The 144,179-nt window shown below is 32.3% G+C and overlaps 5 protein-coding genes across 7 annotated transcripts in view; 1 reads left to right on the forward strand and 4 right to left on the reverse strand.

Moving 5' to 3' along the window:
- Positions 1-4,292: 4,292 nt before the first annotated feature.
- LOC127729941 (aspartate--tRNA ligase, cytoplasmic-like) lies at positions 4,293-49,833 on the reverse strand. The gene is made up of 15 exons (XM_052237915.1): positions 49,705-49,833; positions 31,931-32,033; positions 30,290-30,455; positions 28,028-28,130; positions 27,317-27,419; positions 24,864-24,938; positions 23,941-24,109; positions 23,265-23,399; positions 20,440-20,587; positions 19,090-19,158; positions 18,005-18,125; positions 14,886-14,966; positions 10,366-10,477; positions 5,569-5,640; positions 4,293-4,511 (listed from the first exon to the last, which is right to left on the reverse strand). Exons 1-15 carry the CDS (start codon positions 49,728-49,730, stop codon positions 4,420-4,422), a joined length of 1,575 nt encoding a protein of 524 aa, XP_052093875.1. The 5' UTR covers positions 49,731-49,833; the 3' UTR covers positions 4,293-4,419.
- Positions 49,834-53,207: 3,374 nt separating this feature from the next.
- Positions 53,208-67,456, forward strand: LOC127728980 (uncharacterized). Its single transcript, XM_052236558.1, has 5 exons — positions 53,208-53,212; positions 64,807-64,894; positions 65,774-65,914; positions 66,667-66,777; positions 67,238-67,456. The coding sequence occupies exons 2-5, from the start codon at positions 64,829-64,831 to the stop codon at positions 67,454-67,456; spliced, it is 537 nt and encodes a 178-aa protein (XP_052092518.1). The 5' UTR covers positions 53,208-53,212; positions 64,807-64,828.
- A 34,241-nt stretch (positions 67,457-101,697) lies between these two features.
- On the reverse strand, positions 101,698-109,285 carry LOC127729942 (uncharacterized). Of its 2 annotated transcripts, none has more exons than XM_052237916.1 (6): positions 109,157-109,285; positions 106,334-106,474; positions 105,859-105,969; positions 104,607-104,802; positions 104,073-104,196; positions 101,698-101,966 (listed from the first exon to the last, which is right to left on the reverse strand). In XM_052237916.1, exons 1-6 carry the CDS (start codon positions 109,241-109,243, stop codon positions 101,813-101,815), a joined length of 813 nt encoding a protein of 270 aa, XP_052093876.1. In that variant the 5' UTR covers positions 109,244-109,285; the 3' UTR covers positions 101,698-101,812. The 2 variants fall into 2 exon arrangements, with proteins under 2 accessions (XP_052093876.1, XP_052093877.1); XM_052237917.1 differs by lacking the exon at positions 109,157-109,285 and adding an exon at positions 107,223-107,376.
- A 4,233-nt stretch (positions 109,286-113,518) lies between these two features.
- Positions 113,519-129,106, reverse strand: LOC127729943 (uncharacterized). Of its 2 annotated transcripts, none has more exons than XM_052237920.1 (5): positions 128,964-129,106; positions 126,803-126,949; positions 125,659-125,753; positions 118,244-118,356; positions 113,519-116,322 (listed from the first exon to the last, which is right to left on the reverse strand). In XM_052237920.1, exons 2-5 carry the CDS (start codon positions 126,941-126,943, stop codon positions 114,872-114,874), a joined length of 1,800 nt encoding a protein of 599 aa, XP_052093880.1. In that variant the 5' UTR covers positions 126,944-126,949; positions 128,964-129,106; the 3' UTR covers positions 113,519-114,871. The 2 variants fall into 2 exon arrangements, with proteins under 2 accessions (XP_052093880.1, XP_052093879.1); XM_052237919.1 differs by having other exon boundaries at positions 126,803-126,952; positions 128,964-129,091.
- A 7,231-nt stretch (positions 129,107-136,337) lies between these two features.
- LOC127728788 (uncharacterized) overlaps positions 136,338-144,179 on the reverse strand; it is an 8,278-nt gene continuing 436 nt past the window's right edge. The window contains exons 2-3 of the mRNA XM_052236402.1: positions 138,906-139,083; positions 136,338-137,198 (exon numbers count right to left, since the gene is read on the reverse strand). Coding sequence (XP_052092362.1) covers positions 137,135-137,198; positions 138,906-139,083 — 242 coding nt within the window. The 3' untranslated portion in view covers positions 136,338-137,134. The remainder of the gene's footprint in view (positions 137,199-138,905; positions 139,084-144,179) is intronic.

Below are 144,179 nucleotides of genomic sequence, written 5' to 3' on the forward strand. Positions count from 1 at the left end.
AATGGTAAACTGTATGTTGTAGTTACTGTGAGCACCTTTGATGAAATAACACCTCATCAATTTCTTTATATAATATAACGGAACCCCACCCTTTAAACCGCAAAAGGATTTCACGTGCATATATAACCAATATATCTAAATCCAAAATAACAATAACCTGTTTTACAACTTCTCTTACCAGTTTGAATATATATAATTATATATAACACAGGGAAATCCCTATAGTCAAACGAAAAGAAATATATTTAAATTCTCCCTCGCCTGCTCGTTTGAATTTAAAGCTTTTCTTTACTAATTCCTTCGTATAAATAAGACAAAACAAAACTCTAATATAGGTTTGGTTGCTCGCAGTAACTTATCAAATTGATAAATTTGATTGTTAACTTTATCAATGTTTATTTTACCCCACGCAACAAATTGAATAGAGTATAAGGTTTTGGACCCGTCCGTCCGTCCTGTTATTGTCATCACAACTCCTCTGAAACTGCACAACAGAATTTCATGAAACTGTGTAGATGTGCATATCAACAGAATTATGATTCAATTTTTTTTTTAGGAGTTGTACCTTTTTGAACTTAAAATTTTGACCTAAACATACTGCTGCAAGTTTGTCACATGCAGGGTTTCATCTCACAACCTCAGTGTTGACAGACTATTGATACAGTAGTTGAACTCCTTAAACCACTAGGCCACCGAGTACCTTAAAAGGAACACTGACGAAGTCTCTTGACTTTTGACAGGCACATTAACATGTAGAATGGTAAAATTAGTTTGTTGGGTACACAATCCTCCTGAGGTCAACCTTGAGAGCTGAATTTACACATAAATTCATACCGTTCGCTTTGTTCGCGGCAGCTAAAGAAACACAAAAATTTGACCCCGCGTAAATTTCCTTGCATATTCCAAGATTTCTCTCTGTTTAAATGTTGCACACATTATACTGTAAATTATCAAGTTTACACGAAATTGATATGTAACCTGTTTTCACATTATTAAAAGATGAAATAACTTTATACATAAAATCAGTCTTTTGTGTTAACCGACAGATCACAAGAATGTGCATATTTAATTAAAAAGTCTGTTTTCATAATGATTAAATTGGCTTATCATACATGTCATACATTTTGACCTCACAGCAATCCGTGACATATTCAAAAATATTAATTAGCGACAATCTGTTTATTGTTGTGATTACCAATGCAGGTAGTCTTGAATGCTTCAAGACTTACCTGCATGAGATGAACTAGATCAACGCCAAGATGTTTAAAATTCACTGTATATATGATGTATAGCACAATTCAAATCAATTCAATATTTATTTTTTTTTTTTCTAAATTTTAAATGCGCATCCAAAAAGTGGCAAAATAATCAACTTATTGATGGTGGCCGCGTATTGGTAGAAGTACCCAAACATTTTGCATATAATGTAAAAATCAAATTAAAATAAATTACATTTACACGGATATTTGCACAAATATGCTTTAAAAATGTTCTAATATACAATCAATTATAGCATGCCGCAATGTAATAATTTACTTTCCTTGAAAGTTCTCTGAATTATGTGTATTTTAGATTGCAGTATTGGTATTTATTTGCAATCGATTAATTGTCAATTAATAAAGTTTATGTTGTTTACATCTCTAATAATAACTATATATAGTGATTTTTTTGCGTGTATTTTTCCATTCAGCGAAAATTATACACAGTGAAAATATAACCTGCCCATTTTATCATCAAATCGTGAAAAAAACCAATATACAGTACGATTCGTTATGAAAAAGCTCTTTACTCTTATATTTGTATTATAAACAACAAAAACACAGAAGAATGATCTGCAGTCACTGAAAGTCAGATCAATGTACTTAATGTGCTACTATAGAAATCATGTCATTCTATATTCTAAAATCAGTTGATGTCCTTCAGAATAGATTTCATAAAGCAACATCATAAGTCTAAAAATACATGTGAAATGCCAAAAGTAGATTAGCACACTTTCAATACAGAAAACATAAAACATTAGTTTCACACGTCAAACTGAAAATATATATATGAATTGATATTAAATCCGTAAAGTACAAGACACAATTCTTTTACACAGGCATGGTTATAATCTTTATCAATAAGTGTATATATAGCCAAAAGATGATTAGAGGTTTTTTGCTGAACAATATTTATTTAAAGTGAGTGAGATCACTGTTGGCAAGAAAGGATGATTTGTGTGCATAATTTCAAACTGTATTGTAGTCTTCCATTGAGGTAGGTAGAGAAAAAAATATGCATTTATTTTCATTACTTCTATTCTATAAAAAAATAAGCAATTTTTCAGTAGACGATATTTTTTCTTGTTTAATACTGTCTATTGATGCAACCAAACAACAAGGCCATCATAGCTAAAACAGGGTAATATGCAAATAACCATAGAGTATCTTGAAAACCATCATAGAGAAAGATCTATCTACTTCCCATTTAAACAAAAACTCGGGTTCCTTAGAGTTACAGCCCTTAAATTAATTTTTTTTTAATTGAAGTTTTACGTTTTCAACTATTATTCCAAACTATATAAATGAAACTTGGCTTGCAAAAATAATCTGCACAAAAACATCTAAAATTGATTATTGATGGAAATAAAGCTTTCCTTTGTGCTACAAGGGGGTAGTATGAGAATAAAAGGTACATTATCCTGAAGAAGAGTAGATGAGGAATCCAACGACACATCATTTATCTACTGTGACAGTATTTTTATTCATGGGTATCAATTTTTGTGGTTTGAGCAAAAGTTACATGTTCTTGGGTTCTTAAGTACGTGGATTTTAGTTTTCTGAAGAAAAATAATCGAGTGAAAAATTTGAAGCAATCACAAACGAAGTTTTTTGAAAAAAATCATATCTGGTTATATGATGATTTGTGGAAGATTGCAAAATAAGGTGTTCATTTTGACTTGCTTGTTCATCTTTCATTACTGACAACATTCATCTAATTTTTAATAAAATAATTGCTTTCGGAAATAAGCTGATTCATCTATGCTTACAAATTGTCTCGATTGAAGGAAATTGCAAAGTAAACATTTTAATTGTTGCACACATGTAATCAGAAGTGATGACACTAATTAAACCGAGATCGAATGATCAACAGATTAACAATCAAAGGTGTTAATTGGGCCATAAACATGTCGATTAAAGAAATCGGTTACATAAAAAAATGCTACAAATGTACTTTGAAATGTACAATTAATTCTTGTGAAATAAAAAAGCAAACTCAATATGAATTTTTTTTTTCGTGCGAAAATTATGAGGCAATAAAATGAACACTTCATCATCACACATCACCGGAAATCTGACTTTCGTAATTTTATATGAGAATTAAAAGGTTAAAAGTTGTACAGTTTAAAGATTAAATTGGTAAAATCTGTCTGGAGTTGTACATGTATATAGTGCATTTCCTGATATTCAATATATTCTCTAGATTATATGCCTGTATCCATGTAGTCAAACCAACATGGGGATCTTTGCATGTCTTGATTTGGACAACAGTTGTTATATTTCTTTGGACACTTAAATTCGTGGATAAAGCCATCCACGAAAACTACGAAATTTAGTACCCCACGAATAAAAGTACTTTCACAGTACTTGAAAACATATATATATTATGATTTTGAGACAGAAACTTGCCACCCCAAGCTAAGTCTAGGTTGACAATTTCCACGTTTTCTATATGGACTGTGCTCAAGACATCCGACAGCCAAAACAAGTCCTTACAAAGACTGTCAGTCATGAAAGCAATCTTGGACCAATAAAATATGGGCTGTCTATCTCTTCCATCTTATAAAGTATAAAGCCTTAAGCAAAAAGTTAAGGCAGTCTTCACTGCCACTACAGCATACCTATGCCTTGACTTCTGTGACATATGTCATAGTGAAGAAAATTAGCAACAGATGATAATTGCAAAGTGATAATATCTCATATGAATATCCACTAAAGGTTAAAATAAAAGAAAAATGTGACAGAGGACACGAATGCCCCAGCTCAAGCTTTGCAATTTTCTTCCAAATCTAAAAGGGCATAACTCTAGAATGGCAAGAGACTCACTGCCCAAATTCGAGCTCTGTCTGCAAGTTTTGGTTCTTAGCATTGTGTAACAGTTTCATAAAATTTGCATAAAGCAAATTTAAGTTACAGTGTGTAAAAGAAAATGGGACGGACTATAAACAGAAAGACGGACGGAAGGACTGTCAAGGGTAACACTTAATGCGCCCCTTGCCTACAATGGGAGCATAAAAAACAACCACTATTGAATTAGCACTTTAAAATATATTATAAATAAAGGTGATTTATTGCAGCATTTTGACGAGTACATAGTACTTTTTCCAAATCTATATTTATTCAAATAGATAAAATGTCTGTTTATTTGCTAGTCATTGATTTATGGTGTTAGGCGTTTAGGATCACGTGGGAACATTGATGTTTTCCTAATGTTGTCAAGTCCTAGAAACAACATGGTTACTCTCTCCATACCTGAAATGCATAGAAATATAAATAATAATAAATTTTAACAAAAGTAATCAAGTAAGAAATATCTGGATGATTTTGGTCATGGAAATAAAAAGTGAAAAATGGCTGTACAAGAAGAAAATCACTGACTATAATAAAGAAATATTGACATTAGCAAAACCTGCTAAAAAGGCAATTAATATCCTTATAGATAATTGATATAAAAAAGAAGATGTGGTATGATTGCCAATGAGACAAATCTCCACAAGACAGAAAATGACACAGAAATTATCAACTATAGGTCACTGTGCGGCCTTCAACAATGAGCAAAGCCCATACTGCATAGTCAGCTATAAAAGGCCCTTTAAGTCTGCATTATCTTACAGTATATTTTATCTTTTTATTTTTATGTCCATGCTTTTCAAACTACTCTATTCTTAAATGTGTTAGTAATTCAAGATTATGTATGACACACGTGGATGATACACACTTGATGAAAACGTCTAATTTGAAATGTATATTTTTGGTGAATATGTGCTGTCTCAATGAGATGTAATCCACACACTTTATTTACTTGTAAAAGTTTTAGATATGCCAGGGGTGTGTTTAAAATTCATAATGGCATTGGTTAATATTTACTTTCCAAGCCGTTTTGATAGGCAAGCAATGTACAGCATATTGTTCAAAATAGATAGATATCTAGGGCATAGTGGCTATACTAGCTGCTAAGATATTGGACGCAATTCAGTACTGAATACTTCCAACATACACTAAGTACTATCAATAGGTACATATACTGAGACAATTTTGGTGGATTGAGGTAAACTTGTTCTTTGGAGGATATTTGAATTCTTGGTTTTGCCAAAGTCTTAATACAAGACGATTGAAGATTTGTAATTTCGTTGAACATTTGAATTCAAGGTTTACCAATACCCACTAATTCCAAGTAAATCGGTATCCCACGAATAATAATGAATCCGCAGTGCATGATAAAAAAATATGGATATTTTTACTACAAGTTTAATTTTTTGATGTTCAATGTAAAATTCATAAGAAAATATGTTAATATGGTCTTGCTTACCGATTCCTCCGCCAGCATGTGGTGGTGCTCCATATCTAAAGGAGTCTATGTAGGACTTGATATGTTGTATATCTAAAAAAATTAAATTACAAAATAAGAAATTAAACTGAAACAGGAAAAGCAAGAGAAATAAACTGCTTCGCCGTGCGCAGCTGGATACGACCGCAGAGGTCCAACCCTGAACAGTTGGGGCAAAAATGGACACAATATTCAAGCTTGATACAGGTCTGAATTTGGATTGTAATTAAATATTTGACACATTAGAGGTTTCTGACACAGAATAAATGTAGTCAAAGAACTTGAAATTGGTTATATGATTTGAATTTATATTCAATTGAAGATTTCTAAAATTCTTGCTGTTGTGCAATACACAGTGCTGTTGCGCAATACTTAGTTAATCTGTTTTCAGACTATATACAAAGAATTACCAAAATAAATTGTGACCCCCAATTTTTTTTTGGAAAATTGATAATTTCTTAAATCTTGAGGGAAAAAAATTGACCCCCCTCCCCATTTGTCCCCACCCCCAAAAAAATAACATTTGAAGAAATTTTCTTTTTGTAAAATGCAGTGTTCTCCCCAGGCCCTTAAAGGACCGCGGACCCGGGATGTATAATTTTTTACCGCGGTGGTATCGTTCTTACCGCGATGTATAATTTTTCTCCGTGGTGCTAAAATTTTCAGTTAAAAAATCGTAAATCGGTAAAGTTTTAAAAGACTTGTTAAATCTTTTCCGTGCGGTATAAAATTCCAGGTGAAATTTGACCAGTTCAAACCAGTTCAACACAGATTGTTTACACCACGTGATCGATTTACCATATGAGATTAACCTTGTTGATTGGATTTAATCGATGTAATTAACACTTGTAACATGATTCTTTTGTGTTTTAATTAAGAGTTCATAACTTTATGATCACAGATAACTATTTTATGGCTTCACTCTCCACCCAAGCACTGATCTGTGACAAGTCGGCAAATACTTTGTACACAAACAGTGTCTTGACCCGATAGGTACATTTTTTGTACACCGTAATGGTGGCTCATTACGTGTAATGGACAACTATACATTTCCCAATTCTTATTATATGTCTCTGATTAAACCATGGCCAATATTATCTTTAATTATGACATAGTTATTGCATGATAGTCGGGTTTCAAACTGTAGTATCTGTCTGTACATATTACATGACCCAGTTAGTTCACGTAGAATATTCAAGTTTATTTACAATTAATTGCAATCTATTATAATAAAATAAAATGCATGACTGTACCTTCAAACTGGATATCTATATCCATAATTAATGAATAACAGAAGTAATCTTGCAAATTTTATCCATAAGCACATGTTAAATCTATTTATATCTACTTCCTGTCATTTAGGCGGGAAAATAGGGAGACTTAGTTGTTGACATTGAATATGGTTACTTTAATATAGATTTATAGACCAAAGATAAATTTATAGATTTAGGAATTCTTTTTAAATGGTTCATGACAAATAAAGATTTAGATTTTAGGGCAGTATTAAGTCTGTATCTATGTTTGATTATCACCAAAGACAAGAAAGGTTAATATTTACATGAAATCTATGGCAAAATGTTCTGAAATTTATGAAAAATTTCTTTTTATTAAAATCTAAGATAGAAACTGGTTCAAATAATAAAACAATATTTGCAATTGTTGTTAATTTTATATCTTCTTATGACAGGAATCCTTTCACATACAACAACTTTTTTTTCTAGAAACTAGAAAATTTTTTAATTGAACATTTTTGTTCTCTTTTGAATGATATTTTATTTTTATTGATTTTGGATTTTATAAAAGATTTAATTACCATGATTACTTTAAATTCAGATGAATACTTTATTATGAATCATAATTTATTTATTTTAAAAATATATTAAAGTATACAAACTGTTTTTTTATTTACTTCTTTTTTTACCAATAATTTTCTGAATCAATGTCTACATAACACAGTACCACAGTGTTAAAACAAAACATGAGACATAAAAACAACAGTAACTAGAGCTAAGCGATGCGACACAACTGATTGCATGAAATATTTCACCAAGAAGTCCACACGCGTTACCCTGGTGCTATCCAAAAATCCTGGGGAGAACACTGAAATGTGGTAAATTTAAGAGACATCCATACACTTAAACACAAGTTATTGTCTGAAAACTAGAAAATTGCTTGTTTTGGCCCCTTTTGGCCCCTAATTCCTTAACAGATTGGCCAATTACTTCCAACCTTCTACTTGTGGTATTGAACCTTGTGGTACAATTTCAGAGCAATCAAAATACTTATACAGAAGTTATAGTCCTGAAACTAGAAAAATGCTTGTTTTGGGCCCCTAATTCCTATACGGTTGGGACCATCACCCCCAAAAACAATCCCAACCTTTTTTTGTGGTAATGAACCTTTTGCTTAAATTTCATAGAGATCCATACACTTAAACTAAAGTTATTGTCCGGAAACCAAATGTCCTCGGACAACTACGACGACGATGACGACGTGAAAGCATTATTCGAACGCAAATTTTTAGCGGTCTTATAATAAACTGCTTCGCTGAGCGCAGCTGGATACGCCCGCAGAGGTCTAACCCTGAACAGTTGGGGTAAAAATGGACACAATATTCAAGCTTGATACAGGTCTGAATTTGGATTGTAATTAAATATTTGACATACATCTATTATAGGTTTCTGAATATATGTAGTCAAAGAACTTGAAGTTGGTTATATGAATTGAATTTATATTCAATTAAAGATTTCTTGCTGTTATGCAATACACTGTGCTGTTGCGCAATACTTAGTAAATCTGTTGTCAGACTATAAACAAATAAAATTTATAAAATTCTAAAGGGAGCTTACATCAATAGATATAAACAGTTCACCAAAGTTTCATACGAATTGCTGAAAGCATTTTTGAGTTTTTGTCTGAAAACTGGAAAATCCCCCCTTTTTTAATGAATAAACCCCATAATTCGGAAATGTAAAATCTAAAATTTATAAAATTCTAAAGGGAGCTTACATCAATAGATATCAACAATTCATCAAAGTTTCATGAGAACTGCTGAAAGCATTTTTGAGTTATGGTCCAAAAACTGGAAAATCCCCCTTTTTTTATGAATAAAACCCCATAACTCGGAAACGTAAAATCTAAAATTTATAAAAATCCAAAGGGAGCTCATGTCAATAGATATAAACAATTAACCAAAATTTCTTGCAAGTTGGTGAAAGCATTCTTGAGTTATTGTCCGAAAACTGGAAAATACCCCTTTTTTTAATGAATAAAACCCCATAACTCGGAAACGAAAAATCTAAAATTTATAAAAAACGAAAGGGAGCTCACGTCAATAGATATAAACAATTCACTAAAGTTTTAAGCAAATTGGTTAAAGCGTTTTTGAGTTAATGTCCGACATGTTGACGACGGACGGACGGACAGACGGACAGACGGACGTACAACGGTATACCATAATACGTCCCGTAAACGGGCGTATAAAAATGACAGAAAACTGGTATTTAATTATGTGTCGTTGTTAACTGAATGAAGGGTTAAAACTCCTGAACAGCAAAAGTGAAAATTGTCAATTGTCAATTGTGACCTCAATTTTGTCATCAGTAACAACATATCAAAGTTTGAAAAGCATTGATAGAACAGTTCTAATATCATTTTCCAATCAATCAAGGACCATAACTCTTGAATAGGAAAAGTGAAAACCATCAATATCCAACTATTAAAAAAGTATTGGAAGTTATTGCACAGAAACAACTTGAGCCATCCATCAGCCCACTGTAACTGGATTTCTATAAGAAAACCCAGTATTGTCAATTAATGTTGATATAAATAAGTGTTGATAAGAAATAACTAATTATAAAAAAGAAGATGTGGTATGATTGCCAATGAGACAACTCTCCACAAGAGACCAAATGACACAGAAATTAACAACTATAGGTCACTGTACGGCCTTCAACAATGAGCAAAGCCAATACCGCATAGTCAGCTATAAAAGGCCCCGAACAATTCAAACGAGAAAACTAACAGCATAATTTATGTACAAAGTAATGAACGAAAAACAAATATGCAACACAGCAACAAATGACAACCACTGAATTACAGGCTCCTGACTTGGGACAGGCACATACAGAATGTGGCAGGGTTAAATATGTTAAACATTGTTTATTGCAATATCTAGTTAACTGCCATATATACTGTGGATTTATTTATTTTCGTGGGTACCAATTTTCGTGGACTGAGAAAAACCTGCATTTTCGTGGATATTTGATTTCGTAGTTTTGCCAAAATCTGCAGACAACCCTATAGAAAATTTGCAATTAGTTGAACATTTAAATTCATGGTTCACCTGTACCCACAAAATCCACGAAAAATGGTATCCAACGGATAAAAATGAATCCACAGTAGAACAACCATTCTATATAGGTTTATCCCTATCAATAAGTGAATTCTGCAGAAAAACTTAATATACATAAAACAATATATAATATAAGACATGAACCATTTGAACATAGCATACTAATATGTTATGATCAAATAGAACTTTATTTGCTTTCTGAAAATATTGAAAAATCAACGACGATCACAGAACAAGGTAATTTACAGTACAACACTATTCTAGCATTTATACCGGTCATAAAAATTTCATGTACAATTATTGTACTCAGACTCAGAATTCAACCAATCAAAACACTGGATTTCGTATTTCACAAATTTTGTACTCCCAGTACTGAGTTAAGTTTTATTGCCGAAAGACATGTTCTCTAAACGCTTCATACATACCAATTCCTTTCTCTTTAGCCCTTTCTGTAAGAAGATCTGGACAATGGACTCTCTGTGCCCCAGACAAAATTTCCTCTCCTCTCATAAACATATCATAGGAATTGCTCCATTTCTATAACAAAATATATATATTTGAAATTGTTTCATAAATTATTATATTTATGTGATAATGTATTTGCTGCTGCTAAATTTTATGAAGATTCTTTATAATATTAAGTACAACAGTAATTTTAATAGATTGTTTAAAGTTCTTAAACTGGACTTACAATTTTGTTTAAGATAAATAAAATTCAATAATTAACATATTTAAAATGAAATTAAGAATTTTTTAAAGCACAGTCGTTAACCATGCATTAATAAATAGATGCATCATGGTATGATTTCCCCTGTCTCCTCCCCCTCCCAACCAAACAAAATAAAATGCTTCGCTGGGCGCAGCTTGATACGACCGCAGAGGTCGAACCCTGAACAGTTGGGGCAAGTATGGACACAACATTCAAGCTTGATACAGCTCTGAATTTGGATTGTGATTAAATATTTGACACAGCATAGGTTTCTGACACAGAAAGAATGTGGTCTAAGAACTTCAATTTTTTTAATTTACCTATTATGGTCCAATGTCCAAAATCAAAATACATGGTTAGATTCAGCATATCAAAGAACCCCATATATTCAATTTTTGTTGAAATCAAACAAAGTTTAATTTTGGACCCCAACTTGGACAAACTTGAAAACTGGTCCCATAATCAAAAATCTAAACACATGTTTAGATTCAGCATATCAAAGTACCCCAAGAATTCAATTTTTGTTAAAATCAAACTAAGTTTAATTTTGGACCCTTTGGACCTCAATGAAGACCAATTTAAAAAACGGGACCCAAATTAAAAATCTAAAAAAACGGTTAGATTTGGCATATCAAAGAACCCCAATAATTCAATTTTTGATGAAATCAAACAAAGTTTAATTTTGGACCCTTTTGACCTCAATATGAACCAATTTGATAGCAGGCCCACAAAATAAAAAATCTAAATACATGGTAAGATTCAGCATATCAAAGAACCCCATATATTCAATTTTTGTTGAAATCAAACAAAGTTTAATTTTGGACCCCAATTTGGACCAACTTGAAAACTGGGCCAAAAATCTAAAATCTAAATACATGTTTAGATTCAGCATATCAAAGAACCCCATATATTCAATTTTTGTTGAAATCAAACAAAGTTTAATTTTGGACCCCAACTTGGACCAACTTGAAAACTGGTCCCATAATCAAAAATCTAAACACATGTTTAGATTCAGCATATCAAAGAACCCCAAAAATTCAATTTTTGTTAAAATCAAACTAAGTTTAATTTTGGACCCTTTGGACCTTAATGTAGACCAATTTAAAAAACGGGACCCAAAATTAAAAATCTAAATACACGGTTAGATTTGGCATATCAAAGAACCCCAATAATTCAATTTTTGATGAAATCAAACAAAGTTTAATTTTGGACCCTTTTGACCTCAATATGAACCAATTTGATAGCGGGCCCACAAATAAAAAATCTAAATACATGGTAAGATTCAGCATATCAAAGAACCCCATATATTCAATTTTTGTTGAAATCAAACAAAGTTTAATTTTGGACCCCAATTTGGACCAACTTGAAAACTGGGCCAAAAATCTAAAATCTAAATACATGTTTAGATTCAGCATATCAAAGAACCCCATATATTCAATTTTTGTTGAAATCAAACAAAGTTTAATTTTGGACCCCAACTTGGACCAACTTGAAAACTGGGCCCATGATCAAAAATCTAAACACATGTTTAGATTCAGCATATCAAAGAACCCCAAGAATTCAATTTTTGTTAAAATCAAACTAAGTTTAATTTTGGACCCTTTGGACCTTAATGTAGACCAATTTAAAAACGGGACCCAAAATTAAAAATCTAAATACACGGTTAGATTTGGCATATCAAAGAACCCCAATAATTCAATTTTTGATGAAATCAAACAAAGTTTAATGTTGGACCCTTTTGACCTCAATATGAACCAATTTGATAGCGGGTCCACAAATAAAAAATCTAAATACATGGTTAGATTCAGCATATCAAAGAACCCCAAGAATTCAATTTTTGATGAAATCAAACAAAGTTTAATTTTGGACCCTTTTGACCTCAATGTGGACAAAGTTGATAACGGGACCCAAAAATCAAAAATCTAAATACATGGTTAGATTCAGCATATCAAAGAACCCCATATATTCAATTTTTGTTGATATCAAACAAAGTTTAATTTTGGACCCCGATTTGGACCAACTTGAAAACTGGGCCCATAATCAAAAATCTAAATACATGTTTAGATTCAGCATATTAAAGTACCCTAAAAATTCAATTTTTGTTAAAATCAAACTAAGTTTAATTATGGACCCTTTTGACCTTAATGTAGACCAATTTGAAAACGGAACCAAAAATTAAGAATCTAAATACACGGTTAGATTCGGCATATCAAAGAACCCCAATAATTCAATTTTTGATGAAATCAAACAAAGTTAAATTTTGGACCCTTTGGACCTCAATGTGGACCAATTTAAAAACGGGGCCCAAAATCCAAAAACTTAATACACGGTTAGATTCAGCATATTAAAGAACCCCAAGAATTCAAGAATAAAACCCCATTGAAATTGATCAAGAAATAAGCAATTTATACAAAGTATCTTCTTTTGCACAATACTGTGCAATTGAATATTTCTTGCTATTGTGCAATACTGTACAATTGACAATTTCTTGCTATTGCGCAATATTGTGCTATTGGATATTTCTTGCTATTGCGCAATACTGTGCAATTGAAGATTTCTTGCTATTGCGCAATACTGTGCAATTGAAGATTTCTTGCAATTGTGCAATACTGTGCAATTGAAAATTTCTTGCTATTGCACAATACTTATTATATAATAATTTACACATCCTGTTTGGTGTGTATCTCCTACCATATCATTATTATTTGCTTTTAAATATTAATCAGAAATAACCAACTTAAAATGGAAAATTTTAAAAGAAAAAAAAAAGGAAAAAAAGAAAAAAAAAGAAAAAAAAAATCCCCCCCACAAATTTTTTGAACCCCCTTATGATTCATCACCCCCAAACTCAATCCCAGCCTTCCCTTTGTGGTATGGTACCTTGCAGTACAATTTCAGAGAGATCCATACACTTGAACACAAGTTATTGTCTGGAAACTAGAAAAATGCTTATTTTTGGCCCCTTTTTGGCCCCCAATTCCTAAACGTTTCGGGCAATTACCCCCAAACTCAATTCCAGCTTTCCCTTTGTGATATGGAACCTTGTAGTACAATTTCAGAAATATCCAAACACTTACACACAAGTAATGGTCATGAAACTAGAAAAATGCTTGTTTTTTGCCCCTTTTTTGGCCCCTAATTCCTAAAATTTTGAGGCTAATACCCCCAAAATCAATTACAGCCTTCCCTTTGTGATATGGAACCTTGTGGTACAATGTCAGAGAGATCCATACACTTACACACAAGTTATTGTCTGGAAGTTACAAAAATGCTTATTTTTGGCCCCTTTTTGGCCCCTAATTCCTTAACTGTTGGTACCATAACCCCCAAAATCAATCCCCACCTTCCTTTCGTGGTATTGAACCTTATGGTAAAATTTCATGGAGATCCATTCACTTAAACTAAAGTAAGAGTGCGAAAACCAATGTGTCTTCGGACGACGCCGGACGACGCCAGACGACGACGACGACGACGACGACGACGACGCCAACGTCATACCAATATACGACCAAAAAATTTTCAATTTTTGCGGTCGTATAAAAACTCCACAAAACCAACAACCTTTAATTCTTTATTGGAACCATTGAAGTCAAATAACTCCAGAGAGACAAATCTGATATAGTTGAAAATATTAAAATTAAAAACAAATAGAGCTTAACACGTTGTTAGATTGTTACATGTATATAATTGAATGGTATAACTATTTTGTGGAAACAATACTTCAATAGCTAGCCTAAGCATTTGGTCTGGTATTATGTCAGAGAATAGTCTTACCGTCAAGTGAAACCTAGATAACCTTTATTTTGTTTATGCTATGTATTATGTAGAATGACATTCCTTGTTTAGGATAAAAAAATTCTTATTAAGGTTAAGCATTGTACAGATCACTACAGTCTTACAGATAAGATAAACCATGTTCATGATAACAAACATTGTTATCTGTGTCAGGCATTTTGTACAATTGTCTTAATGCCTATGGAAACTTGTCTATGATAACTGTCTTGTTATTTAGGTCCTGATAACTAACGTTGTCAGTTGGGTCAGGCATTGTGTAGAATGGTCTTACAGCCAAGGGAAACTTGTCAATGATAACTAACCTTGTCAGTTGGGTCAGGCATTGTGTAGAATGGTCTTACGGCCAAGGGAAACTTGTCAATGATAACTAACCTTGTCAGCTTGGTCAGGCATTGTGTAGAATGATGATACTGACAAATGAATCTTCTTCTGATAACTTACCTTGTCAGTTGGGTCAGGCATTGTGTAGAATGGTCTTACGGCCAAGGGAAACTTGTCCAGGATGAAGAAGTCTGTATCATACTGAAAAGAAAAGAAATATTCACCATAAAATATCCAGATAGCTCATTCTGTAGAAATTATGCTATTCAGTTTCAACTAAAGGCTTTCAAGAGAATAGTATACTTAACTGGTTATTGGGGGATGGATAGATGTTTATTGTTCCTTTGGAATTCTGTAAACTTATTTCCAGTTTGGTGGTAGTAACTACATAACAATTATTTATACCATACAAAAATAAAATCAGCCACTATGGATACATTGGGATACCAATTTTTTTGGATTTCCTGGGTTTAGATAAACCAGAAATTTAAATGTACAACAAAGTACACATTTTCTAAAGGCATGTATACAGACATTGGCAAATCCTGAAATCAAACATCCACAAAAATACAAGTTACCCCAATCCAACAAAATTTGTATCCACCAAAATAAATGAATCCATAGTAAGCGGTTTCAAACACAGGATGTGTACAATGCAGTCTGGTAAATCTGCCCTCATAAGGCTTTGACCGTATGTATTTCTGCTTAATTATATACATATTGTATCAAATTTAACATAAATCGATTCACTGAAAAATCAATTTTGAGTAGTTTATCTCATTTCCCAAAAAATATTTGAAATAAATTTTAAAATCAACAAAACAAGTGGGTCATCTGTGTTTTTATCGGAAATGTGTTTTTCCGGTAAAGCAGCCCATGGGCAGTAAATATGTATGGAGGGCCAGTTGATCATATATTTATGAAAGGAAAAGGTGGTCTATTAATAGACCACTTATAAAGGGATTCCAAACAATCGAAAAAAAAAATTCAAGGCAGAAACGAGTGTTGTAAGCAATAATAGATTATCGTTAGCTTTAGGAACTGTATTATATATATCATTAGATATTTTCGTAATAAAGGATTTTTCTGTAACATCTGACATGTCTGACATGCAGTAATGATAAGTACAGTTCCTATGAATAAAATAGCAGATGAAATATTCATGGAAGTGACAATTACGGAAGTGAATGGGAGTGGTCGGGTTTACCGGACGGACGGAATTACGGGACACTACTGTAAGGTTTCAGCTAATCAGAATACTATATTATTGACCCTGATGTGAGCCATCAGGGTCAATTATATAGTATCAGAAAAAAATTAAGAGAAAGAAAAAATTCTGATGGTGATGACTCAATAAGCAATCTTGCAAAATCTGGTTTCATTTCACTGAAAATTTTTCTCAAAAGAAGCTGTTAACATCAACATTTTCATGAAAAGCAGATTCAGTGGGATATCCAGTAAACGAAAACAAAAGAAAATTCACTCTTCTTATGATAGAGTCAATAAAGTCAATAATAAAACAATGCCTGTGACGATACTGATCAGATATTATTTCCAAATAATAATTGTTCATTTTAAATAAATTAATTGTTCAACTGTGTTATTAGAAATATACATGCAAATACACAATGTTTTATGTTCAGTATTTATCGAGATAACTGTATTAGAAGCTTGTGAAAATGAGATTTAAAAACTGCCAATCTTTGCTGCATATTGATAAAAAAAATTCGAAAAAATCATAAGCATACAAAATCTAAAGATCTTTCGGGTCACCAATTTTCAGAGTGTTCCAAGAAGTCCTTAGCATGTTACAAGTTTCCAAAGTATACTTATCTTTTCACACCCAAGTTATCGAGCACTCTGGTCTGCTCTTGTCACATGTATATTCAGTAGAAAAATGTTGTCTTTTGGTGAATATAAAAATTTAAAAGTCTGTGTGTGCAGGTTAAGAAATTAAAGATAACTATTTTTATAAAGTAGGTATCTTTATACTATTTTTTATACAATTTTAAGAAAAGGTCGTCTTGATTTTTGTACATGTATTTGCGGTCTTCTAGATCTATTCACATTCAATGTTTACATCAAGATAAGGTCTGTTTCAAATTGCTTAGTAACTTAATTTCAAAAGTGCCAATCTTTGCTGCATATCATTCGATTCCATTGGAATTTTTTCCCCGACTTTCTCTGATCTAGCTGTATATATATTCGGATAATAAGCATGTTCCAGAAAGGTATACAGCCAGTAGAAAAATAAATTGAAGTTGGAATTGTCCAGGAATTTATTCGCATAGCAACATTTTAAACGAATTCTACATCAAGCTTCTATAGCCTGCTGTACTCGTCGTTTGCTACTTAAGGAGGGAAATGATAACATTGAATGGAAGTTTTGTTTTTATTTCAATTTATTTCTATTTTAACTATTTACCAGAACGTTTTCCCGTGAATCCATAATTGATAGCGTCCTTCCTAAAATAGGACAAACATTGAGAAGATCTAGTTTTCAATATTTACAGGGAAGATAATATTTTTTCACTAGATTTCCCACTGGATTAAGGTGAAGAAGAGCTCAAATTGTTCTTCTTGACAATGGAGACAGCAATAAATAAATAAATAAGATATCTACACATACTTTTTTGCTTGATAAGCACTTAAATTTCAGAAGGTTTTTGGAATTATTAAGCAAATTTTATTTTAGTATTGAATGTTATAAAGATAAATATTAACCCATATAATGCAGAATATTATTCCTTATTTAAATCTAAAATCAAGTTCACACATTCATTGTCACATTAACCTATTATGTCTGTTTGGGTTGCTGACCAAATTTTGTCAATACATGTATAACGGAACTATAAACAACTGTCATACAAGTGGGAGGTTAAGCTAGCTATATAACCAGGTTTAATCCACCATTTTCTTTTCAGAAAATGCCTGTACCAAGTCAGGAATATGACAGTTGTTTTTCACTTGTTCTTTTGGTTGATAACATTTGATTTTGTCAATTTTTATAGACTCCTCCTTTTTTGTATTTACCTTTGAGTTTTATATTTTTCTTACACTTTTTTATTCCAATATTGTCATCTTAAAACTAAATAACTCTGACTTGCATATAAGACAATAATTTAGCAGATATACATTTATTTGTCCTCATACATGTATTATATAAATATATATTTACTTTAAAACAAATGCGACCACAAAAGATGTCAAATGCAAGGTTAAATATACATTGAACCTACTTTTTGCTTTATCAATCTACCCAATAATTTCTCTGCTGGAGTACTCAGATCATCTTCATCACCCATGTCTACACCATTGTCTCGTAACATCCTTACTCCTTCCTTGTATGTTAGTACTAAACTGTAAAATAACAAAATATTAAAGGGGCGTAAGCCACAAAATAGACAAAAAATTAAAATATGATTTTTTTTTGGTTTCAAACATTTAAATAAGCAGAATATTGAAATAACGATTTGCTGTCAGCAGTCAGTTTGGTTCAATCTGGTCAAATTAAGCTAAAAAACATCACTAATGTATTATTTGCTTGCAAGTCAATAATTCAAACGCATTTGAAATCATATTCATGCGACCTTTAATTTAACCCTAAGCTAGACTGAGTTAAACATGGGCTTAACATGGTCATTTATCAAAAAGAAAAGAATGTCACATTGAAAAGAGACACAAGAGAGCCAACGGGAAAAATTATTTCTTTGACTGATTTGGCCAACAAAAGGTAAAATGATGATTTACATAATTTTTGACATGACATCAAACAGACCTAAACAAATGGTCATTATAAGATTGCACATGTTTGTCTGTCTATTTATATCTATGTTTATATCAGGTGATATGAATATCGGCAGTCTTCAGGGGACATCTCAAGGTATAATTAGATGGCATCTAGTCTACAATACCAACGAAACGCTGATACATTATGATGAGTCCAGGCATCGGTTGATGTTTCTTTTTGACTTTTTTTCTAAATATGTTTCAGTTTTGTAGAAATAAAATATGAAAATTTGAGTCAAATCAGTGTACATGAATTTGACAGCTAATGCCCCTTTAACATACATTTCATCAATACATACCACAAGGGAGTATTGTAATTTACATTTGCTTACACCAAAATGATGAAAACATCTCATAATTTGCATTTATATCAAAGCTTTACAAGTTCATTAACCAATCAAGTTTTAACAAGCTTCATACATCCACAGATTCTATAAATATGTTCTATGTTGATGTTCCTTTCAACAGCAAAGAGGTGAAGATTTCAAAAATTCTTTAGGATAGAAACTATATCAAATTAGTAAGTAAATTATACCTTGGTTCTAAAAATTTAAACGGTTCTGATTTGTACTGCCTGCCAACAGTTTCTATTTCTTCTTGTAAACTGTAAAGGGAAAAAATCAATTATAAAACAACAAGGCTGAAAAAGAAATTATGTCATTGGGATCATTTCTTTGAAATTACAAATTTCCACTACTCTAAGTTAATACTGATATTTTTCACATTTTTTCTTTATAATTCGATAATTTCTTTATTTTACAGAAAGTTTATCATTGAGGTAAAATAAGCATTTAAATAATTAAGGTAATTCTATTCAATCATGACAAACTGGTGATTACATAACTAATCTTTGTAATTCTGGATGCCTGAATATTTTTGTCATTATATATACATGGTTTATATGACTGTTTTCAGGCCCTTGAATTTAGAACCATAGTTGATACATTAAGTAGTATATACCAACTATTGTTCCAAAACCAAGGGCCTGAATTCTTAATTTTAAATCTTCATGGTAAATAATTAATAAATAGGGAATGTGTCCTTGGGACACAGATGATGCCCACGCTTTCATAAAACGTTAAAAAGGGACATAACTCAAGAAAGGTAAAAGTGACACTACCAAAATTTGAACTTGATCTGAGTTTTGTGATAATAAGCATTGTGTATACGTTTCATAACATTTAGTTGAGGCAAACTTAAGTTAGAGAACAGAAATGAAAAATTCAGCAATTTTTCTATTTGTAAAGGGGCATAACTCTAGAACGGTAAAAGTGACGCCACCAAAATCAAACTTGATCTGTGTTTTGTGGTAATAAGCATTGTGAATAAGTTCCATAACATTTGGTTAAGGCAAACTAAAGTTAGAGAACAGAAACTAATTTTGGGACGTACGGGAAGTACGTACAGATGTACAGACAGACAAGGGTAAAGCTTAATGCCCCCTCCGCTATGGCGGGGGCATAAAAAAGTACAAAATCTACTGAGAGCTGTGTCACTATTTTTTTTTTTAAATTGTTCAAAATGTTGATTTGATTCCAGTTATAACTGATGTTATATAAGTAGATATTGATCAACCACTAGATCATCTGCAATCTGATCTAAAAGCTTTACAGAGGTCAATGATAAAACATAACAGGTATTGTAAATTCAGAAATTATTGCAAGCATTTGTTATTGCGATTTTGAGAAGACTATCAAAATTTGAGATTAGTTATTGCGATTTCAGGAAAAGTTTAATAAAATTATATGTATTTTACATTAGACTGCGAGTTCTTATTGCAATATAAACCAAGTCCCTTTATTTGCATTCATATTAACATTGCAATAAATTCTAAAATTTACAGTAACTAAATATGATGTTGATTATACACTATATGATAACTTACTTGTCTCTAAGATTTTTAAATATATGAACAAACATGTCTCCAATGACTTCTATAACTTCATGGTAATGGAATTTGAATGCCATCTCTAAATCAAGTCCTACAAATTCTGTTAAATGGCGATGTGTGTTTGAATCCTCTGCTCGAAATACTACAATCAGAAATCAATTTTTTATTAACATGATTTAGGTAGATAGATACCGTAAACATAAATATGGAATATAGTTTAATAGATGGTTGTGCCATCAAAATTTGATTTGGAAAATGAGGAATCCCTTACTTATTTTCAAGAATATTTGACACAAGGAAGGTTTACACCATGTAGTGCAAAGTCTACCCATACTATTCATTAGAAATTTCAAAATTTACCGTCAAACATGTCAAACAGGAAGTGGTTACCTGGCAGATTTGAAAATAACTTACATGGTGCAACTCAACATTATAAAAGTTCCAGACCAAATATCAAATCCATACCTGCCAACTGTCACTATTTGCGGGGGACTTCCCCCATGAAGGCTCCCAAATTGAAATTTTGAAAGAGCAATTTTGTCAACAATTTAATACAAAACAATCAATTTTACCATGGGTATAGGATTGTAAAAGTATGAAGAAGCAAATAAACAACATTAAAATAAAATTGAAGGCCCCTTTAAAGGTTTTATAGGACTATGAGAGCCATCTTGCACATAAAACCCCCATGGCCATTTTGACAGGTTGGCAGGTATGCAAATCATTCCTGAATACAGATGCTGAGTAATATGTTTAAATAATTCCATGCTTAGTGGGTTTATAAAAAAATTCAAATGGTTGTCAAACAGGAAGTGACTGGATGTCAGATCTGAAAATCACTAATACAGAACAACTCACCACTTTACAATCCTAGACCAAATACCAAATCATTCAAAAATACAGCAGTTGAGTAATATGCAATAAAAAATTGCAAACTCAGTGGGCATAATAAATTGTAACAAGAGTGCACACGCTGAAATGTCTCGCCTTCTTTACTAATCATTGATATTATGTTGATAGTCCTAAATATAAAGCTTTATTACAACTGTCACATAAACTTAACATTAACCAAGTAAACTAAACATTGACGAACCATGAAAATGAGGTCAAGGTCAGATGAACCATGCTAGGCAGGCATGTACAGCTAACAATTCTTCCATACAACAAATATAGTTGACCTATTGCTTATAGTTTAAGAAAAACAGACGAAAACACAAAAACTTAACACTGAGCAATGAACCTTGAAAATGAGGTCAAGGTCAAATAAAACCTGCGTGACTGACATATAGATCATAAAATATTTCCATACACCAAATATAGTTGACCTATTGCATATAGTATTTGAAAAAAAGACCAAAACTCAAAAACTTAATTTTGACCACTGAACCATGAAAATGAGGTCAAGGTCAGATGACACCTGCCAGCTAGACATGTACACCTTACAATCATTCCATACACCAAATATAGCTGACCTATTGCATGCAGTATTAGAAAAAAAGACCAAAACTCAAAAACTTAACTTTGACCACTGAACCATGAAAATGAGGTCAAGGTCAGATGACACCTGCCAGCTAGACATGTACACCTTACAATCATTCCATACACCAAATATAGTAGACCTATTGCATACAGTATAAGAAAAACAGACCAAAACACAAAAACTTAACTATAACCACTGAACCATGAAAATGAGGTCAAGGTCAGATGACACCTGCCAGTTGGACATGTACACCTTACAGTCCTTCCATACACCGAATATACTAGACCTATTGCTTATAGTATCTGAGATATGGACTTGACCACGAAAACTTAACCTTGTTCACTGATCCATGAAATGAGGTCGAGGTCAAGTGAAAACTGTCTGACGGGCATGAGGACCTTGCAAGGTATGCACATACCAAATATAGTTATCCTATTACTTATAATAAGAGAGAATTTAACATTACAAAAAATCTGAACTTTTTTTTCAAGTAGTCACTGAACCATGAAAATGAGGTCAAGGACATTGGACATGTGACTGACGGAAACTTCGTAACATGAGGCATCCATATACAAAGTATGAAACATCTAGGTCTTCCATTTTCTAAAATATAAAGCTTTTAAGAAGTTAGCTAACGCCGCCGCCGCCGCCGCCGCCGCCGCCGCCGGATCGCTGTCCCTATGTCGAGCTTTCTGCGACAAAAGTCGCAAGCTCGACAAAAATTCAAAATATAGTCAAGAAGGAATTCACTGCCCTGCTGATGTAAAAATAGCTTAGTTTATTATAAAGTTCCACACCAAATATCTCTTTAAAAAACTGTTATTTCAAAGAAATAATAACAAATTAATGCATAAAGCTTAGCACTTGAAAAAAGTCAAGGCCTTGGAAACATTTTTTTTTAAGGATTATACACCTGTTAACTCCAGTTCTGTGCCACAATATAATGTATATCTAAGAAATATACTTATAACCACAAGACTAAAGGTAGATGAAGATAAATCCAGGTAACTGTGTTAAAAAAATCGAGTGTTTTTTTCATTTAACAGATGTCTCTTTAACTCATCTGAATGTAGGGTTACATAAAGGAAGAAAGTTTGAGTATTTATGCTGTGTTAAATTTTTTTTAATACAATGAAAAGCTTCTTTTATGATACATAAACAGAGTATTTAAAAACTGTGAAATACAATTAAAATTTAATATCAGCTCTACTTTACAGGTTTGCAGTAATGCAGGTTTCAAAGTATTTCATTACACTGGTTATATAATATCCAGGTTTACTTCCCTTTACTTGCAAATACCCCCAAATTTCTACAAACAGAAATACCACTTTCCCATTACCTTGTCCTATGGTAAATACTCTGTCGAAGTCAGCTGTCATGGCCATCTGTTTATACAGCTGTGGAGATTGGGCTAAGTAGGCTTTATCTTTAAAGTAAGATACCGTAAATACATTGGCTCCTCCCTCTGACGCAGCTATAAAAGAAAAAAAACTAATCAATGTACACAAATTTACTAATAGGGCACATGATGCCACCAAACACATACAGTTAAGACTTACAAATAGTGCTTTTTCCAAACAGACAATTTTGGGACATGCTAAAGGAAGTTTTTTTTTCCAATCACAGCTATTTTTCTTTTTATAACCTTAAAGCATATTTTAAAATTTATCTTCTCATATTTTATTTCAAAATTCTATCTCATAGATTTCTTTTTATTCACCAAAAAAGTGTTTTTTCATGAACAATCTATGCAAATTTAGGCAATTTTGCATGAATGACTTGTAGCTTGAAAAATAGCACGGTGACCCATACTTTTTATTATTTTTTTTGAAAAAAGCATGGAAAAATTATAAGAAAATTCTATCTGAGGAAATATATATCAATAAACCACCTTAATTCTCTGTAAGAGGTCATTATTAAAATAAAACCCATCATAAATGAAAGATTGGCAATATACCTTCCTGCCAACTTGAGATGGCATCTTAAACATCCCTTTTTCTTTATAAATTACAAACCTGATATAATTTTAGGAACATGTACTTCAATAAAATCCTTTTCCATTAAATAGTCCCTGAAGTATTTACAAACTCCTGCTTCTATTCTAAATATAGCTTGATTTGTTGTTGTACGTAGATCTAATATTCTGTTGTCAAGGCGGGTGTCTTGATTAACTGTTGCTAAGGCCTAAAAAATTTCAATGATTCATAAGATGAATGTCATTTTTTTTTCATTTAAACATATTTTAATTGTTATTACATACAACAAAAAGGATCAGACACAAGTTAGCACAACTTAGATAGTTCTCTCCTAAATATAATAAGTTATAATATATAAAATATAAAGACATGCAACAACATTAGATAATTATAAATTTGTACAATGGTTATAGAAAAAAGAAAGTTCACAATTTCCCAAATAAATAAACAACAGTCCTACATCAAAAAACTTGTTCATCAACATACTTAAACTATATCAGTTCAAAAAAGAAAGAAAAATATCTTTCTAAAGGTCAAAATGTTCACTTTTCATAACATAAAGCTTATGGTAAAAAAACAATATATTCATAGTATTTTGTTTTACTATTCTCTAGATTTTACTGAGTTGAATGTAGGCCGAAGACATCAATTAATGACCTTTATTTTCCACGTAGTTATCTATGAATATAGTTCCATTTAATTATAGTGTATTTTTAATTATTTTTTTCCCTTCCCTTTCTCTTTCTCATTCAGTTCTATTTTTTTATGGGGTGGAAATGAAAGAAGAGAGTTGAAATTCTCTACCAGAGACAAAATGACATAGAAGTTAACAAGTTTAGGTCACTGTATGGCTTTACACACACAAATGATAGGGCCAAATAACATGGTGCGATTTGCTAATAGGGAAAATTAATTGTGGTCTATGGCCTGAAAAGTGTTATGGTATGTTACAATATGCTTACATCATCTGTGTCTGGTCTGACAGCATCTTCTATTAATAACGGAAGTCGTGGAGCTGCTGAACTGACCACCCAAACCTGTAACAATAATAAGTATATTGAAATAATCCTCTTGTTGCTAAATAATGTCAGACTTATTTCGAACAAATGCCACAAAATATGTAAGTAATGTGGATTCATTATTTGGGGGATATCAATTTTTGTGGATTTCGTGGGTATAGGTTAACCATAAATTTAATGTCCAATGAAGGATAAATTTCCTATAGGTTGCACTTTGTAAATACAGCTGTTTCTCAAACCATGCCTCTTTTGGGGAGATATAGAATATTCATAGATAATTAATTTTGTTTACATAATGGTTCTCAGTTATGATCTCTAGGTTTCATCTCATAGAGACATAACTTGGAAATGTTACCAGTTAATATACATATGCATATTGTTTATATTGAAATCTGTGGTAATCCTACAGTCAAGGTAGGGATAGTTAAGAAATTTGGTGCTAGTTTAAACTCTTAGAAGTTAGGGGCATATAAACGTTGAAAATATGCCGCACAGCCCTATATTTTGACCTTTGAAAAAAATTGTAGTGCATATGAACTTTCCATTCTAGGATATGATTTTTTTCAAAACTTCATAGTTAAAGTGGTACAGTTTTAGCCGTAAAAGGAGTTCCTATGGGAAATTGCATTGTCAATATTTACAGAAATGCAACCTAAAGGCATGTATGGGGACTTTATCCAAACCACAAAATCAATTATCCATGAGAATGCATTTTTTCTCAATGCACAAAAATTGGAATCCACGGAAATAATTGAATCAACAGTACTCCTAAGTGATTTTGAATGTTAAGCTGAAGGTATCACATAAATCTCTACTATATTGTATTAATTGCTGTCTCATTGAGATATACTCAACATTTCTATTTAGTCATATAGCAGTTAATTTATGCAAGTGTAAAAATTCACAGTATATCAGTTCATTTCTTGCAAGTGTAAACATTCACAGTTTAGTATGTAAAAAGCATTAAAAAAATATTTTAGTTTTTAATTTGGAAAACAGTGGAAATGAAACTTAGTTTTATCATTTATATTTGTACAAAGTTTTGTTCCATCTTTTTTTAAATGTACATGACTATGGTAATATTTTACAAACCAAGAAAGTTACTCAGCAAATTACCCCAAGTTTTGGTGATACTGTTAACATTTGTGTTAAGTTTTATGACATACAGTCTAGATAGGCAATAGGGTGGTTTGTGCATACATAATCTGGTTTAATCCTACTGCCATATTTTCTACCTGTACCAAGTCCGGCAATCTGGATTCATGTGTTCGTTGTTGTTTGTCTTTGTTTGTATCTGGGGTTTTTAGGAGTAGGTTATTGGTGATTGATGTAGTTTACTACACTATGCAGTATTTTGAACAGTTCCTATAATCCCCTTTTATGTATAATTTGTTTGCTTTTTTATAATGATACCATAATGAAGATGGCATCTGGGATAATCAAACCATTAATGTCAACAGACACGTTTATAGTCAATGACTTCAGAGTTGTTTTCAGTAAAATCTAAAATTAAACCTTTTCAGTGAGTTTGTGTGTATCATGTCGAAACTATGACTACTGGTACTAAATAGGGTTTTGCTTAGCATATTGGTTTTTGTTTATATTTTAGACAACTTCGATGAGCATTTAAATAAGCCAAAATTGACATCTCATAAGGATAACCTGCTTTATAGTATTAGTGAAGATTTATTTTCCTTTATAGGTAGCTCAGTTTCCTGCAATGATTGAAAACAACCTATCAGTAGTTGATCTCTCATCAATTATACCCCTTATTTTTGTAACCCTTATAATGAATTAGCAATCTTAATTAAGAACATTTACTCAATGACAGTACATATTTCTATTTTGTCTGTCCCAAAAATACTTTTACAGTCTTTTTATTTTTATTCTTTCTGTTATTCTTTGCAGATATTAACTTAATTGTTTGTCCTATTTGGTTTAAAACATCATTCAGCATTTCTATTTGGTCTACTGTGGATTCATTATTATTCGTGGAATACCAATTTCCGTGGATTTCTAGGGTATAGGTGAACCAAAAATTTCAATGTTCGCCAAAGTATACATTTTCTAAGGGTTTGTATGGAGACTTTGGCAAAACCACGAAATTAATGTCCATGAAAATACAATTTATCCTCAATCCACCAAAATTAGTATCCACGAAAATAAATGAATCCACAATACCAAAACATTGAAACTAACAATTTTTGGAAAATCAAGGACCCTTTTTACAATATCCTTTATTACAATGATTCTCTGGAATGGTGATTGGTGAAAGTAAACACTGGACTGGCATACACATGGACATCTGCAAACTTTATGATAAGACTTTATTTGTAGACAATTTGAAACAGATTGAAAATTAAGAGCAAGAGTGAAACTTGTATTTTTACAGTTACCTGTTCACAATGAAGTTCAACATCGTGCTGAGAGCATGCTTCTATTTTCTGATCAACGGTACGGACAAAACCTTCCACATCAATTATTGATTCTTTGTTTATGCTATAAATTAAAAAAATGCTATAAAGCATACAAGCGAAACATGTCAAACATTCATAGAAAATATCATGACAATATATTTTATAAGAAATGCATAATGCTTCACCTAGAACTGAATGTGTGAATATCTTTTATATAACTGAAATATGAGGCTTGAATTTTCTATCTTTCCTGCATTGTGGAAAATCATACTAAAGGGTCAAAATTAATAAACTACTGTTATTGTAATATTGTATGGAAAAGTGCGGACAAGAACACATTAAATAAGTGAAAATAAACTAAAATACTACAGAATATTTACTGAAAAAAATTAAAACACAAAATTTTTTTTTAGAAAAAAAGGGGGTATATTCCCCAAGCACCTGTGATCATTGGTGTTTTATTTGACCATTTACATGTACATGTAAATGTCTTCCTGCCAAATTTACATGGTCTATATAAAGTCATCATTTTAATGGTTTAATAATACAGCCTTGGTACATGTAATGAATTTTAAATACCCTGTAAAAATCTATCCAAATTTCAACTACTATAGCATATACATTTGTAATTTATCACTTGGTCCTTTCTGTCTGAATCAACACAAAGAGCAATTTTAGTGCCATACTAACCCAGCAGAAAACTTCACCATCTGTTTACTGACATTAGGTCCAACACACACTAGGGCCTGTATAGTCCATTTCTGTTGTCTTAGAACAAAGAAACATTGCTTCCCTAAAAATCAATTACCAAAGTTACAATAAACAAAAATAAAATTGCATGTTTTGCATAACAAATTCAAACAAGTATCATTAGGCAAAAACAAATCAAAAACTGGTAAAAAATCTGTTATTGTTTTCAAAATAATAGGCAAAAAAAAAAACCTAATAAATTTATCATTTAAGGGCAATAACTCCTGTAAGGAGTCATCTGACACTTTGGTAGAAATGGACAATATGTAGATTTTGATATTCAGAAATGTTTTGCCATTGTTAGATTTTCTCTTCCTACATTATATTTCAAAATAAGACATGTACCGGTACTTGAATTTTAATCCTATGTTCTATTCTTAGCCTTGGAGGCCATGTTGGTTAGAGGGCTAGATCATCAAACATATTTTTTAACAAGATGCCCAAAGTATGATTGTGGTAAAGTTTGGTTCAATTTGGCCCAGTAGTTTCAGAGGAGAACTTTTTTTTATAAAAAGTTAACAGACGAGGATGGATGGCTGACAACAGCCAAGGGACACTGAGTGATGGCAACAGCTGCCGCTGACCCTTTAGTCCTGGTGAGCCCAAAAATTAGCTGATGCCTACGATTTCTTTATAGTTAAGTGATGTGATCTTATAGGGAATGTTATAACCAGGAGACAATTGGAATGCCTTAACGATGGATAATAGTTTCTGAGGACTAGCCATTTTTTAAACATTGTTAAAAGACAGTTCAAATCAACACCAGCCTGAATTAGAAGATATTTTTTCAGTTAATTGCAATGAACAGTGGAAAGAGAAGGCTAACAATATCTTTAATATCCAGATTTTTTTCTAATATTTTTGTCAAATAAATTAGCCGTACAATACAACATAATTGAAATACATATCTCATGTACATGTATATACAGCCTTAACAGGATTTTTTTTATGTCAGATTATTATTTACTATAAAAATAAGAGGATGTGGTATGATTGCCAATGAGACAACTATCCACCAAAGAACTACTGATGTAGAGATTAACAACTATAGGTCACCTGTATGTTTTAAAAAAAATACTTACTTTTCTTTCAACAAGAGAAACTAGAGGCTCTCAAGAGCCTGTGTCGCTCACCTGTATTTACTGATGCTTTGGAAATCATGTAAATTAAGGTTAAAACCATAATTAATAGTATTAGATATTAGATATTATAATGATATCTAAGATAATAACAAAAAAACTGCAAAATTTCTGTAAAATTACTAACTCAGGGGCAGCAACCCAACAAAGGGTTGTCGGATTCGTCTGAAAATTTCAGGGTAGATAAATCTAAATCTGATGAACATTTTTGACACCTGTCAGATTTGCTCTAAATGCTTTAGTTTCAGAGATATAAACCAAAAACTGCATTTTACCCCTATGTTCTATTTTTAACAAAGTCGGCCATGATGGTTGGAAGGCAGGGTCATCGGACAAATTTTTCAACCTAGATACCCTAATAATGATTATGGCCAAGTATGGTTAAATTTGTCTCAGTAGTTTCAGAGAAGAAGATTTTTGTAAAAGATTACAAAAATTTATGAAAAATTGTTAAAAATTGACTATAAAGGGCAATAACTCTTTAAGGGGTCGACTGACAATTTTGGTCATGCGACTTATTTGTAGATCTTACTTTGCTGAACATTATTGCTGTTTTCAGTTTATCTCTATCTATAATTATATTCAAGATAATAACCAAAAACTGCAAAATTTCCTTAAAATTACCAATTCAGGGGCAGCAACCCAACAACAGGTTGTCAGATTTGTCTGAAAATTACAGGGCAGATAGATCTTGACCTGATAATCAGTTTTACCCTATGTCAGATTTACTCTAAATGCTTTGGTTTCGGAGATATAAGCCAAAATCTACATTTTACCCCTATGTTCTATTTTTAGCCATGGGGGCCATCTTGGTTGGTTGGCAGAGTCATCGGACACATTTTTTAAACTACATACCCTAATGATGACTGTGGCCAAGTTTGGCTAAATTTGGCCTTGTGGTTTCAGAGAAGATTTTTGTAAAAAGCTAACGACAACGGACGACGGACGCCAAGTGATGAGAAAAGCTCACTTGAGGTGAGTTAAAAAAAGTCTATATTTAACCTTGTTCCTATGTCCTTTGTATCCATAATTTTTTATCACAGAAATGATCTTTGGATTTTACCTTTTGCTCTACTTGTCTGCAACCTAGCCCTAACCCACACTTTCTTATCTTTCAAGCTTGGTGTTAAATCTTTCAGATCTAATATGGTTCGGTCAGGTCTTTCTGTTGATTGGATCATAGGCATGTTGCCATAGAAACCTTTTGATACATCTTCTTCTTGTGAAGCCTGTAAAGAAATACATTAAAAAATTTCTTATTTGCAAGAAATACCATGCCATTTCTTGAATTTACTAATTTAAAAATCTTATGGACATGAAATAGCCATTACTTTAACATGAAATGACATAATTTTAACATGAAATGACATTACTTTAACATGAAATGACATTACTTTAACATGAAATGACATTACTTTAACATGAAATGATATTACTTTAACATGAAATGACATTACTTTAACATGAAATAGCATTACTTTAACATGAAATAACATTACTTTAACATGAAATGACATTATTATACATTAAATAACATTACTTTAACATGAAATATCATTAGTTTAACATGAAATGACATTACCGGTACTTTAACAAGAAACTTTAACATGAAATGATATTACGTTAACATGAAATAACATTACTTTAACATGAAATGACATTATTTTAACATGAAATAACATTACTTTAACATGAAATGACATTATTTTAACATGAAATAACATTACTTTAACATGAAATGACATTACTTTAACATGAAATGACATTACTTTAACATGAAATGACATTACTTTAACATGAAATGACATTATTTTAACATGAAATGACATTATTATACATTAAATAACATTACTTTAACATGAAATGACATTATTATACATTAAATAACATTACTTTAACATGAAATATCATTAGTTTAACATGAAATGACATTACCGGTACTTTAACAAGAAACTTTAACATGAAATGATATTACGTTAACATGAAATAACATTACTTTAACATGAAATGACATTATTTTAACATGAAATAACATTACTTTAACATGAAATGACATTATTTTAACATGAAATAACATTACTTTAACATGAAATGACATTACTTTAACATGAAATGACATTACTTTAACATGAAATGACATTACTTTAACATGAAATGACATTATTTTAACATGAAATGACATTACTTTAACAAAGAATATTACAACTGCTTAGTTATATTGACTTAAACTGGTTTATCCTCTCACACATTCACCTGCTTGTACCAAGTCAGTTAACTCATCAGCGGTCGTTTTTTACAATATCTTTAAATGTTTTTTGTTACAAATGTATTGGAATTTTGTGTGGAAGTACATTTTTATTCAAAGTCTCTGTTTCATTTATTTACAGGGTTTAGACTTAGTGCAAATTTACAGGTGATATTACATGTATTATATTTATTGACAACAGTCTATTGTTAAAGACTGTATGTTGACATCAAATTGTCATATAACTATTTGTGTTTATAGGTTACTGTCTCTTTGATGTTCACCCAACATTTCCTTTTATTCATATTTCTGATTGCTACTTTAGTTTGAATGGTAAAATGAATGGTAAATAATTAGCAGAAGAAATATATAGCTTTGTTATACTTTTGCTGGACAAATGATAAATTCTGATATTTTTATTGATTCCTGTGACAAAAGTTTTAATTATCCAATAATTACATGTTGTTCACCCTGAGCCTGCTTCCTTGCTTCCTTCTTCGCTTCTTTTTCTGCTGCTTTCTGCTGTTTCTTCAGTCCTTTCTTAGAAGGTTGGTTTTCACCACTACAAACATGACAAAGTCATTGAAAGTAAATAATGGGAAAACAATTAAAACTGTGAGCTACTGCTCACTAATGATACCACTGCTTTAAGAATTCTGTCAAGAGGAAGTTGAAAAGCAATGAATCTGAAAACACTTCAAATGGTAACTCATGTTTAAATGAAGACTATCATCCGGGTGTGGGATTTTTCGCTGTGTTGAAGACCCATTGGTGGCCTTCGACTGTTTTTACTCTTTGGTCAGGTTGTTGTCTCTTTGACACATTCCCCATTTCCATTCTCTATTTTATCAAAATATTTAAGGACGCTCTCATATGCAGTTTCCTAATTTGCGATTAAAATTTCAATTTCATACTCTGCCATTAAGTGTTAGAATATAAGTAATCGGTTAACAGAAATTTGATGAGTAATGGATCAGAAAACACATAACATGTGAAAGCATGCTGATTTTAATTCTTATAACTAATTTCAGGAATCTGTTATTTGTATTTCCGTAGAAAAATGTGACAAAATTTTATCCATGGCAGTTATGTGTAAGAATATATAAGTATTTGGTAAACAGATAGTTGAGATAGACATGATAGATGAATCTAAAACTGCATAACATGGCATAACATGTTTACATGAAGACTGTTAACAAATTTCAGGAACAGATGGGGAAGTTCTTTTTTTTTAGTTACTGTGTAAAATGGGAAGGAATTTAATTGGACAGAAGGACATAGGGACTGGGGTTTAATAACAATGTGAGATTGTCTCTATCATGTCTATCTTACTTCAAAATTAAACCATAAAACCATATTGTCATGTCTGGCTTTTTAGAATTGCTATGCAGTATGGGTTTTACTCAATGTCATAGGCCGTACAGTGACCTATAGTTGCTAACATCTACTTCATTTGGTCTCTAGTTGTCTTATTGGCAATTTAATACAGTAAGGGCATGCAAAAATGATTGTTAGTTTTTCTCCTAACTCTGCCAGGTCTGTTTTTACCGTCCTGGTCATGCAATTCCTTTTTTCTAATATTTTTGAAGATGAAAAAAATATTTGCTCTGGTTTCATTTGACAATTTTCAATGATTCTTTTTTAAAATAGTCTGATAACCTCTTAAAAATGTGTCAGCATTGCTCAGGTAACATTCTTTTAGTTTCACATTGCTTATTACACAATATACCGGTAGAATGTAAAACAAGAATTTAGTATTTACTGTCAGGTTAACAGCAATATTCTCTGTAGAGCTAAGCTGATTTTTCACCCAAAAAAAATAAAATAAAATAAAAACATTTTCCTGCCTGCTTTTAATAATTTTCACATTTTAGGGGAAACCATCATACATTGAGTGCTTACAAACATGTTTAACCTCACAACTTTCTTTAAGTGTCTGGCCCAAGTCAAGGTAAGTTCTTTTTCTTGCAGAAGAAAAGTCAGAAACAGTTCTGTAAACAATGGTCGAAAATTATGTTCAAAGCCCACCAAATAAATATAGAATATCGTATCAAAATAGAAACCTTTAAAATGATACAAACTATGTGATTTTAAGGATACAGATTGAAAATACACTGTAGAAGGATATAATAAATGAATAAAGCAGTAGTCAGCTATGGGTTCAGATTAAACTTGATTCCTTTAGATGACCTTAAATTTTTGTCATCTACATAACGGAAATGTATTTGGTTGCTAATTTACAACTTCTGACATCGCTTGTTGCAAAGTAATTGCCCAAACACTATTAAAAGAAAGAACCTTAGTGAGCGCGCTCACATACCCCACGTCCACACATTGTCATTGGAGAAATAAAATAAGTGTAAGAAAAAAAAATTGTATCAGAAAAAAAAATTGAATCATAATTTCCTGTCAATATGCACATCTACATAGTATGTCCTTATTATATACACAGTTTCATGAAATTCTGTTGTGTGGTTTGAGAGGAGTTGCGATGACAAAAGGATGCAGTAGTATATTGGGCAAATAAGTTCAAAGGGGAGTAACTCCTGGAAAAAAAATTGAATCGTAATTTCCTGTCGATATGCACATCTACGTAGTATGTCCTTATTATCTGAAAAGGTTTCATGAAATTCTGTTGTGTGGTTTGAGAGGACTTGCGATGATTAAAGGTTGCAGTAGTATATTGGGCAAATAAGTTCAAAGGGGCGTAACTCCTGGAAAAAAAATTGAATCGTAATTTCCTGTCGATATGCACATCTACGTAGTATGTCCTTATTATCTGAAAAGGTTTCATGAAATTCTGTTGTGTGGTTTGAGAGGAGTTGCGATGACAAACTGTTGCAGTAGTACATTAAAGTAAATAAGTTCAAAGGGGCATAACTCCTAGAAAAAGAATTGAATCGTAATTTCCTGTCGATATGCACAACTACATAGTATGTCCTTATTATCTAAAAAGGTTTCGTGAAATTCTGTTGTGTGGTTTGAGAGGAGTTGCGATGACAAGAAACAGGACTGACGGACAGACGGACAGACAGACAGACGGATGGATGGACGGGTAAAAAACATTATACCCTCCGCAACTCGTTGCATGGGTCAAAAACATTATACCCTCCGCAACTTGTTGCGTGGGGTATAATTAATTGAGGCATAAACCCAAAATTCTCCAAATAGCTAGCACCTAAGTATTTTAAGTAAAAAGAGGTGGCCCAATATTTTTTAACTTGTCCATTTGGTAACCGGAATATTTATTATGAAGACTAAAGAAGAGTACGTCCATACTTGATTTATAATATTCGATTTTGAGTTATCTATAGAAAAATGTGTTTGACTTTGATGAAATACTTGTCCACTTGGTAACCGGAATATTTATTATGAAGACTATAGAGGAGGATGTCCATACTTGATTTATAATATTTGATTTTGAGTTATCTATAGAAAAATGTGTTTGACTTTGATGAAATACTGGTCATGCTGGTAAGACAAAACACATCAATATGTGAATGCGTCCTCTACATAACAGTCAACTTCTAAACAATTGCTATAGTTATGTAGTTGACAATTCATGTAATGTAGATGACTAAAATCTTGTTTAATACCTGGATTTCTCACTTAAATTGTGTGTCACTTATAAAAGCATTGCACATATTTCAGAGTTTAGCAGTCTGTTAGGGGCTTCTTTGGCATTATAGAAAAATAGGAGATGTGGCATGATTGCCAATGGGAAACGTATCCAGCAGAGTCCAAATGACATGGATGCAAGCATTGAATCTAAAACTATAGGTCACTGTACAGCCATCAGCATGATCAAACCCATACAGTATAGTCAACTATATAAAACCCAAACATGACAATATGTGAAATAATTTAAACGAAAAATCAGAGGCCTGATTTATGACAAAACAATTAATGAAAAACAAATATGACAGACAGCAACTAAAGACATCTACTGAATTAAAGGTTCCTGATTTTGGTAACTCCCAACAGGCACATAAAGAATGTGGTGGGATTCAACATGTTTCTGAGTGCTCAAATCTCCCCTAACCTTTGACAGTGTCGTAATAGCACAATGTATATGTAGGTACAAACTGAAATAAACTGCAGCTGCACCATGAGCGCATCTTACGCCCACTGCTTTTTCAATAGATATAAACAATTCACCAAGTTTCATGAAAACTGTTCAAAGCATTTCTGAGTTAATGTCCGAAAACTGGAAAATCCCCCTTTTTTAATGAATAAAACCCCATAACTCGGAAACGTAAAATCTAAAATTTATAAAAATCGAAAGGGAGCTCACATCAATAGATATAAACAATTCACTAAAGTTTTATGAAAACTGTTCAAAGCATTTTTCAGTTATTGTCCGAAAACTGGAAAATCCCCCTTTTTTAATGAATAAAACCCTACAACTCAGAAACATAATATCCAAAGTTTATAAAAATCGAAAGGGAGCTTGCGTCAATAGGTATAAACAATTCACCAAAGTTTCATGCAAATTGGTCATTTGAGTTATTGTCCAACATGTTGACGACGGACGGACGGACAGTTGGACGAACAGAGGGACGGACAACGGTATACCATAATCATGATAATACGTCCCGTAAACGGGTGTATAAAAAAATTTTTTCAACACCATGTTAAAAACATGAAAAGTATATATTTTTTTTATCTGGTACTGGTTTGGAATTGGTGTAGATGTACCTAACACTATTGGTAGCAAACAATTTAAATAATTGTGTTGACAGCAGGGAGTTCAATCTTTAGTCTGATCATTTCAATTTTCATTTTTCATTAAGGCACATTTTATACTGACTTCATACATTTGTGTAATTACAAGTTTAAAATACATTTTCAGTTACAGGGGAGGTAAAGACGTTGCTAACGTAAAATGTTATTTTCGCCACGTCAAACTGTGACATATCGGGAAAAGATGCAATTTACGACTGATTTTTATCATTCAAACTGATTTAACATTTAAACGAGTTCATGGACACCTCTTTTTTAAAATGACATTCGGTTTGATTACGTATGAAGATTATTTGTACCAATTGTCTTGAAAAAGTCAATAATGCAATTTTTTTCTACATTCATGAACATTTAATAAATTTATAAAATACTTAAAAAAAAAAGAGAAATTATTTATAATTTAACAAAAAACAGCATGTGTTTTTATCTTTTAAAACAAAAAAGTTATGCATTTCTGTCGGAAGGAAAAATACGTCCACAAATCCGAATTTTGAGCAAATATCTGAAATTTCTACCTCATTTTACTCAAAAAGTAGCACATGAAGGTACATTTTTTATTACATATTTGATTTAAGCAGGTAAAAAATAGCCTATTTGCAAATTTTCATCAAAATTTCATTATGGGATCAAAACTGTTTCGTATGCCCTTAACATGTTTAATGCATTTAAAATTTGAATTTGTTCACTATAAGCAGCAATAATGCATTAATTTTGTTTATTTTATTAATTAGAGCATTCGTTTATCAAAAATTTTGCATCAAATACAGAATCTCCTTTTGCCAATATTCAAAAGACACTATCATTGTTACTTCAACAAATTCAAAATGTACATGAAATATGTCATTATAACTTGAAAGAGTGTTTTTTTTTCAGTATGTAATGGATGAATATATAATGCAATTAGCCAATTTTAGACTAGATATCCCCATAAGCCTAGAACTATGATATCATGGCTAGTCACATATAGGTGACAATATATCCAAGTAAGGGTGCAATCTGATATTTAGTATTTGAGTCCACTTTTCAAAACCACTTTTTGGGACAAATTCTAGTCTATTTTTAGTAACTATGACCTTGTCCTTAGAAGTGCTGACCTTAAAAATCAATTGAGATTTTCTGTGCATTATATCGATCATGTATAAAGTAATGTTTCAATCTGATATGTAGTATTTGAGTTAGAATACGCAGAAAAAATGGCTGATTTGTCAATGAAAGAAAGGTTTGCTATTTGTCCCCCACATAACGATGTTGTCAACTACTCAACACAAATGTTCACTACAAAACACTACATATATCGTATGTTACTTCATTTTTACACGAGTTTATATATGGGTCATTATCAAAAAACCATGCAAAACTATGTTATTTGGTCTTTTCAAGTCAAAAGACATGAAACTATATCAAAATGTATCAAAATAACTATTGCATATGAAAGATATGAATGTTTTGTGATACACTATACACAGTTTACAGTATGACAGTCAGGGATATAACTCTATAGGGTTATTACAGAAAAATAACATACATTTGTTATTGTGGACTAAAAAATCAAAGAACTGTGATAACTTAATGTATGTTATATGTTTCAAAGGGAAAATATACATCATTAGTTTAGTTAAAATGTTTAAAAGTTCTATTGATATTACTTTTGTCTATATGTATACTTAACTATTGAAAGATATAACAGTTCATAGTTTGCCAATTTTGCATAGTACACCTTTATGTTATTACAGAAAAAATATGCCTGTAATAACTAAAGGGTGTTATCACAGCTTCTCTATATCACTTCAAAGCATTTGCTCAGACATACATCATGCTTAATTACAATGTATTTTAATTTATTGTAAGAAATAATGACCAGAGCATGTAATGAGGTTCTGCACAAGTTTCTCAGTAATTCCCAAGTGTCTTATATAATAAGTTAAATTCCTTTAATAACTGAGCCTTGTTATCATAGCTAAGTTTATCCCTTAATAGCCTTGTCTCATTGATTTACCATGGTTAATCAAAAATGTATTAATTTAATTAAAAAATTAGTTATCAAGGCTATGCATTTAGTTTCTGCGCAAAGTCTCAAGAGATCCCTAGAGGCCACTATAAATGAAATAATTTTACAAATAACAAACATATGTTATTACAGATTTAGAAAATTTAAGGAATAAAGAGTAGGCAACTCATGAAAGTATCTGTAATAACACACGCAAGTTATTTTCTGTAATAACCCTATAGAGTTATATCTCTGACTATGAAATGTTATAAAAACATTCTTAATTTTTTCTCAAACCCTTGGATATAGCCAGAATCAACTGTTATTTTTTACTATAAATCCCTTCAGACCTGAAATAGGGCTATTATTCATATCATTTGTTATTAGAAATTATCACTTTTTATTGCATTTGATACATACAAACATTTTTTTAATGATTTGGAAGGTGTATGTTGGTTTAATAATAAAATAAAATGCTCCGCAGGGCGCAGCTTGATACAACCGCAGAGGTCGAACCCTGAACAGTTGGGGCAAGTATGGACACAACATTCAAGCTTGATACAGCTCTGAATTTGGATTGTGATTAAATATTTGACACAGCATAGGTTTCTGACACAGAATGAATGTGGTCTAAGAACTTAAAAATTTTAAATTGGACATTCACCTATCATGGTCTAATATCCAAAATCTAAATACATGGTTAGATTCAGCATATCAAAGAACCCCAAGAATTCAATTTTTGATGAAATCAAACAAAGTTTAATTTTGGACCCTTTTGACCTCAATGTGGACAAAATTGATAATGGGGCCCAAAAATCAAAAATCTAAATACATGGTTAGATTCAGCATATCAAAGAACCCCAAGAATTCAATTTTTGATGAAATCAAACAAAGTTTAATTTTGGACCCTTTTGACCTCAATGTGGACAAAATTGATAATGGGGCCCAAAAATCAAAAATCTAAATACATGGTTAGATTCAGCATATCAAAGAACCCCATATATTCAATTTTTGTTGAAATCAAACAAAGTGTAATTTTGGACCCCGATTTGGACCAACTTGAAAACTGGGTCCATAATCAAAAATCTAAATACATGTTTAGATTCAGCATATCAAAGAACCCTAAGAATTCAATTTTTGTTAAAATCAAACTTAGTTTAATTTTGGACCCTTTGGACCTTAATGTAGACCAATTTGAAACGGAACCAAAAATTAAGAATCTAAATACACGATTAGATTCAGCATATCAAAGAACACCAATAATTTAATTTTTGATGAAATCAAACAAAGTTTAATTTTGGACCCTTTGGACCTCAATGTGGACCAATTTAAAAACGGGGCCCAAAATCCAAAAACTTAATACAGGGTTAGAATCAGCATATTAAAGAACCCCAAGAATTCAAGAATAAAACCCCATTGAAATTGGTCAAGAAATAAACAATTTATACGAAGTATCTTCTTTTGCACAATACTGTGCAATTGAATATTTCTTGCTATTGCACAATACTGTACAATTGACAATTTCTTGCTATTGCGCAATATTGTGCTATTGAATATTTCTTGCTATTGCACAATACTGTGCAATTGAAGATTTCTTGCTATTGCGCAATACTGTGCAATTGAAGATTTCTTGCTATTGTGCAATACTGTGCAATTGAAAATTTCTTGTTATTGCACAATACTTATTATGTAATAATTTACACATCCTGTTTGGTGTGTATCTCCTACCATATCATTATTATTTGCTTTTAAATATAAAACAGAAATAACCAACTTAAAATGGAAGATTTTAAAAGAAAAAAAAAAGGAAAAGAAAAGAAGAAAAAAAAGGAAAAAAAAAAAATTCCCCCCCCCTATTTTTTGAACCCCCTTATGATTCATCACCCCCAAACTCAATCCCAGCCTTCCCTTTGTGGTATGGTACCTTGCAGTACAATTTCAGAGAGATCCATACACTTGAACACAAGTTATTGTCTGGAAACTAGAAAAATGCTTATTTTTGGCCCCTTTTTGGCCCCTTATTCCTAAACGTTTTGGGCAATTACCCCCAAACTCAATTCCAGCTTTCCCTTTGTGATATGAAAACTTGTAGTACAATTTCAGAAAGATCCATACACTTACACACAATTTATTATCATGAAACTAGAAAAATGCTTGTTTTTTGCCCCTTTTTTGGTCCCTAATTCCTAATATTTTGAGGCAATTACCCCCAAAATCAATCCCAGCATTCCCTGTGTGATATGGAAACTTGTGGTACAATTTCAGAGAGATCCATACACTTGAACACAAGTTATTGTCTGGAAACTAGAAAAATGCTTATTTTTGGCCCCTTTTTGGCCCCTAATTCCTAAAATTTTGAGGCAATTACCCCCAAAATCAATCCCAGCATTCCCTGTGTGATATGGAACCTTTTGGTACAATGTCAGAGAGATCCATATACTAACATACAAGTTATGTCTGGAAGTTACAAAAATGCTTATTTTTGGCCCCTAATTCCTTAACTGTTGGTACCATAACCCCCAAAATCAATCCCAACCTTCCCTTTGTGGTATTGAACCTTATGGTAAAATTTCATAGAGATCCATTCATTAAACTAAAGTTAGAGTGCGAAACCAATGTGTCTTCGGACGACAACGACAACGCCAACGTCATACCAATATACGACCGCAAAATTTTTTTGCGGTCGTATAAAAATTAACCAAAAGGAAAAGTCTCATTTTTTAAGTCAATGGTGTAACCAAAAGACAAATTGGTAGGGTAAGAGTTATCTTTCTCAATATTTCAGCATTTACAATAGTTTCTCCCTTAGCAATGTTACCTGTAAGCATGTTATGCAAAAGAAAACAAACATTTATGTTGAAAATTTAGTGAAAAAATATTAAAAGTAAGTACAAGCTATATCGTAATTGAAAATAGTGTCCATGGTGTACCCTTATAAAAATCATTTTTTTTTTAAATTCCTGAACTTTGAATTATGAAATATATTGATTGTAGAAACATGCACCAGGAACACCATATAAAATAGGGGAATGGAGCCCTTATTTTGTAACTAAACCTTAAAATACACCTGAAAATCAATGGTGTTACTGTCAATGGTGAGACCATTTTAATAAAATAACACCATTGACCAGCTTAGTAACACCACTGAATATATTATGACAATCAGCATTTTTTGGTGTTTCTTTCATGTTTAACAAGCGAAACATCATATTATTTATAACAAACAATACTTATTTAACAATGTTTTAACAATATCATGTATTACATACACAAAGTTTTCAAAAACTGGTGTATGCTGGTAACACCAATGACACTATTTAGTAACACTACTGACATTTTTAGTTATTGATATTATGTTATATAATTTGAGATTTTTAAGCCTAAGAATTATTTTTTCTTCTTTTTCTTTTGCTCAGTGTTCTCTGTTTTGTGTTCAGTACTTAATAAAAGTAAAATTTGAAATGTGTTGTCAATGGTGATACTTTTGTGTCATTGGAGTTACTGAAGAGTCAGTGGTGTTACAATATAAAAATGCGATACTTTTTAATTTTTATTCATAAATGAAAGCGTTTTTAGGTTGTATATGAAGGATTAAGCATATTCTTATCATTTCATCTTATACATTATACATATATTCAATTTAAGTGTATTTTTTAGTATTTACAACAGCCATAATTAGGATAGCCAACTTTTTAACGACAATGTATTCTGAAATTTATGTTTAAAAAGAATGTATAGCTAGAGGAATAATGTTAATAAGTAGTAATTTAAACCTTAACAACAAATTGGAACAGATGTTTGATGTTTAACAATAATATTTAGTACCTAAATGCATGTTTTAAATTGGTAACACCATTGACACGATTCTATCAAAGGATGACCTAAAATTGTTAAAATTGAAGGAACCCTTCATTTTTCCAATTGCATATTTCTGAAAATAGTTGCTACCATACTATAGGATAGAGGGACACATTTAAATGTTTTAAACAATGACATTGTTTTTCCAAATATTACTTCATCGAAATTTGCATGTTTTTTTATAATGACCCCTACATGTATCTTAAAATTTACGTAGGACGTCATTTAAACATTGTTATTAATGTATGGTATGCAATAAAAATCACAAAAGATTTAATAGTTGAAAAAGTAACTCTATTTTCAGTTGGTAAATCTAGAAAATATAAATTAGCAAACAACAAAAGCAACCATGGACAACAAATTTATGCTTGATAACTCTAATAACCATAGTAATTAGAAAAAGAAAAGCTTTCTTATTGTGTTGTATCCAAAAGGTCAAATCTATCAGTAACAAACAAAAACTACAAGTAGAAGTCCTATCGTTACTTAATTGACATAAACATTTCTTTATTACTGATTATCTACATGTAATTTTGCATTATATTAAATTATATTTTTTTACATTATAAGATGTACAATAATTTAACACATATGCTAGTTTTGAAGCTATGTACCAAAAAATACAAATGCTAAAAAACTACAAATTATTAATTCCAGGTTTATTGTGCTTTGTTAAAAGGGGCAATGTGTGCAAAAATGTTTAAATTTTTTGGAGTTATATATTGGCTGTCTCAATAGGGCTACATTTTTGCGACTGTCCCAAGTCAGGAGCCTCTGGCCTTGGTTAGTCTTGTATGTTTTTTAATTTTAGTTCATTTATCATGTTTATATGTTTTGGAGTTTAGTGTGACGTCCATTTTCATTGAACTAGTACACATTTTGTTTAGGGGCCAGCTGAAGCCCGCCTCCGGGTGCAGGATTTTCTCGCTGTGTTGAAGACCCATTGGTGGCCGTCGGCTGATTTCTGTTGTTTGGTCGGGTTGTTGTCTCTTTGACACATTCCCCATTTCCATTCTCAATTTTACATTAACTACCTAAAACATAACATACATAACATGTATGAACTAATAAGCCAACATGGCCAAGGCACCCAAAAATGTCCGGTGTGTGACATTTGAGTTCGAATTGTATATGTATCACTCTATAATTGTCATTAAGGAACATTTCCATGTCTTTTCGATAAGTTCTGATGCCAAAGAGAAGAATACAGACATAAATAAGTGGGATGTGAAATAAATTTTGACAGAAAGTTCAAATTACTAATGTCAGGAGTGTGACATTGTTTTAAAGACACTTTTCAACATTATATAATTTGAAAGTACATGGTTCATTAGTTATCTTATGTATAAAACATTATTGCATATGCATTTTACTTTATTTGCATACAAAATGGTATAACTGCACAGTTAATTGTTTTAATTAGAATTTTGAGGCATTTCACTGATATAAATTTAAATAAAATGCTCCGCAGGGCGCAGCTTGATACGACCGCAGAGGTCGAACCCTGAACAGTTGGGGCAAGTATGGACACAACATTCAAGCTTGATACAGCTTTGCATTTGGATTGTGATTAAATATTTGACACAGCATAGGTTTCTGACACAGAATGAATGTGGTCTAAGAACTTAAAAATTTTAAATTGGACATTCACCTATTATGGTCCAATATCCAAAATCTAAATACATGGTTAGATTCAGCATATCAAAGAACCCCAAGAATTCAATTTTTGATGAAATCAAACAAAGTTTAATTTTGGACCCTTTTGACCTCAATGTGGACAAAGTTGATAACAGGGCCCAAAAATCAAAAATCTAAATACATGGTTAGATTCAGCATATCAAAGAACCCCATATATTCAATTTTTGTTGAAATCAAACATAGTTTAATTTTGGACCCCGATTTGGACCAACTTGAAAACTGGGCCCATAATCAAAAATCTAAATACAAGTTTAGATTCAGCATATCAAAGAACCCTAAGAATTTAATTTTTGTTAAAATCAAACTAAGTTTAATTTTGGACCCTTTGGACCTTAATGTAGACCAATTTGAAAACGGAACCAAAAATTAAGAATCTAAATACACGGTTAGATTCGGCATATCAAAGAACCCCAATAATACAATTTTTGATGAAATCAAACAAAGTTTAATTTTGGACCCTTTGGACCTCAATGTGGACCAATTTAAAAACGGGGCCCAAAATCCAAAAACTAAATACACGGTTAGATTCAGCATATTAAAGAACCCCAAGAATTCAAGAATAAAATCCATTGAAATTGGTCAAGAAATAAGCAATTTATACGAAGTATCTTCTTTTGCACAATACTGTGCAATTAAATATTTCTTGCTATTGCGCAATACTGTACAATTGACAATTTCTTGCTATTGCGCAATATTGTGCTATTGGATATTTCTTGCTATTGCGCAATACTGTGCAATTGAAGATTTCTTGCTATTGCGCAATACTGTGCAATTGAAGATTTCTTGCTATTGTGCAATACTGTGCAATTGAAAATTTCTTGCTATTGCACAATACTTATTATATAATAATTTACACATCCTGTTTGGTGTGTATCTCCTACCATATCATTATTATTTGCTTTTAAATATAAATCAGAAATAACCAACTTAAAATGGAAAATTTTAAAAGAAAAAAAAAAAAGGAAAAAAAAAAAATCCCCCCCCCCCAAATTTTTTGAACCCCCTTATGATTCATCACCCCCAAACTCAATCCCAGCCTTCCCTTTGTGGTATGGTACCTTGCAGTACAATTTCAGAGAGATCCATACACTTGAACACAAGTTATTGTCTGGAAACTAGAAAAATGTGTTTTTTGGCCCCTTTTTGGCCCCAAATTCCTAAACGTTTAAGGCAATTACCCCCACACTCAAACCCAGCTTTCCCTTTGTGATATGGAACCTTGTAGTACAATTTCATAAAGATCCATACACTTACACACAAGTTATTGTCCTGAAACTAGAAAAATGCTTGTTTTTTGCCCCTTTTTGGCCCCTAATTCCTAAAATATTGAGGCAATTACCCCCATCATCAATCCCAGCCTTCCCTTTGTGGTATGGTACCTTGCAGTACAATTTCAGAGAGATCCATACACTTGAACACAAGTAATTGTCTGGAAACTAGAAAAATGCTTATTTTTGGCCCCTTTTTGGCCCCCAATTCCTAAACGTTTCGGCAATTACCCCCAAACTCAATTCCAGCTTTCCCTTTGTGATATGGAACCTTGTAGTACAATATCAGAAAGATCCATACACTTACACACAAGTTATTGTCATGAAACTAGAAAAATGCTTGTTTTTTGCCCCTTTTTTGGCCCCTAATTCCTAAAATTTTGAGGCAATTACCCCCAAAATCAATCCCAGCATTCCTTTTGTGATATGGAACCTTGTGGTACAATGTCAGAGAGATCCATACACTAACACACAAGTTATGTCTGGAAGTTACAAAAATGCTTATTTTTGGCCCCTTTGTGATATGGAACCTTGTAGTACAATATCAGAAAGATCCATACACTTACACACAAGTTATTGTCATGAAACTAGAAAAATGCTTGTTTTTTGCCCCTTTTTTGGCCCCTAATTCCTAAAATTTTGAGGCAATTACCCCCAAAATCAATCCCAGCATTCCTTTTGTGATATGGAACCTTGTGGTACAATGTCAGAGAGATCCATACACTAACACACAAGTTATGTCTGGAAGTTACAAAAATGCTTATTTTTGGCCCCTTTTTGGCCCCTAATTCCTTTACTGTTGGTACCATAACCCCCAAAATCAATCCCAACCTTCCTTTTGTGGTATTGAACCTTGTGGTAAAATTTCATAGACATCCATTCACTTAAACTAAAGTTAGAGTGCGAAAACCAATGTGTCTTCGGACGACGCCGGACGACGACGACGACGACGACGCCAACGTCATACCAATATACGACCACAAAAAATTTTTTGCGGTCGTATAAAAATGCTCTAAAAAGTTGTATGTCTTCATAATCAACATCAGAGTATTTAACAGTAAATTTTTACAGTATGTTAGTAGTGCTCAATTTAACCATGTCTTTATTTTCTTGTTAAATTCTACATATTTAAAGTTTTTCACTAAAATAGCAATGCATGTGCAATTGTCACACGCTTGACATGCATTGGTAAAGATTAAGAATGCATAGGAATGGTGATAAATTGTCTATCTTGTAGGTCAAAATTCATGTTGATGCTAAATAAGCTTTCTGATAATACCAGGCTAAAGAAAACCATCCTGATATGTATTTTCTTATTTCTCTCAAGTGACCTGTACTTATTTTCAATCACATGACTATGTTTTCATTATTGACAATTGCAGGCTATTGTCATATTATATGATAGTTTGTGTGGAAATAATCTTCAAATATGAAGTTTTACTTGTTATTGGTATGATAAACTATGAAGAATAATGGAAATCCAAGTTAAATTTGTTAACAATAGTGAAAAGTTGGATTTTTTTATGTTTCCTTTCACATCAGCGTCAAGAGTGTGACAATCACATTATTTTAATATATCTATCCATACTATGACAAAAGCATGTTTAAGATTCATATAAAAATGCAGTTAGCATTGATAGTTCTGCCTACATTGTAGTTATATATTGTTTTATCATTTTAAGCATAGGCTATGGTTATATGTGTTTTTGTTTTGCTTAACACATACATGACATATATTAAATATTAGTGTACAGTTAGACATATTGATTTTAACAATACAAAAATATCAAATATATAATTTTTCAAAAGCAAATTATATTTTTGATATCTATAATCATCATATTATAATTTTATGATGCAGTTACACATGAATAAGGAATTGTAGCATCTTGATATATACAACAAAGTACTTAAAAAGTATCACACTCCTGACTTGAAAAATTGTTCTGTGTAGCTATTTTGTGTTTAACATTGCAGTCTAAACTATAATATTTTCCTTTTCTTTGATACAGATACTACAAAAATAGATGAAAAAAAACTCGGCATTTAATACATTGTAGCATACTGCTGTCCAGAAGACACTTTCTTAAGTTATTTTAACAGAGAAGTCACACCCCTGACATTTTATGCCACACTCACTTCCGTAATTCTGGTAGACAGAGAAAGGAAACTTATTTTTTTATTAAACTAAAACATACCAGTATTTCATCAGACCAAACATGAAATTTAAGAAAAAGGCCTTTTATTCTTTACTTATTGTAATTAAAAGTATTCATGTCAGGAGTGTGACATTTCACCAAAATTTGGCAGGTTATAATAGCAGGGGGTTTCTACTGTAATTGGCCATCCACTTCTAAAATTCTTTTTGAAAATCATTTTATCATGTTTATATGCATACATTTTTGGGAAAAAATGATAGGGTGAACAAAAACTTGTGTTTGAATATTGTTTTTAACAAAACTTCAAGTACTAGTTGAAGAAAAAAACATTGAAAATAAGCTATAAATTTAATATTTTTCAAATATTTTGACACAAATTAAAGTAAGTTTGGTACCAAAAAGTTCCTCTCTGCCTTCTCGTTCCTTCAGAATTATTGTTTGTATCCAATAAAAGGTTCTCTTTAGCTTACAGGATTTCTACATTTTTACCTAAATTTCTTAATTAGTTTCTTAAATATTTTTCTGATACTGCTGATATTGCTTTCTAGGCTTTTGTTTCATAAACTAATGGGCATCTGTAATTTGGTGGACCATAATTTATTTGAATTAAACCATGTTTTTACCCTCTTTGTCACACTTTTGCTTCATTTTTGTCGAGCCTTCGACTTTTGTCGAAAAAGTGAGACATAGCGATCCTACATTCCGTCGGCGTCGGCGTCGTCGGCGGCGGCGGCCACAAATATTCACTCTGTGGTTAAAGTTTTTGAAATTTTAATAACTTTCTTAAACTATACTGGATTTCTACCAAACTTGGACAGAAGCTTGTTTATGATCATAAGATAGTATCCAGAAGTAAATTTTGTTAAAAAAAAATTCCTGTTTTTCCGTATTTTACTTATAAATGGACTTAGTTTTTCTGCCAGGAAACATTACATTCACTCTGTGGTTAAAGTTTTTAAAATTTTAATAACTTTCTCAAACTATCCTGGATTTCTACCAAACTTGGACAGAAGCTTGTTTATGATCATAAGATAGTATCCAGAAGTAAATTTCGAAAAAAAAAAATCCTGTTTTTCCGTATTTTTCTTATAAATGGACTTAGTTTTTCTGCCAGGAAACATTACATTCACTCTGTGGTTAAAGTTTTAAAAATTTTAATAACTTTCTTAAACAATCCTGGATTTGTACCAAACATGGACAGAAGTTTGTTTATGATCAAAAGCTAGTATCTAGAAGGAATTTTTTATTAAAATTTTGTACTTGTTTATCCATATTTTACTTATAAATGGACTTAGTTTTTCTTCCAGTTAACATTACATACAGTCTGCAGTTAAATTTTTTAAAACTTTTATTAGATTCATAAACTATCCTGGATTTTTTACCAAACTTGGACAGAAGCTTCTTACAATAAAAAAATTGTATCGAGAGGAATATTTTTATTAAATCTTTTCCTCATCTCATTTTTGTTGAGCCTGCGATTAACAGCAAAAGTAGGCGAGACACTGGGTTCCGCGGAACCCTTACGAATTTTTATTGACTCCACCCACATTGTCATATTTTGAAAATGACCCATATATACCATTAATCAGCAGATGTAGATCCAGGATTTTGAAAAAAGGGAGACTGGGGCCTCCATAGAAGGCAATGTTTGGAGTGGAACAGGTGAAAAGTCTGCACCATGATGAAGCTCCTAAAGGGGGGCTGGGCTGATCAGATTGGGGAAGATCCTCATAAATAGGTACAATCCCCAAAATCGAGTATCAATTTACAACTGATAAAAAATCAAATTTTATTTCACGTCATAAATTTTGGCTGTCATCATGGCGCAAACATTCATATAAATGGCAACATTTTTCCCTTCTTTAAATAAAAGACCATAGTTCAAATGAGAACTGAATACCAAGATAATACACCTTATCGCTATTAATGTCCGCCATTACTGGACATCACAAAAGTTCCCGTAAAATTTTGAAGTCATAATAGAAAATATCTGACGCCACAATGGAAAAGTGATTGTTGTATGACGTCAAAAGTTCAAGCGGGACAGATTCTCAGGTCAAGCGGGAATAGCGATAAGATGTATGGCCTCCAAAAGAGGCTTTTGAATTTTTTAAATGTTTTATCTAGTCCAAATAATTATGACGTCTTGAAAGGCTATTTTAATTTTTTTCTGTGACGCCTGTAGGAAGGCGTAACAGAAAAAAAAAATTAAAAAAGCCTTTTAAGACCTCATTATTTGGACCAATGTTTTATCCAGGGCAGATGACATTTCAGTCGTGGTGTCTGGGCAAAATTGTGTCGTTTACCTGACTGTTTGCGCAATGACAGCAAATATCTTGAAATCCAAAATTTGTATTAAAAGCCAGTGTTGGTATCAACAACATATTCACACAGATACAGAGAGGCGAACTGACCTAGGGCGAACAGACCAGATACCATTTGAAATTATGAGTGGGTTGTTATTTTTTTACACCTTGTAAGGTGCTATCTTTTCTCAAAAATACTGATTTGTTTACCTACCCAATCGAGTTTTCTTTGTTTTCCATTTTGTTCCCTAAGTATCGAGTAATATAAGCAAAATTGTTATTGTACGATCAGGATTTACTACACGTGCATTATTTTAGAGAAAAAGACCGAGGTATACAAGGGAAATAATTCGATAATCTATTTGTCGTTCGAGATGCGTTTGAGCTTTACCATTCTCTTAACCTAAGATATGGATTTTTATCTCTCCATCCTTTATAGGAATATTATATTGCATCATGTAATCAAAGAACAAACATATTACCATTGATTTCATCATCAATCAAAAAATATTGAAACTATAGTTTAAAAAAAATATTATCCAAAAAGGGGGGAAGATATAGCAAAAAGAATGAAAATTTACTGACAAAAGGGCCCGCCACGGTGGGGGTTCACTGATAATCCTATACGATTCCCAAAGATTTACAAGTGGCGTATCTTGACCTCTAATATTACAGAGGCCGGGGGTATGGTGGGCATATACCCCAAGAAGCTATCGAGGTTTTGCAATTTCAACAAAATAATCTATTAAAGATAATAGCGCCTGTTTTATTCTATTTCATCATATTTATGTCAATCTCAAAGGCGGATCCGGGGGGGCCAGCCCCCCCTTTTGTGGGAAAAATTTGGTTGATTATGTAGGGAATCACTGAAGCATGACTGGAGCGCCCCCCCCCTTTAGGGTCAGTCAGCGGGCCCCCCTTATGAAAAGTTCTGGATCCGCCACTGAATCTGTAAATCTGTATGATAAATTCTGCCAGTCAAGGCACACCTCCAAGTCTAGCTGGAGTGATATCCACCACCACCACTCCATTAATCAATACGACTGATATATATAAATATCACACAAATAAAAGTTCCATATCCACCAGAGTATTATATACACAAACTGTCAGTTTATAATATACGCAATAGGTTAATTTTAAAAATCTAAAATTATCTAAATAAGAATTGATAATTTGGACTGTCTTATGCTGAGTCACTTACATAACACTTTAATTAACTTATAGTCCCAAACTTTCCTTCTCTTTTTCGGTTGTTTACTGTCCAAACCGAGAAGTCTATATCTTGTTGTATGGAGTAGGTGGATCATTTTCCTGCATTGCGGTTCAAGAATTTTCGATATATTATCCAAAATTTGATCGTTGTTATTATTGCAGTAGTTGTAAGGATCACAAATCAATCTTAATTAGTAGTTCTATGTTATTGACACTATTGCTCTCAGAGAAAATCTACTAGCCGTTATCATTATTCTTTCTAATATGGGGTTTCTTACAGCATCTAAAGTTACACATGTAAGCAGGAATTGAGATAATGTTTCTTCTCCATTTTTGCATAGTTGACATGCTGGGTCCACTACATTAGAATTATATTTGGCTCTTTGGAATTGTAGGAGGTATCCTCCTGTAGCGATTTTCACTCGCGGTGGCAATTTTGTACTAGTTTAGCGTCAGAAGTGGATATACTGACCACTGCCACTTACAGAAAATGTCACAAATTCTGAACAGTTAAACCAGGCATACAATGAATTTGAAGATACATTCACATATATTCTAAACAAACATACACCGATCAAAACAAGACAACCAAGAAAACAACCATTACCGTGCATGAATAGTGAACTTAGAAAAGCTGTATATCGCAAACACATGCTGTACACACAATTTACAAAGCATAAAGATTCAAAAACATGGGGAAAATATAGAAAACAGCGAAACCTTGTTACAAAACTTAAAAAAGTATCCATGAAAAATTATTTTTTAGAACGTTGTTCAGGTGGGACAAAAACAGTAACTTTTGGACAACTATAAACGGCTTTATAGTTGTCCAAAAATTACTGTTTTTTGCCCCACCTGAACAACGTTCTAAAAAATAATTCTCAAAAAAAAAGTCACTCAGGGGAACAAAAAATTGTTTTATGTGAAAACAGCAAAATCATAAACAACACCAAAGTTGTTTCAGAACACTTTAACACATTTTTTCCGACAGTTGCAGACAAGATTGGTAGTGACGTGATATACGACCCACCAACTCATGCCAGTATCTTGCAAATAAAAGATCAAAACTGCACTAACACAAAATTTAATTTTCAGAAAACAACAACAGAAAAAGTAGCAAAAATTATTAACAAAATTAACATTAAAAAAGCTACAGGAGTAAAGATGGCATACCAGCAAAAGTAGTGAAACATTGTAAACCGATAATTGTGCCACAGTTAACAACACTTATAAATCTATCTGTAGAAACTGGAGTATTTCCTGATAGACTCAAGCAGGCTCAAGTAACACCACTGCACAAGAAAAACAACCAGCTTGACAAAGCCAATTATAGGCCTGTCAGCGTTCTACCAATTTTTTCTAAAATTTATGAAAAGGTTTTTGAAATTCAACTTGGTGATTTTTTTGAAATTATTTTTCTTCCCTATCTGTGTGCTTTTAGACGTGGCCATAGGTGTCAGACCACACTGTTACGACTCCGTGCTAGAAGATTGGCGTGCAGCATTAGATAAAAACCAGTATATAGCTGCTGTTTTAATGGACCTTTCAAAGGCTTTTGATTGCCTACCACATGAAATCCTGCTTGATAAATTATCAGCATATGGTGTCTCTGTTCATTCTATTTCACTACTTAAATCTTATCTGACAAACAGGAAACAACAAATTAAAATAAATAGTATTCTTAGCAGTTGGGCTGACATTCATAAGGGGGTTCCCCAGGGTTCTATCCTGGGCCCCCTACTATTCAATGTTTTTATCAATGATATATTCTTATTTATAAAAAATGGAACTCTGTATTATTATGCAGATGACAATACTTTATCATACTGTAGTCCTGATTATGATGTTTTGATTTCTACTTTGGAATCTGAATCACTCAAACTTATTGAGTGGTTCAAAATAAATAAAATGCAGGCAAACTCCGACAAATTTTAGGTCTTAGCAGTTGGGAAAAAGACATATAACAAAAATCCATCTATACGTATCCAAAGTGCTGATCTTTCGTGTGAGTCAACTGTCAAATTACTTGGCATTGACATAGATTATCAGCTAAATTTTGATATTCATATTGGTAAAATATGCAGGAAGGCATCTCAGCAACTAAATACTTTGAAACGTTTGGGAGCTTATCTGAACAAGCTAAGTAAGCTTACTATTTTCTATACATTTATTTTGTCAAACTTCAATTTCTGCCCTTTGGCATGGCATTTTTGTACCGAGAAAAATTCAAAAAAATTAGAAAAAGTGCAAGAAAGAGCACTAAGGTTTGTGTACGAAGACCATTCAAGCTCATATCAACAGTTGCTTGAAAAGGCTAAGATGCCTTCACTGCATATTAAAAGACAAAGTTCAATGGCAATTGGAACTTTTAATATAGTCAATAAATTAGCACCTGTCTGTTTGCATGATTTATTAAATGTAAAAGATTGTAAATATTCTTTCCGATATAGAAATATACTGGATATACCACATGTAAAAACTACACAGTTTGGTAAGAACAGTTTTAAATTTGCAGCTGCTGCTCTGTGGAACAGCCTACCTGACCATTTCAGGAATGAAAACAGTTTTTCTCAATTTAAGAGCCTTATACAGTCTTGGAATGGTTCAAAATGTTGTTGTTCTGCTTGTAGATAAGCTTTTGTCATATTTTAGAAGTTGCTCTAACATGTTATTATGCCTTAAATTTCTGCATGTGTGCTATAATATTTTATTTGTGCTTAATTTTAGTTGTGCTTAAATTTTAGTTGTGCTTCAGCTTTGGCTTTAGATATGTATTTAATAGTGCTTTGCATGTATTTCAATATGACTGTGCTGTTATATACCCTGTCTGCATGTTGTGTGTTTTAATGTTGTGTTTGTGTTACCTTATATTCGGTAAAAAGCTCTTAAGAGCTTATGTTTGTATTGTTATATGTGAACCGAATCAAAATAAAACTTTCGTATTCGTATTCGGATGACAATGACCAAGTCTGAATATTGGAGATAAGTATTGTAAGCTATTTAAATGTTCTTTCTCATCCAAGATCGTTCTATGCCAGTATGTTTTAATTTTGTTGACCATGCTTTTTTCCATGTTTCTTTAGTTGTTACAGTATCCAAAAATTCTACAGGATCTGTGAGTTGATATTTAAAACAAATTTTCTTTGCATCTATAAACCAGCTGTTGCTTTTGCACGATTTAATTTTTAATTGATGATTGGCGATTTTCCATTCAACGGTTGATTTGTCAGAACATAGAATATTTCCAAGTAATGTTATAATTTTTATATCAATTTCAGCATTTATGGGTAGTAATCCAGATAATAAATATATAGCTGGGTCTGCAGTTGATATTGGTAAAGATAAGATTTGTATAATCATTTTCTTGTAGAAAGATTGTAATATTTTAAAAGATTTGCTGTTGGTCATTATAACATTCAGTCCATATAGTAGGATGGGCATAACATAGGTTCTGAAAGTGGATATAGATGTAGATGGGTCTATTCCATTTTCTCCATGCAAACCACTTGCCTTTAAACTGTATAAAAAGTAAAATCACAAAAATACTGAACTCCGAGGAAAATTCAAAAAGGAAATCCCCATTCAAATGGCAAAATAAAAAAAACAAACACATCAAACGAATGGATAACAACTGTCATATTCCTGACTTGGTACAGGCATTTTCTTGTGTAGAAAATGGTGGATTGAACCTGGTTTTTTAGCTAGCTAAACCTCTCACTTGTATGACAGTCGCATCAAATTCCATTATATTGACAACGACGCGTGAACAAAACAAACAGACACAATAGGTAAAAATGTCAAAAATATACATATTTCGTTTAATAGATCATTTACATAAACTTTGTAAAGATCGGCACTAAGTGTACCACCTTGTCGAACACCTTGTTCAATATTGAATGCATCTCCCCCCGAGATGTTTCCAGGTTTGTTTTCAAAGATAAAGCTCTTCTTGCCTTGAAAGTTCTTAATATTTTCCTCCGCTGTTACTAGTTGTGTGTTACAGTTTGATCTTTGTATTCCAATATGTGTGGTTTTATCAACCGTAGGCATTTCCCTATCATCCATAAGGAGTGTCATATCATTGTGGGTAATGGTGTTGGTTTGTATAGGCAGTACAACGCTTTTAGTAGGTTGTATAATATATGACTCTCTTTTGCTGTAGTCGTTAGCTATGTTGACTCGTATTTGCGCTTCAAACTGAGAGTTACTTGTTATGGTAAGATAGGCGCACTACAGTTGATCGTTCCAATATGTCCTCCAAAACCGGTGTTACATATTTCGTTTAATAGATCATTTACATAAACTTTGTAAAGATCGGCACTAAGTGTACCACCTTGTCGAACACCTTGTTCAATATTGAATGCATTGGATTGTTCACCGTTCCATTTGACACTGGATCTTGCATTTTTATATAGATCATCAATCATGAGTATTTCTTGCGGTGTGAGTTCCATATGAAATAATTTACGTATAAGGCTTGAGTGTTTTACTACGTCAAAGGCTGCCTTAGCATCTAGCATGACAAATAAATTCTCTTTTCAGATCTTTGTTCTCTCGTTGAAATTCCTCCATAATTAATGAGCAATATAAAGGAGATGCGTTTTTGGTAAAGCCTCGCTGGAGTGGATTTTGTAGACAGATAACTTTGGGATTGATGCGAAATTAAAGTACAGTTTCTATGATTTTTGATAGAGTTGGAGTTATTGTGATGCCTCTATAATTTTTTGTGTCATTCTTGTTGCCTTTGTTTTTGAAGACTGGTGTTAATATTCCAAATTTGATAATATCAGGTATAAAGCAGAATTCAAAGGAGCTGTTTAGTAGAGTCAAGTATTTCTCCACCATGAATTAAATTTTCAGCAGTGACTCCATATGTATCTGGGGATTTGTTTCGTTTAAGGCTTTTAATGGCATCCTTGACCTCTTGCTTCTTCACTGGAATGTGCTTGAAGTCATGTTTACATATATCTATAATAGTAGCAAATTCGTTGTCTACCTGTTCAATATATGCTTGGTCGAATTGACTATTATCACTTTGTTCAGCAAGATTTTCAAAGTGTTCTCTAAAGCCCTCCAAGATTCCCCCTTCAGTGTTGTATTTTTGTCCGTTTACATTTAGCTCATCAATATGCATACTAGATCTCCCTCTTTGACGTCGGATAAGTTTAAAAAAATAAATCGGAGTTGTTACTTTTGGCATTAATCAGTTCAGTTTTCATTTCTAGTTGTTGTTTTGCTAGCGTTAACCTGCAATCTTTTCTTAGGTTACAAGTTGTTACTTTTTTCTTCTGTAACCACTGATTATTGGGATCATTAGGTCGGTTGTTCTGTTTCCAATCATAGTATGCATTTTTCTTGTCAGTTATAGCTTTAAGAATTTCTGGTGTCTCATTACTTGTAGTTTTGGTTTCTTCTTCCTTATTCGTCTGGTTGGTCCTGAAGTTGATGCCGCCTTGGATAATAGCTGATTTAAGTCTATATATGCAAGTTCAATATCCTGTATAGATTGGAGGTTTTTGTTCAATTCTAATATGCCACTTTCTATTGTTGAATTATATTTCTCAATATCTACTTTGTCCCAGTTGATTTTCGGAGTCGGACATACCCTTTTGTTAGGTTTATTATGTATAAAATAGTCATATTTAATTCTTGCTACAATCATAGGGTAGTGGTCTGAGATGTTTCCAGGTATGTTTTCAAGCTTGATGATTTTAACAATACTCTTGCTGAAGTTTTCGCTATATAAGAAGAAGTCAATGCAAGTCGAGTCGCAACCATTTGGGTGTATAAAGGTCGGATCAAGGCCTTTAGTTAAAAGATTATGTTCTTTCATAAATTCCTGAAGATGTTTTGATCTTTTACTATTAGAAAATTGGTTTGCATTTTCATTTAGATTTCCTCCAAGTAGTATGATGTGAGTATCTTTAAATTTTGTGTATATTTCGTGTAGTAGATCTATACACTCCTGAAATTCTTCTATACTGTCTGATGACCCCTTACACGGCAGATATACTGAAATGATTAGAAGTGGTTCTGCCCCTCCTGAATTCAATGCATTGTATACGCTCGTTCCCATCTGGAAGTTGTGTGATATAACTATCAAGTTGTTTTTTTCCACATGATTGCGACACCTCCCTGACCTCTAGGCATATGTGTTGGATCTCTTGAGTCGACAGCTTTACCAATTCCAATATATTCTTGGTTCAATTCATTAAGCATATCCATATGACAGCTAAATAGCCATGTTTCCTGTAGCAAACATATCCGCAATTTTTTTTTACATCATTAAATAATAGTCCACTAATATTTACATTTTTACAGTTAAAAGATAAAACATTCAGGCACTGTCTACTATTTACATCTGTATTTTCATCTTCGCTACTTTTTATCAGAATGGTGGCTGTCTGAGGCTTTTTTGGTATAAAAAATGTTCTAAATTTGTTTTCTGATTTTTGCTTTGATCTCTGTAAAAAATCGGTTGTCCCTCGGTAAGTGGAGCGTTGTACTTGTTCAATCCTGTAAAGCCATACTGTGGAGTTTCTGAATGACGGGCTGTTTGTATATTATGATCATGTGTGAAGTTCTGAGTTGTTTTGAGTTTGTGCTTGTTGATTCTTTCGTTCTGTTGTTGTGAATGGTTCCTTCCTTTATCAATATTTCCTGTTTCTTGTTCTAATTGTACTGTTATGAGGTTGCTATTATTACTATATTCTTGATATTCATTACAATCAGGATAGTAGTGATGGTTGTATGACCAGTTATCATGTTGATAATAGGGGTAATGGTAATTCTGCTGCAGATTACTATACTAAATGTCTTGTTGACTAGGAGTAGGAATAGAGGGATGGTCATAGTATCCATAGTTGTATGTTTCAGCAGGAGTATTGTTTACATTTTCTTCTAGTCTTATTAGATGGTCAATATGACTTACACTATGTAATGCTAAAGAATTATTAGTTCATCACTACTGGGCCATTATATGATAGTATACTATTCCCGGATCGCTGGTAGAGGGGCGGAACTTGAGGACCTATATCGGGACCCGGGAATTGACGATTAATTTTAAGGGATCCAGGAAAGAATACTTCAAGTCGGGATGACACCTCCTCCACGGGGGCTCTCTTCCTATATGAAGGTATATACATATGTGCCGCTGGATTGGGTCCCTTTTTTGATACGTCAAATATATCAATGGGGTGCAATTTTACCGAGGAAATATACCAATAGGTAGTAATTGACCAATTGTGATATATCAATGGGTCATAATTTTTCAGTTTGTTGTGCAACGATCTTCACTGAATTTCCCTAACTCTTTGTCATTGTTTGAAAAAGTTCAATATTTCATATAAATTAAGGTATATTATATAATTAAAAAGTGTTTTTAATATATAATAAGATTTTATATGCATATAGGTACTATTTGAGCTGATAAATATATGAATAGGTTATGATTTCGCTGTGAAATATATGTATAGGTAGGGATTTCACAATTATTCAATATATGAATGGGGGTGTTTTTTAAATCCCAGCTGCACAACTGTACCCAAAATCCCATGTTGAGACTACCCCGTGACCCCCTCCTACCGCCCCTCCTGGTACCTACGTCATTTTTAACGGTACAGATGAATACATACATACTTTATATATATAATTCTTGTGTTAGTCCAATTATAATTTATTGTAGTGAGATATGGTCACTTAATATTGTAAAGAAAAACAAAACACTCGAGTCACAATATTTGTCAATTAAATCAGTAAAACCTCAAATAAATTTGCAGAGTCAACTTGGAGTTCACTAATTCAAAGGCAATAAATATAGCTGTATTAGCTGAATTATGAATGTACCATTGTATGGTATGCAGGCTCTAGTGTCTTCTATAGGATTCTGGCTGTATATTTCAAACTCAAATGAGTCTTTATGTATAATGTTTATAAAGTTAACCAGCAATTACTTGATGGATTTGCTTCAAAAAACCAAATTGTACTATCCGCATTGAATTTTTCTCATGTTTGGGAAAATCAACATGTACTTTTTTCTAAAAAAACCCAATTACTTTCAGCTTTAACAAATAATCTCAAGGAAAGTTACAATACATTGTAAATGGTCTTTTTAATTATGAGATTTCGATGAATGGTAATAATTAAGTTAAGAACTTATAGAAAATTTAAAGTAAAGTATGAACTTAAAGAATATCTTTTATTAATTTAAATTTAGATACAAATGTTGTTAAGAACTATATGCCAAAATAAGAATAAGTAACAGTACGCTAGCTATTGAACGTGGTAGGTATAATAAATAAGCTTTAGAAAATAGATTGTGCCCCCTATGAAATGTAGAGGTGGAAGTATATGACATTTTGATAATTATTGTTAATGGCATAAGTGAGATGTATCATTACAGAAACAATGTTAGCAATTGTGTACGAACTATTTATTTTACTACATGTATACCTTTTTTCTTTAATATAACCTAATAATTATATAAATGAATAAAATAGAATTAAGCAGCATTTCTTCTAAATATAATAATTTTATGTTAATTTAAACGGGAGGCGACATGTCGTCTTACATTTTATTATTTTTTGTCAAGGTAACATATTTGTATTGTTTATTGTTTATTTGTGGTTGTATTTAGTAGCAATCCGATTGTTTGAATTTTATACTAATAACGTATCTTATCTCTTATTTTATCTAAAGGTTCTCACTAAAATTTACCACATTTTTTTAAATCGAATCCCTTCAGTGAACTTTAAGATTTAAAATTCTTTAAGAATAGCATGTGTTATATAGTAATCTCAGCGGCATTGTAAGTAATAGATGAAAGATTGTATTAATATTATGGTAGTAGTCTTGATCGACTAGAAGGAACGATTCAGAAAGGGTCTTTAGGGTGATTACAGAAAGCCATCCATCGCTGAATTTCCATGTAAAACGCATCCCCATCTGGTAAGTCTGGACTGTACCAATGATTCAAATATCTTTGCTGTTTCAATTTGCGACATCGTATGGACCTTCAAAGGCATGAGTTCAGATGCAAGAAACATGGCATATTGTCCTTTGAAATTTCTCTTCTTTTTTCTTTTTCTCTTTTTGAGTACCCAGACTGTCGTTAACATTTACATTATTATATAAAATCATTAGTCATATAGAAAGTATTACTCTTACTATTTTATTTTTACTAATAACAATTTTATAAATATAAACAGTTATTTTCTTACTTTTGGAGAGAAAAAAAACATTGTAGTAAAAATCTACAACGGTACGAGGATTGTCCGTTAGTTAAACATAAGAGTACAGAAAATAGCATAGTTGTGCTTTACAAATGCGTAGAACGAAGAAAATGAGAGTTCAGACTAAAGTATTGGTATTTTGAAAGTATATTTAAAAAAAATAAAATACAAAAAAGATGCAACATATTTAGATAACAAATAAAAAAGAAGAAATGTTCAACTTTTATTCATATACTTATATCTATTTTTATTTTTGAACATTTCCACCATGGAACCCAATTTATGCAGGTACAGGTATTGGTCATAATCTCTATGTTGGATTTGCTGTATGCGGGTATTACCAGAAACATCACCAAATATAACGATAGCACCATCATACCATTGACCACGTACATTGTCCATATTCAACCCAAATTCTTGCACAGTATTAACTATTGCTATTGACTCTGCGTCGACTCTTTCAATCTCGATTAAAACTATAAAATTTTCAATCACAGTAGCATTTTTATCGACATTCTAATGTAAAGCTCCATCTGCTCTTTTGTTCCTACATCCGTATATTCATCAGTCATGAAGGGAAACCGTTTTGCCTTTTGTACCTTTTCAATAATTGTATCCAGATAAGTTTGGATTATCAGTTCTTTTTTAATGGGTGTACTTGTATATTGTGCATTATAGGGCGCATTATCCAAGTGAAGTTTCGGAATTGGTACATCATCGACTTTCTATCGTAAGAAACGAGAAAAAATACCATCTTCTATCTTTTTTCCTTATTCCAATTGTGTTCCCGAAAAGGAATATTCTGTCGATCTAAAACTACAATAGCGTGTAGTATTCGTAATGTTATCTATCTATTTCATTTGACCATCTCTTCACAACGTTTTGAGATAGAAACATATATATCTTTTTCTTCTTTAGAAACTATTTATTTATAGTTTGTAGTTTTATTTGTTGCTTCTTGGTGGGGTTTTGACTCGTTGTAGAATAGTAATATTCCTCTTTTGGATCCAGTGGCATTTTCATATCATTAAACACTTTGTGCGTGATTCATCCCTGTCTTTGTATTTACAAAACACTCAAAAAAATTATGCAAAACGCTGCATCTTTTTGGATTGAATATCTCAACCACGGAAAATTTCTTCCCATATAGAGGAGTATCCATGTCCATATATATCTTGCAGGAAATACAGCATTTGAAGATACCATTCTAATATCGAACAGCAGTTATGTCCTGTTACTATCTGTCGTTTAAAGATTTCACAGGAAAGTAGTAAGGATCATTGTTAGTTGGATCAGGCTATTTTGGAACAGAATGTGTAACAATAAATTGATTTTCTTATTACAGATTTATGTACCAATGTACAAAAAACCTAACTTTTACACATATGATTTTATAGTAACGTTAGGTTAGACCATTACCCCAATTTCGATGGTAGACCAACGGACCTTCGGGATGATTTAGACTAAGTTTGGTTTAAAATGATCTAGTGGTTTCAGAGAATGTCATTTGAAATTACATATTGAACGTCTGACCGACGTACAGACTAATTCCAATTCACAGCCAAACCCTTAAATCTTGAAACGACTGACGATTGGATTAGGATTAAATGGTATACGCTATGAAATGATATAGATTGAATGATATACACAAAACAACCATATAAGTAAAAAGAGATATCGGATGGTGTATACGTCAATGCTTTATATCTATGATTTTTCAAAGCACTTGTCACCAGAGTGTATCAGAATTAAAATTATAAAAATCAACAACAAAAATGTAGAGATACGGTAAACATGCATAAGACCTATTCCATATTCCCGAATCCAATGCAAAAACCATGTTTACATGCTGTAGTCGTCCCGTAAAAATGAAAAAAATTAAGAAGAAAAAAGAAATAAAAAAAAAATTACCACGGAATAAGTATTTAAGATAAAAGAAATTACTTGTAAGAATAGAAATTACAGGTAATGACATCCATAACACTGTTATTTAATTCATTTTCATTGTGTGAGAATGGCAAAAATTCATACAGTAACCTTGAAAATCTCCTGACGTCAACAACAAATAATGATACTTAATCCATGACGTGCGTTATCCTGCTCAACCTTCAACACTTTACAAAGTATTTACAAGAAAATGTTATTTGCTGTCAATTTTGAAATACGTAGAAAAGAAAAGAAGGTACGAGAAAGGGATTGACAGGAAAAAGTTATTTGCTGTCAATTTTGAAATACGAAGAAAAAGAAAGAAAGTAGGAGAAAGACGTCTCAAAACGTACGTCATGTTGGTTCTTGAATGAAGTAGGGGCACTTCATAAATATAATTAATGGTACATACTCAGATTTTACCTAATTTACCAAAATATGGTGTTCGTATAATCAAAAACATAATCGTTTTGAATTATCTATTAAAAAAAATTACAAATCTTATATAGCGCAATCTTGAAAATTACGTTCGGTGAAATTTATTCATTGTTTGTAGCAAACGCTTAAAATATTTTTGATATTACTTCTATATTTCTTTTGAAAGTTTAGATAGGAGTATCCATATAACGGGAATATACCATTATCAAGCCTTTAAAAGAAATTAATAATACTCTTACAAAATGTTTAATATTAGATATGATTTTAAAATTGTTGGTTGCTCATGTTTTAACATATGTCATTAGACATATTTTTGATAGACTTGATCCATAATGTACGTATTCCTGTTCAAAAGTTTAAGTGAGTTAAATTATTGGAAATACCTGGCCAACACAGGACAAAAGCTGATGTAGGAAAATAATACAATTTATGTCGTCATTAATAAGTAGTCTATATAATTGTCTGTTCATATGTTATTACTACCTTATGGACAATGTATGTTAACTATTACATTTTTGGTTGGGTTGGTCGAAGTCCAAAACCGGCTTATAGTATGGTGATGTTAGGCGGGTAGGCGGTCTGAGAAAAATAGGTACCTAATTTGTCTAATCAACTTCTATGGTTTCAACCCAGCTCCATGAAACTTCACATGTAGATTGTACATGTGTTGAAGTTGCACCTGGTATTATTTAATTGTTTGAGGAATTTTTTCCCTTTTTTCCAGACTTGGGAACTTAGTCATTTTTCAGCACAATTTATGAAAGAGTGTACAAGTTTTGTGTAATAAACTCAGTCCTCCTACAGTTTCCAATCAGATCACTGAAACTTCACAGGAAAATTGCACATAATATGTTGAAGTTCCGCACCTGCTATTATGGAATTGTTTGAGGATTTGTTTCTCTCATTTTTTCCAGACTTCGTAATTTTTCAGCAAAATTTAGTATAAAATATTGCAACCTGGCCATTTGAAACTTTGACTTATTTTGTTACTGTTTAAGCAGGGATTGATCTTTGAAATTAAGTGTGCACATGTATATTATAAGTTTTCTCTAATGTATATACAATGCATTCAACAATTGAAAATAGTTTGAGGTCAACAAGTTCCTTGTGCACAATACATGATTCAAACACTTTTAAAGGCAGGGATGTTTAAGACTTCAGCACGTGGAGAGCTATATGACCAAAAGGGACATAACAATAACCTTATTTGACTACATGCGTACTTATATACACACACAGTTTTAATACCGAAAAGAGAAATCCGTACGTTACTTTTGAATTAATCGAAACTTTTTTTAAGATGTATTTTCGGGACAAACTAATTTGAAATTCATGTCCCTAGAAAGAACTAACATAAACAAAAATGAAAGTATTATCAAATATACAATATTAACACAGTATTCAAAGTATCATAATTTGGTTCTTATAAAACAAAAATGCAGTTTCAAAAGTATTTCTATCTATATTACATTGATTGGTAACTTCTGAATCGGAGGGTACTTTGCCAATCTCATTTCTGAAAATCAAGATTCTTGTCTAATTCTGTGAAAAAATTTAAAATTGTTGATATAAGCCTAAATTTTCATGTATGTAGGTGGATGAACACCTTTTTCAAATTAAATGTACCCTTAATTTTTAAGTGTTTTCAGAAATATACACTTGACAATCTGATAAAATCGTATAAAAGAAGTTGCCTTATCTTACAGGTTGTATTAATGCACAAACAGTTATAAAGGTAAGTGATCCAATATATAAGCTGATTCTAGGTAAGTGAACCAATGTGTAAGCTTAAGATTGAATATTTAAAAAATGCTATCAACTTATTACACGTAGTTTGGACTAATAATAAATTTCCGACTCTAGTAGAAAAAAACACGGGGTAAGATACTATGAAAAACCGACAAAATGCATTTGATTTGAAATAAAACCTTTAATAGACAAAGCGCCGTTTCACTAATATATTGTTATTGTAGAGTATTTGATGTATATAGTACTAAAGCTACTACTGCTACAAAATTTAAATATGTCAAAAGTTTTTTTTAAACCTTCAAACTTACTTTCACAAAAGTGAGCGACTTAATTAATTATATAATTAAGTTTGAAATTATATGTACTGTCTGATTCCCAATACAATATTTTACATACCACAAAAAGGTATTATTTTGTTAAACTACTATCGATATATATTTTCCAGTAACTTTTATCAATGGTAATATGCTTAAGTATAATTGTACATTTTTTTATTTGTATGTAAGCATATCCAGTAAAAAACTGAGTAATAAGTGTATGAGTACTTTGATTTATAGACTGAAATGACTTCATGGCGTTATTATGTGTCAAAACATTTTTATCCTTGTTTCAGCATTTTTGTTTTTTTTTCAACTGTGGTGCGATAAAAAAATCATTTTAGACAATGCCTTATTCATATTGCTTTAACATGAATTAGTACTATTTATTTTGTATATTTATCTGTAAAAATTTCTTGCTTAAATGCTGTTTTATGTTACAGGCATCGACGTAACCCTTACAATGTTCCAAATAATGGTGACTATATCCTCCGTTTTAATCCTCCCTCTTGTCATGGCTTATGATATGGTATGTATCTTTTTATTATTTATAACTTTAAAACGTTGTAAGCTGGCTAGCTTCATAAAATGTGTTTTATATAGTCTTGAAAGTAAAGTTATGGGAGACAAGTGAAATCAATTTATTACTGTTACTTCACGAAAATGGCACTCTACTTCTAAGCCCCCCTTCCAGACATAAACCCTTCGGACCAAAGCCACCTCCCCCATTTCTAATTACAGTATTTACAAACAAGTAGTTCATACTTTATCCACTAGTAATATTTATGTTTTATTTGTCCCTTTGGTCGCAAAAGAACATGTATTGTGTTGTGCTACTATCATAAGTAGGCGGGGTGGGGGAAGGGTTGTCCTAGATCTGTTCGAAAGCCAAAATGAAGTTGAATTGGACAACAAAAACAGAACTTATAACATTTTTACTCAAATTCAAAGTCATCATAACAGATTTTATAAATAAAGGTTTTGAAAATATAAGGTAGAACTGAAGCTAATTAAAGGAGGATTGAATGAATTTTATTTCTGATGCTATCTTGGGTATACAATCATGGCTGTTTAAAGAAAAAAAAGTGTCATTTCTCAGAGGCAAGCACTTCAGCGAATTGAAATGGTGAATTTAAAAAGGGAATTTGGTATGACAATGGATACAATAACGCCAAAATCCATGTGCATTATGTCAGGACAAACATTTAGTTATAAGAAATGTTTGTGTTTACTTTTGTTGAAATTTTTGTGTTGTTCTTTTCAGACATTTTGTTATCAAATAAACGAGGGGAGGGCACAATTTTTGGAGGCATAGAAACTAATGTGCATTATGTCAGGGCAAACATTTAGTTATTAGAAATGTTTGTGTTTACTATTGTTGAAATTTTTATGTGGGTTGTTCTTTCAGAAATTTGGTTATCAAATAAGCGAAGGGAAGGCACGATTTTTTGAAGACATAGAAACTAATCTAGGGAAAAATATAGTGAAAATCCATACTCCAGCACATAATGATGTTATGGAATCCTACCTGATGCAAGACTTTCAGAAGGTATGTAGCATTAAATGATTCTTATACAGACAAAGTTGTTTTACTAGATTAGTCCCCTCGACCCTTTTGTCCACCCTTGACATAATGATGTTGAAACCCATATTCAAGATGGAACTCACTGTAACACTGTTTTAAAATCATCTTGAATAAAAGCGTTAAATCCTAATCTTAGTTAATCTTTACAAAATAAGCATGCCTTGTAAAGATTAAAAATTTTAAATGTTTTATTCTTAATTACCAAAACTGTATACTTCCTCCTTGAACTGTGTCACTTGAAACATTGAAAAATTGTGTTTTGATTCGTTTATTTTTGTAATTGTAATACATTGTTAAAAGGAAGCTCACCCTGTCGACACAACCGGTCTTGCTCCTTTTGGAGTTCATGCGATTCTAGTTTGTGTTTGTTATCTTCATTTGTTTTCTTAATTTGTCTGTGAGATGTGAACACAGGTAAACTATTGTTGTCTATGTTTAAATACACTAATAGTATTTTTGGTGAGTGTAACCTTTTGTAAGTAACCATTTACATTACTAGTATTCAAGTAATAAATTGTTTCACAGTTATAATAGCTGGTCATTTTTGAACGTGTAGCTCTTTTAAGGAAAGGTATTCACCCGGGCAATTACAATAATTGTTATTCATACTTATATGATACAAAGACATCCTTTCATGCCAGCAATTGATTATTCAGATTTGTTATCAAAACAAACAAAAAAACCAACTGTTTAAGTTCATTTTTGTTTTATTACAGAACAAACAGATTACATGCCTCCCATCACTAAATCAATGTAGAGTCAGGGAGATTGATAGGGAAACCGGTGTGGATGCTGGTAAAATTGCAGAGGCGTTTGTTCACAGCTGGGTATGATAAACGCACACATACACACATTTCCTTCAGCTTGTAAACGATTCATTTTATTAGCAATTATCGTACATTACTTGAAAAAAAGAGAAGAAAAATTACTATGAGACTGCTGCAAATCACAAAAAAGACCATTTACCTTTTTTGCTTGAATTGACCATAATACATCAAGTGTACATTATTTAGTGACAAAAAATGAACGTGTATGAGGGATAAGTAGCTAAACATGGTGCACTGAAGTTCTCTTGTAGTATGGTATATTAAATGATTGAGCTTTTTGTGCCGTTGTAGTGTTAGAAAACTTTTGGGAACAAATTTATTTTTCTTTTAGTGGAATAACTCGAAATTTATATACTAGTATTAATGGTTATTCCCCATAATTTTTTTTTTTTTTTAATGAATAAACAGTGAATGTGACAGGTAGTTTTGAAGTAATGTATATAAAATATTCAAATTTCAGAACAAGGGTAGTAACAGTATATCAAAATCAAAGTCTAAAGAGGTAACAGAGTTGTATTATATTGATGGCGATGAAGTCACTGACACAGTTTCACTTGGAGAAGACTTGAGACAATTTTATATAGGTTTCGGATACCAACTGTATCAGGAAAAGAAAATACCACATGACGCTGAAATGCTTAATATGACCGTCTATACAGGTATATCTTATCGGAAATAAGAGCTCCATCAACTTCTATAGGGTTATGCAGTGTTTTGTTTGTTTCTCCGTTTTTTTAGGGGAGTGAGGGTTTGCTGTTTTTTTTAACTGTTACATATTTTCATGGGAAGCATTTTAAAGGACTAAAAACTTTAAAACTTTATACCTCTCTATTTTGATAACACGGAACCACCTATTATTTTGTAGAAAAAAACCAGCAGAAATTAAATTTTTAATTATACGTCAGTAACATCAGACGTCAGTGTAGTAAATAATACTCCTCTAACTTGAGACTGTGAATTATTGAATTTTAGATATGATCAATATGACCATGTTATTACGGGGGACCTCAATATTGTTCAAGACCCAGAGGTTTAAAAACTTTTTGAAAAAAGGACATTAATATCGTCTCCCATCAAAAATAGATTGGAAACATTGTCGTCAGGTCATAAAAGATGCTCTTTCATCGTATTGTAAAAATTAGTGTAAACAGGACAAATCTGATAAAAAAATCATCTTGATTCTTCTTTAAATAAATGTATGAATGTTGTGGATATTCAAATATCCCATTTTGAAAATAATTTAGAAATAAATAAAAGAGTACATACTACGCCTATCTCTAAATAAGAAACAAACTTCAAGTACTCGCAAAGCGGTTTGTATTTGTACCGGCCGATAAAGCAGACAACAATATAGTGGTGGTAAGACGTAAATCCTACACGGAAGTTCTTAAGAATGAAATTATAAATTTTTCTACATTAAGGTCCGTGCGCTCCACAGATAGTCAAATAGTAAACAACCATATCACAACACCATCATAGATTAAGGCATCTTCTGAACATTTGAATGTATTGGTTACCTAAACTACACAAAAAACACGTAACATACAGTTTTATCTCGGCCTCTATTAAGTGTTCTATAACTAATCGTTGAGTGCTTTTAACTAGTTCCTTAACTACTATCAAAGAACTTAACATAAACCTTTGTAATAAAACATATGAAAATAGTGGAATAATTATTTTTGGAGTGTAAAAAATTCACTAAAAGCCTTCTGCTCTAATAAGAAAGGTAAATATGGTAAAAATACTTACTGGAGGTGTGATAAGATGATTAAAGCTGTTAATTTTCTCCTTGACAACATTTATGTACGATTCGGCAATAAAGTTTATCGACAGGTTGTAGGTATTCCTATGGGCACCAATTGCGCCCATTTCATAGCAGACTTGTTCTTGTACTGTTATGAATCACAGTTTATGGCCAATCTCAGTAAAGACCCGTCTAAATTGCATTTAATTGATCAATTCAAAAACACTTACCGTTATCTTGATGATATTTTTACGTTAAATAATCAAGAATCCTCTAAATATACTGCCGAAATTTACACAAAAGGAACTTATCTTAAATAAAGCAAATATAAGCGGTTATAACTGTCTTTTCCTAGATTTAGATATTTCAATTTTACACGGAAAACTCGACACAAAAATTTACAACAAAAGGAACGATTTTTCGTTCCCTATTATTAATTTTCCTTTTTTGGACACCATCTTACGGTGTTTATACATCACAACTCATTCGCTATACCCGTGTTTGTAGTGACGTTTTTGATTTCAATCAACGTAATCTACTAGTATGTATTACTGGTAAATTATTAAGTCAGGGATTTCATATTCCATAGATAAAAGATTTGGTTTGGAAGTTTGGCTGTCCCTGTAAAAAAACTTGTTTCAAACGGGATAGCACATCCTAAATTTTACGGAGATGTTGTTTACCGAGCCCGCAAATTTAGACACGATAAGGGTAAACTTATCAATCCTTTTAATAAACTTATTCTGAAAAGTTACCAATTTGGTATAAATATTGATTTTGTGGTCAGTAAATTAAAACCAAACTAAATAGCATGATACATACATATGCACCTTCACGGTTCGACAATCTGTCGATACATGTAGTTTGGCATTGCACATGGTTATGTTTTTCTTTGACTGTTAATGACGTCTTCACACTAAATCCATTGGGTGTTTCAGACTTAGATACATGATTTCTTTACTATTTGTTATTGGCTTTGAAGTAGCTGTCAGTAACTGTAAGTACTCTCAGATCTGTACTTAGTGTCTTTTTTGTAGTGGTGATGTATAAATACCCTGTCACGTCCGGTCTGTATTTTTTAGTTGTTTTTGTGCTGTGTATCGATCTGATGAGTTAAGCCTTTTTCAACTGATTTGTATTATTTGTTCGTACGTTGTACTATTACACCACTGTCCCAAGATAGGGGAGGGTTTGGCACGCCAGCAAACATATTTTACCCCGCCACATTATGTATGTTCCTGTCCAAAGTTAGGAGCCTGTAAGTCAGTGGTTGTCGTTTGTTGCTGTATAACATATTTGTTTTTTCGTTCTTTTTTTTGTGTACATAAATCAGGCCGTGAGTTTTCTCGTTTGGATAGTTTTACGTTTGTCATTTCGGGGGCCTTTTATAGCTTACTATTTGGTATGGGTTTTGCTTATTGTTTAAGGCCGTACGGTGGCCTATAGTTGTTAACCTCTATGTCATTTGGTCTCTGGTGGAGAGTTCTCTCATTGGCAATCATACCACATCTTCTTATTTTTATATCAACAAAGATACAAAGACAATAATGCTTATTTGTGTAACCATTCCAGTTCGTTCGTCTCATTATAGATTACATGATTCCTACACTAATTTTTCTGATAGTTTAAACTGACATCTTTTTCCTTTTGTACAATATGTGTACTGCAAATGTGCGTCTATTCACGTCTTTAAGTCTCTGGTGGATATATGTTCCATTGGCAATCATACCAAATGTCCGTATTTTTGTTAAGAATAAAAGAACAGCGTTCCAATGTCTTCCGCCGATGCACATATTTTATGTATTTACGGACAATAACTCTAAATGTTTTAATGTTTTCATTAAAAATCTTACAAGAAATGTATGCGTTAGCCGTTTAAAACGGTAACTTTCGCATGATTTTTATTTGAAATCGACAACATTCCTCTTAAGATAGCTGATCCGCACCGATTTTCCAAAATATAAGTGATAAACCTTTGATATAAAGTTCATAAAAATCTGACCGAGAAATGTAGGTTGAAGTGAGCTGACAATACGTTCCATATTATTTATATATCCAAGGGACATAATTCATTCAAAAACATTTGAATGGCACGTATTTTCGTACTCTTGCTAGACATTGCTGATATAATAAACCGCATATATATAAATATCATAAAAATCTGGCCAAAATTGTAAGCCTGAAAAAGCTTACAATACCGGACGGACTAATGCACAGACATTCGAGGAGCAATTCATATCAATATAGTTTATCGGCCCTGAATTTCAAATTGTCTAAGACATTGCTGATATAAACCTTTGATATAAATTTCATAAAATCTGGCAAGAATTGTAAGCGGCAGCGCGAACGGACAGACGCACATACATCATTTAAATAAGTTGGTCACAATGCTTTATAACCTCATACATTGCTGGAAGAAACCGTTGATACAAATTTATTATTTTTTTTATTAAGAACTGTACGCGACCGAACAGACAGATGCCCGGTATTCATATATCCATCCCACCATGTTGTGGCGGGGGGATAATAATAATACAGTTAAAATGTGCATAATTTCATATTTCTACCAATGTTTATGGCTAAACGTAATTGTGTTATACAAACAGTGTTGCTGTCTGTTTTTTTTTTTTTAGTTCTATGATATACAATATTCATGCGAAATATTAAAAAAAGAGAAATAACACCTAATATGTTTTATGCGTCAGAAGGCGCTTTTCTTGATTGACCCTCATCAGGAACGCTCAAAGCTAAATATGTGAAAGCCAAGAATGTATAAGTACCGAAACACGTGAATAGCTATATGACCCTAAGGGACTCACAAATAGCCAAGTTCATCTAAGGTCAACAATGCCGGATAGTTTCTTGATGATTTCTTAATTTATACAAGGAAAATTTAGGAAAGGTATGTCATAAATCATGTCAGTACCGACTACTGAGCTGATGATACACTGGGAAACTAATGGTCTATTATCTTAATTGTACTCTTACTTTCAGGAAGGCGTATCAAAAGAGGGGGAAGACAAGATTACCCAGTTACTTGTAATTCAGTTAAAACAGTTTATGGAATTGATTCAGGAAAACAATGCAATTATCTAAAACTATGTGAAAAGTAAGATATACTATAAGTTAAGATTTCTTATTTAACGTTTTCCTCTAAATTTATTTTTAAATTCATCATGATTGGTAGGTAATATTTTCTAGATAATTTATAGCAGCATCGTCCCATTCACAACGCATTTCATTATTTTTTTAAAATTCACACACATATATAACAGCGTTATTTGTCTTAGTTCTAATGTTGAATATTCCTATTTGAAACCAAATTAGCATCCGTTCTCAAATTTTATAGTTGTTTGGTTTTACAAATCCTACTGTAGAGTGTCCTAAAGTCTGTTTTAGATGCACAAATTCAAACGTCCAGAAGCATTTGGACTGTAATTCTAAGAAATATAAAGATGAACTTTTTTTCTTTCGTTCCAAGTCGGACTATGACAGTTACAATAAAGATAGTTCAAAGAAGATTGACCAAAAAATAGCCAGTATTTATGTTCACTTATTTCATGAATGTTACTTGAAATAATATATAATTCGTAATCCCTATTTACTTTTGTGAGTAACAAGATGCATCACCAACCTACGGATAGTTTGTTAAGGATTAAAGCAATATTCCAAAAAATCTACTGGGCAGTACTGACTTTTCCGCTGTAGAATTATCTAACAATTTAGGAAATGCGTATGTTGACATTACTTGCAAGTATTTCTGATAAAAGGTAAAAAAGTGTAGACCAAGATGGCCTGTTCATTTAGATGTTTAAGTAGTGATATGAAAGACTTATTTTGCGTCGTCAAAAATAAAACGATATTTATCGATTGAATAACATGTATTTCTTTTATAGAGCGGTTGGGAAAAGAGGAGAGGAAAGATTTGTCGATTGTGGTAACGTTCACATTACTTCGCCACTTGTTTACAAATGTGTCTGCTGTATCGGGGTCACAGCCTTCAACTACAGTGATCTGAGAGGAAGTGGATGTGATTGTATAAATACGAACCTTAGAAAATAAATCTGAGAAACATTCAGAACACAAGAATAGTTAAAATCATGTTAGAATCTGAAGTGAAAAATTAGATATAATAAAATATCATTGTAACTCGTAGATGTTTGTCTTAATATGATTTTCAGTAGCATACTTGTCATTTATCATACATTTTTCTACATTAATCAGGATGACACCTAATATATATTCTTTGGTAAAGTTATGTATAATGTATATTTGAAAAATAAATAACGAAAAAACACAAAGAATAACATGGTAATAACTGTTAGCGCTAACAGCCGTCATATCGGCTCTTCAGACATGTTATGAACGTTACTATGTGGTAATAGTTATAACCATGTAATATTTTTGTGTTTTTTTGTTATCTATTTTCAAACTGCAATATCTAAATCTAGGAAAGAACAGTTATTACTGTTTATATTTGATTTAGTTAAAGTAAGTTCCTTTGGGTAAATTTCGGCAGAATATTTAGAAAATTCTGGATTATTTAACGAAAAAATATCATCAAGATAACGATGAGTAATGTTGAATTTATCAATTAAATGCAATTTAGACGGGCCTTTACTGAGTTTGGCCATAAACTGTGATTCATAACAGCACAGGAACAAGTCTGTTTTTAAAGGTGCACAATTGTATGCCCATAAGACAACATTTAACACATATTTTAGCAATACCTAGTTAGATCTTTGAAAATTCTTTTTATCGGTACTAAAATTGAGTTTGCTTTTGATAAATAAGTACATAACTGAATATGTACTTCTACACTGAGTGACAATTATGGTCCTACATCCAGTCGATAATATGTACACAGTACTTATATTTTGGCTTTGAAGAAAGTCATACGTTTATCAGACTGCGTATGATGTAATTACACTAAATCCGTTGGATGTGCACTGTTTGATACTATAGTCCGGGAGAACATGTGTTCCATATACTAGTTGTAATTGGCTTTGAACTAGCTTCCAGTAATTGTGACTACTCTTAGATCGGTTATTAGTGTCTTTTGTCTTTGTGCTTCGTGCCAATCTGATGAGTTTATCTATGTCCATCTTCTTTTTACGGTTCGGTCTTATGTTGTGCTGTTACACCACTGTCCCAAGTAAAAGGGGGGTAGGTGGTCAACGCTGACAAACATTATACACGATAAATTATTAAGTCAGGGATTTCGTTACCACACATTACGTAAAACCTTTTCGAAATTCTTTCTTAGATTCAAAGATTTGGTTTGGAAGTATGATTGTACTTGTAGGAAACTTATTTCATTCGGGATATCGCATCCACATTTTAACTGCGATTGTGTTTATATAGTCCGTAAATTAAGATACGTCATGTACACTTATCGAACCTTTAAAAATCTTATTCTAAACGGTTATCAATTTAACACTGTAAAGAGATCATTTGGACAGGGATGTTCATTTGACCCCATCTTACGGTGAGTACATTTCAGAATGTGTTCGCTATGCCCGTGTCTATAGTCGCGTTTTATATTCCAATGAACGTAATTTGTGTATAACTGGTAAAATTATTAAGTCAGGGATTTCGTTACCACAAATTAATTAAAACCTTTTCCAAATTCTTTCAGATATAAAGATTTGGTTTAGAAGTTTCGCTGTACAAGGTTATGCGTTTCTGAGACTGTTTATGATGTCATTACACTATATCCGTTGGATGTGTACTGATTGATATTTCAGTCTTGGAGAACATTATTTATTTATAAGTTGTAATGTAATAGACTTTTTCATATTGACGACTTTTGAGTCCGGGTATAAAATATTTTGACAGTTTACCTACTCTGTGGTAGGACATTCTGGTTCTCGGTCAAATAGGAGCAACTACAAAAAGTAAAACCAAGCTAACAATCCGTGCAATTTGTGAAAAAAATAACTGTTTTCTGATGATTTTGTCACGTACAGAAAACATAAAACAGTAATTTGTGTCCCCAAAACTCGTTGGTATATTACCAGAGTAAAAAAAATAAACTCAGAAATAACGAAACTATAAACATTGTTAGCAGATCATTTTGAATAGCAATAATAAGTATATCAATATGCATATATTATATCACAGACAATGATAATTCGGTTTTTAATATAATAGCATACAGAACCTCTCTAAACTTTCGTCTCGCGTACAAAATTATAAGCCTGTTAATGAGTTTCTTTTATTGATAAATACTCAGGCAGATAATTTTTATTTGTTGTTAATTCTAAATTGATAATTATAAAGTTAATCCATAGTTTGCATTTGCTTTGCATCGAAACATCACGGTGCAAAGCTATTAGTTTATACAAACACGGTGCATTGCCGGCTCATCTGCATGTTCTACAATGGAATTGTCCATTAGACTGACAAAAATTCTGTTCGCAGTGAAAGCAGGTCTTCAGAAATACTGTGAAACTGTTTACTCGCGTAGTGGTATTAACCATTTAAGGATTCTAAAAAACTCCAAAGAACTTCTGGATAATTTTAAATCCCGATTTTTTATGCCCCACCTACGATAGTAGAGGGGCATTATGTTTTTCGGTCTGTGCGTCCGTTCGTTCGTCCGTCCGTCCGTCCGTTCGTCCGTCCATCCATCCGTCCGTTCGTCCGTCCGTTCGTCCCGCTTCAGGTTAAAGTTTTTGGTCAAGGTAGTTTTTGATGAAGTTGAAGTCCAATCAACTTGAAACTTAGTACACATGTTCCCAATGATATGATCTTTCTAATTTGAATGCCAAATTAGAGTTTTGACCCCAATTTCACGGTCCACTGAACATAGAAAGTGATAGTGCGAGTGGGGCATCCAAACGATAAGGAGTTATAATCACAGCAATAAGCACAGTAAAACTCGGTTTAAAAGAAGTCCGAGTCCGATGTTAGAATAGGAAACAGAAGAAACTACGCAAAATGACAATGATCAACATAAATTAACAAAGGACTACTAGCAGTTACTAACATTGGTTGAACAAATGAAATCTTTGAGAGATTCAGACGGAAAAAGATTATTCGGATCGAGTTGATGAATGGCTAAGTGCAACTCAAATAACATCTTACTTTTCTAGATTAGCAGGCAAAGCAGTTTCAGTCCAGACACCTTTGAAACAGGAGGTTATTGATGACGATGATCTTATGAAAGCTTTGTCTGCTATTGAAGAACAGATGTTGGTGGACAGTATCAATGAATAAAATTGATATTGAAATAATTAACAGAGAGGTTCAAAAAGTATTTTGAAACCTTCAATTTATGACTATACACTGCTATATATTTACTATATATATATAAAAATATTAATTTTCGCGAACCATTTAGGTCACGGAAATTCCATTTTTTGCCATCAGTAAGGAGAGTTGTACAAATAATGTGAATACACAGAACCCCGATCCAATTCATCTTTTGCTAAAAATATTTATCATTTTCTGTTTTATATCTCCTAACATCATTCCATTTTTCTCTAATTTCGATTAAAATATGCCAAAACCTGCAGTAAAAATAGATGTATGCCCCAAATAAACATTCCCCGATTGGTTGAACTACTATGGCGTCAATGTAAATGCAACTCAAGCCTCGATGTAAAGCAACGCAAGCCTCGATGTAAAGCACACGCTTCCCAAGAGTAAGGAGAGTTGTACAAATAATGTGAATTCACAGACCCCCGATCCAATTTATCTTTTGCTAAAAGTGGTCATCATTTTCTGTTTTGTATTTACCAACAACATTCCATTTTTCTATAATCCCGATTTAAACATGTCAAAACCTGCAGTAAAAATAGATGTATGCCCTAGGTAAACATTCCCCGATTGGTTGAAAAGCTGTAGCCTCGATGTAAAGCAACGCAAGCACACGCAAAAATTTCCGTTGATATGTTGAACTTCCGACCCCTGGCCGATTCACAAGGAGACTTTCTTGCGCTCAAATGTAATTCTAAGTGAAGTATACTGGGAAAGTAAAATTATATTCTTTTACAGAAATATTTACACATTTTATCATTAATGTATTGTCATGCTTCTGCATATTTACGCTGAGCTTTAGTAAAATATAATTCTATACAAATTTTGTTACGTCAAGCATTAAGAGTAAGAATATTTTTAGCGCCAAAACAAGAAAATTATCTGTGTCACCAAATAAGTTTATCAGCATCTTTCTGAAATTTTCCAACAGAAAATAGCGTTAATTATAGAGAAATTTTGGTGAGTATTACTTATTAATGTTAAGGTTCTCCAGAGGTGGTTCTTTACACCTTCTTGGCGGTCAATTTAATCCCATTTATCAATTTTCCCCGATGGCGATGACACCCAGTCAATTTGTGTCATGAGTGAAAATCTTATCTATTTGATGAAATAACTTCTTCATTAACTGTACATGCAATATTTTTGTAGTTTTTGATAACCGTGCACATTCCAATTGCATGTCCGCAAGATAAATGGGTTATGCATTTGTGAATTGTGCAAGAAATGGCGGAGGATAAAAATTTGTGACGGTCAGTGCGTGATCACGTGACATTATTATTTGTAAACAAACGGGCTCCCCATGTAACACGTGTCGGAACTATCCATACAAGGTGCAATCAATCTTATATTTCACTATTTGATGATATTTCTGTGTCTGTTTGTAGGTTTTGAAGATCAGATGTCATAGTGTAGTTTCATAGACAAAAAAGTACCATGATTGTTCCTGTTCAGTAGTTGTGATTTTTTTATAGAATTAGAAGGTAAGTCTACATTAGTCATTATTTAAAGTCTGAAAAAAATGACTCAACGCTCTGTGTTATTTTTTTCCCCAATTTTTGAAACATGCATAATTTAAAGAGCATTTGCTTCCCTTGAACCCTCCCCCCTACAAATTACCTAAAACTCATACTCATAGTCCGAGATTACTCTGATGTCCAACATCTGTTTTTGCGATTCCTGCATTTTAACTCTTTATTTTCAAATTGAACACACTTGGCCATTCAGCTTATTTGCATCATAAATGAACTATTAGATTATGTTTTCCTATTGAATAAGGGTCATTTTCATAAATCAGCTCTCATAATGCATTGTAAATTACTTTTTCTGTTGGTCATGTTACAATCTTTTAAAGTTAAAGTAAAAATACCAGTATTGATGTGTCAATGTGAAAACTGTCCAAATGTGAGAAAATAGCGGGTGGCAGGTCGATTAAACTTACTTAAATGAAGAGAAAAATGAACTAATTGAGGCTCGATTTATATAGATTGTTTTCCTATTGAATAAGGGTCATTTGCATAAATCAGTTACCATAATGTTGGTCATGTGACATTCTTATAAAGTGAAAGTTAAAATGAGGGTGGTAATGGGGGTACCTTCATGACGAATAACGGTAAAAAATCTTGCCAAATGACGTTAACGGTAATTTTTGGTGCATGACGATAAAATGAAGACTTTCTTCAAGACGATAAAAAAATTGACAGATTTTGACCAATCGCCTTAATTTTTTGCCAAAAATAACGGTAACCATAATTATTTAAGACCTCTGATGAATCACGATAAGGATATGTTGACGAATCACGGTAAAATGTTAACATATTTGACGCTAACAGTAGCCGAAAATGACAGTTAGACGCCTGACGGTAAAGGGCATTCATACCCTCTAAAATGTCAGTATTGATGGCAGAGGCGGATTTAGGGGGGCAAGGGGCAAGGGGCCCCCCTTTTGTGGGATAAATTTGGTTGATTATTTAGGGAATCATTGAAGCATGACTGGAGTGGGCCCCCTCTTAGGCAGTCAGTGGGCCCCTTCTTATGAAAATTTCTGGATCCGCCACTGGATGGGTCAATGTGAAAACTGTCCAAATATGAGAAGATAACGGGTGGCAGGTTGATCAAACTTACTTAAATGAAGAGAAAAATGAATAAATTGAGGCTTGATTTATATGGATCCAGTTGACTCCAGAAGCAACGAAGCAGCACATCCACTTTGGACGGGCAAATATCTATCTGATATGGGACCAGCTGAAGTCCCACTGCCCTAGCTGGTGTCGCAAAACAATCGTTGGAGGTTAGAGTAATCTCCGACTACAAAACTCAATTCCAATGACAAAAATGCCCTAATCTTAAATTAAAAGCATTGGAAAAGTAAACTGTAAATTATAATTTTGACAATGACCACAATTTGTTTTAGTTCAATGTACATGTAATAATATGCGGGATAATACAATACATGAACTTAATACTGCTTCAAGGTTATACAGGTTTGTCAATGTAAAAATAAAATAATTTGTTTGCTAACTTAGGGAGCTACCATTTGAATTTTAGGGGGGGGGGTCTAGGATGAAATTTGAAAAAAGGCAGGATGACAATTTATGTAAAAACAAGTCAGGATAAACTAATAGAAAGGCAGGACAAAAAAGAGTGAAAAATAAAAAGGCAGGACAGATTACATCTCGAACTAAAAAAAAAATGCAGGTCAAAATTTTTCATCCTAGGCCCCCCCCCCCCCCTTTTTCCCCCATAAAAATGGAAAGGAAGCTCCCTTATAGTGTTTCCTTCAGAGGGTGTTGGCCTGGAATAGTACCCTGCAGTTTTCATACGCCTGTTCATGAGAAATATTATGGTACTATGTATGCCTTTGTCCGTCTGTCTGCCCTGATCTGTCTGTTTCTAGCATGTTGTTCACTAACCCACCAATTTGCATGAAACTCTGGTGAATTGATTATATCTACTGACGTGAGCTCCCTTTTAGATTTTTAGGAATTTTATAATATACATTTTCAAAATGTGAGGTTTTATTCATTAAAAAAGGGGGATTTTCATGTTAACGCCCATTAACTTTAAAAATGCTTTGTTCACAAACTCTTCAACGCTTTCACCAATTTGCATGAAACTGTTGTGAATTGATTATTTTATAAATATTAGGTTTCCCGTTTCAGAGTTATATGGGATTATATTCATGTATTGATGTGAGCTCCCTTAAGATTGTTTTGGAATTTTAGAATTTACATTATCCAGTTACAATGTAAGGGGTTTTATTCATTCAAAAAGGGGGATTTCCATGTTTTTGGACATTAACTCGAAAATGCTTTAAGCAGTTGTCATTTGTCATGAAACTTTGGTTAATTGTTTATATATATCTATTGATGCAAGCTCCCTTTCAATTTAATAAATTGTGGAATTTTATTCATAAAAAAGGATGGCTTTCCCAGTTTGCAGATCAAATTCAAAAGTTTGTACATGCACTTCTCTGGCATGGTTCAGTAAATGTGTAAATTATAATTGACATAACTAACTGACAATTACCACATATTTTTAAGTTCAAGGTAATGCATGTAGACTCTATACTGCTGCAAGGTTATACAGGGTTGTCAATGAAGAAAAAAAAATGTGTTTGCCAACTTTGTGTTTCCTTCAGAAGGTTTTGGTGTGGTATGACACCCTGTCATTTTTATACGCCCGTTTACGGGACGTACTATGGTATACCGTTGTCCGTCGTCAACATGTCGGACATTAACTCAAAACCACTTTAACTAATTTGCATAAAACTTTGGTGAATTGTTTATATCTATTGACATGAGCTCCCTTTAGTTTTTTTTTATAAATTTTAGATTTTACGTTTCTGAGTTGTGGGGTTTTATTCATTAAAAAAAGGGGGATTTTCCAGTTTTCGGACAATAAAAGCTTTCACCAACTTTTTTTGTATCCATATAACAAGAAATTGTGGTGAATTGTTTATATCTATTGACATGAGTTCCCTTTTGATTTTTATATATTTTAGATTTTACATTTCTGAGTTGCAGGGTTTTATTCATGAAAAAAGGGGGGATTTTCCAGTTTCGGACAAAAATCAAAAATGCTTTCAGCAGTTTGTATGAAACTTTGGTGAATTGTTTATATCTATATTGATGTAAGCTCCGTTTAGAATTTTATAAATTTTACATTTTACATTTCTGAGTGATGGGGTTTTATTCATTAAAAAAGGGGTGATTTTCCAGTTTTCAGACAATAGCTCAAAAATGCTGTCAGCAATTCTCATGAAACTTAAGTGAATTGTTTACATCTATTGATGCAAGCTCCCTTTACATTTTCATATATTTCTAATATGACTGGGAATTAATTGAACTTTATTTGTTTATAGTCTGACGACAGATTTACTAAGTATTGCGCAACAGCACAGTGTATTGCACAACAGCAAGAAATCTTTAATTTCATCACGTTCTAATGAAGTAACAAGCTTATTTTGCCGAAAGTTAGAATGATTTGATCTATGCTTGAGTAACAAGTACCAGAAGTGATAAAAAAGTTGTCTTTATGAAAATAACATGCAACCAACTTTAAAATCAATGCTTTAACCTCCTAAAGAAAATAAATCGTTTATGTCTTTGAATTTCTTTACTTTCAAATGAAAAATTTCTGTTTCATCGACTTGGTAAATGTTGAATATTGCCGATGACGAAAGCGACTGAATTTGAGTATCGTAAACAACAGGGCGACTACATTTCGCTTTTGAAGGTTGGTCAAAGCGAAGTGGCGACCGGGAAAGCGACTTTGTCGCCCCAGTAGCATGGTAACGTGAGCCCTGCACAATGCTTATTACTTTAAAACACAGTCCTGTAATATTTTTTATTCTACTTTGAATATTGCCTGCTTATTTCAGCAACTATTCTTACAAAACAATCCTCTATTTATCCTAGGTGTTGCACTCAGTATTGTTGATTATATTTATATGTATATGTATTAAAGTGAATGCAACCCCCTTTTTGAAGGTAAGTAACAGTTAACAAACTTTATCACTTATCAGTAGTTTAGAATGGTTTAAAAAAAGATCTAATAGATGTTACATGCATTATGCCTTCCTCTCAAAAAGTTTGCATGTGTGTTAAAGTGGTTATTTAGCAATGTAATTTTTTCCCTCAGTATTAACATTAATTTGGAAGTAAGTTAAAGAATTTCAGTTAACCAAAATTATTTCACGCCTAATTTATATAAACAAATCCCACGTCGATATATAACATATACAACAATCAAACATCAACCCACGCCAAACTGGATGTAATTGAAAGACATCTAGAGGTCAATATACAGTCTCGAACAAAAGACAAAATACATTGTGTAAGGAAAAATAGAGCGAATTTTTGAGAAGAATTATTATGACATGTATATTTGCAATATTTAAAATGCATAGTTTAAAATCTTATGAGTTTTAGGTTCCACCTACCATTTTAGAAAACTGGGATTTCATTGCAGCTAGTCTTATTAGATAACATTTGATAGTTTTGAATGTTTCTTCATCAGTTAACTAAAATTAGGTGGAGGTATGTTCTTATTTCTGACAGAGGGGTACTCAACCTATATTAATTTGTGCATGAAGTGATTGATAGTTGCTAGATACTGAATAATTTTACCACAAATTTGTGAAAGTTTTAACCGGTGTATATACTTAAAATATGTTAATAAAGTTCATGTCTTTTTCAGGACTTCTGATCCAACCATGTAGTATGGCATGTTTGTGAGATATGGTTTTGGCCAGTAGGATGTTCATGAAGGACCTGTAGTACAAAGTATATCACTGGATTGAGCTCATTGTCTAAGTGTATTATTAAAGTGCTTTGCTTTGAGCTCAGTTCATTGTTATGCAATTCATTCTTTGTGAAATAAAGATTTGACAGACAACTCTCATGTACAAGGAATTTTCAAAGTAGTATCCATTCTATGTACAATGTAAGTAAAAGGGAGATAAAAGCATTTTATTTAGATTTGAACCAAACATTTTTTGTCCATTAGCCAAATTAAAAAAAAAAAGCACCAAATTAAAAAAAAAAAGCACAAATTCACCAAACAAGGCTACTGGCGCTACTAGCAATATGATGCTAGGTTCTTTTGTTACACTTTATTTTTATGCTCCCGCCGTAGCGGAGGGGGCATTAAGTTTTACCCTTGTCCGACTGTACGAACGTACGTATGTACGTCCCAAAATTGGTTTCCTTTCTCTAACTTTAGTTTGCCTCAACCAAATGTTATGAAACTTATACGCAATGCTTATTACCACAAAACACAGATCAAGTTTGAATTTTGGTAGCGTCACTTTTACCGTTCTAGAGTTATGCCCCTTTAAAAATGGAAAAATTGTTGAATTTTTCGTTTCCGTTCTCTAATTTTAGTATGCCTCAACCAAATGTTATGAAACTTATACCCAATGCTTATTACCACAAAACACAGATCAAGTTTGAATTTTGGTGAACCGTTCTTGAGTTGTGCCCCTTTATAAATGGAAAAAATTGCTAAATTTTTATTTTCTTCTAAACACAAGTAATTTTAAAATTGGAGTTATCTTCCATTGTCCATGATTATAGTTGAATCAACTACAATCAATGCTTTATACAATGCAATGTTTAATTTTGACTTCCACTGATAAAATGCAGATCAAGTTGAATTTGGGTAGGGTCACTTTAACCATTATTGAGTTATGCCCCTTTATAAATCGAAAGATTGCTAAATTTTTAGTTTCCAGTCTGTAACTTAAGTTTGCCCCAACCAAACATTATGAAATTTAACCTATACACAATATTCATTACCACAAAACTAAGATCAAGTACAATTTTTTTGTTTCCGTTTTCTAACTTTAGTTTGCCACAACCAAATGTTATGAAACTTATACACAATGCTTATTACTACATAATACAGATTAAGTACGAAATTTGGTGGTGACACTTTTACCATTCTTGAGTTATGTCCCTTTATAAACATAAAAATTGCTGAATTTTTCGTTTCCGTTCTCTAACTTTAGTTTGTTTCAACCAAATGTTATAAAACTTATACACAACCGTTCTAGAGTTATGCGTGTTTACAAATAGAAAAATTGCTGAATTTTGAGTTTCTGTTCTCTACTTAAGTTAGCCTCAACCTAATGTTATGAGACTTACACACAATGCTTATTACCACAAAACTCAGATCAAGTTCAAATTTGGGTAGCGTCCCTTTATAACTATATGATATGCTAGCGGGGGCATCATCTGTGTCCACATGTGGACACTATCCACATTTTTTATACGACCGCAAAAAAATTTTGTGGTCGTATATTGGTATGACGTTGGCGTCGTCGTCCGAAGACACATTGGTTTTCGCACTCTAACTTTAGTTTAAGTGAATGGATCTTTTTGAAATTTGACCATAAGATTAAATGCCACAAAAGGAAGGTTGGGATTGATTTTGGGGGTTATGGTACCAACAGTTAAGGAATTAGGGGCAAAAAAAGGGCCAAAAATAAGCATTTTTTAGTTTCCAGACAATAACTGTGGAACGGTGTATGGATCTCTCTGAAATTATACTACAAGTTTCCATACCACAAAGGGATGGTTAGGATTTGCTTTGGGGGGTTATGGCTCAAACCGTTTAGGAATTAGGGGCAAAAAAGGGGGAAAAACCAGGTTGTCCTGGTTAATGGACAAATACTTTAGTACAAAACATAATTTAAAGCAGTGTAAGGGAGATAAATCAAATACATCATTGAAATTATCTCCCTTACACTGCTTTTAGATTATGTATAAGTAATGGTCAATGAACAATAAAGATAATTTAAAACATTGTAAGGGAGGTAATCCAAATACAACATTTTGGTTACTTCCCTTACACTGCTTTTAAATTATGTTTAAAGAAATGCATATTTATAAAGGAAGACCAGTAAAAATATCTGCAAATGTTGCATCTTTTTTTTTTACAAAAAAATCCATAAGAAAGATTTGACACTATATTTTTAATTCTATTATAAAATAGATTAAGTTAGCACTATGGTAAATTTAAATGGGTAATTATGGTTGCCAACTCCATTGGAAATTTGAATTGAGATTATGACCATATCTTGAGGGAAAGAATTTTTTTGGGGAAAAAAGGGGGGTGGGGGATAAAAAGAAATTGTGGGGAGTCAATTTTTTCTCATTTCAGATTTCAGAAATTATTTAGAATTATTCTTCAAATATTATTTTTTTTTCAAATTTCAAATATTGAAAAATTTCAAGAAGTAATCTTTAATCGCACAGTATGGCGCATTAGTTTTGTAAAATCTTTGATCACATTTATTTATTTGTTACGCCGAATCTAACAGTGTATATAGATTTTTAATTTTGGGTCCAGTTTTCAAATTGGTCTACATTAAGGTCCAAAGGGTCCAAAATTAAACTTTGTTTGATTTTAGCAAAAATTGAATATATGAGGTTCTTTGATATGCTGAATCTAAACATGTATTTAGATTTTTGATTTTTGGCCCAGATTTCAAGTTGGTCCAAATTGGGGTCCAAAATTAAACTTTGTTTGATTTCAACAAAAATTGAATAAATGGGGTTCTTTGATATGCTGAATCTAACCATGTATTTAGATTTTTTATTTGTGGACCCCGTTATCAAATTGGTTCATATTGAGGTCAAAAGGGTCCAAAATTAAACTTTGTTTGATTTCATCAAAAATTGAATTATTGGGGTTCTTTGATATGCCAAATCTAACCGTGTATTTAGATTTTTAATTTTGGGTCCTGTTTTTTAAATTGGTCTACATTAAGGTCCAAAGGGTCCAAAGTTAAACTTAGTTTGATTTTAACAAAAATTGAATTCTTCAGGTTCTTTGATATGCTGAATCTAAACATGTGTTTAGATTTTTGATTATGGGCCCAATTTTCAAATTGGTCCAAGAAAGGGTCCAAAATTAAACTTTGTTTGATTTCAACAAAAATTGAATATATGGGGTTCTTTGATATGCTGAATCTAAACATGTATTTGGATTTTTGATTATGGGCCCAGTTTTCAAGTTGGTCCAAATTGGGGTCCAAAATTAAAATTGTTTGATTTCAATAAAAATTGAATATATGAGGTTCTTTGATATGCTGAATCTAACCATGTATTTAGATTTTTTATTTGTGGGCCCCGCTATCAAATTGGTTCATATTGAGGTCAAAAGGGTCCAAAATTAAACTTTGTTTGATTTCATCAAAAATTGAATTATTGGGGTTCTTTGATATGCCTAATCTAACCGTGTATTTAGATTTTTAATTTTGGGTCCTGTTTTTTAAATTGGTCTTCATTGAAGTCCAAAGGGTCCAAAATTAAACTTAGTTTGATTTTAACAAAAATTGAATTCTTGGGGTTCTTTGATATGCTGAATCTAAACATGTGTTTAGACTTTTGATTATGGGCCCAGTTTTCAAGTTGGTCCAAATTGGGGTCCAAAATTAAAATTGTTTGATTTCAACAAAAATTGAATATATGGGGTTCTTTGATATGCTGAATCTAACCATGAATTTAGATTTTTTATTTGTGGGCCCCGCTATCAAATTGGTTCATATTGAGGTCAAAAGGGTCCAAAATTAAACTTTGTTTGATTTCATCAAAAATTGAGTTATTGGGGTTCTTTGATATTCCAAATTTAACTGTGTATTTAGATTTTTAATTTTAAGTCCTGTTTTTAAATTGGTCTACATTAAGGTCCAAAGGGTCCAAAATTAAACTTAGTTTGATTTTAGCAAAAATTGAATTCTTGGGGTTCTTTGATATGCTGAATCTAAACATGTGTTTAAATTTTTGATTATGGGCCCAGTTTTCAAGTTTGTCCAAGTTGGGGTCCAAAATTAAACTTTGTTTGATTTTAACAAAAATTGAATATATGGGGTTCTTTGATATGCTGAATCTAACCATGTATTTTGATTTTGGACATTGGACCATAATAGGTAAATTAAAAAAAATTCAAGTTCTTAGACCACATTCTTTCTGTGTCAGAAACCTATGCTGTGTCAAATATTTAATAACAATCCAAATTCAGAGCTGTATCAAGCTTGAATGTTGTGTCCATACTTGCCCCAACTGTTCAGGGTTCGACCTCTGCGGTCGTATCAAGCTGCGCCCCAGCGAAGCATTTTATTTACATCTGTACTGCCTACTGGCGACTCGGTCCTGAGTGTAAATGGTCATTCAGTATGTTAAGAAAAAGACCAAAATTTATAAGGCCTATCTGGCCTAATTGATTTCTAAAATATATTTCATTGTACATGTTCAACATTTATCATTCATTTGTTTATTTCTTAATTTGTGTGAATTAACAGTAAATGTTAATTACTACACTTTCATACCATAACAAAACTGCCTTACTGTATTGGTATCACTTATATTTGTATCCATATAACAAAAAAAACTGAAAAGAGAATACTTTTGCAATAGCTTTTTCATATTGAATACTAAAACTTTTTAGATATTTAGACATATTAAGTAGATGTTCATAATATCCACTTGACATTTTATCATATGACTTCTGTAGTTAGTTATGAGTCTTTGAAGCATGCTCACAAAGGTTCTTTTGTTGATATCATTTTCATACTGGTCAAAACTTTTTTTTGCTTTGACCAGCTTTGGAGGAGATATTTTCAAAGAATTAATAAAAAATAACACAGAAATTCACGCTCTAGCTCATCTAGCCCCAATCATCATGTCAGGCTTTGTCATTACTAAAAAACATAAAATGTCTTCTAAACTTAGAAACAATTTCCACATTTAACCGAATTCTTTTACTTATGATACTGACAATCCCCCACAAAGTAATATAAATAGAACCATACAAATAGTAAGCAAATACATGTTCTCAGATACCATCTCCCATATAAAAAAATCAGATTAAGAAAAAAATGAACCTATTATGTGTTCCTCTCCTAGCTACAAAATGTATCCAAAATTAAAGATGTGGAACATATATATTCTATCATAATCATTTGGTAATTAATGCAATTAGTATCTCTTCCATGCCCGTGTTGAACATAAAAAACTAAATATTACATAAACAACACCCCTAATGCTAATGTTGGTTGTCATTGTGCAACACAGTTAATACATAGAAAACATAAAACATAGAACTCCTTTTGTCATATAAAACACTGTCAAACATCCAATCATACTATCCACACTGATCTGTGTCCACACTTGTTCATGTTAAAAAATATTTTTGAACCTGTTGAAGTGAAATTTTTTGTCTGAATTGCATTTTTTTTCTCACTTTAATAAAAATTGAAATAGGATTATCTTTTTTTAATTTGTTCTATAATGTAATCCTTCATTTTTAAGTTTTGATAATTTTAGAGGAAGTAAAATTGTAAGAAACATTTGACCCAAAAATTATTAATTTAAGTTAAATTTAGAGTTCTTCACAATATATAGAATTGAGAATGGAAACGGGGAATGTGTCAAAGAGACAACAACCCGACCAAAGAGCAGAAAACAGCCCAAGGCCACCAATGGGTCTTCAACATAACGAGAAAATCCCACACCCTAAAAAAAAAATGTATACTAGTTCAGCGAAAATGGACGTCACACTAAACTCCGAATAATATAAATTTAAAAATTAAAAAAACATACAAGACTAACAAAGGCCAGAGGTTCCTGACTTGGGACAGGCGCAAAAATGAGGCCATCACTGTAGTTAAAAAAAATATATGTGAATATATTTTTGGAAAGTAATGTTCACAGTTGTAAATAATTTTTTTTTTGTGACTTTATTGAAAAATTAAATTGAAGAACAAATTGCTGATTCCATAGCAACAATTATTTGCTGGTTCCAATATTTAATTTTTTATTTAGATCATACCAAAATCTAAAAAAACACTTTTCTTCAAAAGAATTTATTGGACAGTAATGTTATAGACTTTTAAATTTGAGTATTTTTGGTGATTTACTCAAATTCAAGAAATAAGGAAAGAATAAACGCTTGTTTCCATAGCAACCATCATTTGCTAATCCTCTTATTATTTTTTTAGGTTACCCATACATTTGTCTTTACTAACAAAACATTTTTGTTGATAAGGCTTTTAAGGAAAGTAAAGTTTAAGACTTGTGAATTATGCCTCTTTTTGTTATTTTTGAAAATTCATGAAATATGGAAATAATTTGAATTCCGTTACCATGGCAACTATCATTTGCCGGTCCTCAGTTTAATTTTTTATTCCATATCTATCATAACACACAATCATTGAGTAACAAGCTGTTTGGGAAAGTTTACTTTTACCTCAATAAAAATATACAATTTGACCATTTTATGAAAATCCTTTAGTTACACAAATTGCCATGGTTTCCAAGCAAATTTCAATTTATAATCTAAAATTTTGAAACTAAGAATGTATTGGGAAATAGATGCTACATAGTGTCATAAACCATAAATAAATACATAAGATCTCTACTTTTCACACATGTTCACAATTTCATTTGAAAATCTTGCTTTATTGGATCATCGGTAAACTGAAATGAGTTGATTACTGTTACTTTTTATGAATTGTTACCATGGCAACAACAATAAAATTTATAAAAAATGAAATGTTGAATATTTACTCTTACATGATACTGGTAATGTGTGCAAAATTTCAGGTGGATCTGAAAACATGGACTTATCACTCATTGCACGATTCTACGGTGGACCTGTACTTAACACGGCTAATAGGGCGTTAATCAATTTATGATGGCGGGACAAACTGTCGTTAGTATCCAATGAATGGTCTACTGTACAAAGTGTTGAAGAGCAATGATGCTTGAACACTTCCAATAACATTGTGTAATATCGTACAAGACAAGGTGTAATAAGCTTTATAAACATTACTATGTTGAAATCAAACATCCGATTTTTTTTTTACGGCGACCGTTTTTAACAATCAGTAAACCGCAACGTGATTTTGGTGAAACACAACAAGGAAAAAAAAACAACAGAAAAGGGTTTGGCGTAACACAAAAAGAAAAAACCTCGACAAAACTAATTTTGGGACGTTAAGACGTACGTACGGACAAAAAACTCGACAGTAAAAGGGATAAACAGATTTGTTTTAAATGCACAACGAGTTTATCGGTCTTGTAGTAGAATAGCTAGAACATGCAAACACATAAGAACTTCAAACTCGTGTAACGCAATGCTCAAAATTACGGCGACCTTAACAATCAGTAAACCGCAACGTGATTTTGGCGTAACACAACAAGGAAAAAAAACCGACAGAAAAGGTTTGGCGTAACACAAAAAGAAAAAAAAACCTCGACAAAACTAGTTTTGGGACGTAAAGACGTACGTACGGACAAAAAAATCGACAGTAAAAGGGATAAAAAGATTTGTTTTAAATGCACAACGAGTTTATCGGCCTTGTAGTAGAATAGCTAGAACATGCAAAAGCATTGGAACTTCAAACTGGTGTAACGCAATGCTCCAAATTGTGTTAGGCGATTAACATTTATAATTATGTGCACGCCTAAACTAATGCGATTCATTCATTCATTTCATTTAATCCTCCATCTCACTTTAAAGTTATATAGACGCTGGTATTTACCATGTGTATCATAATTGAAATCAAGGTCGGGAGATTTACACTTTTAATCCTTTGACCGCGATAGGGACATCTAATGATTTGTTGTTGGATGCTTAACTTCCAGTTGCAAATATTTCATGCATGTTCGGGACGATAGGGACATAGTCATATATGATCCTCCGTAGACACTGGCGAAGGAAATTTTCTAATAAACTAAATAAAGTACTGACAAACTTGTACTTCTTGGAACATCAAATATAACATATATATTCTAGGATCCTTTATTTTCAAATGAATAACGTTACAATGACAGATGTGACGTAAGAAAATTCAATTTGACGGATTTCTTTGCAGAACGTATATATAAAAATTATACTGTGTTCGCAAAAACAGATATTTATTTAAACGTTTTACGTATGTTATGTTTTTTGCTTTGGTTTTCCTTATTTAGTTTCTTTCCACGAATCTTTTATATACAGTGTTAAATACAATAAGGTATTGAATTGAATATAAAAACAAGTTTTGATTTTATTGAAAAATAGTAATGATTGTGATTGAGAATTTTGAAGTAGATCTTTTAAGATTCCATATCTGATTGACACCACTGGTTGAGTATATCTCATCAAAATAATTGTGGAGACCATCTTTAACCTTGGAAAAAATTGTAGTAAGAATATATAAGAAAGATTTTCTCTTCGAAGATCTATACGACTGTGAATATTTGTGACGTTTTTGTATCCATTATAAAGACAAGAGATGTTCCTCGTCCTTTTGTATGTTTTATTTTGTTATTTTTTATGCATTTATTCTTTCACTAATTGTATCTTTGGAAGTGTAGACATTTTTTTGCCATGTAGTATAGACTTGGGTGAAACGGTTTTCTAAAGGATTAGTTCATGTAGATCTTGCTCCTCTAGCGGCATCTGTCATGTTGCTCGTAAAATTCAAGTGAAAGTTATAAACAAGGAAGGATGGACAGATAGGGATTACGATTTAATGAAATATCTAATGAAATGGGAGACTTTCGCAAAATGTTCTTCGGTCAACGTTTTTACACCCAAATAAAATTATAAAAAGAAGCGTTCAATTCTTAAATATATATGGAACTGTATGAGTGGCATTTATCGTACCTCCTCCTTTAAAGACAGAATATACAGTTTGAATAATGTCAATATCACAGCACTGTGTACTAAGTATATGTTATCTCTAGGAACAGATAGTCTATCAGCAGCCGTACCGACCCTTAAGTCGTAGGAAAACGTATTATATGTTTATCTTAGACACAACGCGTATTTAAAGCATAAGGCATAATCAGATACGCTTTGAAAGCCGTAGACCGTAAATCTTCAAGACCACAAAAAAAAAAAAAAAATAAAAAACCCAAGAAAGTTCGTAATAGGAATATTGAAGCAATCTCTTTCGTTGTAAAGTTGATACGTTATCAAACAGACTCGTTTGAATTGTTTCGCATTTTTCATTACATGTTATTAATTAAACCTGAGTCAACCATATCAATACTTTATATACATCCTAGGCATTCTGATACGGAACAAAAACATTAAGTTATATAAAATGTTATAATTCTTAAGTTTTAATTCTGTCAAAATAAGATCAGCTAGATTTGAGCTAAACTATGATATATATAACTTCTCATTATTTTGTCATAGCTAATTATTTGAAAAAACGTGTGAAACCGATTTAAGAGCGCATGCCACGTGTTTGTAGAACAGCCTTTAATTATATATAGTTTGGAAATCCAAGTGCATAAATTGATAACTCGCACTGTGCTGGGTCTTTTTTTGCGAAATTTACTTTAACAACATATGTTCTGTATAGACACAGGGAGAAGTTTGAGCATACGTAAAACTGGTATATCCTGACCACATTTTGTGTACGTAGCAAATCAGGCTATCCAGACCGTGTTATTTTCGTTGTTGTTTATAGATATAAGAAGATGTGGTATGAGTGCCAATGAGACAACTCTCCACCCAAGTCACAATTTGTAAAAGTAAACCATTATAGGTCAAAGTATGACCTTCAACACGGAGCCTTGGCTCACACCGAACAGCACGCTCTAAAGGGCCCCAAAAATGACTAGTGTAAAACCATTCAAACAGGAAATGTATGTATTTAATTGTATGGTCGTTGGTTGTGGGTGTGTAGTGTTGAACAGTCTAATTTTTGAAATGTCATCTATCCTTTTGATGTATAATAATTATAGAAAGCATCATACTGTGCCGGAAAACGAAACGTATGTAGTTCCCAAATTTAAAAGTGGATATATAATTTCTATGCAGAAAATCAAATAAAATGAAAATGAAATATTTAAGCCCTTTTCAAACTGTTTGCTAGCGATCCAATATTAACAATCCTTTGATACTTACTTCAGACTAGTGTCTATTGTAGACACCTGTATTTTTCTGAAGACTAAAAGTTAACCTTTTATGATGGTGAAGTTTCAGTTTCTTTGTATTGTTGTGTCAATGTCCCTCTGACGTTAACCTCACGTCTCCTTTAATTTAATTTTGTAAGAAGCCTTTCAAGAAAATGAAAAAAAAAAAAGATGAAAGCATTATCTTTTTCTGAAGACTAAATGTTGACCTCTAATGATTGTTAAGTTTCAGTTTCTTTGTATTGTGTGTTGATGTCTTATTATCTTAACCTCACATCTCCTTTCATTTATTTTCATAAGAGGCCTTTCAAGAAAATGTTAAAAAAAACGATGATTCAAAGCTTTTTCTTTAACGGATTTTAACTGCTCTTTGTCTTTTCCTCTTTTTTCAGTTTCTGCCAGGGCATTGTCGGTTTCTCTTAGACTTTATATGAATTTTGAATGTGCCTGTGGTATCATTCGCCTCCCTTTATAACATTATTGAATTGTTCAAAGTATCGTTACCATGTCAATCGCATTTATCTTGAAAGTCAAAGATGCAGTTAGGTCGGTTTAATATCTCTACTTGCGTATAGAAATAAAATGATAAGTATAAATATAAGGAGATGTGGTATGATTGCCAATGAGACAACTATCCACCAGAGAAAAAATGAAGTAGATATAAGCAATTATAGACCACCGTTCGGGCTTCAACAATAAATGAGAGAAACAAACATACCGTATAGTCGACTATAAAAATCCCAGACACATGGTCCGAGGACACAGTTATCGTCCTTTGATTTTCGATACTCCCTAGTGTTGACAGTGTATAACTTGCAATTTTTTTTCATACACTTTTATAATTAATTTCTTTATTTTTATGCATTAAATATTAAGTAGGGGACGACATTACATGTAAAAAAAAAATGGTTGCCGAATTTTTAATGTAAAAAGGTAAAAAATAAGTATGTCTGAAGCTGTCAAATTGAATTATAGACTCCCTCAACATAGAGTTGTCCATATTTTGAGTAAGAGCAAAAACATGTTATCAGTTCAAATTCAATTTAACCCCGACGACCCCAAGACTATGTATACAACGTAAAACTGAAACAGCTGAGCGGTTACCCTTTAACTGATAATGCCTTTTTTTTGTCTTTTTGAAATGAAATAAGCTCATGACAAAATTAACTCGAATATACCGTATGCGAAAAAGATGCTTGATAATTTTAATTAACAAAATCTGATTCGAGAAGAAGAAAAATAATCTCATTTGAAAGAATAGTGAAAATGCACTCCTCCTCCTACATGCATTAGGTGATAAATTATAAACAGCGAAAGAATGGAATCGTAGCACCGATTAATTGACCATATCAATTGTCTGATTTAAATTAATGTATTCCGTAACCTGTTGTGGAACATTCTAAATTCGACAGGATAACTCTCGAAGATACATTTTTAGCTTTAACAATTGGTATGATAGAAGCAATCGAATTTCTGCTAAAAATAAAAATACCGAGAGTTCCCAAATCTTATAATCTTGCAGTCTTCGAACGTAAATTTCCATACACTTCATACGGACTGAAAGTAAACAAAATCATAAACACATCTGTATATATATTTGTACATATATGACTTACCATCCCTTAATTTGACAAGTTATCACACTTTATCCTCGAAAATTGGAATGAAATCGAAAATCATCCTAAAGTATCAAAAATCTTTCCCGAGCCACCCGTACTGGTTTTCCGTAGACCCAAAAGCCTTAAAGACTTGCTGGTGAGAGCTGATTTATCCTGTAAATCAGGCTCTTCGTCCTTGGGCTCTTGCAAGGGGTGTGGAAACAAACATTGTCTGACTGGCAAGCAAATACTGAATACTCAGACTTTTAACAGTCACTCCAATGGTACGGAATACACAATATTTTGCAATGCTAATTGAAAGACTACAAATTAATGCTGTGTATCTTCTACAGTATAAATGTGGTTAACAGTATGTTGGTGAGTCAGAACAGCCATTTTACAAACGTATTCACGTCCATCATAGTGGCTATGAATGCAAGCCAGACCTTCCTCTCAGTCGACATTTGAGATCCCCTGGCCACACGAAGGCAGATCTCAATCGACTGAATATTACCATCATAGACCACAACAGTGCTTGGTCTAGGGAGGATAGACTCACTCGGGACAGGTTTTAGATCAGAAAATTAAAAACGTTTGCACCAAACGGAATCAGTCAAAAGGTGTAGTTCTAATTCATTTGGGTTGTTTTACTACGCAGTCTCTGTTGCTATTCCTTAACCTTTGTCAACTCTGATATTCTAGAATTAAATAAATAAATAAATAAATAAATCATAAATAATCTTTATTTCAAGAGGATAATCCCATTAGTTAAAACTAATCTTCCTGAGAGTCCTCAAAATAATAACAACATATTTATAAGTACATACAGTATTATAATCATATATATTATACACAATATACAATTGTATCTAGATAATAATGAAAAAGCATATTAATTTGCACAATTGATGAAAAATTTGTAACATTTTGTTTTAAAAGATACAAGTGTATTACTCATTTTTATTTCATTTGGTAAACTGTTCCATATTTGAGAACCTGAATATGTAAATGTTTTCTTTAAAAAGTTTGTTTTTGGTTTCGGAAGATTTAATAGTTTTTTCATCAGCTGAACGTAAATTATAATTCTGATTACCAATAAAAAGTTTTCTTGTAAATAGTTAGGAACCATATCATTTAATGATTTAAATACAAGTATTGCCTTTTGATATTGAATGCGTTTTTCCACATTTAACCAGTTTAAACTATTAAACAACAAACTGGATGATGTCATTATGTCAGCTTCTACTATAACCCTAGCAGATTTCTTTAATAACTTATTAAGTTTATTTATTCCACTTTCATAGCAACTTCCCCATATATTGAAACAATAATCAAACAATGGCAGAATATAAGCATTAAAATAAATAATACGTATATGCATAGGTAAATAAATAAATTTGGTGTATTTACTGTCTTCTGATTGGTTAAAAGTATTACCTTTATTTTCAATGTTGTCAATTTTTATGGCGACACGCCCACTCTGACGTTGTGTATTCATACGCCAACATGTGTGTACGTTGTTATTATTAATATAAATAATATAAAAAGCTCTTTCAGCCTCATTTTTGATAGAAATTTATTTATAATGAATGGCTATTATTTATTTTGAATTTATTGAACCATAAAATTAATTTTTGACTCTTCACATTGAATAATCCGTTCGCGGATTATTCAATGTGAAGAGTCAAAAATTAATTTTATGGTTCAATAAATTCAAAATAAATAATAGCCATTCATTAAATATTTTCTTATCTTTTGTAATAAATTTATTCTATTTGATATTGTACATGACATTTTATATATTTGCTCATTCCAATTTAGGTTTTTGTCGATATATAAACCGAGAAGTTTTTCACAATCTACATTTTCTATTTGTTCATCTAAAATTTTGATATCTAAACTGTTCCCAGTTGAATAAAGCCTCTGTTTTGAACCAATAATCATTGATTTACACTTTTTGGCATTTAGTTTCATACAATTTTGCGAACACCAGTTTTCGATTACATGAATATCATTTTGAAGGTTAGCAGTTAACTGAAGTACATCATTACCTTTACTATGTAATGTAGAATCATCTGCATATAAATCTATTAATGAATTTTCTATGTTCAGTGGTAAATCATTGATATATAAAATAAATAACAGAGGGCCTAGGATAGAGCCTTGTGGTACACCAGTTTTTATGCATTTAGTATTAGACATGACGTTATTGACCTTAACTTGTTGACTTCGTTCAAACAAGTATGACTTAAACCAGTCTAGTGTACAGTTTGAAACATTATAATATTCAAGCTTTTTTAATGAAAGAACCTTAGTGAGCGCGCTCACATACCCCACGTCCCCACATTGTCATTGGAGAAATAAAATAAGTGTGAGAAAACAAAATTGTATCAGAAAAAATAAAATGCTCCGCTGGGCGCAGCTTGATACGACCGCAGAGGTCGAACCCTGAACAGTTGGGGCAAGTATGGACACAACATTCAAGCTTGATACAGCACTGAATTTGGATTGTGATTAAATATTTGACACAGCATAGGTTTCTGACACAGAATGAATGTGGTCTAAGAACTTAAATATTTTGAATTTACCTATTGAAACCATATCATTATTATTTGCTTTTATATATAAATCAGAAATAACCAATTTAAAATGGAAAATTTTAAAGAAAAAAAAAGGAAAAAATGGAAAAAAAATCCCCCCCCAATGTTTTGAACCCCCTTATGATTCATCACCCCCAAACTCAATCCCAGCCTTCCCTTTGTGGTATGGTACCTTGCAGTACAATTTCAGAGAGATCCATACACTTGAACACAAGTTATTGTCTAGAAACTAGAAAAATGCTTATTTTGGCCCCTTTTTGGCCACTTATTCCTAAACGGTTTGTGGTAAATTACCCCCAAACTCAATTCCAGCTTTCCCTTTGTGATATGGAACCTTGTAGTACAATTTCAGAAAGATCCATACACTAAAACACAAGTTATTGTCATGAAACTTGAAAAATGCTTGTTTTTTGCCCCTTTTTTGGCCCCTAATTCCTAAAATTTTGAGGCAATAACCCCCAAAATCAATTCCAGCGTGTCCTTTGTGAAATGGAACCTTGTGGTACAATTTCATAAAGATCCATACACTTACACACAAGTTATTGTCCTGAAACTAGAAAAATGCTTGTTTTTTGCCCCTTTTTGGCCCCTAATTCCTAAAATTTTGAGGCAATTACTCCCAAAATCAATCCCAGCCTTTCCTTTGTGGTATGGTACCTTGCAGTACAATTTCAGAGAGATCCATACACTTCAACACAAGTTATTGTCTGGAAACAAGAAAAATGCTTAATTTTGGCCCCTTTTTGGCCCCTAATTCCTAAACGTTTTGGGCAATTACCCCCAAACTCAATTCCAGCTTTCCCTTTGTGATATTGAACCTTGTAGTACAATTTCAGAAAGATCCGTACACTTACACACAAGTTATTGTTATGAAACTAGAAAAATGCTTGTTTGCCCCCTTTTTGGCCCTAATTCCTAAAATTTTGAGGCAATTACCCCCAAAATCAATCCCAGCATTCCCTTTGTGATATGGAACCTTGTGGTATAATGTCAGAGAGATCCATACACTAACACACAAGTTATGTCTGGAAGTTACAAAAATGCTTATTTTTGGCCCCTAATTCCTTAACTGTTGGTACCATAACCCCCAAAATCAATCCCCACCTTTCTTTTGTGGTATTGAACCTTATGGTAAAATTTCATAGAGATCCATTTACTAAAACTAAAGTTAGAGTGCGAAAACCAATGTGTCGACGCCGGACGACGACGACAACGACGACGACGACGACGCCAACGTCATACCAATATACGACCGCAAAATTTTTTTGCGGTCGTATAAAAATTGAATCATAATTTCCTGTCAATATGCACATCTACATAGTATGTCCTTATTATCTACACAGTTTCATGAAATTCTGTTGTGTGGTTTGAGAGGAGTTGCAATGACAAAAGGTTGCAGTAGTATATTGGGCAAATAAGTTCAAAGGGGCGTAACTCCTGCGAAAAAGATTGAATCGTAATTTCCTGTCGATATGCACATCTACGTAGTATGTCCTTATTATCTGAAAAGGTTTCATGAAATTCTGTTGTGTGGTTTTAGAGGTGTTGCAATGACAAAAGGTTTTCAGTAGTATATTGGGCAAATAAGTTCAAAGGGGCGTAACTCCTGGAAAAAAAATTTAATCGTAATTTCCTGTCGATATGCACATCTACGTAGTATGTCCTTATTATCTGAAAAGGTTTCATGAAATTCTGTTGTGTGGTTTGAGAGGAGTTGAGATGACAAAAGGTTGCAGTAGTATATTGGGCAAATAAGTTCAAAGGGGCGTAACTCCTGGAAAAAAAATTTAATCGTAATTTCCTGTCGATATGCACATCTAAGTAGTATGTCCTTATTATCTGGAAAGGTTTCATGAAATTCTGTTGTGTGGTTTGAGAGGAGTTGCGATGACAAACTGTTGCAGTAGTACATTAAAGTAAATAAGTTCAAAGGGGCGTAACTCCTAGAAAAAAAATTGAATCGTAATTTCCTGTCGATATGCACAACTACATAGTATGTCCTTATTATCTAAAAAGGTTTCGTGAAATTCTGTTGTGTGGTTTGAGAGGAGTTGCGATGACAAGAAATAGGACTGACGGACTGACGGACGGACAGACGGACGGACGGACAGACAGACGGACGGTCGGACGAACAGACGGGTCAAAAACATTATACCCTCCGCAACTCGTTGCGTGGGGTATAATAAAATAATATGATTAACCAGATCAAAAGCTTTCTTTAAATCTAAAAATATAACTCCGTTTATTTCTCCATTATCTATATTTGCTAACCATTCATCTACTAATTTAGTAAGTGCAGTTGTGCACGAATGTTTAGGTCTGAAATATGACTGTGTATGATTAAGAAGGTCATTACTATTTAAATATATATACAAACTATCAGCTATATGTCGTTCTATGATTTTGGAGAGACAAGGCAAAACTGCTATTGGTCTATAATTATCAGGATTACAAGCATCGCCACTTTTAAAAATTGGGCAAACTCTTGCAGTTTTAAAAATACTTGGAAATTTACCACATTTGGTTCTTAGATTAAATAAATATGCTAAAGCTGGTGCAATGACATCGATGCACATACTCAAAATAGTTGGTCCAGCATCATCTAAACCAGTTGCTTTAGACTTGTCAAGTTTTTTAAATACATTTTTACATCTAAAATACTCATTTCTGGTATAATGAATTTTTCACTTCCCCTTTGTAACTTTGATTTTACAAATTTGTTGAGTACATCGAAACTTGGACCTTTATCATTATTACATAATTTGTTATCAACTATACCTTCAGCAATATTTGTGAAATGCACATTAAATGTATTTGCTATATCCAAATCATTTTGAATTACACTATTTTTATATTCCAAATGCTACTTGTTTAAATCACAGGGTGCAATTAATTTGGGATAGATCAATACGCAGCAACGGTGTTATTACTTAACCTTTGTCTAAATTAAAATTTATAAATTATACCAGCTCAAATCGAACTGTTATTCAATTGGGATGTGTAAATACGGCAGCCTCTGTTGAAATTACTTTACCTTCGTCAAATTTGAAATTTTAGTATTATACCAGCTCAAATCGGTCAATGCTATTCGTTAGAAACGTATTATTATGCAGTCTCTTCCGAAGCTACACAAATCACCTTAAAAATATAGATTTATTTCGTCTTCAAGTCATTGTTCCACTACTAAATTGTCTATTCTACTTACTAGTACACTTGGTACAATCAAAAACCTGATAATAAATTGTTCAAATAAGGCCTTTGAAAATAGTGGAATTAACTACTTTTGGAGTGTCAAAAACTCGTTGGAAATACTTGGTATATTGCATGAATATATTGGTGATTTTGAATCTGTTCAAAGTTTTGATTTTTCTACCCTATATACCACTTTGCCTCATATTCTTATTCAGAAAAAATTCACACATCTAATTAAATGGGCATGTAAAAAGTCGGAATGCGAATACATATGTTCAAACTCTTTTAGGTCATTTTTTAGTAGCAACAAACAAAAGAGCGATGTCAATTGGACATGCTTTGATACTATATCTGCCCTTGAATTTTTACTTGATAAAATTTTTGTTCGCTTTTGGAGATTCCGTATATCGTCAAGTTATCGGAATTCCAATGGGGACTAACTGTGTACCACTTATTGCGGACCTGTTTTTGTATTGTTATGAGTTACAATTTATGACTAAAATCAGCAAAGACCCATCGAAACAACATCTGATACAAAAATTTAACAATGCTTTTAGATATTTGGATGATATATTGGCTCTCAATAATGACGACTTCAGTGTGTATACTAAAGAAATTTATCCTGTTGAACTTACTTTAAATAAAGCTAATACTAACAATGACCACTGTCCTTTCCTCGATCTTGATATCTTTGTCATTAACGGGAAGCTTAATACAAAAATTTATGATAAAAGAGATGATTTTTCATTTCCTATCGTTAATTATCCATTTTTAGATGGTGACGTTCCCTTGTCACCATCTTATGGTGTTTATATATCTCAACTTGTACGATTCGCTCGTGTTTGTAACAACGTATTAGATTTTAGCAAGAGAAATTTATGTATTACTGAAAAATTATTACACCAGGGTTTTCGATATCATAAACTAGTCAAAACATTTACTAAATTTTATCATCGGTATAAGGACATCTTTCGTAAATATAACTCAACATGCAGACATCTTATACGTTCGGGTATTTCACATCCAATTTTTATAGTAATATTCTTTACAAAGCACAAAAATGTCAGTATTCACCTCAAAAGCTAACAAAACCTTTAAACAGACTTATTAAGAAGGGATATAGTTACGATACTGTTGTCAGGTCATTAAAGATTGCATATTTTGGCTTTAATATTGATTCACTTATAGGATCTTTGCATCGGAATTAAACATATTTATTCTAAAACCTGTTGTTGGCATGACACGGGTTATGTTCTTCTCATATATTTTATGATGGTATAATGCTAAACCCCTAACAGGATGGATTGTGCCTGATATTCATATGATGAAGACATAATCTTTCAATCAGTTTAATTGAGGTCTAGAGATGGCATGTCAGTAACTGCTAGTAGTCTGTTGTTATTTATGTATTATTGTCATTTTGTTTATTTTCTTTTGTTTCCTATTCTGACATCGGACTCGGACTTATCTTAAACTGAGTTTTACTGTGCGTACTGTTGTACGTTTGTTTTTTCTACATTGGTTAGAGGTATAGGGGGAGGGTTGAGAGTTTAGTATGACGTCCATTATCACTGAACTAGTATACATATTTGTTTAGGGGCCAGCCGAAGGACGCCTCCGGGTGCGGGAGTTTCTCGCTGCATTGAAGACCCATTGGTGGCCTTCGGCTGTTGTCTGCTCTATGGTCGGGTTGTTGTCTCTTTGACATATTCCCCATTTCCATTCTCTATTTTATCTGTTGTAATAACTTAACGTACGTCATTTTTGAAATTTTAGAATTACACAAGCGTTGTTCGTTTTTTAATTGTATAACTGTAAAGATTGTTATGGTTAAATCATTAAAGATTGATACAATTCATTTTACATCATCATAATCATACTGATGAAGGATATCTGTTATCCGAAATATTAATAGATACTTATATTTAATATTTCTTTTTTTAATATTGGTGTTTTTTGTACACTTTTTACATAAAATGTAACATCCTTTCCTATTAATTACAAGCCGTATATTTTTACTAGTGTTATTTAGTTGCTGTCTTTCAAACAAACCCTCTCTCAATTTCTGTTCAGTTATCCGTTAGAAAAATGATTAAGATCTGTTTTACTTATAAAATATTTAATGAAAAATCTCCATATCTAAAATTATCTATCATTGGAATCAAATCTTTCTATCTTGTTCTGTCATTTTTGATAATGTTCATATCTACACGGACATTACTTCATATTTAATTTTTGGCATGTGCACTGATCACTATGAAGGGACACGTTTTCAACATCAGGACAACATTGACATCTGTAAACTAGTGGTGACGTAATGTGAACATTATTACAATCCGTAAACACCCACTCTCCGTTTACTTCAGCTTTCCTGCAAATACAAAATGTACCTTATACAATATTTTCCATAACTATTGCAGTTCCATGTACATGTACATATTAACATAACCTGTACAAAACTGTCATTAGACAGTTGTTAAACTTCTAACTCTTGCTAGTTATACATATCAATTGAAATTTAACGCTTCATGATGAACAAATATTAAAAAAAAGTCTTTTAGTTGATACATGTCCTAACGTGATATAATAGAAACATGGTACATGAAATGTGCTGGAGGCGAACAGACGTATGATATTTAAATTTTCAGTCTTTCTTTCCTGCCTTGTGGAAAATAAGTACAGAGGGGCATCACAAACAAAATCGAATCATGGATAAGAGCAAGAGTATATTAAATAATTTAAAATATCAAGGAGTATTTACTAGAAAAAATAAAAATTCAAACACAATTTATATATATATAAAGGGGGGGGGGGGTCCATTCCCCAAGCGCCTGTGGTTTTAAAATAAGTATTAATAATAGAAACTAAACTTTTACATATTGTCATGTTGAGCCTCTCATAGCTTGTAATGCGGTAGGGCTTTGCTCATTGTTGAAGGCCGAACAGTGACCTATAGTTGTTATCATCTACGTCATTTGGTCTCTGGTAGATAGTTGATCTCATTGGCAATCATGCCACATATTATTTTTTAGATCAACATGATTCCTAACCTTAATGGAGCCCCTTTTTGGCTAAAAGCCTTTAGTTGTTGAAATAAAGTAAATTAGTGAAGGATGATCCCTAGTTGTATGTATAATTATTGAAATTGTTGCAAGAATAAAATTGACTAGTGTAGAAGGTTTCAAATCACATGTCAGAGAAATGGCCATGCAGAAAAAAAAACTTGCAGGGGATATCCTTAAGAGTATCAACATTGCTTAAATTTGACGGTTAAAACTCTATAACTCTTAAAAGACAATTTTAAATATCCAAAGGAAGCATACTTTCATCAATCTACACAACAATATACAGTCCGATTTAAAGTGAACTAAGCATACTTAAGTAAGTGCATGGCATGTGTAAGTGCCGAATTATAATGCAATAGTAAGTACTTATTGAATAATTATAATCTGAGGAAGTTACGATAAATTTTAATCAAGAACTGTTTGTGTTTATGAAGGAGTTACGGATACAAAATTGATACCCCTAGAAAAAGAATTATCACACCTCGGGAAAATTAGTACGTTGTGATTGGTTTAACACCGTCACGTGGTGATCCCTTATGGATCCACATGGGGTCAGTAGATTTCATATGGGGTTCATGACGTCACGTCTACTATTAATGGTGACGTTATGTTATCAGTGTATTTCATCGTTTATTTTTATACAAAACTGTGCAGGAAAAGTCCCGTGTGCGATAAAATCATAATACGGTTCACTACTGACCCCAACGGATTCATAGGGGATTCGGCCTATGGATTTTACTAACCCTCTATCGATCCGTATGGGGTCAATAGCAAATTCCATGATCTGCTAAGGGAAACCCTTAAAATAATTCAGATCAAACAATTGAAAATGATATGCACTATATGGCATTATATAGTGAAGATTATGAATAAGTTTCATGACGTTTTGATTCGGGAGGAGAAACGGATAAAAATGTGTATTATTATATTGTAGTGTGCAGCTACAACACACTTTTTGTCCTACAAAAGTTAACCCCGAAATCATTCGGATGAAGAAATGGAATAGAAGATGCAAAGGTAAATAATATACCATAGGTTCGATTCTGTGAACGTTTCCCGAAATTCTGTCCGGTGGTTCAGGAGCAGATGCGGATACTTGTTTTTTACAGACTGACCGTGGCAAAGGAAAGTACGGACGAACAGACGGAGTCCCCCATCACTATATACCTTCCGCTTCAAAAAGCGAGGGTTTGTTAATAAACAATGAAAGAACTTCAATAAATAACAAAGATCTGTTGAAAAGTCAATAAACTAATAGCATGATAGAAAATCAGTATATTGATAGCCACTGATTGAAAATAAGTAAAGTATAAGGCACTGGCTTGAAATCGTAAATATTGAGGGAACTTCACTTTCTCAATTTAGCACCCCTAAAGGAATCCCCTGTAAACAAATGTTAATATGTTTCTTACTGTTCGCAGATCCGCATATAGTTACACGACCTTCCAGAATCTATACCGTAGACAGTCTTAAATGTCTCACCCAAACAATCGTTAGACAAAGTCTGATACCCACTGCGTTTCATTCGTCGTTGTCCTAAAACAATTACATGTATCATCAATATTTAAAATTTTATTCTGGTTGAATATTCAAACACAACTTATAGAGCTCAACACTAAATTGACAAACAATGTTATGAGATATTTTTTCATTGTTCTACTGCTTTTTACAAAAAAATGTTTCAAATGGTTAGAGAGTTAAATGATTGTTGATTCTATAAAATTAAACATTCAAGAAACATAGACTCTATTTATGTATTTATATTATAAATCAAATTAGGTTGATGTTTATTCATTCTCAATGATAAAAATTTTAAATATTTAAACGCTAGATAAGCAGAAGTGAAATTATCTTCAAAAATATATATATTTAGAAAATCTTATACCACACATAGTGCTTACAATATTATTTTAAAATATTTTTTGTGAATTTAAATTGTGTATTACCTTGTTTTGTTGTCATGTTAACGAGAACACCATCATTTGGTACTTTAATTTCTCTGAACAAGGGATATTTAAATGATTGGTAGAACTTTATAAGCTTTTCCCCCATGAAAACTGTGTCAGTTATCTCACTATCCAAATAAAAATATTCTGGAACTAGTACGGAATTGTCACTGGAAATACTGTTTACTCCTTGGTTCTGAAAAGATCATAGTTGTATGTTTCCTTAATCATATAAGTGAAACATAATACAAAAGAAATTTACAATAGTTCCACCATTTGTTGTCATCATAAAGGAAGTACACCACTAATTCATGGTCCCATTGCTTTCTATGTTAAATTCCTCAATTTCAAGCAGGCACAGCTCTTTTGTTTTAACTTCGGATGTACCAAAACAGGTACTTCAGATCTGACAAACAGGCAAAATGTACCCTCTTTTTTAAATTTCATGCAATTTTTATTATTATTCACATTTTAAGTAAAAAAGTGTTCTACAATGACCACCAGTCATTCAGCTTTCATTTGATACCAAAATTACCTAAATATTCTACATATTTTGAAAGTTACACCCATGCGTAGGAACTATTTTGTGTTAAGTATGTACTACTTTCTGACCGGGCACGAATTAGTGGTGTTACACCTAAACGTAAGAATGTGACAATACAGCAAAGAAATACAAATATCATTATCATTATGTTTCTTACGATCAAACAGAATAGAAAGGAATACATCTTAAAACTTTGTACCAATCTTCGCCCCATTCAGGGTTCGATGACTTGATTTTGCCAATGATTAATTCCTTCGAAGATGCTGATCCGGATTTGCTAGTTCACAAGATCGGACACATTATTCTGATCCCGAGCCGTAGTTTACTTTTACTTCTAAATGACACGCAGCTAAATAAGTGAAGATATCATGGTTATCTCGAAAGTTTCAAACGAACACATGTAGTATGTGGTTTTAAAGCATACTGTAAAAACAACAAACGAAGATAATCTCAACTTGTGGCCCTAACCTAGCATATGAAAATGCTTGATTTGATTTTAATTGGTTTGGCGTCAGTTAGAAGTTATCAGAGTTTGACATCGGCTGTATTCAAGGTTAAAATGGTTAAAATGAACGCAGCAGTGGTGTCCACAATGTGAAATAAAGTTTTAATCTTACTAAATATCAAATATCCGACAAACAGTTGACAAATGTACGAAAACGATCTGTCCTTGATGTCGTTAAATTATAAATTATTAGAAACTCTTACCCAGCTGTGCACCAACGCTTCCGTCAGATTTCCTGCGTCAGCTACAGTAGTGCTTTTCATCTCTCTCAGTCTACAATGTTTCAACGCTGGAAAACACATGACCTGGAGTCCCTAAAACAATTAAAGAACACTATGATAATGCAATGTAACAGCTATAAGTAAGGCAAAGCAGGATAATAAGGGATTTGTAATTTTGAAAATAAATACATTTTTTTCTGTGCTTGGGTGATGTTTTATAAACATTTGTTTATTGTTGAAGATTGACATTTTGTCTTATCGGGTTGCTGTCTTGTAGACATATACTCAGCATATCCTTTATTCGAATATGTATGCATACAGACTTAGACTAGTACTACCATTATATAAATAACACATAGCTGAGAGGGTGATAGAGCAGATTTTTACCCGAGAAAACATTGTCAACTGAGGCAACATTTAAAAAATTAAAGTATATTTTTGACACAAGAAAACATACAGCTTTGAAATCCTGTAGTCGATGTGTTTCATACACATTGTTGTGAGCTGGCACATCGTATCGCACAGTATTCTGTTGTAGATCTGTCTGGATGTTCTCCACAAATCTAGAATTTCCTTCTTTGATATTCAAATCAAATTTCTGTTCAAAACAAAAAAATTAAACGAGATTAATTTAAACAACTATAAAACACTTCAGTACAAGAAAGCAATAAATGTACATGCGACTTTTATTTTAACTCATGTATATGTACCCCCTTTTTAACTTTAGTCTTTTTTTAAATATACATAAGTTATTTATTATCCATTACTATTTTCAGGAAGAGAACCAATAAAAAATGAAAACACGTTTTAAATTTCATGCGTCTGGTCTGATCAAGCGCTTTTGTGGATTAACCTTCATCAGAAACGCTCAAAGCCGAATATTTGAAACCCAAGGATGTATAAGAACCGAAACAGTTAAAGGGCTATATTACCAAACAGGAACTAAAAAAGTAACAGTCTTTTTTTCATCGAAAAAGTGTTACACGCATTTTCTATGCCGCTTTAATTCATTTTCCGTTTTTTTCCTTTTGGGAAAATCTTACATTATTTTGCAATATTTTCTTAAGCATCTTATGCATCACAAATCCATTTCATGTTTAAACAAACTTGAGGAAAAAAATAAATGAATAATTAAAGTCATTATTTTAAAAATCATAAATGTTACTGAAAAACATTTTCAGTTTACTAAGAAAAGGGAAACTTCGTCATCAGTAGAAATTAGTTGCTTTGATAGATAAAATAATTAAAGTACATTCATATATTAAAACACAAAAAATAAAATAAAATAAAATAAAATAATATACACACGATGTATAACCATTGTTATAATTCTAGAAATATCTTACCAACTGATAGGCCAGCACATTTGAAAACAAAAGGGAAAACGTCAAAAACATGAACATCTTCATTTAAATCGCAGTTTTCTGAATTCTACAAAGGTTTCGAAATGCAATATTAATTATAAAGTCCCGTACAATCTCTTATAAACCAAAATAAAGACATGCGCGAATATTATTTCCACTTATTTTATTTTTATGTGTTTGATAATTCCACGTAATAGTATGACAGATTTCATTATAATGCTTAAATCAAGTAGTTCCCAGTATACTTATCACTGTCCTTCCTGTCTGCACATCATATATTTCAGGGGATTTCCCTATATCATATATGTTTAAATAAAAAAAATATCTGGGGTATAAAAACAGGTGTTGGGTGTCATTTGAGACGATAGAATTTTTTTGTTCGCCTGAATATTCTAAAAAGTTAATAAAAATCTCAAGATTGATTGGGGACATTATATCCAATTCTAGTCAGTTATGATACGTTCTTTACACGTTACATGCGTTCTTTACACGTTACAGAAACAAAGCAACAATTATTCGTAAGGATCCTTTACGTAAGTGACTTAAACTATGCCACTTTTATAGCAAACAAACATGCACCACATTCTGTATGTGCCTGTCCCAAGTCAGGAGCCTGTAATTCAGTGGTCGTTTGTTGCTGTATATCACATTTGTTTTTGGTTCATTATTTTGTGCATAAATAAGGCCGTTAGTTTTCTCGTTTGAATTGTTTTACATTTGTCATTTCGGGGCCTTATACAGCTGACTATGCGATATGGGTTTTACTCATTGTTGAAGGCCGTACGGTGACCTATAGTTGTTAACGTCTATATGTCATTGGGTCTCTGGTGGAGAGTTGTCTCATTGGCAATTATACCACATCCTGTTATTTTCATAAACAACAATGCAATTTATTTTGTCATATATATATATATTTTGATAAGTACGTCTAAACAAGTGACAACTCTACGACAGATCCATCCATTGGATCACCAGTGAAGGTGATACACGGCTGAAAACACATATTATATTCATAATGACTCTAAATATCAGCACAACAATGGTAAATCTGCAAATTTGCGGAAGCAAATTTTTGTTCTTCACACGCCGGGATTCGAACTCATGCTATTGTGATATCGAGACAACATCCCGGCGAGGGAAGAACAAAAAATTGCTTCCGCAAATTTGCAGATTTAACATTGTTGTGCTGATATTTATATATGTTTATATATATATATACATAACTACTCTAAATATCAGTACAACAATGTTAAATCTGCAAATTTGCGGAAACAAATTTTTGTTCTTCCCTCGCCGGGATTGGAACTCATGTATATATACTTAAATTCAAATTCTGCGTCCACACAAGTAGAAATATATTTTTTTTATTAAAGTTCAAAATGCTCTTAAAGTCCTTTAATTCACTACATTTTTCTCCAACCGGTTTCACATCTTTGTGATAATCATGTGATAATTAGTTACATTATCATCCATGATTATCACAAAGATGTGAAACCGGTTGGAGAAAAATGTAGAGAATTAAAGGTTTGTGGTAACAAATTCCGAAATTTGAAAAAGCCATTTCGAGAATTCCTTATAACGAATTTAATCTGTTATCATGAATAGAATTACAACGAATTTAATCCTCGATGACGATTTACAAAAAAATGTTATATCTTCTTCCACATATTCATTATCACAAATGTAATCTGTCATAAACGAATTTCTTTAGTAGAAGCGAGTAAGATTTGGAAACTATTATTTGTATGCAATAAATAATTCAAAATGGTTATGTTTTTAATTATACGAACACCATACTTAGATAAATTATGTAAAATCCCCGTTTATCCATGTACCAGGAATTAGATTTATGAAGTGTCCCTACTTCATACAAGGGCCAATATGACTAGACCTCTGGTTGTGTTTTTCCCACTCACCTCCTTTTCTACGAAGCTTGAGAATGACTTTTCCCTGTAAATACTTTGTAAAGTGTTGATGGTGATATGCAGGATAACGCACTTCATGGATTAAGTATATTAGCACTGTATCAGTTGCCATGCGTTTCTGTAATATCTGAATAACAGTAAACAAGTTTGCAAAACAAATAATTAAAATATACATACTAATAACCATTTTATCTAAAGTTGTAAGGATGGAATTGGAACAATATCATTTACACATTATGTAACTAGAGATATAATTTTATTTACAATGTCAATTTTCTGGATTTGAAAAAAAATGTGTTAAAGATACACGATATATTTCCCCAAAATATTACTTTTCAGCATGTTTGATTTTAAAAGTTGATATATTTTTATGATAAATACTTTCATTGATACTTTCTTAGTCGAAGGTCACTGCGTACACATGGATTTCATGACAGGTCTTTTGAGATTTTAACTATCATTTATAAAACAAAAAGAAAAATGTACGATGATGCCAGTATAAATAGGAATTTGATGCGACTGTCATACAAGTGAGAGGTTTAGCGCTATAAAACCAGGTTTAATCCATGATTTTCTACATAAAAAAATGCCTGTACCAAGCCAGGAATATGACAGTTGTTGTCCATTTGTTTGATGTGTTTGTGCTTTTGATTTTGCCATTTGATTAGGGACCTTCCGTTTTGAATTTTCCTCGGAGTTCGATCAGTATTTTTGTGATTTAACTTTTTACTAGACTGATAAATATATATTTTACTCAAAGTCTCATTACAAACGAGACCGGAAGAAAGAAGGAGATTTCTGCGCAGATGTGGGAAACTAAAAAAAGTCTGAAAAAAAAGGTTAACGGTTTTGAGTTCATTAGTAGATTGATTTTTTTTTCTTTAATATTGATTTTTCTACCGTAATTGGGGACACCGTCCCCATATAACAACATGTAAATGATCATAATTATTCTAATAAACACAATATATAATGGTTAGAAACATAACACATTTTAATGAACAATAGATCAAAGGATAAAAAAGAGGCAGAGGATCCCAAAGGGACAATCAAAATTTTAAATCAAAGAAAAAAGACAATATCAGGGCAAAAAACAAAAAAAGAAACGACGAAAAGACAAACAGCAGTCTACAAAGAAAACTATAAACTGACCAAAACAAACCGTCCAAGAAACCGGGGGTGATCTCGGGTGCTCTGGAATGGGATCAAATCCTACTCCACATGTGGTACCCGTCGTGTTGTGCAGTGTAAGTACAAATTCGGTTATAAGTCTCATTCGGTGATGTAACAATCGAGGAAAGATTTGAAAAGAAAATAACAGATAGTTAGAGTGAGAAAGTAAGAAAAAAGAGAACGATGCAGAGAAATTGTCCGTTAATACAGCTACCTACAGTTAGGAGTGTCATCTAGAGCGGTACGTTGGTGTCAGACACATTTAACAGCTTTTCGCAATTTTCACAATAGTCCTAAACTTCTATAATACACCCGTCTAGCTGTGCTGAATGAAGGCGTTAGACTCGACGCCTCTAGTAAGGGAGTGTCCTGCTCTCTGCACCATAAATAATAACCATTGGTACAACTCTTTGAATGGTATATATACTAGATTGGTGTAAGAAAATCTTAAATCCAACACAGAAAGTGACAAAAAATTTGACTGACGAAAAACATGAAATTGGTTCCTTGGTAAATAAATTTGACAAAAGCGTCAATAAAAAATTTTGCAACCCGTCCCTTGTATTATATATTACAGAATATATTGTAACAGAAATCAAAAATTGAGAAGTGTAGCCTGGTGGATTCTGTTTTAAAGGAGAATCAATTTAAAACTTCAAGCATTGCAAAGTAATTTTTTTTAAAGAAAATAAAGAAAACACATGCATTGTATGACATGATCAGACGTTAATTGACCAAAACAAACCTACGTATATGAAGACGCGGACTATTTGAAGAAGTAGAGGGAATTAATGAGACAAAGAACTCTGTGCATTCTTAAATAATAACATTACATGTATGTTTTATTAGAATCCATAATTGTTATTGGCTGACAACAATCGCGAGGCACTTTAATTTCATATTATATTTTCGTATAAAATACAACAGATATGACTGCACGTGCTATCCGTGACAATGTTAAAATAACGCATTTTGAAAAACAAATGAAAAACTTGATATAACTCTTAATTTCATGGTTGTAGCATTAAAATTAAGAGATAAGTATTGTATTTTAAGCTAGGCCTTCGTAATTCCTCTATAAATCTCTTATATTTATATAAAATTTAGCAAAAGTTTTGATCAGATTATGACAAATATGTCCCTGTTTCATTTATGTAGTACTAAAACTAGTACGTCCATTGAAATACATGGTGCCCCGTTCAAACGCATGCATATCAAACCAGTGTCCAATAAGGAGGCAACCGAATATCTTTAAAAAAGGGAAATTAATGTTATAACAAATCACGTTGTCCTACACCCTAATATAGATGACTGTTCTTCAAAAAACCTTTCTCAAAAGAGCGCAAAACACAGTTGAGGGAAACGCAAACATACAAGTTTTCAATACAAAACCCCCCCCAAAAAGCAATGAAATAGAATAGTGTTACTACAAACTATAAATTTGCGAGTTGAAAACAGAAAAAAAAGAAAGATTTAGAATACAATTTGCAAACTTGCTAGCCTTATAATGATATTACTGAAAATACAACAATGCCACATTTTTTATTTTCTCGAAATGTGAAAACATTATTCTCTATAAATCTCTTATATTTATATAAAATTTAGTAAAAGTTCTGATCTGATTATGACAAATATATCCCTATTTCATTTCTGTAGTACTAAAAATAGTACGTCGGTTGAAATACATGGTGCCCCTATTTAAACACATGCATATCAGACCAGTGTCAAATATTGAGGCAACCGAATATCTTTAAAAAAGAGAAATTAATGTTATAACTTTTAGTATGAATAATAACATTTACATCCTATATTAATGTCTAAAAATGAACCTCATAAAACTATCAATGATTGATTTAGAAAGAGTAGGTTGAGTTGGGTTTCTAAATTTCATTCGCATATTCAGAAAAATTGAAATTGCTTACAGAGAATATTTCGTCTAATTTTTATTCAAATTAAATCTCCGCATGCACTCGCTTATGTTTTATGCTTGGTCGCTGCGTGGGAGCCACGGAGAAAACTAAAGATTCAGCGACACTAACACCATATAAAGCGGGTGTGATTTAAAGGAAAAATAGTTCCTGCTATACAAGACTTAGTGACATCTGTCTTGTTCAAAATGTAATCGAGAAATGTTTTCTCAAGGAACGGAAGGTATAATTGTGGCTACACCGTGAACACATTCGTGGCCGTCAGTGATATACAGTGTGTGGCCATAAGTATTCGCCAAATGAGATTTTCACTATACATTTCATATAAAACTACGTTCATTTCTGGTATGATTTAACCAATCTGATACCAATAGAAGCAGAATTGTCACAGGTTATATGTTTATTTGATTGTCTTTTTTGTTGGGAGCGTTTTTATTTTCTGGTGAAATAAACACAAGTAATTTTTCTGATTTAGAAATTGCTATATATTTCTACCAAATTAAATTGTAAAAAAATATCGTATTACACGTGTTCAAATTAGGAGAAATCCAAAACATCTGACGATAAAATTTGAGCAAGTAAACGGTTAGAGGGAGGGTTTGACGCCAACAAACCAGTTTAACCGCGCCACATTCTGTATGTGCCTGTCCCAAGTCAGGAGCCTGTAATTCAGTGATTGTCGTTTATTGCTGTATATCATATTTGTTTTTCGTTCATTGTTTTGTACATAAATCAGGCCGTTCGTTTTCTCGTTTTAATTGTTTTACATTTGTTATTTCGGAAATTTTATAGCTGACTATGCGGTATGGGTTTTGCTTATTGTTGAAGGCTGTACGGTGACCTATAGCTGTAAACTGCTATATCATTTGGTCTCTGGTGGAGAGTTGTCTCATTAGCAATCATACCACATCTTCTTATTCTTATAAATATACTTGAGAATTTTCTGTCTTTCAACACCTGGTATGTAAAAATCTAGCCATGTAGGTGACGAATACTGTTGGCAATGTACTGATAATACACAACCGTCAACCAAAATCATGATAGCCTTGGTTCATTGTCTCGAAATTCTAGTAGTCTCGAACTGTTTGAACACGTTTATACCGGCCGTCCGTTGTATACATACCAATTCTTTGGAAAATACAAATCAATAGCAATGACTAGTAAATTCGTTTATACATGTAGTAAAGTTTTCGTCCGAATTTAAAACATTTCTTATCTATCTGCATGGCTAAATAAGAGACAAGTCAAAATGTAGGCTTGGTTTGCTCGCAGTAACTTATTATTTTCTGTGCGATGCAACATTTAATAAAGATAACAAAAAACGTTACAAACATCTCCAAACAAACACACATCTAGCTATTCTACACTAAATCAATATAATATAATGTAAATAATATACTTTGCAGAACGTGTTGTGCTTAGAAGTTACTGTGAGCACCTCGATACATACTATACAAGTATCGGACTTATATATGACTATAAAACCTCACCCGTAATAGCGCCAAAGAAATATACGTGCAGTACTAACTCAAAGACTTAATATAAAATACTAATCAAACTAGTTCTACAAACTAGTTCTACAGCTTCTAAAGATAGAAAAGGGAGAATCCAAATATAACGGCATAGAAATAAATGTATTTTTAAGTGAAGCTTTGCTATTTCCTTAATGTTTTGTACATGTAGAAATGTGATACTAATGGCAGATAATGGGGGAGTACATATTGAAAATTGAAACTTTTTGTGTTGTTTATTTTGCAAAATTCGACACATCTATCTTCGATTAGAAACTTCATCTGAGCATATTTTTGTCGGGAAAAATGTGAATAAATTATAAATTTAACAGAAACAATAAAAGATCTGCCTTTAAAACTCAATTCTTCAATAATGTAACAATTTAGACACGACGGGTGCCACATGTGGAGAAGGATCTGCTTACCCTTCCGGAGCACCTGAGATCACCCCCAGTTTTTGGTGGGGTTCGTGTTGCTTAGTCTTTAGTTTTCTATGTTGTGTCATCTGTACTATTATTTGTCTGTTTGTCTTTTTATTTTTGGCCATGGCGTTGTCAGTTTGTTTTCGATCTATGAGTTTGACTGTCCCTCTGGTATCTTTCGTCTCTCTTTTAGAAGAAAGCTTGAAAATTAAATAAAATATAATTTAAAAGTACAAACCTTTTCCTACTTAGAGGTGTATTTTCTCCTTTCTATACCCTACAAGAGAACTTTCCCATGAGCCGTGGATTGAATATCGTCTGCATATTTCCAAAACGTTAATTGTCATGTAAATTGATGGCGTCGTGTGTTATTGGCCAATCAAATCAGTATATGTCATTTAATCTGCACGGTCGTAGGAGGCCAGGGTCACCCGAGCAATGCAGATTAAATGACATATACCGATTTGCTTGTTAAATAACTATAACTTGACTTCTGCATGTTGATTTTGGTTTAGGAACATAGTTGAAAGTTAAATAATAAATCAAAATAAACGAAAATATATATTTGCTGTGAAATAACACCAATTTACAATTGAAAATATTACTTTTGAAGGAAGTATGGTTTATTTTATTAAATACATACACGATATATAATATTCCAAGTTGTATTTTTTAAACGTGAAGTACAAATGAGGATGACGAACGCAATTTATGGTTCAATTCTAAGATATCTTGCCATTCATACAGTTGACATTTTGTAGAACCACGCTGATTGTAAGTAAAAGCTACAGCCTTCGGTTCATTTTTGATGAATTTAGTGCATTGTCCCAGATGAGCGAGTTTTAATGTTGCGTTTCTCGGTAGAAGCGCTTGCCCATGTATTGCCGTATTTTCCATGTTTGTGTTCCGATAAATAGTTGATTGGTAGTCATCATGTTTGACGGCTGATATTGGTTTTAGAATTTCAGAAAACAAGTAACACTTTCTATAATCGCTTTGATCTGTCTGGCATTTTGTGCAATACGTGATTGCCTGACATTCGGACGTTTTCAAACAGTTTTCTTCACAACTTTCCAAAGGCGTGTTTTGTGTAGTACTGAAATGACCTTGTAATTTTGTCTTTTTTATGTTCAGGGCACTTCTAAGCGAAACACAAGAATCGACTTTCCCAATAGCTTTCAGATGATTGCAATACTGCGTTTTGTAACGATTTATATTTCCGAATATTAAGTTGTAGTTTACTGAAATATAACTCATATAGCGGGCGGTAAAGAGATTTTCGATTGAAGACAGTTTATACCCTGATGGTATAGGATTTTCTTTAACAGTAGACGCCCATGTCAATGCGTCACCGTTGGACGGTGGTGGAGCGCCAACGGATATTGTTTCTGATGTAACGCTGCTCATAAAGCTTGACGCAGCTTGCTGTTGTGATGAATCAAGGGAGAACCCACCACCAACGCTGAATATACCGGAATAGCTGGCAGAAACAGCAACATTGACACCTTCTGATTCCTGTTTTTCATACGCTTTCGTTTCCATTTTATAATTTTTTATAAATCTTGCACCAAATCTAGCGTCTGTTATGTAGTGTGTTCCATAAAGAGAAAAGAATTTAATGTATGTTTCTAAACTGTTGGTTGAATTAAGCTTGTGCACCCATGAGAGAAACGTTGGGTCAAAAGGTGGTGGGTTATCTTCAATGAGTCTGCTATAGTAGTAGTAACAGTTTGCCTGGGATGTGACGTATACGAATTCTCCTTTACCCATAGATCTTGATGACTTTTTGTATCCAACACTGGCTGAAAATTGAACTCCCCAACCTCCTCCGCTAACTTCAGCTGATGTTGACAAAGAAGAAGCAAGATCTTCTTGATTCCTAATTATCCTTGATGTAAATGATGTATCACAGGAGACATCTGGAATAATTTGTAAACCACGTGGCACACGATAGCGACAATCAGCTGTGTAAGAACCAGTTTTGTAATCAGCTTTAAAAATAGAAAATGTTAATCCGGGATCGTGTTGGTCTGCTTGAGGAAAACCTTTTAATATATCATACCCAAGGAATACGTAATCAATGTCAGGGAATGATATCGTTAGCCCGCTTGGAATTTTACATCCTAGAGGAATACATAAGAAATCATTTTATAGTAATAAAGTTAAACTACGCTTATTATGTTATTATAAAGGAAAAGGTATGACATGTATGATATGAGCCATTTGGCCCCTGAAATTGCAAAATTGCTAAATTAATTCACGAATTTCAAAATTATGTCAATTGTATAACCAGGTTAATATAATCTGGACACATTAGTGCATGCAGAAAGCCCACATGTGATGTCATTATATGACACCATAAACATGCTGAAGTTACCATATTTACCATTTATTTTACACATAGTTTTTGGAAAAAATAGTCATGAGTTAAGATAATTTACACACAGTTACATTTTCAAGCAAAATATCTTTTGGGGTTAAGCTTATACTGTAGGTTCATATCTAAATATCAAGGACACAATCTCAGATGAGGCTACTTTGGCAGTTTTTATGCAAAGATGTAAGACAACGTTCAAAAGTATGAATATTGATATCTGTTATACTAGTTTCCTATGAACATAAAATATGACATTAATAGTGTTGATTCGAACGAAATCATTGCAAGGAAAATTGATCAATGTCAATGCAGGTATTGTTAGTTTCATAATGAATCTATTGTGGGATTTCTGCTTTTACTTTGGCTCTTCATGGTCATAAGTACTCCTAATTTACATAACATGTGAAATTTGATGTTTGAACAAAAAATACTATGAAAATAAGAAGATGTGGTATGATTGCCCATGAGACAACTCTCCATCAACGACCAAGTGACATAGAAGTTTACAACTATAGGTCACCGTACGGCCTTCAACAATGAGTAAAACCCATACCGCATAGTCAGCTATAAAAGGCCCCGAAATGACAAATGTAAAACAATTCAAGGGAGAAAACTAACGGCCTGATTTCTGTACAAAATAATGAACGAAAAACAAATATGATATACAGCAACAAACGACAACCACTGAATTACAGGCTCCTGACTTTGGACAGGCACATACAGGTAAAGCCTATATGCTCATATCTAAATATCAAGGACACAATCTCAAATGAGGCTACTTTGGCAGTTTTTGCAGTTTTTCACTAAAATCAAGAAATTTGAAGCCTTAATGGAAATATGTAAGACAAAGTTCAAAACTATGAATATTAATATAAGTTAGGCTAGTGTCCTATGAACATAAAATATTACATTAATATGACATTAATAGTGTTGATTTCGAACGAAATCATTGCAAGGTACATTGATTAATGTCAATGCTGGTACTGTAAGTTTCACAATGACTCTATTGTGGAGGTCTCTGCTTTTAGTTTGCCTCTTTATGGTCATAAGCACTCCTAATTTACATAACGTGTGAAATTTGATGTTTGAACACCAAATAATAGTCTGTTTTCTGATTAAAATACTTTAAAATATTTGAACAGTGATTTTTCTTTTTGACATTTGTACCCTTGAAATATTTTACCCATTTTTGAACATAGTGTACAAGCTTTCTATCAGGGACATGCAAAACGAATTTGGATAGTGAAGAAGAAGACTAAAATTACCATACCATGTTCTGTCACGATAAATTATTTTCATATTTTCATATTTTGCTTTTAAAAGGTTCTTAAACGACGTAAACCTTTTCTAGTGATTATAGCTATATTTAAACAGTGATGTTTGTCTGAAAGTGGTAAAGACAGATTTCAGTCCTAATTCTTGTACAATTTTCTAAATCAAGGTATCATTAATAACCGCGAAAGATTGTTAAAATTGCAACATACATCCAACAATAGACAACCTGACATTATTCCTAATCAGATTCCAAAAATTCTAAAAAACGGTATGATGCTTGAAGCATTTTAACTACTAGTATTCAATATGAATCGTACTTCACTATTACAAAATAATCTTATTTTCCCCTTTTCTTTTCTTTCCAACTTTATTGTTTTATAAATATTTCTTACCTATATCACTTGTAGTATCCTTTAACACTGACCCTCTGAGTGGTTCTGCCATGACCATATTTTGAGATCGTATGCCCTGTGTTCCAGTTTTTTCGCCATCATCGTTTTCTTTGCTTTTCACGAAATATAAATAAATGACATTCGTTAATTTTCTTCGTTTCAAGTTAACATGAATTGTTTCAGACTTTTATACTTTCAGTACAAATTGGCCGTACGTCGTGAACCTCAACAAAATAAATAAAGGAATTTATTTCTTTTTTTTAAATATATAACTGAACACTGATTTTAATTTTTTATTTGTGACTTATATTTTCAAGTTGAGGCATACCATCCTAAAAACAAGTAGTTAAAGTGGTATGACCTACGACGTCAACAGTAGAATTGGAAACAATTAAGTCTTTTTTAACATTTAGAAGAACGGAATATTGAATCACATATCGTCATTAGCAGTCAGTTTGGTTCAATTACAAATGTATGCCCAAAACATTCGCCGACACATATGCATACGATCTACAATTTACCTTCTCAAAATCTTTATATATGTACTGCGTTTAATTATTGTCTTTCTGTACTTTTATTCGCCGATAGCTTTTCCGTATGCAGTGACCTTAACCACGAGACGAGACCTGTCGTTAGTACTCCGAAACCGCACAGCGCAAGTGCGAAGGAAAAACTGCCGAGAAAGAAAAGGATAACAAACGTGGAAGATACAGACGTCGATAGTGTTAATCGACTCTAAAAGAAATTTAAATACACCAACTCATTTAAAAACAAATTTAAAAAAAAAAACATCGCTGTATTGTATGTCTATCAACTCACTTGTTTTTGTAAGTGCTCAATGATTCTGTGTTAATTGTTTAATAAGGTCACGTTCTGTACAATTCGGCAATAAAACATAAAAGTTAATAAGCAGGTAAGGTTTTCACCGACTAAAATATTTTTCGTCGATTATATGTTATGGATTCGTAATAAATGTAAAACATTGTGCACGATAGAGCTTACTCAAATGAAATTTGTTTCAAATATCAAGCTTTAATTGGTAGTTTCCTTCAAATATTATAATGACAATAATAATGAGATAAACAATAATGATAATAATAGTAATAATAAATTATACGTGTAGTGAAAACGATTAAATTATATATATGTATTAGATAAAACATCATCAAAGATACTTCCAAGTTGGTACATCAGACACGTGTTTCTCCTACAACTCCTTAGTGGTAAAAAAGGAACATGTGAGAGAATATTCTACAATTAAACGCAGTTTTAGTGGTAAAAAAGGAACATGTGAGAGAATAATTCTAAAATAAAACGCAGTTTTAGTGGTAAAAAAGGAACATGTGAGAGAATATTCTAAAATAAAACGCAGTTTTAGTGGTAAAAAAGGAACATGTGAGAGAATATTCTAAAATAAAACGCAGTTAAGGTGGTAAAAAACGGAACATATGAGAGAATATTCTAAAATATAACGGAGTGAAAGTGGTTAAAAAAGGAACATGTGAGAGAATATTCTAAAATAAAATGCAGTTTTAGTGGTAAAAAAAGGAACATGTGAGAGAATATTCTAAAATAAAACGCAGTTTTAGTGGTAAAAAAGGAACATGTGAGAGAATATTCTAAAATAAAACGCAGTTTTAGTGGTAAAAAAAGGAACATATGAGAGAATATTCTAAAATAAAACGGAGTGAAAGTGGTAAAAGAGGAACATGTGAGAGAATATTCTAAAATAAAACGCAGTTTTAGTGGTAAAAAAGGAACATGTGAGAGAACAGTTTTAGTGGTAAAAAAGGAACATGTGAGAGAATATTCTAAAATAAAACGCATTTAAGGTGGTAAAAAAAGGAACATATGAGAGAATATTCTAAAATATAACGGAGTGAAAGTGGTAAAAAAGGAACATGTGAGAGGATATTATAAAATAAAACGCAGTTAAAGTGGTAAAAAAGGAACATGTGAGAGAATATTCTAAAATAAAACACAGTTAAAGTGGTAAAAAAGGAACATGTGAGAGAATATTCTAAAATAAAACGCAGTTTTAGTGGTAAAAAAGGAACATATGAGAGGATATTCTACAAAAAAACGCAGTTAAAGTGGTATAAAAGGAACATATGAGAGAATATTCTAAAATATAACGGAGTGAAATTGGTAAAAAAGGAACATGTGAGAGAATATTCTAAAATAAAACGGAGTTAAAGTGGTAAAAAAGGAACATGTGAGAGAATATTCTAAAATAAAACGCAGTTAAGGTGGTAAAAAAAGGAACATGTGAGAGAATATTCTAAAATAAAACGCAGTTTTAGTGGTAAAAAAGGAACATATGAGAGGATATTCTACAAAAAAACGCAGTTTTAGTGGTAAAAAAAAAATATGTGAGGGAATATTCTAAAATCAAACGCAGTTAAAGTGGTAAAAAAGGAACATGTGAGAGGATATTCTAAAATAAAACGCAGTTAAAGTGGTAAAAAAGGAACATGTGAGAGAATATTCTAAAATAAAACGCAGTTAAAGTGGTAAAAAAGGAACATGTGAGAGGATATTCTAAAATAAAACGCAGTTAAAGTGGTAAAAAAGGAACATGTTAGAGAATATTCTAAAATAAAACGCAGTTAAAGTGGTAAAAAAGGAACATGTGAGAGAATATTCTAAAATAAAACGCAGTTAAAGTGGTAAAAAAGGAACATATGAGAGGATATTCTACAAAAAAAACGCAGTTTTAGTGGTAAAAAAGAACATGTGAGGGAATATTCTAAAATCAAACGCAGTTAAAGTGGTAAAAAAGGAACATGTGAGAGAATATTCTAAAATAAAACGCAGTTTTAGTGGTAAAAAAGGAACATGTGAGAGGATATTCTAAAATAAAACGCAGTTTTAGTGGTACAAAAAGGAACATATGAGAGGATATTCTACAAAAAAACGCAGTTTTAGTGGTAACTAGAGGCTCTCAAGAGCCTGTGTCGCTCACCTGATTCTACTTTGGTTTTGGAAATCACGTAAAAATAGATTAAAATCATAACAGATACCCTAATAATGAGTGAGGTCAAATTTGGTTTAATATTGGTCCTGTAATTTAATAAAAAATCCTGGTGGCCATCTTGAACAGTAAATCGGCAACAAAGTAGCAACACTTAATCAGCACCTCATAAGAAACATTTATGCCAATGTTTTGGTTTCATTCCATTCAGTGCACATCTAGAAGAAGCATTTGTATGTATTTCCCATAGGGTCTTATGTTAAAGGAAGTCCCCCCATTGGCGGCCATCATGAATGAAGGATCAGCTTCAAAGTAACAACACTTGGTCAGCAACTCAAAAGGAACATGCATGCCATGTTTGGTTTCATTCCATTCAATGGTTCTCTAAAAGAAGACATTTGTATGTATTGTCCATAGGGTCCTTTGTTAAACATTGTCCCCATCTGGCAGCCATCATGGATGAAGGATCAGCTTAAAAGTAACAACACTTGGTCAGCACCTCAAAAGGAACATGCATGCCATGTTTGGTTTCATTCCATTCAATGGTTCTCTAAAAGAAAACATTTGTACGTATTTCTCATAGGATCCTATGTTAAACTAAGTCCTCCGCTGGCGGCCATCTTAGATTATGGATCGGCTTCATAGTAACAACACTTGGTCAGCACCTCATAAGGAACATTCATGCCATGTTTGGTTTCATTGCATTCAGTGGTTCTCTAAAAGAAGACATTTGTATGTATTTCCCATAGGGTCCTATGTTAAACTAAGTCCCCCGCTGGCTGCCATCTTGGATGATGGATCAGCTTCAAAGTAACAACACTTGGTCAGCACCTCATAAGGAACATTCTTGCCATGTTTGGTTTCATTCCATTCAGTGGTTCTCTTAAAGAAGACGTTTGTATGTATTTCCCATAGGGTCCCATGTTAAACTAACTCCACCGCTGGCGGCCATCTTGGATTATGGATCGGCTTCAAAGTAACAACACTCTGTCAGCACCTCATAAGGAACATTCATGCCATGTTTGGTTTCATTCCATTCAGTGGTTCTCTAAAAGAAGACATTTGTATGTATTTCTCATAGGGTCCCATGTTAAACTAAGTCCTCTGCAGGCGGCCATCTTGGATGATGGATCGGCTTCAAAGTAACAACACTCGGTCAGCACCTCATAAGAAACATTCATGCCATGTTTGGTTTCATTCCATTCAGTGGTTCTCTAAAAGAAAACATTTGTATGTATTTCCCATAGGGTCCCATGTTAAACTAAGTCCCCTGCTGGCGGCCATCTTGGATTATGGATCGGCTTCAAATTAACAACACTCGGTCAGCACCTCATAAGGAACATTCATACCATGTTTGGTTTCATTCCATTCAGTGGTTCTCTAAAAGAAGACATGTGTATGTATTTCCCATAGGGTCCTATGTTAAACTAAGTCCCCCGCTGGCGGCCATCTTGGATTATGGATCGGCTTCAAAGTAACAACACTTGGTCAACACCTCATAAGGAACATTTATGCCATGTTTGGTTTCATTCCATTCAGTGGTTCTTTAGAAGAAGTTCAAAATGTAAAAAGTTAACGCCGACGACGGACGACGACGGACGACGCCGGACGACGGACGACGGACGCCAAGTGATGAGAAAAGCTCACTTGGCCCTTCGGGCCAGGTGAGCTAAAAAAGGAACATATGAGAGAATATTCTACAATAAAACGCAGTTAAAGTGGTAAAAAAGGAACATATGAGAGGATATTCTACAATAAAACGCAGTTAAAGAGGTAAAAAAGGAACATATGAGAGAATATTCTACAATAAAAAACAGTTAAGGTGGTAAAAAAAGGAACATGTGAGAGAATATTCTAAAATAAAACGGAGTTAAAGTGGTAAAAAAGGAACATGTGAGAGGATATTCTAAAATAAAACGCAGTTAAAGTGGTAAAAAAGGAACATGTGAGAGAATATTCTAAAATAAAACGCAGTTAAAGTGGTAAAAAAGGAACATGTGAGAGAATATTCTAAAATAAAACGCAGTTTTAGTGGTAAAAAAGAAGCATATGAGAGGATATTCTAAAATAAAACGCAGTTAAAGTGGTAAAAAAGGAACATATGAGAGGATATCCTACAATAAAACGCAGTTAAAGTGGTAAAAAAGGAACATGTGAGAGAATATTCTACAATAAAACGCAGTTAAAGTGGTAAAAAAGGAATATGTGAGAGAATATTCTAAAATAAAACGCAGTTTTAGTGGTAAAAAAGGAACATGTGAGAGAATATTGTAAAATAAAACGCAGTTAAAGTGGCAAAAAAGGAACATGTGAGAGGATATTCTACAATAAAACGCAGTTAAAGTGGTAAAAAAGGAACATATGAGAGGATATTCTACAAAAAAAAACGCAGTTTCAGTGGTAAAAAAAACCATGTTAGAGAATATTCTACAATAAAATGCAGTTAAAGAGGTAAAAAAGGAACACGTGAGAGAATATTCTAAAATAAAACGCAGTTAAAGTGTTAAAAAAGGAACATGTGATAGATTATTCTAAAATAAAACGCAGTTAAAGTGGTAAAAAAGGAACATGTGAGAGAATATTCTAAAATAAAACGCAGTTTTAGTGGTAAAAAAGGAACATATGAGAGGATATTCTACAAAAAAAACGCAGTTTTAGTGGTAAAAAAGAACATGCGAGGGAATATTCTAAAATCAAACGCAGTTAAAGTGGTAAAAAAGGAACATGTGAGAGAATATTCTAAAATAAAACGCAGTTTTAGTGGTAAAAAAGGAACATGTGAGAGGATATTCTAAAATAAAACGCAGTTTTAGTGGTACAAAAAGGAACATATGAGAGGATATTCTACAAAAAAACGCAGTTTTAGTGGTAAAAAAGGAACATATGAGAGAATATTCTACGATAAAAACGCAGTTAAAGTGGTAAAAAAGGAACATATGAGAGAATATTCTACAATAAAACGCAGTTAAAGTGGTAAAAAAGGAACATGTGAGAGAATATTCTACAATAAAACGCAGTTAAAGTGGTAAAAAAGGAACATGTGAAAGGATATTCTACAATAAAACGCAGTTAAAGTGGTAAAAAATGAACATGTGAGAGAATATTCTACAATAAAACGCAGTTTTAGTGGTAAAAAAGGAACATATGAGAGGATATGCTACAGAAAAACGCAGTTTTAGTGGTAAAAAAGAACATGTGAGAGAATATTCTAAAATCAAATGCAGTTTTAGGGGTAAAAAAGGAACATGTGAGAGAATATTCTACAATAAAACGCAGTTTTAGTGGTAAAAAAGGAACATATGAGAGGATATTCTCCAAAAAAAACGCAGTTAAAGTGGTAAAAAAGAACATGTGAGAGAATATTCTAAAATAAAACGCAGTTTTAGTGGTCAAAAATGAACATGTGAGAGATTATTCTAAAATTAAACGCAGTTAAAGTGGTAAAAAAGGAACATGTGAGAGAATATTCTACAATAAAACGCAGTTTTAGTGGTAAAAAAGGAACATATGAGAGGATATTCTCAAAAAACCGCAGTTTTAGTGGTAAAAAAGAACATGTGAGAGAATATTCTAAAATAAAACGCAGTTTTAGTGGTAAAAAAGGAACATGTGAGAGAATATTCTAAAATAAAACGCAGTTAAGGTGGTAAAAAAGAAACATGTGAGAGAATATTCTAAAATAAAACGCAGTTTTAGTGGTAAAAAAGGAACATATGAGAGGATATTCTACAATAAAACGCAGTTAAAGTGGTAAAAGAGGAACATGTGAGAGGATATTCTACAATGAAACGCAGTTAAAGTGGTTAAAAAGGAACATGTGAGAGAATATTCTAAAATAAAACGAAGTTAAAGTGGTAAAAAAGGAACATGTGAGAGAATATTTTGCAATAAAACGCAGTTAAAGTGGTAAAAAAGGAACATGTGAGAGAATATTCTAAAATAAAACGCAGTTAAAGTGGTAAAAAAGGAAAATGTGAGAGAATATTCTAAAATAAAACGCAGTTAAAGTGGTAAAAAAGGAACATATGAGAGGATATTCTACAAAAAAAACGCAGTTAAAGTGGTAAAAAAGTAACATGTGAGAGAATATTTTGCAATAAAACGCAGTTAAAGTGGTAAAAAAGGAACATATGAGAGGATATTCTACAAAAAAAACACAGTTAAAGTGGTATAAAGGGAACATGTGAAAGAATATTCTACAATAAAACGCATCATACCGAATAACTTTCTCAAAGTTTTTAAACAAGCAAAATTAATAATTTGGGAAAAAAATCACATCTGCGTGAATATTACATGCCAAAAAAGTTGAAAACCGGCAACCATACGGTATTGCTACCTGTTACAAGCCTGCATACTTTGTGAATGTGAAATAGTATATCAACACCTTTGAATATAACAGAAATTTTAATTATTTCTTCAGTATAAGACTTTTAATAGTTACCTTTGGTTTTTACCATAAAGCTGGTAAACTAAGAAAGCAGCAAATATGACTAGAACCACCATGATTAATCCCATAAAGACAGTCTGACTACATTTCTGTTGATAAAGACAAATACATAGGCTTTCTGTTTTATATATGACTAAAGCTACTATTGTTATACTTCAAGAAGTGCGATATGGTACGTGTGAAATCGCTGCACTTATACTTAAAAAGTTTTCAATTGCATCCAATTTGTATGACGTAATAGGGGATATTTAAATACATAATTATATAAATAGCATACTACAAACATTTGCCCCCCCCCCCCCCAATAAAATATAATTAAAGTTTGAAATATGATATGATTGAAAATTAAACAATAAAATAAAATATGTATTGCCACGATTAATTATCAAAAAAAAATAAGAAGTATTTATAATTATTATTAATATGTTTTTTTGTATAATATAGTTAGTATAGTATACTAGTATATCTTCTTTTCACGTAATATCGTAATTGAAATAAACCTATTCTACCGGACTCATGAATGTGAAACAGATAAATTCGACTATTTCAACAAATAAGTAACTGTTAACAAGATAATCCTCGAAAACGTGTAATAAAAGTACAAGTTACTGAACCTTTCTGTGTTCCCTTCGAAAGCACCGAATTGCCACACCCTCTATTAGTAAATAATGGAGTACATGTTGGAAATGATAATGAAAAGACAAGTGCTATTTAATGTCGTTTGTTCATTTGCAAACCAGCTACCGTGGACCATCCTAACACCCCTTTTTTTGATCATATACACAAAACTCATGTTAAATTATATAAAAATAACCGAAAAAAAAGTTTTTATCATTAATCATTTATCTATTACTAAAGCGAGATATAAGCAGTAGATTGGTAAAGTCTGCTGTTCGCGAATGCCCATCTTTTCTTTAGTTTGTTAGACAGTCTTGATCAACTCCCCATCACACACCCATCGCTCATATATCGGACTATATTTGTCATTTAACTATTTTCCTAGCAGCTTTCTTTTCTGTTTTATAGGGAGCCGGATTAAATCTATCTTCCAGGTCCCTTTGTATTTTATATTGCTGTATGTCATGTTTTCAAATTGAACATGTTTGAAAAAAAAATCTTATCATATTAACATGTTTACCTTTTTCATGGAAGATTTCAGCTTGGCAATATCTGATTGATTGTTCGAGATCAATATACCTAAATCGTCTCTATTTTTCCTGTAAGATTTTGTTCCTGCAGACATAGCATAATATTCATCTGACTGTTCATTCTCTTCCATTGTGTACTGCTGAAGTATAATTCATATATATATATTATAACGATTGCTACCCTCAGAGGTGTCTTTTGTATTCCAATATCCAGATATCGTTAGTTTTTTTTTGTCTCGTTTCTTTATTTAATATCATAAGTATCTTTGTATTAATATATTATTTGTTCAGTTATTCAAAGTTAAAACCACACTGAATCACGTGAAATTAATTAGGTAATAAATAAGTTGGAAGACAATTTCATCTAACAAAAATATGACTGACAGATGAATTGCTTAGTATGTGCAGGGAAGTATTATATTGGCTGTAAATATACATGTGATATTACAATGGTATGTGCAAAATTTGTAAGAATTTATATTTAGTATAAAAAGTTCTTTATATTTGGAATACAGCACTTTACATTGATACTAACTACAATTAATATATTTGAAGGATAGGAAATACAAAAGTTATTGGTATGTTTAAAACAAATTAATATAAATATGTTTATTATACTGCTTTCTTCTTGTGAAACAGCTTGTACAGCAACTACGAACAAAAGTGATGAGTTGAACCAGGTTTTAAAGAGCCACAAAATCTCTTGTATGACAGTAATTTCAGATCCAATTGATTGTGTACATGTATCTTGGAGTCAACATTTTCGTGTTTCGAACAAATAATGGACGTGGTTGTGCATTACAACAAAATAAATGCGTATGGTGAACTTACGAGATTGGCTCTTTTAATTTTAATTTCGTTTCTCCCACAAGCCTAGATGGTTCAGCCAGATTTTGCAAAACATATTTTTGCAATTTTGTGTTTCAATGCTCTACAATCATGTTATTGATGTGACCTTCAACTGTTTTGAATCGAGTATTACTGATGAATCTTTTGTAGATGAAACGTGTATCTGGTGTACAAAATTAGAAGCCTGGTTCCTTTGGAGAATTTTTTAACCACTGTGTCACTTACACAGCTTGTCGTTATTTCGTCCTTGATGTACCCCAATCCCTGTAATTAGCACTTCTGTCCTGATATGAAATATTGTAGCTGCGGTCAATTAGTTTAAACCGTTACAGTACGTAAGCTGTTAAAATCTTTCTCTAAGATTTTTCTACCACCAGCAACACTGGCGAGTCTTGTGTAGACTAATACGCGTCTACCGTAATTAATTATAAACTGTATATCGAAATAACTACAAAAGGATTTGTTTTAGCCAAAATAACATTTGAACTACTAGTATATATGAAAACAATATGTTTCCTTGCAAAACACACATTACATCATACGTTGAACTTATATGTTTTAAACCGCATGAAGCGTGCTCGCCTGAAGTGCAGGAGGTCTTTGATTCGATTTCGACCGGGTCATACCAAAGATTAGAAAAATTGTATTCGCTGTTTCGAAGTATTTAAGAGTAAGAACAAAGACTTTTGTGTAAGCAAGGGGTCATGATATCGTGTCCTGGTAATGCGACATGTTTTCAAGCGGACTGTTAACCTTGTGAACTAGCACGTTGATATCCGGCCCCGCATGTCGATCTATTGTACAAACCAAGGTTCAGCTCATTTACATGTTCTCGGCCTGATATGGATACATTATTTGCAACTGGACGTTAAACACTGACCAACACTTAGTCATATTGATTTTCATCATTTATATGTTTTGAAATCAATGTCGACTAAATAATTGGATAACAAAGTTATAGGTCTACACTTTGTATGATGAATAAATTAGCTTAAAGTAATAAATAAGTATGAATAAATTGAGTAAAAATAAGCATGCATAAATTGAGTAACAAAAAAGTATGAATAAATTGAGTAACAAAAAAGTATGAATAAATTGAGTAAAAAAATAAGTATGAATAAATTGAGTAAAAATAAGTATGAATAAATTGAGTAAAAATAAGCATGAATGAATTGAATAAAGAAAAGCATGAATAAAATGAGTAAAAATAAGGATAAATAAATTCAGTTACAAATAAGTATGAGTACATTTAGTAACAAATAGATATGAATACATATAAATATAGTTATTTTTGAGACTCACGTTTTTGCGAGGATGCTGAAGACAAAATCTGTTCCCCCTTTCTGTCGCAACGAAAGCTTGGTGCTACTACAGTAATAGATTTACAAGATTTTAATACGAATGAACATTTATTCAACATGATCTTAAGTGGTAATTCATGGAAGAAAAAATTCTCGAAATAATTGTCAGACAAAAATAGACATGTTTGACGTAATTTGAACTGGTTATAATTGGCAGGATGTTAAATAGGTAACTTCTACTTTACTTAAATTCCGGTGGGTGTTCCAGACTTGACAATAGGTTTTCCAATATTTATTTTTGTCGTTTTTCTTTGAAATGAATATAGCATAGTATACATTATATAGCGTTGAACACCATCGAACAAATGATCTATGATTGATTAAGATGTTCAAGATGGCTCTTCCAAGTTAGAAATGTACACGCTAGTTGGCTATATTTTAGGTCCTTTTTGGTTGTATAGCTCTTCAACTGTTTCGGTTCTTATACATCCTTGGCTTTCAAATATTTGGCATTGAGAGTTCCTGATGAAGGTAAATCCAGAAAAGCGCTCCGGACGCATGAAATTTACAACGTGTTTTATTTCATTTTTTTGTAGTATAATCTCTGTGTGATAATAGTTGACGTCTGGTTTCAGTTGGTTCCATTGTTATGAATACGGGTGGAGCTTTTATACTAAAAATAAGATACGAAACCATGCACACCTGGCTTTCTGGTATAATAGAAGGTGTTTTTGTTTTTCTCTTACATACGAAACACGCCGAAGATGCTTGGTTCCCTTGACGCTTAGCATCATTGGTAATGAGGATCAATATGACAATAGTTATAGTATGGTTAATTCCTTCATGTTATATGTAATTTTGGCGATTCTGTTATTAAACCTATTTATATTAGTATTAAATCTGGTATTAACATAGTCGTTTACTAGTATCTCCTTCCCAGATAAAACAATTGCTACACCCTGCTTAGTAAAGATATTAACTAATCATAGTTTACTACATGATGTAGATTCAAACTTAGCTGAAGACTTTATAATGTCATTTCTCTTCATGATTCCCCTATAAACATAAAAATAACACCAATAGTTTAAATTTGAACTCTAAAAAGTTGCTTTTATACTTTATGTTTATGAAGTGGAAATATGTCATTTTTATTTCAAACGAACCGATACTTTGCAGAACAACAAATTGAAGTAAACATTCTCCTTTTAAAACGAAATACGAGAAAATAAATTGCGAAACATCCCTGGATTAAAAAAATAATTCCGAAGCCAAGGGCAAGTTACTGGTAACCTCGAAAAATGTTTAATGTAAAAGAACCTCTGATAGTCTTACTATCGTACATGTATGTTTTTTTAAAAAGTTATTTAGGACTTCGGAAACATCGGAACACATGATCAATTTGACAAACACATTCCACTTAATAAGTATACCCAGATATGAAACAAGGAATGTAGTTTAATTCCTGTCCTGGTTTGTATTGTTTGTTTTTTATGTACGTTTTGTTATTCTTCTGGTTGAGATCAAAAAGGAGGAGGAGGGTCGAGATCTGAAAAAGATAGTGTAACTTTGCCAAATTTGCATGTGCGTAACAGTAGTTGCCATATTTCATAACTTACTAAAAAGAAAAGCGTTCTGGACGCATGAAATTTATAACGTGTTGTTTTCCTTTTTTACTAAGTATATGCCCACTGTAAGTCATTAAGGATTATTTTACGTTGGGTGGTTGTCTCATTGCCGTATAGATAAGCCACATCTGCTTATATACATTTTCACTAGAACCATATACTATTGTAAGTGCCTTCTATAAACACCCGTTATGATTTGGCGAATAAGTACGCATGGGGTAAAAATAAAGAAATTTTCTACTTGATTTGTTTTTTTTTTTCATTTCCTTTCATCTGTTCTTTAATATAAATCAAAACGATATTTCCATAAACGTTTCAATGTAAGCACTTCGAACTTTTTTGTGGTAGTGGTGAGCAGCTGAGACATTGAGTGCCCCACCCTTTTCATATATTTTGAATAAGATAAATACATACCCTATCATATATGTTTGCAATCATCGGATTTTCAAGATATATACGTAAAACATGTACTGAATTTTTTGATTGAGTCAAAGTTTACCAAAATGTATATCTCATGAATATGTATTAATTGGTTTGCAATATAATAAGAATCAATTATTTGTGTCTGTGACTTTCATAAAAAATGAGCAAGCGAGGCACTTCTTAAATACTGTGTCTTTTAAGTGAGATTACTCATTCTAGTTCTTTAATTCCTACTACTTCAACCAAAGAAAACACCGTAGATGAGAGTATGCCCTAACAGCGAAAAGCACGTAAAGCACGTACATCAAAAGGATCCTATTGTGCATTTGGTTCCTAAATTATTTTATTTTTATTTTGGAGGATACGTTTTTCAACAGAAAATCAGCATTATTATGTAAATACCTGTGCCCCTCTGTTTATCGACTTGTTTCTACATTCTTATGAGGCAGAATGCATTCATGAGCCTCTCGAGAAAAAAAAGAAGCTGGCATTATCCCTTAAATTCATTTTGCGCTATGTAGATGGTGTCATTTCAATGAATAAGTCAAGGTTTGGTATACTGCAAATTTGACACAGGGACACACCTTGGAAAAGTATATCATATCTGTATATCAATTTTCGTTGCAATCCAAGAACAATAAGATCATGAAGATGTTTTTACACAAAATTGTTTCCACTTTCACCAAAAAAAATCTGTTTTTGTCACTGAGAATTAATTTGAATTCTGTGTTATAACTAGAATGCTGTGTAGCATATGACATTTAAATTTTTATTGTAATTCTAGCACAGAAATATGTTTTTTCCAAAAATTAATTTGCATGGTTAAAAGTTTTACCATTAAATGAAACACATTTTTTCGATCTATCTTTCAGAAAGTATGAGGAATTTTCGTAGCGGAAAGATAAGTAAACTTTTTCATACTATTGGTCGAATTGAATGGTTTTCAGAAAAAAAGCATTCCTACGTGTCATCTCTTCCAGTAGCAACACGTTTTTTAAAAGTGAACGATGAAAATATATGGGTTAATAAAAAACGGTCAGATTGTATTCATTAAGAATGATGATTATGATTTTTAACAGTTGAACATGTATAGCTGCAGGAGGGATCTGATAGAATATTTTACCATCAATGTTGCTATAATAACTAACGGGTGCTGCAATTAACATTTACGGAATCCAGTAAATGGTTCCTCTAATGCATAGATTGGATCAGTTAACATCATAAACTCAAAAGACAAAAAACATAACTTGTTGAAACAATCACATGCTTTATTTTTATTTGTATGTTTATACCATGACATCCTCAACTTATATAGTCATATTTTACTCGGTACGTTCGCCTAAAATTACCTTCAACAAGTCTTCAACAGTTGATCATTCAATTTTTGTACATGTACACATTCTTCCACTTATATTTATGACCGTAATCCCCGAACAGCAGATTTACATACCTTGTAGAACCTTTTTATTTGATTATTTGTTGATCTGTTCATACTCTAATTAATTTGTATGAAATATGTGCCACTGGACGTTAAGCAAGCAACAATCAATCGATCACAGTATCAATTTTGCGAATCCAGTAAATTGTTTCTCCAATGAACATACATGTAACTATAAAAAAGAAAGAACAAACTTAATTGATAAAATTCATCAAATACTTTAATTTCTATGCAAATACCATCTAAACCTTGTAATACATATTTTCTTATTTTTCACCACAAGTATGTCCTTTACAGATTAAGACATCATTTTTGTACACGTGCAGTCTGTTCCTCTTGTATCAATGACTGTAACCCAAGGGCAGCAAATACACATATATGCAAGCGGCGATGTAATGTGCACATTGCAACAATCGGCAAATACCCTCTGTCCATTTACTGTTTCAATACTACAAATAGAAAGTTCAAATGATTAATGGTATATTAACAATCTAATATTTTTTTATTCATAATAAATATGAAAGATCTAATTCATGCAGGTAGGAAACTTAATAAATTATAATTAGAAGATCGCATCAATTTTAGGCATCAAGTATTTGAAAGCATGATTAAATGTTCGTGCTTGAAATAAAAAAAGGAGAAATTTTCATTATAAGTGTCATTAGTTATGCAACTTGTCTGTGTAAAAATATATTTCCAACGATTAAAGTTATCATATATTGCTGGATGAAACGAGGTTATAACGGAATCATTTAATTGGAAGAGATGAACTTTTTTGTAGAATGAGCGGATGACAAGTATTAAAAAAGTTTGGCCAACCAACTGTTCAGTAATCGCCTACAAGACTCATCAGTGACGCTCGCTCCAATAAAAAAACCTGTTGGAAAGCCATATCGATTAGGAGTTTAAGATTACTGGAAACCATAAATTCAAATTAGTGATCACAAATCTGGTAAAGGTATCTATGCTTTTGGAACAAAAAACTTCAAATAATAAAAAACAATTGTTCAGAGAACAGTTGAAGGTCTTTCCACATTAAATTTCTAAATTATTGATATGTTGCTACTTCCGGTTTACTCAAAGTTACTATCGGCATCCAATCATAGGTTTCTTGAAACTGATAAAAATATATTGTTTCTATATACTTTTGTCTGGAATAAGGGAGATAATTTGCTACTGCCGGTTTAGAAAAGATCACTTCCGGTCTCATATGATGGCTTTATTTATACTGATTCCAAAATATATTGTTTCTATAAACTTTTATATAAGGGAGATAATTAGTTTCTTCCGGTTAATTGAAGGTCACTTCCGGTCTCATATGGTAGGTTTATGTTTGCCTATTTAAAAAAACATAGGTGAAAAAAGTGCAAAATGGGCTACTTCCGGTTTAATCAAGGTCACATCGGGTTGATATTAGTCAAGGTCATATGACACCCAACATTTTGCAAAAGCCCCTATGGCTTTATCATGTACCAAGTTGAAGTTATAACCAATTAACCTTTAATTAAAACATTTCAGGGGCAATAACTCCTATAGGAATTCATTGGATTGTTTCATACCAAATGTATTATATCTTAATCACAATAAATCAATCATTTTGAACTAGTTCTTTTATATAGATCTTTAGAAGTGTCAGAGAAGATGAATTAACAAGGAAGATCAAAATTAAGAAAATGACCTTAACCTTTGACCTTGACCTCATTTCTAAGTTAGGATCAAGGACCTAAAATAAAAAGACTCTAGGTTTATACGGTTTATGGTTTATGCGTTACAAAAATATAACGACAAATTTATTTAATAAAGGTAGATTACTCCTATAAGAGAGTCGATATCTACGAGAGGAATATTCAAACTCACAAGTCGAAAATAAACTGACAACGACAAGGATAAAAAAGAAGAAGATCAACAGACAAACAATAGTACACAAAACACAACATAGAAAACTAAAGACTGAGCAACACGAATCCCACCAAAAACGGGCTGATCTAAGGTGCTCCGGAAGGGTAAGCAGATCCTGCTCAACATGTGGTACCCGTCGTGTTGCTCATGTTAGTACAAACCCAGTATTAAGTCTAATGCGGTAGGTCACATTCGGGAAAAGGGGATGGGATTATAGTTCCGACATCAATTGTTTTAAAAAAATAGTAAACGGTCTTTCGCATCCAAAACATAATTGATTGATTACTTGATTAATTAATTGATTGGCTGATTGATTGATTAAATGAATGATTGGTTAGTTGGTTGACTGAGTGACCGACTGATTAAACACATGGAATCGGGTCTCTTGGAACAAGCTAAACAGAAAGAATTGAGATCTTGGACCCCTTATTAAACACATAGGACCAAAACATGAATGATTGATTGATTGGTTGGTTGGTTGATCAAAATATGCATGGCACTCTCTCTATGCGAGGCATCTGACTTAACGTCCATATTCTGACCGAACATGGCTGATTATTTATCCATCCCGAACAGCCAAACAGACGCCTTGGATGTTCTTATAAAATTTAATCCCATCATTCTCCTTTTATAAATTTTCTCTATTTTATACGCAACCTCGGACTTATCATGTTTTATTTATTTGTTGTGTGTGCATTTTGTTTGAATTTGTAGGAAAACTGAGTAAAATTTTGTCTTGGAAGTTTCACTTTCCAATTTGGATGAGAAATGTTTTTATTCTAAATTAAGGTTCGCGCACGCTGTGGTGTTTGTGACGTCACGAGGCTCATTGTTATATATGACTACAATATAGTAGGGGTAAGTACAAATATAACCAATCAGTGTCTGTTTAGTGTTACAAAAATGGGCTAGTTTCAATGTACTATGATTGCAATCCCCCAAAGTATGAAACAAATATAATATACATTGCATTCAACAGGTTCAAAAGTTATTAGGGAAACAGACTGTGAAAATATTCGGCATTTAACGGCAAAACACGAAAGTTCCCAATGGAATAAGTTGGAGCTGGCGCTTAAAATTTATAAGATAGGCCAAGTAATTCTACACAGACTTTAAGGCCCAATGGTATACTTTTATTTCATTATCTATGTTCTGTAAATGTCAATATTGTTTCCTTCAGATTTAAAACTTAATTGCAAAGAATGAAGTAATTTAAATTTCATATATATGATTGCAAACAACATAAGGGAAGTAACTCTTACATGATGTACATAATATCCTGATGAAGTGTTAACATGAGGTTTCTGAATTTTAAAATGCTTTTATTTTAAAAATTTTTGCTAATCACCTTCAACAAAATTAATGAAAATTTATTCAATTTGATCATTTTTTTTCAGATAACAGAATTACTTGTCATTGATGGACATTACAACGAAATACAATATCATAATTATCCTTCTTATTATCATCACTTTGAACTATAAAACATCTTCTAAGAAAAAAATTCGAACATGTAAACGAAATCATTCACTTATGATACTGGGATGATCCTTAACTACAATGTTCCAAGTAAGAAATCCCCACCACAACGGACATAATTAGAACCATACGAGAAGAACATACATGCAGGTTCTTATAAACCATCTTTCAATTTAAAACCACATATAATGCAGAAATGCAGCTTATGTGTTCCTCTACTAATTTTGAGTTTTTGCTTTTATCCAAAAGCAAATTAGGGGAACATATTTTAACAGAATCATTTGGTAATCCATATAACATGTAAAAAAAGTGCTCCTCCATGATAATCTTGAACATAAAAACCAAATATTGAATAACCGACACTGCAAATTTTAAGTGCTTGGTACTGGTCTGATATTGAGGAACACATTTTAACATAGAACACTATGGGAAAAAAAAACATACTATCTACACTGATCTGTGTCCACACTTGTAACATAATAAAAAAAGCATCTACATTTAATATGAGCATTTAATACTATTGCTAAGACTTTGAACTGAACTTAGTTTACACACTGAATAATATTTATAGCTGAGAGAATACTGCCGTTATATTATACTCCCATCTCCTGTACATACAAGTCTGTAAGGGAAGAATTAATCTTTCTTTTGAAAGTTCTATTAGAAAGAAAAAAAGACAATAGTTTGGAAGACGATCTACAGATTGTCATATGTTTATGTGGGATCTTTTGTTCGAAAACATAGACAGCACATACTCGTTCTTTTCAAATTATATCTCAAAGATGTCGTGGTAATCAGCTAAATTTTTGTTCACCTTGTCTAAAGAGAATGGTCCTTTAGAAAGGAGAAGAAGAGAAAAAACACCAAGGGACAATAAAACAATAAAGTGAAGAAAAAAACAACACGATGTCCAAAAGAAATTAAGACTAGATCAACCGCAGTCAACAAAACTCTACTAAAAAAAAGGTTGAGCAACACGAAATCCACAAAAAATTGGGGGTGAACTAGTCAGTCATATTTGTTTTTCGTAAATTGTTTTGTTCTAAATTAGGCCGTTAGTTTTCTAAATTGAAAAGTTTCATATTTTTTTATATCGGGGCCTTTTATAGCCGACTATGTGGTATGGGGTTTTTTTATTGTTGAAGGCCGTACGGTTCTTATACTTACTTGCATCTACTTCATTTGAACTGTGGTGGATAGTTGTCTCATTGGCAATCATACCACATCTCTTTATTTTTATACTATACAATAATTCACAAAAAAGCATGGTACAGTTTATCTTGTTGATTTTTTTTTGTTGCTTCACAATTAAGTAGACATTGGCATAGGAGCAGATGTTGGATGTCCAAAGTGGTGAACCAGACTCTGGAAACTGTTAATATAAAATAAAAGAAAATTTGATAAAATAAAATAAATATATATATATATATCTGGATCATAATATATTCCCTCGAAGCAATATTGATCTTAAATTACTCTCATATTGAATTTTAGGAAAAGGGAAAATAAGTGTTGTTTTTTAGATTCTCTTGTTTTCTTAAGTGACAGTATTCAGCCAACAGCTGCGGGTTCTTAACTAGCGTCCTGTAGTAGCGAGCACATTTTGATGTTGCTTTCCAAAATGTTATGCTGTCTTTTAATTCAATATTAAGGAAAGTGGTCAATCTGTTGGTAGCTGCACTGTGCATGGTTTTTATTGTTTGTTTTACTTTTACGACATATGGACTAGTAAGGCATATGGGGCTAGTGTGTGCGCACATAATATTGGTTTAATCCATCTATAGTGTGTGTCTGTACCAAGTCAGGCTATCTGTACCATGTGTTGTTATTTGTTGTTTATACGTCATATTTTTCTCCAATATTGTTTGGTACTATTGCTGTTATCTATATGTTATCAACGGTTCAGATTGTAGTACCCCACTAAGTTAGTAAACGTTTCTTTTTATTATTATTTTCAATATAATAAGCTTGGTATCTTTCATAATTGTTCATAACAATTCCAATATTAGTAAATAAAAAATTGTAAGCAGGTTGATAAAAGGATAGAATCTATTGCCCTTGAGTCTTTATAATTCAGACAGAGTTGGTCTTAAAATTTCTCGGCTGTTCTGTTCGGGCCCTGACAGATTTCAAATTTTGTTATTAAAAGTTTTTTTCCTTCAAAACTATTGGTCTAGGGGTAAATGGTGTTCCACAAACATGTGTCATGCGCCGTACAATAGATTTTATAAGTTTTAATATAGATTATGTCTAAAAACTATATTCAATAATTTTTTTTATATGTGTTGAATACTTAATAATATGTTTTATATCAAACTACAAGGACAAAGAAATGTGGAAGAGTGCACTCCAACATTATTTTTCATCTTCAAAAATACATACCAGTCAGATGCATTGCAAGCTTGCGTTTACATGCAATATATGTATAATAGTTATTGAAGAACTGGTCATTATGGAGATATATGGACTGCCCACATAACTATTATGTTTATTTCATTGAGGAACCATGTTTTCATAAATTCAAATTGTTCAAACAAACTCGAGTTATTGTACGACTTCTATATGAAAGGGTGAAGACCAGTCATAGTGATAACTATAAGTCACTGCCATTCATTTAAGTGCAATTTTTCAGTACATGAATACAAAATAAAGTTTTCTATAATTTTATAATTCTTGTTGCTGAGTAGTTCGTCTCTATCAGCATCGGAAAGTACGGCAAAACGATCATTTGAGTTGTCTGTAGCAGACGTGCCTTCCAGTTCAGCCATGTTTCAAACGTCTGAATCGCGATTGCGTTTTATTAAAGGGACATCACTCTAAACGGAGAAACCACGCCCCACTGGTCATTAACATGTAAAAGTCCGTTAACGACCGGTTTTCTGGTCCGTTTTTTTCTGTTAAAGACCGATGGAATTTTTTACTAAAGAATAAAGAATGTCGTGTGGCCCCCTTGTTATCCAATAAGAGAAGCTAATTCTTAACCGATATGAAATAAATAACATTCATACATATATTCCATGATAATATACAACATAGTGATAATGTGAGGAATTGATAAAAGCAATATAATTATGCTTACTTTTTACAAATTAGTGGACATTCGAATTGCAATTGCAGTAGATGATCTTGTTTTAATGTGTGGCATTTAGTTTCACAATCCTGTTCAGTTGCATCTGTACCTAATGTACCTACCAGCCCGTCTACTAATGTTGGCAGATCTTTCAGATCTTTCAGAGAATCGTATCCAAATATAGCATCTAAAATATGAAAAAAGTCTGTCATAATTTGTATGGTTTCACATTTTTTAGTAAACCGACAATTATCCTATATAAGAAACAAAAGCATAGATTCGGGACGATTTAGAGCTTGTCATGTTATATAGACATCTGTCGTTTGTTGAAGACCGTATGCTGACTTCTAGATGTCATCTTCGTTTTCTTTTGTGATCCGGGATTCTTTCTCACTTATATATACTTATTACTTCTTTTTATTCATACAAATAGTATATAAACTTTTTAAGGAGTCCCAAAGTTCCTATCTAAATGCTATTTTATGGAATTTTACTACTGTAATAGTAAAACTTCAAAGGACAACAGATATGTCTTTTTCCCAAGTCTGTCTTATATAAATGGAGGAACCAGTGAAAACATTTCACTGAAAAAGTGCTCTTGATTGAATTTGAATTTTTGATTTTACATAAAACTTTGAGACTCTTTCAAATGTTTTTTTTAAATATGTTTTGACCGATATGCATCATTTTTATATATTATTGTGCACAGAACAAATCGGAAGATACCAAGAGAACATTCCAATCTCATATGTCGAAGAAAAGCTGACAACGTCATGACTAAAAAACGAGAACCGACGGAATGACGAACAAATCTACAAGCACTACATAGAAATCTAAAGACTGACCAAACCAAACCCACCACAAACCATGGATGAGTTCAGGTGCTTAGGACAAGTAAGCTTTTTCCTGCTCCATATGTGGTATCGGTCGTGTTGCTCATGAAAGAACTAATTCGGTGATAAGTCTCATTCGATGATGGCACATTCGAGGAAAAGAGGTCGGGATTGTGGTTCCGATAATTAAACACATCCGTGGTCATCTATGATACAGATATGCCATAATATGGAACGCCACAGCTGTCTTATGTGGAACTCTGATATTACGTTATGTTGTTTTATTATTACTTGATGATATTTTGTCTTTACATAATATGGTTTTGATATAACTCAATATGGAATAGTCATTACTTAATGATATTTCGATATTACACGATATGGTTTCGTATTGACTTGATATAGTTTTGTCATTACTTGATATGGTTTTGTCATTACTCGATGTGGTTTCACCATTATTTAATGTGGTTGTGTCATTAGGCAATGTGGTTTTAACATTACTTGATGTGTACAATGTATGTGACTTAACGTAATGTAGTTGTTTCATTACATGCTGTGGTTTTGTTATTTCGTCACAGTAATGATGATTTGCCGATTCTTTATATGGCTTTAACATTACGTAATGATGTTTCAAAATTTGACGATTTTACACTACATGATGTATTGGTTTCAGTATTTGATGTGGTCCTGTCATTCTTTGATGTGGCTATCACATTACTTGATGAGGTAAAACCACGTGACCATTTCGGAAAAAAATATGTTCTTTTTTAATTCGATTTCCATATGTCGTTTGTTTAATGTGCTTAGGATGAGTATCGCTATAATTCCATTGAGTTAAAGTTCAAATTAAAATTCGAGTTGTTGCTCAGATTTATTTGGTATGAAAAGGGGAACGACAGACAAAAATAAGAAAAAAAGTACTAAAAAATTAACAGTATTTCGGACATAAGGGGGATATTCCAAAACCACTTGGTCCTGCCGTTTTTTTCCTTAGTTCTCAAATGGAAGCATTATTATAATAAATTCGTAAAAGATTCCACGGAACCCTGTGTCTCGCCTGATATTGCTGCTGTCAGTGTTACTGTAAAAGCGTAATGTTGACTGTACATTTATCGGTACATTTATCGGTAAAAACAAAATTTAAAAAGAAAATGTTTTTCTGTAGATGCTTTATCTTGATCTTGAAGAATAACTCTTATACAAGTTTTATAACAATTCATGGAGGTTTACAAATTTATCATGTCAAAACAGTTTAATTCGGTAATATTTAATGCAAAAAAAACTTATATGAAAATAAGAAAATGTGGTATGATTGCCAGGAGACAACTATCAACCACATACCAAATGACGTAGAAAATAACAACTATATATGACTGTATGGTCTTCAACAATGATCAAAAACCATTCCACATAGTAAGCTATAATGTTAAATATCATCAAGTAATAATAAAACAACATAACGTAAGCTATGTAAAAAATTCAAACGAGAAACCTAACGATCTTAATGATGAAGACGCCGACGCCACTACCGACGACGGAATATAGGTTTGTTGTGTTTCACTGCCGCTACATTAATGTCGCAGGCTCGACACAAATCAAAAGACTTTTACTTTATTGTCAACAAATGAGACACTTTAAATCAACTCACACTAAAGTTACAGGGAAATGGGGGGATCGGACTAAGCGACAAAGCATCAATTCCATAAAATAGGAATTCTCCGATTTTTTTTTAGCGTGTATGATCATTTGAACATATACGAATATCAATCTTTTATTTTTATAAATTGCATTGTCTGATATACCTCGCACTTATTGAAAAAACAAACTTTTTGGAATATCTGTTACACAGGTGACGACGGATATGTTTCAGTTGTTTTAACCACAATCCACGTTATTTTTTCCTCGAATGTGAACTACCAAAAAAAACCAAATTACTGGGTTTTTACCTTCACGAATAACACGACGGGTGCCACACGTTGAGCATAATCTGCTTATCCTTCCGGAGCACCCGAGATCATCCCCGATGGATTTATATTACCCATTCATACCGATCTATTGAGTTACATACATGTTAAACTCCGCCACGTGCACTTTCTTTATGTGCCTGCCCCAAGTCAGGAGCCTGTAGTTCAATGGTTGTCGTTGTTTCATGTGTGTCATATTTGTTTTTCGTAAATTGTTTAGTTATAAATTAGACCGTTAGTTTTCTCGTTTGAATTGTTTCACATTTTCACATGGTGGCCTTTTTTAGCCGACTATACGGTATGTTGAAGGCTGTACGGTTGCCTATGATTGCTTACATCCACTGCATTTAAACTCTGGTGGATAGTTGTCTCATTGGCAAGCACACCACATCTAACTTTATTTTAATTTCTATATTGTGTTTTGTATACTGTAACATTGTTTATAATTATCTGCTGTACGCATACCCCTGATCCCTCTTTTCGAAAGCCCGAGCAAAAGCCCTTGATCCGCGATAGAAAATTTAAATCCGAACTCATATTAGATAACTCGAATTTCAACTCGAAATCGTAATCTAAATGAGACTCAAATTCGAGTCAAACTCAAACTCAACCTCAAAAGGTGACTCAAATTCAAAGTTGAAGTCGAATTGTAATTCGAACTCTACCTTTAAATGTGACTCAAACTCGAAGTTCAACTCGAAACCCAATGCTACATGTAACTAGAACTTTAATTCTAATAATGGCTTGATTTCTAACTCGAAATCGAAGACTAACTCAAAGTTTAACTCGAACAGTAACCCGAACTTTAATTTGAACTCTAACTCGATGGATGGCCACACTCATCCAAGGCACATAAAACATGGAAATCGATTTAAAAGTAGAACTAGTTTTTCCGAATTGGTCACGTGGTTTTACCTCATCAAGTAATGTGATAACCACATCAAAGAATGACAGGACCATGTCAAATACTGAAACAAACACATCATGTAGTGTAAAATCGTCAAATTTTGAAACATCATTACGCAATGTTAAAGCCATATAAAGAATCGGCAAATCATCATTACGAAATAACAAAACCACATCATGTAATGAAACAACTACATTGCGTTAAGTCACATACACATCAAGTAATGTTAAAACCACATTGCCTAATGACACAACCACATTAAATAATGGTGAAACCATATCGAGTAATGACAAAACCATATAATGACAAAACTATATCAAGTCAATATGAAACCATATCGTGTAATATCGAAATATCATTAAGTAATGACTATTCCATATTGAGTTATATCAAAACATCATTACGTAATGTCAAAACCATATTATGTAAAGACAAAATATCATCAAGTAATAATAAAACAATCAGAGTTCCACATAAGACAGCGGTGGCGTTCCATACCATAACGTTCAACCAACTCGTGATAGCGTCCGTAAATCTTTCGAAGGATTGATTTCAACTTTACAAGATGAAAAACTGAATATAACTTCATACTGAAGAGAATTATTTTTATATGCGCAAGTTGAAAACAACCATTGTTTAATTAAAGATAGTATTACGTTAATTTATCTTTTTCTTTATCTACGATATATTTGGAATATAAGCAGATGAGGTAGAAACACCCCTATTACAAATTAACCAGAAAAGACGTTTAGTTCATGAATTATAAAACCTCATTTAATATTCAATTGAATTTACCATAACAAGATATTTTTCATCAAAACGGTGTGAATGCTTTAATGTTCAATATGAAAAACTCTCATTTTCTTAGGCTATAAATTTTTTTTAGTCAAAATGAAAACGAAATAAAAAAAATCCTAATTTGTTTTAATTTGTTTTAATTCCATACAATTTCCAACTTCTTGAAAGTGAGAAAAAAAAAACACCAAGTTAGATTTTATACCCCGAGTTATTGGTTTTACTCAATAAGTATCGTATTTTAAACATACTACAGTTAAAATGAGATTTCACTTAATTAAAAGTTTGGTAATATCTTGCGCATTCGGAGAAAGATATACTTTGAATTACATACCAAACCAGCAAATCACGGAACTCTTTCAAAATCAAATTTTTTGAAACACAGGATCTTTTGTCGAATCACAAAAAAACAGAGAGAGAAAGAAAATCAGATGAATAAAGTTATTTGATCCTATAGAATATCATCTAAAATCTTAGAAATGAGATTTGACTTAGCTTCAAAACTATAATCGACTATCATATAAGTTGAAGTTTTTTTGTGCAGTAAAACACTTTCAATCACTCTATATTTGACTGTCATATAAGTGAGAGGTTTAGCTAGCTTTAGGTTTAATCCACCATTTTCTACATAATGAAAATCCTGTACCAAGTAAGGAATATGACAGTTGTTTCTATTAGATTGATGTGTTTGATCTTTTGATTTGGTATTTGATAAGGAACTTTCCGTTTTGAATTTTCTCAGAAGTTCGGTAGTTTTAGTTATTTTAATTTCTAGGTGTAATAC

This window comes from Mytilus californianus, unplaced genomic scaffold (assembly GCF_021869535.1).
Source record: "Mytilus californianus isolate M0D057914Y unplaced genomic scaffold, xbMytCali1.0.p SCAF_2, whole genome shotgun sequence".
NCBI lineage: Eukaryota > Metazoa > Mollusca > Bivalvia > Mytilida > Mytilidae > Mytilus > Mytilus californianus.

Coding starts and splice junctions, on each gene's coding strand:
- LOC127729941 (XM_052237915.1), bottom strand. CDS start 49,730: ATGGAAAACAAAGAAAACTCGATTGG. Junction 28,131..30,289: donor GCAGACAAGTAGAGCAAAAG/GTAAAATCCAAA, acceptor ATTGATTTTTAG/GGAAGCAATGTTTCTTTGTT. Junction 23,400..23,940: donor TGTTCCTAAAATTATATCAG/GTTTGTAATTTA, acceptor TTTCTTTTATAG/CTGCGTCAGAGGGAGGAGCC.
- LOC127728980 (XM_052236558.1), top strand. CDS start 64,829: ATGTTCCAAATAATGGTGACTATATCCTCCGTTTTAATCCTCCCTCTT. Junction 65,915..66,666: donor TGATGCAAGACTTTCAGAAG/GTATGTAGCATT, acceptor GTTTTATTACAG/AACAAACAGATTACATGCCT. Junction 66,778..67,237: donor AGGCGTTTGTTCACAGCTGG/GTATGATAAACG, acceptor TTCAAATTTCAG/AACAAGGGTAGTAACAGTAT.
- LOC127729942 (XM_052237916.1), bottom strand. CDS start 109,243: ATGAAGTGCGTTATCCTGCATATCACCATCAACACTTTACAAAGTATT. Junction 105,970..106,333: donor GACTACAGGATTTCAAAGCT/GTATGTTTTCTT, acceptor TAATTGTTTTAG/GGACTCCAGGTCATGTGTTT. Junction 104,803..105,858: donor AAGCGTTGGTGCACAGCTGG/GTAAGAGTTTCT, acceptor TGATCTTTTCAG/AACCAAGGAGTAAACAGTAT.
- LOC127729943 (XM_052237920.1), bottom strand. CDS start 126,943: ATGGAAGAGAATGAACAGTCAGATGAATATTATGCTATGTCTGCAGGA. Junction 118,357..125,658: donor CTTTATGGTAAAAACCAAAG/GTAACTATTAAA, acceptor TTTCGTGAAAAG/CAAAGAAAACGATGATGGCG. Junction 116,323..118,243: donor GGATACTACAAGTGATATAG/GTAAGAAATATT, acceptor GTATTCCTCTAG/GATGTAAAATTCCAAGCGGG.